Consider the following 126,682-nt stretch of genomic DNA (forward strand, 5'->3'; position numbering starts at 1 on the left):
ATGTGAAAAGGGATAAATTGGAAGAAATTGCCATCATTTTAATAAGCGTGTTTGTTGATACAGCTGCAAGGAGTTAATTAACTACCATCATAATACTAATATAGTTTTTCATGAAGAGAAGTACACCAAGTTGCCTCACAAAGGCTAAATGAGATGAATATCTTCAACCAGAAGAGAAATGTTAAAAGGATTGATTGGAAAAATGGGTTTTTAGAAATGGGAAAGAAAAAGGTGACAAGACAGATTAATGGCAAAATTTTTTTCATGAGTGGCTGAAGGTATGATGATTCCTGGGGTGAAGATGATGGGAGGTGATTGTAACAAGATAAATACTAAACTGGGTGAATAGGCTAAATTGACTTAAAGGATGAGAAAGTAATAAAAACATATGGAATAGCAGCTAATACGCTGGATGAAGTCCAATATATGAACAAATTGAATGAGATTAGGATTGATCTTCTAATATCACATATTAGAGGGCAAAAGTGTATGTTTAAAGGAGATGTGTAATGACACACTCTGTTCTTGTTGCTGCCATCAGGAAAGAAGTAGAGATGCAATAGAACTCGTATCACCAGGTTCAGGAATAGCTGCTACTTGTCCACCATCAGACTCCACAACAACAAACTCAGTCAGAGACTCATTTAAGGACTTACTTTTGTACTTTATTGATCATTTTCTTTTCCTTACAGTCAGTTTGTTTACATGTGTACATCGAGTCCAGAATTTTATTTTTGCACAGTCAATAAGTAGTAATTCTGCCATGCCTGCAGGATAAAGGAATCTCAGGGTCATATGTGATCTCATGTGTGTACTCTGAATCTAAGGCAAGTTTTTTTTACACAGAGGGTGGGGATGTGGTAGATTAGCAGATATGATGGCAAAGTTTAAGAGGCATTTAGATAGACAATGAAAAGACAAGGAATTGAGGGCAATGAATCATGGGATTAGTTTACTTTGGCATCATATTTGGAGGCCCCAAGAGTCTGCATCTGTGCTGCAGTGTTCCATGTCCTAAGTAGATTCATCTTTCAATATTTCAAGATGTTCCAAAAGTACTTTTCAAAATGTTAGTAATTTGTTGTTGTGTCCTTACCATTGCAAAAATGAGTAAACCTCGCACCCACTTTCTCATCGTAAACTCTAGTCTGAAATCCATATTCCAAATATCACCAATTGTTTGTGAGAGTTGAAAGAAGCAAGGTATAAAATCACCCAGAACACAGTGACCTTGTATGATGAATATAGAACTAAAGATTTGTAGATCAGCTATATTTAGAGATGTTAAAATACAATCTTATGAACTGTGTAGAGAGTAAACATGATTTTTCTGATTCTGATCTCTGGAATCAGAAACTGGAATGTTCATTTGTTTTGCATGTTGCAACAAATCCTGTATATTATTTAATATAAACTGATAGAAGTGTTGCAATGAAAATTTGGAATATATAATCTGTATAGTATCTAGATCAGTGGTTCCCAACCTTTTTCGTTCCACTCACATACCACTTTTAAGTATTCCCTATGCCATAGGTGCTCTGTGACTAGTAAGGGATTGCTTAAGGTGGTATGTGGGTGGAAAGAAAAACTTTGAAAACCACTGTTTTAATCATACCTAATTGACTCGTTATGTGCACCGTTTCATAAACTCCAAAGGAAATGGGCCTATGACAATTTTTTTTCAAGCAAAATATTTCAGTAACAATTGAGTCTAGGGCAGTGGTTCTCAACCTTACCTTCCCACTCACATACCACTTTAAGTAATACCTTATTAATCACAGATGGCATAGGGATTACTTAAAGTGGTATGTGAGTGGACAGAAAAAGGTTGAGAACCATTGATCTAGAATGTATAAAGATGTGGAGTCGAGTCTTGCAGCACAGAACAGGTCCTTTCCACCAACTCATCCCTAGTGACCAAGTTAGCATTTTACATTGGTGTCATTTGCCTGCAAGTTGGAGGACCTTCAGATGATTTTAATAAAAACAATGATTTGGCTAAGATATGGAAGGATTTTGAAGTTGATCCTTAGATGTCAGATTTATTGTCAGAGTACATACATGATATCACCGACTGAGATTCTTTTTCCTGTGGGCAAGGCAGAATTACCACTTATTGGTCGTGCAGAAAACTATACTGAAAGCCCACATGGAAACAAATAAAGAAATGTAAACAAACTGGCTGTGCAATGCAGAGAGAATAAATATATGTCAAAAAGGACAAAAGTAAGAGTCCTTAATCTTCAGCCAACCAATCAACATAAATGAAATATAGAAGAATTTTAATTTTTTTTAATGCAGATGGGGTGGGGGGGGGGTTACCATTAATAGAGTGATTTAAATTTAAGGAAGTAAAAAAGCGAAAATTGAAATGGACTACATTAACCTGGATTTACAAACAGTGAGTTTTGATGTGAAGAGGGTAGACTAAAGCTAAGGAATGTTTATAATTATCATGAAAAAAATGAGTTGTACTCTCCACCTGAAACGTATTGACAACATAATTTAAAGCAAGTGCTTACAGCAAATTCCATTCTTTGCAGTTTAAAGGAGAAAGTCATCTATTTGACATGAATGGACTGGAACTTCGCTGAAGTGGGAGAGTTGAATTTGATATAAACAAATTACAAGTTCGACTAGAATATTGTGTAACAATTATATCCTCCAGTGAAATTCTGATTTACTCATGAAATCTGATGCAGGGTCTCGACCTGAACTGTCAGTCACCTCTTTGCCTCCATAAATGCTGCTGTACCTGCTGGATTCTTCCTCCTGATTCCATCATCTTCAATGTTTGTGCCTCATTATATGCGTGTTATTGTTTAAGAACAATATGAGCTGCTTTCTGGATGGTGTCATGTGTCTTGTGCTGCAACAATTCTTCCAGCATGTTGTGGAGACAGACTGTGAAGAAACTTTGACTAAAATGCCCCCAATTTGGTTGAGCATCTCAAGCTTCAAAAGCATTAGGAAATGACAATTGCAATGGAATTCCTTTGAACTTTTGAACCTAATGAGCGCATGGACTTTCCCTAAGTAATATCAATGAATCACAGTGAATCAAGACAAATTCATTGATGACCTCAATTACATGATTGACCTCGGGTAAGTTCAAGCAGTTCATGGTTGTTCCGGCCCTTAGGAGCAGACTTGAGCACGAGGGAAAATAAAGGTTGCACTTGGAAAATGTGTTGCGATTTAAAACTTAAGTTAGTAATCACTGAAGTGGCAGACAGTACAAAATGACAACCTAGGCCCTGGCTTAATTGCTTAGCAATTCTCTGTAGTTTTGGTTAGGTATGGGAGCCTTTCCACTCAGATATCAAATGGGTGAAATGTTTATTTTTAAAATATTTTTATTATTTTGAAAGAGAAATATTATTTGTATATATTTAGATATCAATTGATTATATAGCTTTTATATAATCAACAGAATGAATCGTATATCAATGGTATATTGTCTTATATAATTCTAAAGAAAACATGAAATATCCTTAAGAGAATTTCACCTCGTATTCTAATATTGTGATTAATCTTTTCTAGTTTTTTATAAAAATGTCAAAAGAATCAGAAAAAAGAGTAAAAATCCATTCTAATCTAACCCCTCCCACTAAACTGTAACCAGCAAATAAATTGTAAAGAACCGAATTTCGGCTCTCAGACGTCAAATAGAAAACCCTCCAGAGCACCCCCTGCCTAAGCAATCAAATTATGGATAATAGTCTATGAATGGGCCCCAGAGCTTGCCAAATTCAACCTTGATCTCATTAACATTATATCTAAATTTCTCCAAATTCAAGTAAGACAACATCCTGTAACCATTGCTCAGTAGTTAGTGCTCTGCTGTCTTTTCCATCTTGTCCAAATTGTTCATCTGAATGGATAATTTTTTTTAGTGTAAATAATATTAATGTAATTGCTGAAGGACAAAAATGCTGGGCTGAAGCCACCCTGTCTATTCCGGTCTGATGCTTAAGCAATGCTTGCAAACATCCTTGTGACCCACCAGACAATCAATGTCTTGGCAATCTCTAACCAGAAGACATCAATATTGACTTCTTCACTTTCCATTAACATCCCCCCCCTTCGGTCTTTTTCTTTCCCTGCTCCTCTGTCTCCCTTCCTCCAGCTACCCCCCCCTTCCCTATCTTCTCCTATTAGAGTCATTCTTAGCCCTCTGCCCTATCCTCCATCACTTCTCAGTGTTCTCTTCTGCCTTCCCACCTCTTACCTGTTAACCTGTGCTCCCTCCTTATTTCTTTCTTTCCCCCCCCCACCTTTTTATTCAGCTTTATTTATGGCCCTTGAAAAAGGGTTCCAGGCCAAAGTATCGACTGCCTTTTACTTCCAACTGCTGCTGTCTGACACGCTGAGTTTCCTCACATGATTTGTGCCCCGAGTTAGATGGGGAACTCTGCTACCTTTCTAATAGGACTTGTTTTGCACAAGTACATCAGTCAGTCAGTGAGTGTAGCAAGATATTGTAGAAAGCAAGAGCAAGACAGGCCATTGCACAACGGTGTTGTGACAATTAAGAGTGTCCCAACAGAAGGGAAGTGTTGCAGTCATAAACCACAAAAATATTTACATAACAATAAGGAGGATTAGTAATTTGTTGAGCTAATTTTAAGTAGAATGCAAGCCACCAATGGTTTAAAAAATTATGTAATTTAAAAATCAATAATCAACACGTAAATATGTTACATCTTCATTATGTTAAGGGAAATAGATGATCAAAATTTCAGAAAGTATATTTCATAAAATGGAGAATGTATTCTGGCAAGACCAGACGAACATTCAAAATAAATGGAAGATGTAATGTAATATTTAGAAGAGAAGGGTATTGAGTGGTCCGGCCACTCACTGCAACAGAACTTCCCCCACCCCCCACCGTCTTGGGCCGCACCTTACCGCAGGATCCGGGAGGGAATGTTGAGAGGTTGGGTGTGGACCTGTTCAACCGCCTACTCATCTAAATCCATTCACACACACGTTGTTCCTTTGAGAAGTTGGGTATCCTCATACTAAACCCTACAAACTGACTGAAAGGACCCATCATCATCCTAGGGGATGGATAGCCAGAGTAAAAAAAAAAGCAGTATTGATTAAAATTACTCTTAATGTAAATAATCAACTCTTCTAGGAGATGGATTGAAGGGGTTGGGGAATGATTTCAGCATGAATACATCACAACCATGTTGAGAGAAGTTTCCAGAACAATATGAAGATTTGTTTAAGCTTTCACTTATTGGGTGTAAAGCATGCTACATGCATAAAATTGAATGCCAAAATAATCTATTGTGATGCAAGATTTGTATCTCATACTGAAATCCAAGGATAAAGAAAGACTAAACAAATTAAAACATCACAGGATAGTGGTGAACTAATGGTAAGGTAATGAGGCATCACAAGTCATAGTGTTATGAAAAATGGTTAATACCTACTGTCTCTAACAATTAATGAAACAATGTATTGATGATCGATACCCTCTGTTCATAATTCTGGAGTTAAACATTGAGTTTGTCAGGACATAGCTCTTTGTTAAATTGAATCTCTAGGGGTTGTCAGACTGCAGACAATTGAGGAATTTTGGCACTACACGGGCAGTCTAAAAAGGTATGTGCAGAAATTTTGAGTCAATTCCTGCCCCGCAATTTATCCTACAGAACCCCTACACCTTTTTGGAGGAAGCCTGCAGTGTAAATCATACCAGAAAAATTGGCTGATGGTCGCCCATTCTCTTTCTTTGGCTTGGCTTCGCGGACGAAGATTTATGGAGGGGGTAAATGTCCACGTCAGCTGCAGGCTCGTTTGTGGCTGACCAGTCCGATGCGGGACAGGCAGACACGATTGCAGCGGTTGCAAGGGAAAATTGGTTGGTTGGGGTTGGGTGTTGGGTTTTTCCTCCTTTGCCTTTTGTCAGTGAGGTGGGCTCTGCGGTCTTCTTCAAAGGAGGCTGCTGCCCGCCAAACTGTGAGGCGCCAAGATGCACGGTTTGAGGCGTTATCAGCCCATTGGCGGTGGTCAATGTGGCAGGCACCAAGAGATTTCTTTAGGCAGTCCTTGTACTTTTTCTTTGGTGCACCTCTGTCACGGTGGCCAGTGGAGAGCTCGCCATATAATACGATCTTGGGAAGGCGATGGTCCTCCATTCTGGAGACGTGACCCATCCAGCGCAGCTGGATCTTCAGCAGCGTGGACTCGATGCTGTCGACCTCTGCCATCTCGAGTACCTCGACGTTAGGGGTGTGAGCGCTCCAATGGATGTTGAGGATGGAGCGGAGACAACGCTGGTGGAAGCGTTCTAGGAGCCGTAGGTGGTGCCGGTAGAGGACCCATGATTCGGAGCCGAACAGGAGTGTGGGTATGACAACGGCTCTGTATACGCTTATCTTTGTGAGGTTTTTCAGTTGGTTGTTTTTCCAGACTCTTTTGTGTAGTCTTCCAAAGGCGCTATTTGCCTTGGCGAGTCTGTTGTCTATCTCATTGTCGATCCTTGCATCTGATGAAATGGTGCAGCCGAGATAGGTAAACTGGTTGACCGTTTTGAGTTTTGTGTGCCCGATGGAGATGTGGGGGGGCTGGTAGTCATGGTGGGGAGCTGGCTGATGGAGGACCTCAGATTTCTTCAGGCTGACTTCCAGGCCAAACATTTTGGCAGTTTCCGCAAAGCAGGACGTCAAGCGCTGAAGAGCTGGCTCTGAATGGGCAACTAAAGCGGCATCATCTGCAAAGAGTAGTTCACGGACAAGTTTCTCTTGTGTCTTGGTGTGAGCTTGCAGGCGCCTCAGATTGAAGAGACTGCCATCCGTGCGGTACCGGATGTAAACAGCGTCTTCATTGTTGAGGTCTTTCATGGCTTGGTTCAGCATCATGCTGAAGAAGATTGAAAAGAGGGTTGGTGCGAGAACACAGCCTTGCTTCACGCCATTGTTAATGGAGAAAACATACCAGAAAAATTGGCTGATGGTCGCCCATTCTACTGCACATCCAACCACCGGGACTGTTGGACTTGGCTATTTCCAGTCTAAGAAGGTGTCCAGTGTGAACGAATACACGGGCAGTAATTATGTTAATTTTTTTCAGCAATTTATTTTCCATTTTTTCCCCTTCTCCTGACATTGCAGTTTAAAAATCACATACTAGTCACACCAATAATTAGCTTGTTGGAGATGATGTTTAACAATTAACACCTACATGTGATATAGTATTTGTATACTAAACTACAGCAGCCATTCTCAACAGGGACCATATAGAGAGCAACGCCCCCCAAAAAACCTGGGCCTACAGCACATTTAAGGGGTGGGGCACAGACTGAAACAATTTTTTTTGGTATTTTTATGTAGTCCGTAAGAGAGTAAGAAACCATCTGAACTTGATTCTTCACAAGGAAGGGGAGCACAAAGGGGGCCAAAGCCAAACAAAGGTTGAGAATGGCTGAACTACAGTATGAGATGAAAACATCATCCAAAATAAGCTAACCATTCATTTATGGATAAGGGGGCTGCAGCATTGTTTGTGCATTAAGGATGGGACTCTAATTCAGAAACAAGGCTTTTGATTATTTGGGGGTGTGTGGGGAAAAAACTGCTGAAAAGCTGAAAAAAAAAGTTTAAATGTCTTTGTGTAGATGAAGGTGCTTCTGTTGGTTCTCGCTGAGGTTTTTTTAAAAAGGAGGATTTCTCCCTGAGGCATGAGGAAGCCACTTGAACAGTGTTAATATCAGTGTTTCTGAGAACATTCTTGGAGGCTCCTGAGCCATGTTGAGCAGCTCAACTCTACTGTTGGATGGGTCCAGCAAGTGAAGCAATGCACGATGGATTGGATGCACTGTCCTTGGTGGTGCAGTATTTGTAGAGGAATCACAATTATTTGGATATGCTTTGTTTTCCTGAAAAAAAAACTTCCTCTGCAATCCTCAAAATTGCCGTCTTTCATCGGATTCCTTAGAGATTTGGAAAATTCCATCACCTGCAGCATCCTAGAATGCAATTGGTTCATGGGGCAAGGTCACAATGTGGCTGCAGAACTCCTCCCCTCCTTCCACAAAAGATGTCTTGTAAGATCTGGAAGGAGATTGACTTTGCACACTTGGGTTGAAAGGAGTAGGAACTGATGCACATGGAAGGCAGTGGCTAGCAGCGCTGTTTACCAGCCTTTACTATACAGCGCCAATTCCAAGTGTGGCCTCGTTAAAAAATAGGGATCACTTAATGATACACAGAGGAACACTTCCATTGCAATGACAGAGGTTCCTGTAATACGTCACGCTGAGCACACCCTACCCTGGAAGGAGCAATGCTTGTGCAGCATTTAGATAAACATAGCTGTTCGGAGTAATTGCCATCACAGACCTCGCTCAATTTCGCTTGAAGGCAGTAGTTGTGTCCACTGACCCCTTCTGAACCAGTGATAATGGTTCAATAATGTTGTTGAAACTTTCTCCAACTAACCTTTCCATATATAAACCCCAGAACTAATTAATTTATCTTGAATTATGGACCACTCTGTGTGTATGTTGGAGATCAAATCAGCTACCTACACACAGTCTGTAGTGGGCCCTTCCAAGGATCATTCTCTCTTCAATGTACATCTCAGCGATCTCCCTCCCACGCAGTTATGGCCCTTTACATATGCTAAATAACTGCAAAACATTAATGAATATGCAATATTCTCTGAAAATACACTAGAAAATAGATATCTTCATCAAATGGTGGCAAGATGGTCCATTCAGCCTTTGACATGATCAACAATAAAGACAGAGGGACATCATGTTTTGTGCTACAGCTGATTGCTCATCCAAGGTCTATCACTCTTGATTAGAATCTCATTATTAGCAACATTTTCCAATCACTGGAGCTACACTGGAGATGAGTCTACCTTGTACAGAAACCAACATGTACCCCTGGGTCAGAGATGAGAAGATGGGCCATGGTCTAATTAGCAAGGGTATTAGAGATGTAAGAACAATCTCATGAAAATTGGGTATTGGGCAGGTGATTAGGTGAGCCTAATGCTTGGGCTGACTGGAATGGTAAAGAATGCTCGGGCTGACTGGCCTCCTTCTGTTGTTTGCAAGGAATGCTATTGATACCACCTTGTGATATGACACACATTAGGTCAGGTACTTCACCTTATCAATAACTGTCTCTAACTCATTCAATACTTGTTCAGGCTGTATTAAAACTACTTGCATCTATCCAATTCTATATTATTTGCTGTTGCTCAGATGCATTTCTTGGCCTTTATTTGGGGTTGGCCTTTCCATTATCATTAAAAACCCCTAGTATCCTGCATGTGTGGGGATTGGTAGCTGGATTAGCAAGTTCTCCGGTTGCTTGAGACTCACTCTTACAATGCCTAGCTAATACTCCTGCATTAAGAATAAACAGTTTAGAAGATTAAAAAAAAAATGATACTTAGACTGAACAAACTCCATTTGCATAAATATGTAATCCTTAAAGAATTTTACTTTATTTTCAGTGAATTTCTTTGAACATACTTAACCATCACTGCATCTGCAGTTTCCTCCCCCTCTTTGGAGCCACCTGAAAAATGAAAAATAACATTATAGATAATTACCCCCCCTCCCCACATGCTTACATATAAGGCTTCTGAACTGGGGAAACTCTTAGTAAGCAGGGATAAGGAGATACTTTAATAGAGTCACCCCCAACTGCGAGTGGCATCAACCAGCTCTTCAGCCTGGGCGACACCATTTTATACAAACACCACTTTATTCAAACAGGTGCTAAAAGCAAAATTCAATCAAGGCCCTCTGCTAGCTGCATGTTCAGTCTCCTCTTCACCAAAGATTTTTGTGTTATTTCAGAGAACATTTACATTTACAATTTTAAACTTTAAAAATTTTTAATTTATTCTTATTTATTTAAAATTTGTGTTTATCTATTCATTTATTTTCCTCTGGTGTTTTTTTTTTGTGCCAGTTGCTTGAATTCTGGATGACAGAGGTTTTACTGTACATTCTATAGAGTAGTTCATGAATGGGCTTTCACAACAAATTATAAATGATTCAACCAAAGAATGATTCATGAAAAATTGGTTTGATCTGCTTCAGTGATTAATATTTTAAGTTCTTTGTGCTGAAAGAAAGTAATTAGTGCACTGGAACAGTCAGTTCCTGGAAAGTGAATAATCTGCATACTGGAACACTCTCATCACTTATCATGAAGTTACAATAAGTAAAACTTTTCTATTGCAGAAGTATAGACTTTGAATTGAAATGGAGCTTTTTTTCCTAAATATTCAACTGTTGTTACCATCACTGCAAATGCTTAAAAAATCTTATGCAGAAAAGAACTGAGGTACTTTATGTACTTACACTCGTCAAATTAATGATCTTTCCCACTTTAATAAAGAAGTTAATTGATTATATTTTTTTCCAGATGGATTAGATGTTACTTTGAACAAATCTGGATGTCCTTTTCAATTTTGGTCATGTGATAGAATTAGGAGATTGTGGACATTATCTCAAAGATGGAAGCCATCTGTGGATCTCCTTTCCCAACTTAGTTTTGTTCCCCTTACCTATCAAACCAAACCTTCCTTCTGAGCTTCTCCAGGTGTAGCCATAGAGCTCCATGGTTCCCTTTATCTCTCTCCTTTTGTCCTTCTCCTAATACACATTAGAACAAAATCCAGTTCATACTCTCACAAAATCAAAATACTGCAGACACTTGAAATATGAAACAAAAACAGAAAATACTCAGTCCAGAAACAAGACTTTATATATTAGATTGGTGCCTTTTCAGTGAAAGTTCTGATACCCACTTTTTTTTATAAAGAGATTGATAATTTCTTGATTAATCAGACCATCAAAGTTATGGGGAGAAGGTTGGGCAGTGGGGGTCTATGGGGGGGGGGGAATAGATCAGCTATGATAAACTGGTGTGGCAGACTAGATCTGGTGAATAGGCTGAGGTCTACCTCAGGCTGCATTCAGACTAAAGGTTTATCTGCTTACGTTATATTCTGACTGAATTATCTAACATTGCAGATAATTCTCTTTCCTCAGGGTCATTCCTTCTTCCTGTAAAAACCACAATCATTACTTCACAAATAAAACTCTTAATAAAGTCCTAGCCTATAGCTGGACCCACTGCTTTTCAGACATCCAGATTTAGAAATGTAGTAATTTCCATCACTAAACATTGGGAAGACTGAACCTTGACTGTTAATGTTGTAACCTCATGATCAATTATATTCCCATCACGAGCTATCATTTCAAGCCACATAAGAATGTTTGCAAAGTTGGTCTCCATATCAGCCCATCTCTTTTAACTAAGTTTTCATTCATATCTCCTGATTAACCTTTGTTTGGCTCAAAGTTCATTTATTTGACAATGGTTCTCTTGAAATTATATTATCTGCACTCTTGATGTATTTGAAGGAGACATTTAGATATGTTTATAATGAATTAGTTCATCCTTAGAAGGCAAACAAATAGTCATGGTGAAAAAATATTTGTTCAATGTCATTGAATGGAAAATGGACATCAAAATGAAAAAAAATCTGAAAATTTCTGTTATGAATGGTCACATTATTTGTTATCTTTCATATTATACATATATTATTCCTTTGAACTATTCCACCTCTAATGCCCCAGACATTTAATATGTGTAAAAATGGGGATGTGATCAAGTTGAACGTATTCAACCTTTGGTGGGTTTCTTTTCTACATTTCCTTGCAACATCGAAGAGGTAATTTCGCCCCATGAAATCTCTTGTCAGCTCACAGAGGAATTTCATTTGCTCACTAATTTTACTTTTAACCTATTGTCCACACATTCACCACATTCATCAATTATCCTCTGATTCTACCACTAATCTATACACTGGGGACAATATACCGTGGCTAACCTGCATATTTTTAACGAAGTGGGAGGGAAGCAGTCTACCTGGGGAAACGCGTGCAGTCACAGGAGAATATGCAAACTCCAATAGGACAGAGTTTGTGTTTAAACCTGGGTCTCTGGAGCCTTGAAGCAGTAGCTTCACTGAGTCTGAAGATTTTTGATCTTTCTTTATCAGGTAACAACCTGGATGCAGCCTAGGTTATTTCTAGAAAGCTAACACCATAATGGGAGAGATATGTGTAAACTAACATAATTTCTTCTTTTGTGGATGTATAACTCCATAATGATGTAAATACCATTTTTATTAGACCATACCTTACCTAGGCGAGTCTGTTGTCTCTCTCGTTGTCGATCCTTGCATCTGATGAAATGGTGCAGCCGAGATAGGTAAACTGGTTGACCGTTTTGAGTTTTGTGTGCCCGATGGAGATGTGGGGGGGCTGGTAGTCATGGTGGGGAGCTGGCTGATGGAGGACCTCAGTTTTCTTCAGGCTGACTTCCAGGCCAAACATTTTGGCAGTTTCCGCAAAACAGGACGTCAAGCGCTGAAGAGCTGGCTCTGAATGGGCAACTAAAGCGGCATCGTCTGCAAAGAGTAGTTCACGGACAAGTTTCTCTTGTGTCTTGGTGTGAGCTTGCAGGCGCCTCAGATTGAAGAGACTGCCATCCGTGCGGTACCGGATGTAAACAACGTCTTCATTGTTGAGGTCTTTCATGGCTTGGTTCAGCATCATGCTGAAGAAGATTGAAAAGAGGGTTGGTGTGAGAACACAGCCTTGCTTCACGCCATTGTTAATGGAGAAGGGTTCAGAGAGCTCATTGTTGTATCTGACCCGACCTTGTTGGTTTTTGTGCAGTTGGATAACCATGTTGAGGAACTTTGGGGGGCATCCGATGCGCTCTAGTATTTGCCAAAGCCCTTTCCTGCTCACGGTGTCGAAGGCTTTGGTGAGGTCAACAAAGGTGATGTAGAGTCCTTTGTTTTGTTCTCTGCACTTTTCTTGGAGCTGTCTGAGGGCAAAGACCATGTCAGTAGTTCCTCTGTTTGCGCGAAAGCCGCACTGTGATTCTGGGAGAATATTCTCGGCGACACTAGGTATTATTCTATTTAGGAGAATCCTAGCGAAGGCAAATAGCGCCTTTGGAAGACTACACAAAAGAGTCTGGAAAAACAACCAACTGAAAAACCTCACAAAGATAAGCGTATACAGAGCCGTTGTCATATCCACACTCCTGTTCGGCTCCGAATCATGGGTCCTCTACCGGCATTACCTACGGCTCCTAGAACGCTTCCACCAGCGTTGTCTCCGCTCCATCCTCAACATTCATTGGATCGCTTTCATCCCTAACGTCGAAGTACTCGAGATGGCAGAGGTCGACAGCATCGAGTCCACGCTGCTGAAGATCCAACTGCGCTGGGTGGGTCACGTCTCCAGAATGGAGGACCATCGCCTTCCCAAGATCGTGTTATATGGCGAGCTCTCCAATGGCCACCGTGACAGAGGTGCACCAAAGAAAAGGTACAAGGACTGCCTAAAGAAATCTCTTGGTGCCTGCCACATTGACCACTGCCAGTGGGCTGATATCGCCTCAAACCATGCATCTTGGCGCCTCACAGTTCGGCGGGCAGCAACCTCCTTTGAAGAAGACCGCAGAGCCCACCTCACTGACAAAAGGCAAAGGAGGAAAAACCCAACACCCAACCCCAACCATCCAATTTTCCCCTGCAACCGCTTCAACCGTGTCTGCCTGTCCCGCATCGGACTTGTCAGCCACAAACGAGCCTGCAGCTGACGTGGACATTTACCCCCTCCATAAATCTTCGTCCGCGAAGCCAAGCCAAAGAAGATACTCTGTGTGTAGAGGTTTGCTTGACATATCGACCTTATCTAGGACTGTAATTACATGTGCTTCAGTGGAGTTTGGAGAAAAAAGGCATTTCCCAGCGCAGTAAAATGAGAGATGGTTGGGTAATTAGAACTTCATCTCCACTTTCAGAAATAGATATAAATGTGGAACTCGAGGAAAAAGCAAAATCTAGAAATATTCATTGTTCAACTTCACAAAGTAGGTCAGTTTAAACTAAGTGTAAAAATAGAATGATGCAGATTTGGTTGATGAAAGTGACACTGACCTCTGACAGAAACTGCAAAAAAAATTAATGATCTTAAGATTTCTATCAACCCACTGGCTGTTTTCATTTTCAATAATAAAAGATCAGAAAAAAAGCAATGTGTATCAGTTAGCTGAAGTCCTTCCTTCACAAAGTATATTGTTGTTTGGTACATTCAGACAACTGCAACTTTTTTTTTACAATGAGGGTTTGAAATTAAAACAAAAAGGAATCCATGTTTAATTATGTCAAAATGTAACTTCACATTTACAGTGCTGTCCAACATAATAATAATAACGCGTCCAATAGTTCAATGATCAGCTCAATTTGGCTTTCATAGTTTAACTGCCTGATGAATTTTCCTTCCACGGTACATCATTGTCTCTTGGCTTCTCTTTTGACATGGTCCCTACACAGTGCACAATTTACTTTGAATCTGTTTTCTTACAGAATGAAAGAAGGATACCATTTCATCCATCCAATCCATACCAACTACATACATGAGCACTTCAGATCAAACAACTTTATATGTTGAGACCTGTTCTTCAAACACTTGTGTATGCCGATGACCATGAACCTCACTGTTATCTCTCAATCGGACCATCAGATCAGCTGTAAATTGGCTGAGGTTTCTTCACCTTTAAATATTCTCAAGGCTGAAACCGTGCTGTCAATTCTTGATGAAACCTCAGATATTATTTGCTATCATACTTAATCGACCTGCTTCCTCAGGCTGGCTCAGATTTCATCTGCCTTCAGTACTCTGGAAGACCATGTATGCCACAACATAGTCTTTTTGATCATGCCTGGCTTAACCTTTAAGTGTTTATTAAGCTGAAGTACTGAGATTAATTGTGACGTTAATTTCATACGACATCAGAAGTAATTGAAAAAAGCCTACTGTTGTCACTCACTTTTTGGGCCTCCGTCTGCATTAAATATTTTGGAATGTGACACAGGTTATGAAGAGAATTGAGTTATGTGCAGTGGAATTTAAGCTGGAGCAGAGCTGGTGGAGTTCCAAAATGACTATTGACATTGTGGCTGCATGGGTGTTTTGTCACCTGTTGCTGTTTGCGTGCTCTCTTCACTTTCTGTAGAGGGGGTTACATTTTTACTGAGTGTCCTACAACATATTAGGATGAATAGCCTATTGTGGCTGCTAGTTTGCAGTGTGTGGAAGTGTGGCTTTCATAAATGATATGTCTGTGTGACAGTGCAATAATCATGCGGCATGGGATCCATGGAATCTTGGCTGCGTAGATTAAAAACTTGCAGGTTCAGCGTATAGTAGTGGAAGGAAAGTATTCTGCCTGGAGGTCTGTGACTAGTAGAGTACCGTAAGGATCTGTTCTGGGACCCCTGCGCTTTGTGATTTTTTTCTAAATGACTTGGATGAAGAGGCGGAAGGACGGGTCAGTAAGTTGCAGATAATATGAAGGTTGCAAGAGTTGTGGACATGGCTGAAGATTGTCAAAGGTTACAAGAATTAGACAGAATGCAAAGTAGGGAGGAGAAGTGATAGATGGCGTTCAATGTGGATAAGTGTGAGGAATGACAAACCAGAATTTTGGAAAGACAAACCAGAAGGCTGAGTACAGGGTTAATAGATGGTTACTTAAGCAAATGGATGAACAGAGAGTTCTTGGGGTTCAAATCTATGCATCCTTCAAGGTCACGGCACAGGTTGATAGGATAGTTTAGAAGGCCTATGGGATACTGGGTTTCATTAATAGGGGAATTGAGTTCAAGAGTAGAGAGATCATGTTGCAACTCTACAAATCCCTTGTGAGATCACACTTAGAGTATTGTATTCATTTCTGCTCACCTCATTATAGGAAGGAAGCAGAAGCTATTGGAAAGGGTGCAGTGATTTACCAGGATGTTACCTGGATTGGAAAAAATTGTCTTATGAGGGCAAAGTTAGCTGAGCTGGAATTGTTCTCTTTGGGTTGTGGGTGTCTGGAATGTCTTGCCAGGGGTGGGTGAAACATTAGGGCCATTTAAGAAATTCTTAGGCAGGCACATGGATAGATGAAAAATAGATCTTCAAGGGAAGATTTAGTACTATTTAAAAAAAAAATGTGTTGGCACAACAGGGGCTGTAGTGTTCTATGTTTTATCACTCATGAAAGTAAATTCTAAATTGATAAAGATTGATAATAAGGTATTGTACAAATTGCTGTGCAGTGGAGCTGTTAAAGGTATAGGTTTGAGGATACCTTCCCAATGGTTACTGAACATGCCATGGGCCAAAATTCATGTCCTTGGAGTTAGATTCCTTGTATTGCCCCCCCAACTGACCTGTCTTGCTATTTTTGCTTAAAACTTCTAAACTCCTCTGGAGTTTTCAGGCCTTCCACATTTGCAAAAAGTCTTCAGAGCTGTGCTCAAAATTCTGAGTGCTTGCCTTTCCTGTGGTTAGCCGTGGTTTCTGGAGACTGTTCTGTCCAGAGAATCAATTTCCACTGCCATGTCTGAACAGACAGCACTTTGCCTTTTAAGAGAAGCATACAGTCTTCAGCCAGCATTTGTTGGCTTGAAAATTTTCATACCACATTTAAAATCAGGCATCACTGTAATGCACTAAAATATGCATAAGTAATGCACTTGGCAAATCTCATAAACTCATAATGATCCCAATACATAATTCCATTGCCATCCAATTTAGCCCCCTCCGCCTCTTTAAATAGAATTGAGTCATATCCAATTTAGTAGGAGTGTTCGGAGAATTCAGACCCATTCTCTAACAAGTAAAATATCTAATTAGGTGCCTAAAGTACCTTGTTTCTACAGTTTACATGACAGGCTATATTTCTCCTTTTGGTATGCTTGCCCTCTGAAGTCTGCTGCCATTGCACTTCTACTCACGAGTGTAACCTTGCATTATTTTTGCGGGTCAATTTTGTGACATAAAAAGACATTTTGGATCACAGCCCAGCTGGAAATGACTGAAATCCTTTCCTGTTAGCAAAGGTATAACCTCAGCTGGGACATGAATGATGATGTGGGTGTCGTGAATTGCATCTGTGAAACTCCAGCCATTTAGCATTAGCATTTCCACATTGATATACTAGGTCTACTTGAATGAATCATATCATCAAGTAGAATTATTGTATCACTGCAGTGAACTGGAATTCACTGTCCATGTATTGTTCAGATGGCAGGCTCCTCACCTGGCTCCACCCTCAATATAAATCCTGGTTTACCTGCCTTACCTCAGATTGTGTCTACTGGCCGTTGATTGTAAGCGATTTAAAGGCATGTTTGTACTCCTCATTTGACTCTGAGTGCATTCATTCACTTTGCAATCATACAGCAGAGACATCAACCTTGTATGATGTCTGTATGTTAATCCCTTTTGCTGGGACTGTATCTCTCGATTTCCCCTTCTATTCAAGTGCCTGATGGAATGCCTTTTAGAAATCGTCATTGTATCTGCTTCCACCACTTTCTTTGATGCCTCCCCACCCTCTGTGTGAAAAATTGGCCACAATGCTCTCCTTTAAAGATCTAGAAGCACCCTGCTCTGATGGAGTCGGGGGGGGGGGGGGGGGGGGGAGGAAAGAGGAGAGAGAAAAGATTCTGACTATTTATCCTAAACACTTCCTTCATAACTTTATAAACCTTTACAAGATCACTCGAGGTAATATTTAAGGCTGTTTTTAAAAAAACCTTGCAAGCAGATCAAGCCCAATACTTGAATATCTAATAAATAATATCCCAATGCAAAGTTCTATATTTAACCCAACTTACAGCATTGACAGAACCTTGTCTCTCATCTTTGACACCTTCACCTTAGTCATTGATTATTGATTGAAGCTTTGTCAAAAGCTTTCTGAAATATAAGTAATTGCTGTGGCACTTTCCCTGTCTACCAATTCGTCAGATTGATAACAATGTCAACTAGAAAATAATAGTGATAAGGGCATAATCCAAATATTGCTTTGGCAAGGCAAACGCCGGTGGACTACAAAGGCGCCAATGCCTTATGCAGAGATTTATTTTTTGTATATACATCTGGAGCTTCATTACTACCAGGTCATTTTTTTAAATTTTTTTTTTATTTTTCACACTATGAACCATATTGACCAAAATACACATAAACCTTTCCCTCTTGAATATACACAGTGGCATTTTTTCCCCCTCTCCCTCCTTCTCACCCCCCTCTCCACCCACTCAATGTTCAACCTATAAGATACATTAAACCCATTAAATAATGTCATCACACAATGAAAATAAACAAGAAAATTGTGTCATCTACTTTTACACACTGGGTCAGTTCATTTTGCCTTCTTCTCCTTCTGTCATTTTAGGGGGTGGAGGTCCGCAGTAGGACTTCTCTGTTGAGTTTCATGTACGGTTCCCAAATTTGTTCAAATACTGTGATGTTATTTCTTAAATTATATGTTTTTTCCAATGGAATATATTTATTCATTTCTATGTACCATTGCTGTATTCTCAGGCTATCATCTGATTTCCAGGTCCTTTTCATATAAACAAGATTTCTCTAACATGCTATGATTGACCAAAGGTTTCACCAAACTATTTCTCAGGCTTTATAAATTCATGCAGTATTGGATCTGCCCCAGCTCAAATGTTTTTTACTCACCAATTCACGCCTGATGGCCATCAAAAAAAAATTACCATTCAATTATTTATCAAGTCTCTTCTCTTTGGCTTGGCTTCGCGGACGAAGATTTATGGAGGGGGTAAAAAGTCCACGTCAGCTGCAGGCTCATTTGTGGCTGACAAGTCCGATGCGGGACAGGCAGACACGATTGCAGCGGTTGCAGGGGAAAATTGGTTGGTTGGGGTTGGGTGTTGGGTTTTTCCTCCTTTGCCTTTTGTCAGTGAGGTGGGCTCTGTGGTCTTCTTCAAAGGAGGTTGCTGCCCGCCAAACTGTGAGGCGCCAAGATGCACGGTTTGAGGCGTTATCAGCCCACTGGCGGTGGTCAATGTGGCAGGCACCAAGAGATTTCTTTAGGCAGTCCTTGTACCTTTTCTTTGGTGCACCTCTGTCACGGTGGCCAGTGGAGAGCTCGCCATATAACACGATCTTGGGAAGGCGATGGTCCTCCATTCTGGAGACGTGACCCATCCAGCGCAGCTGGATCTTCAGCAGCGTGGACTCGATGCTGTCAACTTATCAAGTACTTCTTTGATATTTACCATTAATTCCTTTTACATCACAATTTCAGTTCATGTATTCAGTTCGCGTAACTTTCCATATATTCAATCAATAATTTATTGATCTATTTTCACATTCTTATCTCCTAAAGTTTATGTTCACCACTTCCGAAGTTTCCAGAATCTATTTTGAATTTAATGAAGATTCCAAATAATTCTGGTATTGTTTGAGGAAAACTGAATCACTTTCATTGGTTGATAAATCAATGTTCAGAGCAGAAGGCTTCAAAACTCATTTCATTCTTCTCTGGAAGGCAGTTCGAAACATTTCAGTTTTAATGTGCGGAACATGAGAGGAAACTAAGGAAAACTTTTGCATGATAAATGGTTTACTATACATAGTCCACCTAACATTGAAACATATTTGAATCATACAAAAGGGATGTCACAAGGATTGTGATTTACTTCAGGTCAAGGAGGATATAAAGTGGCTCCTTTGAATGGATTTATATTCAGGATATTGGGGTTAGATGTATAGAACATGTATCTCTTTCTTAAAAAGGAAACCAAAAAGGCATTCATCGGCTCTAATGACATTTCATATAAAGTATTATCTGGTTAATCTTTCACTTGGTTTTGTTCCATGGGTATCACATAGTCCAATGCTTTGAAATAATTGCTGCAGCTCAATTTATTTTAGCTCTGTTGTTAAATGGCTGATTCACATGACATGTATTTTGGACATTATTCCTTTTACATAATAGTACACATAATTCCATGATCACATGTTGAACAAATCCCATAGTTGAACTTTATCTGCTGTAAGTTCTTAATATTGGACTCTAAGACTTGTAAACAGTCATTAGCTTAAAAATTATCAACAACCCATTAACCCTAATTTTGCATTCAACTCTGTGTAAAATTCTAAGCTCTCCCATTCATAATATGGGCTTCAATTAGCCTGGAGTGTGTTTGAATATGTAGTTCCAGTGATGAGTTTCAGAAAGCTGAAAAGCTGGAACAAAAATAAATTTTTTTTTCTAGTGCTTCTATTGTGTGATAAAATGAGACCCAGTGGTAGTTAGGTAGAACATAGAACCTACTGCTAGACACCATTCACCTTGTGTTATGGTTAATCTACTGAATAGCAGACTTGTGTACCGAGGGCATGTTGAAATGCAATTAAATTCAAGTAATTAGGTACATATGGAATGAAACTACTATCATACCAATCTATCTAGTACACTGATGTGATTAGGACATTAATATTCCTCAAGGAAAGAAACCTGCTGAATTACCAAGTCTGTGACCCCAGACATACAACAGTGTGGTGGATTCTAAAGTGGGGACTGGCAAGCCATATGTTCAATTACATTTAAAGATGGACAATAAATGCTGTTCCAGCCAATGACAAACATCCTGAATGAATACATTTTAAAGAATCCAGTTAGATATTAAAATGAAACAGACGAATGAGAGAAAACATTAATGGTTATGCTAAATAAGGGAACAATAAATCACTGTAATACCTTCTTGCAGGATAAAGGTAGGATTCTTATGAAAAGTGAATGAAGATAAAAATTAGAATAATTAAATTTGCTAAAGAAATAAATCAATTGATACATGCTGACAAATGTACTGAAAAAGATATAGGATTCATTTTCTGGACTATTTGGAAGTGCTTCCCAGCAAGATGCTTACAAGCATTAAATCAGTAGTATGTGAGAAGGCATATTTTAGCCCGAGGTGAAATGTTTCCAAATTCCAAGTCATTGCATGTGACATACCATTTCAATGTCGTCTCCAGGTGACTTGGTGCAAATTTGCACGTCATTACAGCCTGTTCTGCTTGATCCTACAGGAGAGGTTTATTCCCATTATTAGCATCTTTATTGAAATTAAATAACTTTTTTTTAAAGAAAATTGAGTAGGGTTCAATAAGAACTTTTTTTTTTCCCAAAGGATAAATCTTGAGGAATTAAAGTCTTATAAAGTTCTTCAATTCAGTCACAGAACTGACACGGTGGGTTAAAATCAATAATTTCAATTTTTATGTTTGCTTTCTAAACAACTGATTGAGAAAAATATTAAAGCTGATGTTATCCACTATCTTTATTCAGAAGAAAAACTAGATATTATTTTGAATGTATTATTGATATTTTAATAGTGGTTTTCAAACTGCCCCTTAATTTTCACATTCCACCTTGAGCAATCGCTACGCCGTAAGTACACTGTGATTAGTGAGGGATTATTTAAGGTGGTATGTGATTAGTAAGGGATTATTTAAGGTGGTATGTGATTAGTAAGGGATTATTTAAGGTGGTATGTGATTAGTAAGGGATTATTTATGGTGGTATGTGATTAGTAAGGGATTATTTAAGGTGGTATGTGATTAGTAAGGGATTACTTAAAGTGGTATGCGAGTTGAGAACCACTGCTCTAGATCCAATTGTTACTGAAATATTTTGCTTGAGAAAAATTGTCATTGGCCCAGTTCCTTTGGAGTTATGAAACTGTGCACATAATGAGTCAATGTGGTACGATTAAAACAGTGGTTTTCAAACTTTTTCTTTCCACTCACATACCACCTTAAGCAATCCTTTACTAATCAGAGAGACATAAGGATTGCTTAAGGTGGAATGTGAGTTTGGGGGGCAGTTAGAAAACCACTGTTTTAATGTAATAGCTATTCTGCTTACATGTTCTAAGGTTTCTTTGGCTTTGTAAGTTGTGTGTTGTCTAAGTAGTTACAAAATGCAGCATGAGCTAAGTTAAATAGCCGCTAAGTGATGGATGATTAAACTGCATCTTGGCAGCTTGCCAGATTAAGGCTAACTACTAACTATAATCATTGCAAGGTCTAGCCAGCATTAACCATGTTCCTCACTAGGGGCAATTATCATGAGTGGGAAAACCTCACTAAATTAAAGACCTTCTGTAAATGGACCTGTGAAGCAGTTAAGCGCGGGCATCAAAATGGAGGTGTTGGTGAGTGAGGAGGAAAGAAAGAGAGAGGACCTCAAGTTACATTCTCAAAGACATTGGGAAAAGATAACCCTGATGGTCACTGCCTGAACTCGGGCTCCAAGGAAACAGATGGTCAAGGATTTCAGACCAATGATCTTTAGTGAATGCATCATCAGACACACTATCCAATGAAGTGCATCGCTAGTCCCAGAATCTTTGAAATTTATCTAGCACACATCACGCAGTTACCACCAGTCTATCTCTATTAGTCTGCCAAGCATTCATACGCTGTGATAGACAATAATACGCCACGGCAACCTTCAGCTGCAACTCACAGCTTGAGCACGCAGACTGCACACTGTGCACTGACATACTTCCCTTCCTTCCTGCAGGGCAAGGTCACACAATTAAAGATCACGGTGACTTGAAGGCATTTTTCAATGCACTAAAACAAAGTTTATTTCTGCTTTTTCCTCATTTCTTCCTCGTCTTCCTTTTCTGCTTCCAACTCACTCTCCTCCTCATTTGCTCATTTTATACCTGATGCAAGTACTTGGTCCTGCTAATGTTGACGTTATCCAGCATGCAGCAAGCACAGCAGCACGATTCTTGACGTCAGCTCCCCTGACAAATAGCCTTATGAGTTTGATGCCTCACAATGAGCATGCTAACATTTTTTACAATGAAGGCATGCTTCCCACATGTGTGTGGACTCTATAATGGCATTTGTCTTGTTACCAATGGGTAACATCTGTTGCTCCTTTGTCAACTTCTCATTTGGCCCAGTGGTTCAAATGCAATTGATATAACAGGCAGTGGGGATAATAGGAATAAGACTGCTGGCTAGATGTTAGGCATTGGTCAGCATATTTCACTCTTGATGGTCACAGAGAAGTTGAATGTTTAGGGAGACAAGTTCCTTTCCATTCTGGCATTTAACTTAAAAACAAGGTTCATTTTCCATTTCTGCCAAAGCCAACATTTATTGCCCATTCCCCTGAAGAAAGTGGTGAACAGTTTTGAACACGTGCAGTCCTTCTGATTTTAAAAGGAGTCACCTCAGGGAAATTTTGCTGGTCATCTTTAGAGAAGGGCAGATTAAAAAAAAAATGTTCCCTGCTAAAAACCAGCTGGAAGCTCTTAATCTATTGAATACATTGGACACATGCCAACAAACTGGGAGTTCTTGCCAACTCTCAAATGTTTCCTTTCCTCTCATATGCCCATATTGTATTGCCCTCTGATGCTAAAGTTTAAGGTGAATAACTATTTTGTCCCAGAGATTCTTCTTATAGAAGAACCAGACTGAGCCCTATTTCACCTGCCAAGATTCCCACCTTCATAAGACCAAAATTAGTCAAAAGTAAAAATTTGTGAAAGTAGATTGGCTGCCTGGTAGATATCCTGAACATGTTAAGCTAGATTTAAAGGACTGAGAATGGATCTGAAACTTTCTCAATGTTTACTTCCCAAACACCTCAAAATTCTCACAGTCCTGGAGTGACCTTGGTAATGTTTGAACAACAGACAGAAGTAATCAGAGAATATAGCAATGGTAATGATGACAGACATTCAAACTCTTGCATATACAAGGGACCACATGCAAAAAGCTTCCTCAGTGGGACTACTATTAAAGTACAGGCAGACCAGACTCAATTAGACAATTTGATATGACAAGAAAGAGCAAACGAATTGAAACATTACCTTCTATCTCCTATTTCTCTCTCCTGGAGTTCCTCACTCTGTCCTTCATCACTCTATCCTGGCTTCTCTCTCACTGTCCCTTATCTGTCGATGTATCTTTCTCACTATTCCTGGTCTCTCTTTCTCTCCTGGGTCTTCCTATCACTCAGTACTTTCTCTCCCAGGTATTTTTATATCTCTCCCTCTCAATCCTGAGTCTTTCTCCCAGGTTTCTGCCACGCACACCCAAGTCTCACCAATTTTGACTCAATTCTGAGACTCTATCTCTCTATCCCATGCTCCTATCTATCCTACACCTCTCTCTATCCAGTGCCTTTCTTCCCACCACCCACCCCACCCCCCCCCTTCATATCATGTTTCTCTCTTTTTCCCGGGTCTTCACTCTTTAAACTCACAGGTACAACTTTGACTCCAGCCAAAGTATCCTCTTCTCTGACAACTGCAGAGAAATAATAAATATAATTTCTTCTTGAGGGCTCATTTTGAATGGAATACTGTTATTGGTTTGATCCATCCTGTAAGTGGCGAGCACAGCTGAATTGATGGAGGCGGACAAAATGTGGTATATGGAGCCTCCGCGGCCGAGACCTTACCGTACGGCCCCACCCAGAAGGTGTCAGTATGGCAAGATTTAGCAGGATTGCGGAGTCCTCGCTCGCGCATGTTGGAGAACAGGGGCAGTAGAGGGTCTCCGCCAATCATTCCCTCAACTTGGAGTCTGGTCTCGCCACCGTTCCTGATTCACTACTGCTTGTGTGCCAAATGGAAGGTTGGGGAGCAGACTTAAATTCTAAAATTTGTTGGGAGAGGAATGTTCTCTCAAATCTACAATCATATCTCCCTCATTCATGGAGAAGTTCACCCTTTTTTTTAAACAGAGGTTCCGGAGCAGTGCTCCAGTGAGCTTTGGCAGCACTGAAACCTTGAGAATTTCAGCAAATTTGATTCTGTTAATAACTGTATATGTCATCTTTTATAACAGTATTTCCATCTAAAATCTACTAATAAAATATGCTAATAAAATGTAAATCTTTACTGGGTAATTTGCTTTTAAAATATTGTGACAGCATCACTTCACTGGCCAGTGGGATGGTTGGTAAAGGACTTTTTGGGGTAGTATACCTGGGGTAGGGTTATGCAGCAAGTATAGTTCAAAACCTACATTTTAAGTGGAAATTTTGGGGTTGCCATTTATTCATCAACATATACTTCACAATCAACCTGCTACATTATATTTTCACAATTATGTATTTCAGTCATTTAAATTTTTAATTCTTACAACTTGTTTGTCACCTCCAAATGAGACAGGAATGTCATGAGACATGGTTATAGATAACCAAGCAACATTTTCTAATACCTAGTAATGATTTATCATTTGCATTAACTTAACTAATAGTCTAGTTAATCAAGAGAAACCTATGCTTGGATGTTATATCTTCTGGATATAATAGCATTTTCAGTTGGCAAAGAAATAAGCATCTGTCTTAGAATATTAAGAAAATGATCTCACACATTTCTGTAAACCCCAATTGAGTAAACGTAACAATACTGAATTCAGCATAATCTCTTCATTACTTTGCAATAGTGAGTCACATAGCACATTTTTGGGCTCACTGCAGTCTTGCACTTCTTTATTTATGATTCCATAATATTGTCACTCGTGAACAAAAAGAATTTATTAAGAATAAAGTAAACGAATCTATTTTACTCAATGCCAAGTAACATCCCCCAAGCCAGTTTTAATAACATTAATTGAGTATATTTACAGTTGATTTGGATGGATTTTTGGACTTCAGGGGAATGAGGATCAGATGGAAAATGTAGTGGTAGGCAATAACCAAATCACCAATGATCTTATTGAATGACAGACGAGGCTTGGGACCATGGTTGCTCCTTTATAATGTTACATAACTTGAACATTTTTCATACTCTCAAGGTGCTTCCAAGGGTAGATACCTCCTACAGTTTCATTGCAGCAAACTCACCATATAATATGCTAAGTGCACCATTTGGTTATGATATGAAGTTTGTCTTTTTTGCTTGTAGTAACTGAAGGATATTATAAGTTACAAGCTTTTATATCCATTGCAAAATGTATAGTATGCAATCTGACAACAATATATGTAAACATTGGTGTTTAAATCCCTATTTAGATGTCAGAAGCTTGCAGACTAAACTCTGGAATAAGAGAAACAATTGATTTTTTTTTTCAGGAATTCTTTGTAGTGCAACTAAGAACTTATCAAGAAAATTTTGCTCTAATTACTTTTTTCTGCAGTTACTGATCCAAAAGTGTAAGCACCACCAATTATTATGTAACAAGTTGTGATAGGGGTGGAATATTTTCACAATTAACAGCAGGTCAAAATCAAGTCAAGCAGGTTTTTCGTTTTATTATTGTGATGTTTATAGGAAAATCAACAATTGCACATGCTTGTAACCTTCAACGAAATGTAATAAGCTGCCATAATTTATGTATGAATTTAAACAGCATTATTGCCTGTCTGTTGGAATAATACTGTCTTAGATTTTATGGGTATTTTCCATTGCACCGACCAAGCCAATGTCTGTCAGCACCTCCAAACTTTCAACAGTGAATTCATATTTTAGGCTACGTCCTGATGAGTTTTGCTGTGTACACCTATCTCTGAATTTCTCGACACTGCCATCATTTCAATCATGATGGAACTTTGAAATTAATCCTTGACAGTGCAAGAGTGTCAAAGGAAACCTTCTCCTCTCTGTTCTGCTGCTGTCTGAACTCCGAATCTGGAATGACAGATTCTATAGCACATATAAAAAGGACAATCTTTCTTTTGGTAACTCATGGTGGAAAGTGATTAAATACTAACTTAATACAATAATGAAATTGGTACAGTAATCAGAAGTATCTCTTGGACTGAGACATTAAAAAAACAAGAAGAATTCCTAATTCTGAAAAGAAGTGTTTAATGTTTGGCTTGGCAGCTGAAGGCAAACTCTCATACCCCACCAGTCAATGCAAAATTATTGTCCCTATTCTTTTTAAATGGGAATCCATATCAATCGGCAATTCGCATGCATTTCTTCTCACATTTTGTGCTGGCGATTAAACTGCTCCACATTGGAATTTAGATTGGATGATCATGTTTGACAATGCCTGCAATGTTTATTTATGTTTTATTCTTATTTTCATTTAGACATACAGCACGGTAACAGGCCATTTCAACCCATGAGTCTGTGGTGCCCAATTTATCCCAATTAACCTACACCCCTGGTACGTTTATGAACGGTGGGAGGAAATTGGAGAAAACCCACGCAGACACGGGGAGAAGATAACTTTTTACAGATGGTGCTGGATTGCAAATGCTGGCACTGTAAAGGCATTGCGCTCACTTCTACGCCAATCATTCAGACCCGCTATGCTAACTGTACCGTCCCACTACACTAGCTGTGCCGCCCACAATAGCTCCCAAGGTCTTTAATTCCCCATTCTACTGCCACTCCGGCCTCTGTCTTTGGCCCTCCTGTCCTGAGCCCAGCATAAACCTGCTGAAAAACATCTAATCTTCTGTGACGTAGACCTTGGGGCTCAACTTGGGTAGTGGAAATCAGTGAGTTTGGCAACTTCTATACCCTGAAATCCGGCAAGTGTCTGTGGGGATACTTTCTAATCAGTTGGATGTTTCCAGCTTTTCCTGTTTTTGTTTCAAATTTCTACCAAATGCAGTTCTGATTCACTTTTTTCATTAACTCCACAGATGCTCTCTGACCTGTAGAACCTTCCCAGCATTCTCCTTTATTTCATCCTTCCGGCAATGGGCTACAGGGAGCAGTTCTTCTACCCGTACTAATCAGATGTCTTTCCTCAATACCTTTTCCCATTGTGTTGTAGACTGCATTGGTGTTGCAGTTCTACAGAACACAAACATGTGAACCCTCAACAATAAACTCAATCAGGGACCTCATTTAAGGACTCTTTGTTTTTGCACTTCATTGATTTTTTTTCTCCCTCTCTGTGTTGCACAGTCAGTTTGTTTACATTTCTTTATTGATTTACATTTGTTACATTAAGTAACTATTCATAAATGGTAATTCTGGCTTACCTGCAGGTAATAGGATATTAGGTTGTATGTGAAGTCATATGTGATGAAATCTGAAATCTTTATGGCCAATTTTCATCCTTCTCCATATTTATTAATATCTCTAAATCCATCTTGGGGATAGGGTAGCTACCACTATTTATTTTCAGCCCATAAGCTTATACACTTCTCTCTCAACTTCACCTCCTCCCTTTGTTCCTGTAAGGATTCTGTACCATTTTCTATCTGCTTTGATGACATGACTTTCCACATGTCCCTCTCAGATGTTTGTTTCTCTCTCTGCTATGATTGACAGGGCACTCAACAGCCTCTATTTCCTCCACTCCTGCTTCTCACCCACTCTCCTCTAAGCCAGAGCAAATCGAAGGTTTCCCCTTCTCCTTGACTTCCTTTTCACTTGCCCCCCCACATTCAACAGATCATCCAACATAATTTCTACCATTAGACACATCTTCTTTTCTGTTTTCAGCATTTCAAAGGGACTGTTTCCTTTGATGTTTCCTGGTCTGATTCACACCCCCTACTCACAGCTCATTGCCATTCAAACACCTATCCTTTTACAAGTTTCCATGCTCCATCCAGGGTCTTCCAGGTGAAGTCACCATTTGTTGTTTTTTCTTTCAATTTAGTGTCTTGCACTCGGTACTCATAATGTGTTCTCTTCCACACTGGAGAAACCAAATACAGATTTGATTTACTCTTCTGCGGAAACCTCTATTCCGTCCATGAACCTGACCCTGAATTTGTAGCCTTCTGCTGCTTTCATTCTCTGACCCACTCCCACTTTGATCTTCTTTTCCACATTGGTCCAACAATGCCCGAAATAAGCAGAAAGGACAACACCTTCTTCTGTCTGGATGTCTTATCACCTTTGGGACTTAATGCTGAATTTAACAATTTGTGTTAACCCCATTTATTCTCTAACCATGTATTTAACTGATCCTCTCGTCTCTCGGTTTTGTTTTGCTTTTCTGTCGACAACTCCCAGATTTTAAAGTAATTGTTACCTTGACAACTTCTGCATGTGGCTTATCAGAGAGTGTCATTCTGTTCTCTCTCCCTTTTTACTACTGCAGATTCCTTCAGGTCCCTTTCATTCAAATTCGGCCCAGCTCAAAGCCTATAAATTTGAGCTGATCAACACACCTCCTTGGTGCTTGTAATAGTATAGATTCTATCACCAATTAGTGTAGGATGACTGTGATTGGCTGAGCCACACCTACTAGCAGGTCTTAAAGGATTGCTCCAAACCAGACCAGGTCATTCTGGACTGGTCGACCAACTTATGATAGGCTCCAGTCTTTTAGTTAATAAAAGCCTTGGTTTGGATCAACGTCTTTAGTTCTTTCGACGCGCATTACAGTGTTTCAAACAGGGTGAGCATATCCTGAATGAAGCTCTGATCAATTCCCCCCTCCTCCAACCACCCCTGCACCCCAAACTTTCACAAATGCACTTTTTCCCCACAACTTGAAACTCCCTCTTTCCCACCACTGATTCTGCAATGGCCAATTTAGTGGGAGAAAGTCCGCGGGGCAGTATACTTACCGTGGTTTACAGTGCCCGCGATGGGGTTGGAATCCAATGCTCTCTACAAGGAGTTTGTCTATTCTTCCCTGGGTTTCCTCCCAGGGCTCCAGTTTGCTCCCACCATCCCCCCCCCAAAAAAAAACATGGGGTTTGTGGCTAAATGGTGTGTTTCGACAGCATAGGCTTGTGGGCTGGAAGGGTCCATTATCGTGCTGGATCTAAAAATATATTAAAAATTTTAAATGTTGGTATGCGCATTTTCTGTATTTTGGCGCAGTCTTTCATATTTGAAGCCTCTCATTTTTCCTACCAGCTTCATGCCTTCTTATTACTCGAGTTTTTAAAGGATAATCACATTTTTAGGTAGATAGAATTTCAATATGGAGGTGAGAGACAATTTAAATATATACACATTACAATGATGATCATTGATTATAGCTTTGTCATAATACTTGCAGGATCTCTTTCATCCAAGCAGGCCATTAAATAAGCCCAGACGTTGTTGTCAATGGATTTTTTCTTGGCTCTTGAAGATCATTGCAAACTATGCAGCCTGTGAAGGTGCTCTGAACCACTTTTACTGAGATAAGTATTTCCACATTAAATTACAGAACTCTAAAGTTCTGACCAAAGATTATCCTGTTCATGAGCCATCTCATTTGTCTATTTTAGTTAATGATAATCCATGTGAAAGTAGCAGCACAGAATCCTAAAAATGGTAAAGAAAGATCTTGGTTTAAATCTTCAGGTAGAAACAATAAAATATTCTGATATCACCCGAAGGTTAAAATATATATATATTTTTTTACTTTTTAAATCTTTTTTTAAAATATTTTGTAACCACCCTCTCCAGGTAATCCTCCACATAGCCAGACACCCGCGGCCTGTGGCACTGGGCGAGCATCATCCACCGTTAAAATATTTTCTATCATTCTTCTTTTCTCATGTTCAATGACTTATTGTATATTTTGAATAATTTTAACTATCAATAATATTAAATAGTGTATTTTATATCTGAATGAAAAGGGTATGTCACCATTGCATCCAGTAAGAAAAGCAATGAAGCATGTTTGAACATTTTGTAAAATGTTAACGCAACTTCACACTCTTTTACCTGTACTAATTTTAACAAAAAAAAACCAGCAGAAACAGAGGTTTCTGCAGGCTTAACGTCATTAATTGCATGATTAGCAGTTTAACAAGTGGGCCCAATAATATCATTGCAAGTGTGTTCTGGCATTCTCTTCAACATTGCGTCAGTTATGATATACAGAGGTCCAAAGAATGCATATAAAACAAATCCATCCCAATCTGCCTGAGGACTAAAAAATGTCTTAAAATTGTATCTAAAATAACATAATCAGAGCACTAAAAGCAAACAAAACCACTTTACATTCTTTAACACACAATGAGGCAACAAAATTTTATTTCCTTTCTTAAGTATTCACTTTATCTACTCCATCAAATATGTATTGTCCAATAAACCTTGACATGCAAGAATATGGAATTGCACAGGATTTGGATTATCTCGAAATATTCCACAAATAGCTGTCGGAGCCAAAAGCAACATGTTTTTTAATAGATGACATTTTATACGTGGTGTTACATTGTGGAACAGTGTATGCTTTGTCACTTTAAAACCAGGGGCCGGCCTTATGACAGGAACTGAATGCCATAATCAGAAACTCAAGCCCTTTGACTATTTAGCATCACGTGCAGCTTTCAAGATAATTATTTTCTGTCACAAATGCTGACAGAAATTATAACTTTCTTCACTGTTAATGTTATTTAGAAGAAAGAGAGTGACTGACAAACCAAAGCTTGCAAATCATGTGATGTTCTTTTTTAGAATTGTAATAATACATTCTAAAAACCTATTTCTATTTGGAGCTGCTTAGATTTTCATGCACTTACCCAACACAAAAATTAGTAACACTTAGTATCAGTTGGTAACTTAAAGTTCCTGACCAGCCAAAAATGCAGCACCTGCCCTTTCACTCTTCCCCTTCAAACAAACAGGTGAAGCAATGATTTTCTTGCATTATCCTGTCTACTGCATTCGCCATACACAATGTGATTTCTTCTACAATAGAGGAAACAAACACTGATCGGGGTGATTACTTTGTGGAGCACCTGTATTCAGTTTGCAGGATCAAACCTGAGCTTCCTGTGGCTGTCCACATTAATTTTGAAACACTCTGCCATTCTGGCCTTTCTGACTATGACCACAAGACCCAATGATAGCATGAGGAACAACTCATTTTCTGTCCAGTCATGTTAACAACTTTCTACTAGTCATTCTCAACAAAGGCCATATGGCTCTCTTGATACCATAGCACATAAAAGAGGGGAGGGGAGCACGAATTAAAGTCATTAAAAAATAGTTTTTACGAGGTCAGCAGGAAAGAAAAACCAACAAAAAATGATGCTTCATGGGGAAGGGGGCCCATAAACTTTGAGCAGAGTACTAAGGGGGTTAACAGCCAATAAATGATTGAGAATACATGGGGTGGCACAACTTTGAGGGCCGAAGGGCCTGTACTGTGCTGTAGTGTTCTATGTTCTTAAAATTTAAAATATGCCAAGCAAGGTAATAGAGGAAGGAAAAACTAGATCAAAGCCACTAAGATTGGAGGTGTTGTGGACAGCAGAGAAGGTTTTCAAAGCACACAGACAGGTGTGAGGTGCTGCATTTGGAAGGACAAATCAAGAAAGGGCATGCACGGTAAACAGTCGGGCATTGAGGAGTGCGGTAGGAGAAAGGGATCTGGGAATACAGATACATAATTTCCTGAAAGTGGCATCACAGGTGGTTAGGGTTGTAAAAAGAGCTTTTGGCATATCGAGCTTCATAAATCAAAATATTGACTGTAGGAGTTGGAATGTTATGGTAAAGTTGCATAAGACATTGTTGAGGCCAAATTTGGAGTACTGAGTGCAGTTTTGGTAACCTAACTACAGAAAAGATATCAATAAGATGGAAAGAGTGCAGAGAAGATTTATTAGGATCTAGTCTGGACTTCAGGAACTGAGTTACAGGGAAAGGTTAAAGAGGTTAGGACTTTAATCCCTGGACCATAGAAGAATAAGGGGAGATTTGATAGAGGTATTTAAAATTATGAGGGGAAATAGACAGAGTAAATGTACATAGGTTTTTTCCACGCAGGGGAGGTGAGGTACAAATCAGAGGACATGGGTTAAGGGTGAAAGGGGAAAAGTTTAGGGGTAGTGTGCACTTCACACAGAGAGTGGTGGGAGTATGAAATGAGCTGCCCACTGAGGTGGTGAATACGGGTTCAATTTTAAGAAGAATTTGGACAGGTACATGGATGAGAGAGGTATGGAGGGCCATGGGCTGGGTGCAGGTCAGTGGGACTAGTAAAAAAAAAATGGTTCAACACAAACCAGAAGGGCCGAAGGGGCCTGATTCTGTGCTGTAGTGTTCTATGGCTGTTCTAGACTGAGTATTGAATTCTCCATATTAAAGTAACTCACACAATCTGTCTGTGGAATTTTGTCAATTTCTGATGGAAGTCAACAATCTGTGCTACTGGTTTCATTACACTCTCTCTCTCTCTGTTAGGTATGCCACACAGCCCAGCCATTAGCAACACATAAACCAGACAAAGAACATTACCCTATCACAAATATTCCCTTTGTCCCATCCATTCCTCCTGCCACCTTCTCTGCGATTTAAACTCCATTTTTATCTTTCTTGTCTATTTCTGACGAGCTATCTCTGACCTGAAATATTAGCTCTTTTGTTTTCTATAGATGTTACCTGAGCTGCTAAGTGTTTCCAACATTCTGTTTTCAAGCAACCTCACAACTTCTCCGTCTCTCCCACCTTCTGACTAAGACCCTATCTCATCATAGTCCTTCCCAGATTCTCCCCCTCCCCACCTTATCTTTCCTGCTTGACATCATTCCTTCTTACTTTAGTCTCAATAAAGTGTCCCGACCCCAAACGTTGACTGATCATGGACGCTGCCTGACCTGCTGAGTTCTTGCTGTTTGCTCAGGGATCTAGCTTCTGCAGATTTTGTACTTCTCAAAGTTTCTCTGTTCCAGTGCAATAAGAGGACCACTTTTATTTTAAGTGGTGGACACTGCTTGTCAGGCCAGAAATGAATAATCTTTAATTAATCTTGATAAAGTAGTGGTGAGTTGCTTCCTGATTCATTGCAGCCCTGGTGAAGATACTGTCAAATTTCCAAGTTAGCGTGATGTGGGACTTTATTCCTTTGACCATTTAATGTCGTGTTTGGGAATTGCTCTCGGAGTGGCCGAGACAAGGAACGCCAGGGCACATTCTGGATGGAACAGTTTGCAACCACAGTTCATTATGCTGCCCATTGAAATATTAAAGGAACCTATGACATGTTTTAGGGAGTTGTGTTCCAGAAAAAGAAATAGCCAACTAGGCAATGTAGCAGGTTAATTTCTGAAACTGGGGTGTTGTTACATCCCATTTTACACTCTTAAAAGGGTCCATTTTCTATCTTTGTGTCTTTTCGACACCTCAATCTGTTTTATTAAAAACATGCTCATTATGGTACAAAATAGAGAGCATTTTGTTATTGAATGGTTGTCGTTATCTGAACACAGCCTACATCAGACACATATATTTATTCTAATTGTACCACTTATATAAATTGAGGGAATCTTTGTTTCGTCCCCCTCATCAAAGGAAGTGTGCAGGAGAATTTCACAACATGGCAACATTGGGCATCTACTGAAAAAAATGTAGAACTATCCGCCAGCTTTAGCAACAGGCATGTCCACGGTTACACAATAAACACCAAAGCAAATTAGCCAAGAGTTTGATGACATCCCGGTGAATGTTGATGCTAACCAGCTTGTAACATTATGAAATACTTGTAGGAGGGCAAAACTAATATTTACTGACAAGCATGAACAGGCTTCACCATGTCCGATGATTAAAACGTAGCTCTCCGGGAACAGTTACTGCAGAAGAATGTAATCTTGCACAGCAGCACTGAGTCAGAGATCTACTAGACTGGATGTGACTAGAGCTTGTCACATACATTTTGGATCAGTGTCTTTAACCAGCCAAGTTCACTCCAGTTATACATAAGAGACTAATCCGTATCTATTACACTCATGAAGCATTAATCATGGTTTCAAGCATTAATTGTGGAATTATACTAAATTCCATTAATTTTCTTGGACAGGAATAATTTAGCATAACTTAACTTTATTTTTATCAACTCCCCGCAGTACCTATTACCATAACATACTATAAATGATTATTAATCTCTTAAGCAATTTAGTACACTATTTCAGTTCATTCCTGAAGTAAGGAAAGCCAGAAGGTCCTCAATTTCAAAGACAGTGAATTATGAAGCTATTCATCACAGATCATGGAGTATCCTTTTTATACAATTGACTTTGAAATGTTTTCAGCTGCAGTATCTATTGTCGAGTGACAGGCGGGGCTTGTTTTCTTACTTGTTTAAATTCTGCTGATTCATGGGGCCAAGAGCTGTAATTAGTCCCAAGACCAATTACATAAATAACAGATCTAGAGTTATTACAGCCTAAATGTTTTCACTTAAATGTCTGTTTTACCACATTGCATACATAATAAGCTTAAAAGCACAAAAATATTCAGAATATATTAACTCTTCATGTTCTGCATGTTCTTCATGTTCTTATTATCATTCTGGATTTGACAGAATATCTTAATAATTGGACGAGAATGTGGTTAACAAGGTTAGTACATTTGCGGATGACACCAAAATTGGTGAAATGGTGAGATAGGTTGTCTTACCTTTACAACAGGATCGAGGTCAACTGGGGAAGTATGCCAAGGAGTGAGGTGAGCTGATTGAGGTAAGTCAAACTGGAACAGGACTTGTACAGTAAATGGTAAGGCCCTGATGATTGATACAGGGAGATGGTTCCCAGCAAGTGATGACAAATGTAGACAGAGTGGTGAAGGTGCTTGTTTTCAATGGTCAAGTCATCGAGTATAGGAGTTGGGACATCATGATACAACTGTACAAGATGCCGGCTTGGACTATAGTGTGCAGTTCTGGTCATCCACGATGGAAAGGATGTAATAGAACTTAAAAGGGTCACAGTGGATATTCATGAGGATGTTGCCCAGGCTCAAGAGCATGAGATAGAAAAGTTGGATAAGCTGAAGCTTTTTCTCTGAAGCTCAGGAGACTGAGATATGATTTTTATAAAATCATAAGGGGCATAAATAGTGACATTCTTTTTCCCAAGGTAAGAGAATCTAAAAGGTGTGTGTGGTTTAAGAGGGACCGGAGGGGCAACTTTCATGGAGATAGTAGTGAGTATCTGAAATGTGAGGAGCTGCAGATATAGTTAGAAATATTTAGATAGGTAGTGGGCACAGCCCAGTATATCACAGGCAAAACCCTCCCCACCGTTGAGAACATTTTCATGGAGGGCTGCCGTGGAAGAGCAGCAGCATTCATTAAGAATCCACACCACCCAGGACTTGCTCTGTTCTCACTACTACCATCAGAAAAGAGGTATACGTGCCACAAGACTCCCACCACCAGGTTCAGGAACAGTTGCTACCCCTCTACTTTCAGGCTTCCAAACAACAGACTCATTTAAGGACTTATACCTTGCACTTTATTTATTTTTGAATATTTATTTTCTATATTGCACAATCAGTTTACTTTTCTTTCTTTGTTTACATTTCTTTGGTATACATATTCTTTTCTGAGCATAGTTTCTTTGCTCTACCAATAGGTAGAAATTCTGCCTAGCTCACAAGAAAAAAGAATCTCAGGGGTTGTACGTGATGTCATGTATGAATTCTGACAATAAATTTGAACTTTGAGGTACATTGATAGGAAATATTTATTGGGATATGGGATAAACTCAGACAAATATTAATAGCTTATGTGGAACACTCAGCCTTATTCCACGATGCATGACTCTATTGACCTTTTACACAGAGATCCCATTTACCATAATTGGCTGATGAATGACCCGTGTTTAAAGCCAGGTCAGGTCGTTCACACTGAAGCAAGAAAAGTTGAGTCAATGCGATTTTACATAGCAACCAGCATCCCAGAGCAAAAGGAGGCATTACAGTGTTGACATCCTACGTGATGTATAACGTACGTGCCAGGCACTGACCTCATTATGACTTCATTTCTGCCGTTTCAAGTTTGTATCTCCTGCTGGTAAGTCGCATTCAACGCCATCAATGCGTCACAGCCTCTGACCGTCCTGGATCCGGGGAGGCAGTTAAGCCTTTTAGACGGGAGCCAATGCTCTGATACTGCCTACCTTGGCAGGTAATTCATAGGCTGAAACTAACTCTCCATCCCACGTTCATTGTGTTCACACAGGTAAGTGAAGTGGTTAAAAGGCGGGTTAATTCCCATCTTTTAATGGCTGTGTAAAAGGGATCTATGACTCAATTAATCATTTCAATGAGAGAATAAAATGACCTTTCTCATTAGAAGACCGATCGTTGATAATTATCTTCCTGCTACTGATGAAACTTGTATGATAAATGTGCTTTTATGGATTATTCATTAGTATTTCTTTTCAGAGATGCTAAAGTTAAGACTCCATTAAGGACAAGAATTGAGGTTGTCCACATGCATTATTGGAGAGTTTCCTCTTGCACTAAAAGTGAAACTGAAAATCTATCTGCCAAGTGAAGAGAGTTCTTCCAGTGTCCTGGGCAGCATTTACTCCTCATCAAAATGAAGTAGGTAGCATTTTCTGGACGCTTTATGACCTTTGAGTGTGTCATGTTTATGAGTTAAATATTTATTTAACCATAAAACCCATTGATAGCTCAAAAACAATATTTAATGCTCAGAAAGTGAAAATTAAATTTGGGAAATCTTGTGATTTCAGGTTTAAATAACGATAAAATCTTTATTTTTTTTCTCTTGCTCTCCATAGATATGCAGTGCAGAACCAGTCCTTTTGGCCTGTTGAGCTGGCATTGGCTCTCAAAGACACACTTTTCCACTAATTCTGCCAAAACATTCTATATTCCCCACATTCCGATTACTTTTTGCCAGATTCTACCACTTCCCCGCTTTCTTGGGCAATTTGCAATGACCAGTTAACCTACTAACCTGCATATTTTTGGGACATGGAGGAAACTAGAGCACAGGAAGAAACCTCTGCGTCACAGGGGTAATGTACAAATTCTGCACTGACAACACCAGAGGTGATAATTGAACCCGAATTGTTGGCATTCCACACATTTAATTTGTTTTGTGTTCTCTTTCTATCCTTGATTTAATGCCAAATTCTCCCATGCTAACTCACCTCTTTTCTTTTTTTGATATTTTTTTATTTTTCACACTATTTTTCACACTATGAACCATACACACAAACATTTCCCTCTTGAATATACACAGTGGCATTTTCTCCCCTTTTCCCCCTCCCTTCCCTCCCTCTTTCACCCCCCCTCCCCACCCATTCAATGTTCAACATATATGATACATTAAACCCATTAAACAATGTCATCACACAATGAAAGTAAACAAGAAATTTGTGTCATCTACTTTTACTTGAACATTTATATTTGGATCCTTAAATCTTATTGATGAAAGATTTATTTTCACTCTCCCAAGTCAGCAAGGTCCTAGATTCTCTGTGACGTTGTTAGCAGCAGACATATTCAGAAAAATAAAGACAAATTCGCAAAGACTGCGGTAAAAATGTTAATCTCGGCATACTAATTCTGTAACATCTAGCCCATATTTAATAAACATTTTTAAATAAATGATAATGTCTGAATAAATGACCATAAACAAGACATTTCACCAAACTTGTGAAAGGCTTATATTAATGCAATGAAAGTTTCTTAAAGTGCTCCTGATTTATAAAAACCTTTTTAATAATAATGCAGTAAGTCTTGAAACCAAATTTGGGATTTAGAGAATCACATTAACGATTAGTTTTGCTGTTTAAAGTTGGCATTTCAATGAGCTTTGTCATTTACAATGTCTAAACAAGCAACGTGGTTATATTACTGGATCAATTGAGTTCCAGCCCCCAGAGGTCGTTCTGAAGATGTGCAGAATCCTGATCAGTCTGATGCCTCTACACCAAGGTTTCATCAGTGCCTTGATTAGGTAGAAAGGTAAAACTGCAAAACGGTACTTCAAAATCCCTATACAATAGATTCAAGGTGGTAAAATCTAAGCTTAGTGCATGTCCGCAAACATTTATTAACACAAATTGTGATCAACACATTGGAGCAAGTTTCCAAGGAATACTATTGAAACTAGAATATTATAATTACTTTAAAAGCAGTGGTGTATACTTATGGAGGAACGGTAGTACTGGTATCCTAAGAGTAATGTTCCCTCTAATCTTTCGTAGTCAATGTGTGCAAAAATCTTATGTTCTGCAAATTTTTTTTCCTGTGACAAAAGTGTGTGCACACTGAATGCTTGTGCAAATGTAAACTTGAAATTATTTTAAGATCATTTTGGCACTGCCTATCTCTCATGGCCAATAAAACTGTATTAGCATGCTTTAATATAATACGTATGATTAACTACTTGTTTAACCGATTAACTAGTTAACAGAAACAGTTAGCTAAGAGATTATTTTCAATAAGTATAATTAGTAATTACTCCATTATTTTAGATAACTAATCTTTGAGTGGACATTAATTTTCTTTGTGCACTGGTTGCAAAACCTCTGTGTGCATGCACAAGCAAACAGCTTAGAGGGAATGGTGCTTAAGAGGGTTAGAATGTATTACTGTGTACCCTATCTATGTCCTCATTTTGTAAAACCCTTGAGTGTACAAAAATGAGGGGAGATTTGATAGAGGTATTTAAAATTATGAGGGATATAGACAAAGTAAATATAGGTAGGCTTTTTTCACTGAGGGTAGGTGAGATACAAACCAGAGGCCATGGGTTAAGGGTGAAAGGGGAAAAGTTTAGGGGGAATATTAGAGGCACTTCCTCACGCAGAGAGTGGTGGGAGTGTGGAACGAGCTGCCAGGTGAGGTGGTGAATGCTGGTTAAATTTTAAATTAAGAAGACTTTGGACAGGTACGTGGATAGGAGGGGTATGGAGGCCCATGGACTGGTTGCTGGGCTGTGGGATAAGGCAGAATAATAGTTTGACATGGCCTGTTTCTGTGCTGTAATGTTCTATGGTTCTGTGGTTGCAATCATTACTGTTGCAATATGAAATAAGTGCATATAATTAATAATGTAGCAGAAAATGGAACCTCTGAGTCCACAGTCCTGTTGCATAATGCCCACAAGCTCAATGCTCATAGAGTGTGCAGGGATGATATAATCTTCACGCAACAGGTATTAGGACCTACCTTGTGATAATAGTATGCACTGGCACCTCACTCAGCACCCAGAAAGGAGAGTGGTCATTAAATCATCTCTGAAAAGGGTTGCTACACACCACACTCACATGAGCAGAGGAAGAATGATACATTGCACTCCTATTGGCCAAGCAATGGGAACATAATAGTCGTATCTGAATGAATTCAGAGGTTGCTGCAAATGTATTCTTTTACTAGCATTTCTTCATAAAAATCTCTAACAGATCAGTGCTCTGCAGCCATCACTTGATAGGATACCAAGACAGCATGACTGTGCAAAAGAAGTAAGGCTTGATCAGCATGTAGAGCTCGTCGAAAGAACCAAAGACTTGTTGATCCAAACCAAGGCTTTTATTAACAAAAGACAGGAACTATTCACAGGTGGCCGACCAGTCCGGAATGATCCGACCTGGCTAGGGACACAACCCTTTAAGGCCCAGACAATAGGCGTGGCTTAGCTCTCAGCCAATCGCTGTAAGCACAGTCTAGATACAGTAACTATATACACTATGTACATTGGTGATAGATCTGTACTATCACACAGCAGGAACCTAACTTGCAGCTGGGCTTTTGAAAGGGACAATTAATTGCTTGCAGATTTGTTGGAGAGTCAATGGAGGGAGAGCTCTTTGGAGACTGCCATAGAGAAGGGGAGCATAATTTTGTTAACATTGTAGGGGTGAAAAAGAATCATCTTTAGTCTTTGCCCTGCAGGGTCTCCAACATAATCAAGTGCTAAGGGCAAGGCTTACTGGTCATTCACAGAGAAAGCTGGGAGAGGAGGGTTTAAGGGCTCTGACTGGAAGAATCTATCTTCAAAGAGTCTTCTGACAGCAAAATCCTTATCTCAACAAGATGGACAAGCACCTGAGGTCTGGGCCCAATTGATGACTGAACGCCAGTCACCCATCTACAAATTGGAGCTGCTTTAGAATTGGAAATTACTGTTACCCTCAACTGGACTATGTGCCTTTGGACCTTTTCAGACACTGCTGACTATACATGCCTCACAGATAGTAGCATGAGGTAAACTCAAGTTATTTAGACTTTCCTTCTAAATATCAGAGATCATATTATGGAAGCATGTCACGTAATGTGGAAAAATAATCCTGAACGACCAGAAGAGAAGACAAAAAATGTGCTAAACAGGGAATTATTTCCTACTGTAAGCAAACAAGAGCTACAAAAAAACAACAACAAAAGTGATTAAAGTTGTGCTGGTCAGAATAAATATGTTGGAAAGTTTGAAAACAAACTGGGAAAGTAACTTCTCCGACAGAATCTATTTTGATGTCTAATATCTATCATTCTCAATAATATTTCTGCTGTAATTTGTCGTGTTTTGGCTGAGCATATAATGTTTTTTTCAAAAATTTCTCTTAATTTGCACAGTTTATCAATTTTGCCATTATTCAGAAGCTTTGCTTTTTACAGAATATTCAAATCTCAAGACTAGACCTGTATTGCCCTGGGGTATCAATAGAAGTATCCATCAACCAAAAAATCACCTTAATCAGTCCAAATCCATGGGTTTTCATAGGAACAAAACTTATAATATGCATTAAAACAGGAAATATTCTGTGTGTCATTGTTACATTTGCCCGTGCTGCTTTCATGATTGAACTAATCCTAACAACATTCTCCAGGAGCGCAACAGACAGTGTCCTGGCTGGCTGTAGGTCGGTACAGAGGGTGATTAAAACTGTTGAGAAGATCACTGGCATCTCCCTTCCCTCTATCAATGACATGTAGAGGGAACGATGCTTAAAGAGGGCTCAGAGAAGCATCAAGGGCCCTTCCCCTCCAGTCTGCTTGAATTACGACATTTCTCTTGAAATGCATAAGAAGGTATATTTAGTCATAGATCATTCTTGCTTAAAAAAAATCCTCATAAACTCATTTATTCTTGGATATGCTTTTGACAAAATTTTTACCACAAAGAGCAAACTGAATAAACGAATCCAATGTTAAAGAAACAAGAAATGTAAAACATGTTCCATAAGTCAAGCACAGATACTCCCTGATGTGATTTGCTGTCTATTTCCAGTCTTTCCTGTTTTTATTACAGGTTTCCAACATTTTCAGTATTTTTTGCCTTTCAATTAATAACTACAGGTTTTAATTAGGGCCAGAGTCGGCGTCTGAAGAAATCTAATAGAGCGGTTTGGGGGGGGGGGGGGAGGGGAATGAACCTTCACAACATAGCATCTATGGCAGGGGTGGCCAATGCATCAATATAAATAGTGACTAGGAGCTGGCCTTGGTGGCTGCCATGTTGTATTTGCGTGTTATATAATAGAGTGAATGCAGGGTGTGGAAGGAAGACAGGAGTACTGATCATGGGGAAAAAAAAAACAGCTGGGTATTCCTTATATGTCCGGAATAGTTCTCAGTGGGGGAGGGGGGGCACAATAACTCGATTGGGGGGAGGGGTGGTCTGCGAATCTGCCTCCCCCCACCATGATGCCCACACTAACTTAAGCCATATTACTTATGTTAAAGACATCACTATAACCATCAACGATTGACAACACAGGATTGCAGAGATAATCACAAAAGATTTCAGTCTGAAAAAGGTGTGCATAATTGGGAACAACAAGGAAGCCAAAGGAATACACACCAGGTGAGAGGATCAAGGGATCCTGTTCTGAATCTTCCTACCAGTAGAAAAATCATGCTTTAACTGCTTGTTCAGGTTAGGCACAGCCAGTGAAAATAATGAGATTTAAGAAGATGATCCAATCTACTATGTTTTGCGCAGGTCTATTATCTGCTCCTAAGGTCCTATTGTTTCCCTGCTGGTATAAGGTACTCATTTGTAATGGAAAGTCTAGACTAAGTAGTCGGCATTAGAAGAACAGAAAAGATGGAGGAACGCAGCGCCCATAGAAGGTAAAGATATATTACTGACATTTCAGGCCGGAACCCTTCCTAAAAAAGACTGATGTTGTGTTGAAAGGGCTGGAGTAAAGGGAAGAATGGGAGGGACAGGAGTACAGACCAACATGCAAAAGGTGTTAATTGGATATAATAAGAGGACAGGACAAAGGAAAGGTGAGAATTGATTGGAGGAGGAAATGATTTTTTTGGGTCTGTGAAAGGAGACAGAGGGAAAAGGGGAGAGAGACATAGGGAAAGATGGGGGGTGGAGGGTCTAATGGAAACCAGAAAAGTCAATGTTAATGCCATCCAGTTAAAGGATGTCCAGGTAGAATATGAGATTTTGTTCCTCCAGTTTGTGGATGGTCTCAGTCTTGCGGTGTATGAAAACATGGACAGATATGTCAGCAAGGGAATGGAGTGGAGAATTGAAATGGATAGCCATTGGGAAATCCACGCTGTTGCGACAGACAGACCCAAGGAGCTCAATGAAGTGATCTCCCTGTCTGTGTCCAGTCTCTCTGATGTTGAGCCAAAAACAACACCCACTCAATTCTTACTTTTCCTCTCTCCTGTCCTCTTATCATATCCAATTAACATCTTTTGTCTGCTGGTGTGTACTCCTCTCTCCCCCTTCTTTTTCCCCCACCCTTTTAACATGGACACCTGTGTTTTCATACTCCTATCTAGAGGAAGGGCTCAGGCCTGAAATGTCAGTAATGTATCTTTACCTTCTATGGATGCTGAAAAACTGGCTGAGTTCCTCCAGCATTTCTGTTTTTTTTAAATTATAATCACAGCATCTGCAGACTTTTGTAGTTCCTTCGAGTGTGACAGAATTATGTTATTATTAATCTTTAGGTTATATTTTATACATGTAACTTAGTAAAGTTACTGGGTGGGTTTGGACAGGGAAAGACACACATTATATCATTTTAAAGGAGATGCCAAGGGAGGGAGGAGAACTGGTAAGGGGAAGGGAAGGAGGGAGTGGGAAGAAGTGAGCAGATGAGCGGAAACTGGAAAAATCGATGTTATTGCCATCTGGCTGGAGAGTGCCCAGACAGAAATCAGGTGGTGTTGTTCCTCATCTCGGTGGGATAGCACATAAAGCCATGGACAGATATACAAGTATGGGAGTGTGACACAGAACTGAAATGGTAGGCTACTGTGAGGTCTCTGTCACTGCAGTGGATCATTGCTCAACGAAGCAATCTCCAAATCTGCACCCAGCCACTCCAATGTAGAGAAGGCCACAAAAGGAGCACCGGATGGAATAAATCAGTCCATCAGATACACAAGTGAGGCGTTGCTTCACTTGAAAGGCCAGTTTGGAAACCCGAACCTGATGAAGGAGGAAGTGTGTGCACAAGTTGTCCATTTTCATCAAGGTTGATGGGTTCATCTTCATACTTACTGTTTACTATTTACCTACATGCTAATGTCTTCAGCTTTTATGACTTTCCCCAGCCTCTGATCATCTTCCTTGAATATTTAAAGCCTCTCTCCATTAAACATTTGCCTGGCCCTGTTCCCCATGATGATCTGCTGAATTACACTGGGCAACAATTTTTTTTCAAAAGGTTTGCTTCCTGAAAAAGAATTGTAGATTATGATAGACAATGTCAAGCTGAACCCAAAAGATAATTTCAGGTTTACTGCATCACATAGGAAGGTGGAGAAACATTAAATTAACTTTTATTGAATTTAGCATAATCGCATAATGATGCTGACACATTGTGTTAGTTTAACTGTCCTAAAAATGTTTGGCCACTGATTTTTCATTTGTACTCAGCATCTGAAGCCTCTCGGGTCAGTGTCCAAAAATGGTTGGCCAGAATTGATGGATTGCCATTGCCATGATACCACTTTTCCATGGTCACAATGTCCTGGAAACCTTTCACCATGTTCATCACGGACTACACCAAGATCCGCTGGGAAGAAGTTCAAGTACAATTGCAGAAAATAAATTTTCAATGACATGTTGCCGTCCATGTTTTGTATGCTTGAAGCATATTAAAAATATTACAGGAAATCACAAAAACAGTTTATATCTGAAAGATGGTATGTGATAGGAAAATATTAAGGTGATTTTTGTGATCAACAGCCCAAAATCCATAAATACACCCAAATGAGTTCAAGAAGCAAAATCTTTGTTTTCCAATGTAACCATTGAAGCTGCACAATTTGGGTTTTTTTTTAACATACCTAACATATAATAGCACTTGGAATACAATGGATGCATACTGGATCAATCATAAATATATTATTACATTTTTCATTTGTTCATAAAATATTTGTAAGCCATCTTTTGTTGCTAAGAAGAAATCAAAATCATCTATGCATTGTAATCAGATTGGATGCAGGAAATGCCCTTCTTGAATGGTGAATCATTTGTTTAATTTCCTGTCATTGTTCTACAAATGGCCTGATTCACTTGGGGACTTATTTTCCCTGACTTAATCCACTATCTAACTGCACTAGGCATGCTTTCCCCACATGAATATTTACCTGCGAGAGAGATTTTGGGAGCACTCTTGCAAGAGCTTAGGTCTGGAGGCATTTGGAGAGAAATAGTGAGGCCTGAATGGTGGATAGACCTTGGGTGGAGTAATCCTGAGGTAGAAGAGCCTGAGAAATTATTGAAAGAGGATACATCTTAGGATGAAGCTTTATTATTTCCTATCAAAGTTATTCAACAATGTTAACATTTTCAAACGTCTCTGTTACTTTAAACTTTTAATGTTGATAAAAAATTGAAAAACAAGTTATTTGAAACATGAAAGCAAAATGATTTTATTATTGAATAATTTCCCTCTTCACAATGAAATGAATCAATTCTTTGACCCTCTACCAGCTGTGATTGATTTAGGTTCAGAGAAACGAGTCCTCAACTGGATGCTGGAGAATCTGAGTCGGCAAGAGATCCCCCATTTGTCTCTATGTGGATCACAGCCTGTCACCTCGGGAAAGTATGGACACAAAGCAGCTCTGCCCAAGTCTGGGAGTGACAAATGCATGAACACTAGTAGTTTCCTTTGCAGTGCCTAATTGCTGGAGGCTTGACTTGGACTACTGAATCCAATCATGATCTGAGCACTTGATATTGGTGGTTCCCCTCACCCTGATAGGTTATTATCCAATATTATCCAATGCTTTGGTACAAACCATGGTGAATTTTTGCCATATTTTATCATTGCTTCACAATATCTCAAGACTGCCCCTGGCATATATATCCACCCAGATAGCTTTTGAATTTCAAATGATTTTATTTCTGGCACAGTATAATTTTTTAAATAACCCAGCAACCAAAGTAATGAGAGAGAACAAGATGCAGCCGAGGTGCAAACATGCACCAACATCAAATATACATTCACGAAGAGTCCTTATTTTGAAATGTTAAGCAGAAGTGAGGTTGTATGTTTAAAGTCTTATTTACAATTTCTCCAGAGAAAACCGAGAAATCTTCACAAATTCATAATGTTGTCAAATATTGTACTCTGAGGAATTCTTCCTTCTTTTTACTTGAAATTCTAGAATAACAATTTATGGCATTAGACCTTTATCTGCACAAAACCTTGCAGTTTATTGACAAAAACAGTGATTATGTGGTCACCTGGGTAACCGAATGCCTAAATTGGTTTACCTCTCTGCAAACTAAAACTACTAAATATTTTAAAATGAGAGGTTGAATTTCTTTTTCAAAAACGGTCACAGAGTATGAAGGTTATATTGCACAGAACGGGTGGCAAGGTTAACGCAATTCTGTTACAGTGAATCAACCGCCGTCTCTAAGGAGACACTCTCTCCGTGTCTGCCTTGGTCTTCCTCCAGATGCTCCAGTTTCCACCCACCCTTCAAAGCATGTAATGGTTGTAGATTAATTGGGTGTCATTGGGCAGCATGGGCTTGTGGGCCAAAAGGGCCTGTTACCGTGCTGTAAGTCCAAATATTTTTAAAAATTGAGAATAGATTCCTGAATTGTGCTCCAATTTATGATTCAAAACACAATGAAGAGTAGCAGTGATGCTATAACTTTTTAAATGCTCCACTATGGCATTAGATTTGTGGCTGTTGACTCTCCTTCATTGCTCGAGCCAAAGCTAGTTGGTCAGTGAGTGGGGTTGAGTGATAGGAATCAAAGGTTAATGGTTATTGAGTGGAAGGGTAACATGATGATGTGGCAGGAACAAAATGTATTCCTAATATCACTCAGAGCAACAATGTGAAAATCACCATTGTATGTAGCAGGAAGAAAACAAGAGTGGCAATGTGTAACATTTGCCATGGCTTATTCACCTTTACGATGTGTGCCTCCAGCATTATGTTGCAAAACCAAGCATCTCCTCAGATGCCACTACACGCTGTCAAATGTATTATTGTCTCTAACGAAAGGTATTATTCGATGTCTGATTCAAATAATTGTGTCGATGAAAACGAATACAAAGACTGCCATCTTGTTAATCGAGCACAAACTACCATTCCAAGATTCCAGTCATGCAAGGACTTGCCTTTAGCAACTAAATCTAAATAAAGTCAAGAGAAAAATGCAAACCTAAACGTTCTTGAACCAATGCACATTATGTCAGATGATTCTAGTGCTGCGGGGAAACAGTGTTTGTAAAAATGTACGCAAAATGTATACAAATAACCTTGGATAAATTCTGGACTGCCCACTTCAATCACGTGAATTGTTTGATTACAAATTTAAAACTGTGGAGCACAGGGGCAAATAAAGAAAAAAAGTGTCTTTCTCCCAAACATTATGGAGGGCACTGTATATCAATTATAAGTAATTCTTTGGAAGAATGTGTGAACCGCAAAGTCATCTGAGTTTTGTTTATGCTTGACTGGACATCTTAAAGTAGTTGCAAGCACTGAGAAAGAGTGAGATGGTTGAGTTTTCCAAAACAAATACAGAAACAACCCAACAGTGACTTGGAGCTCATGGTGATGCAAATGCTCAAGGGCCCTTCCAGAATTCAACTAAAAATACAACACAAATTTGATCAGCTGACTCAGTCGTTGCCTTCAGAAATGGCATCTCCACGAAACACAGTGTTTGGATAATAAATGCATGAAAACACCTGCCCTTAGTGCCCCGAATGTCACTAACTTATTTTTCTGCATTCAAAGTGGAAATGTTGCATTAAGTACACAGAGTATACAGACATCACTAATGCATAATTAGTGTCTTTTGCAAAGGTTATCCACAATAATGAACAGTCCACATCCTGAATGCATACAATCCATGTTCTAAGCTCAAGTTTAGCTTCAGCTATCAAGTTAACTCTAAAATGAAATATTTCAATGTGTTAGAAACTGTGCTATGCCATTGAATTTCTAGGCTGAGATGTTCTGGTAACAGCTGAACAGGTGAGGGTAGAAGAAGTTCACAGCAACAGTACAGTTACTTTGTCAAGCACAGCTGTTTCCTCATTCCAGATACAAAGTGTGTTTAAAAATAAATGAGATTTTAGGCATTTAACATCCTGGTTAAATGAATGTCCAACACTTTTCAAATGCGAGTTCAAAGGTTTTTTTTCCCCCTGAACTGTAATGAAATAACTCTTGCAAGCTAGATAGGAGGCTGTTAATTTCTAAAGTGCATCAGGGACACTTTTTTGATGAAGTGAAATATTGTGACTGGTTCAAATGAAACTTTTACTTCCACTTTTCTCTGATATTTTATAATGAGTAGTATTCTCAGCCAAACAACATTGACGTTGTAAAAATGCGCCCACTTAGAGATGAGTGGTTACAATCTTGCAGTAGCCAAAAAAAGGGTCTCTTCTTCCTGGCTCTATTGGAATGTTCAATATCAAATCAAGTTGCCTCTTCAATGGGAATAACCTTTTTCTTTTGAGCAGCCCATTTGCGACTCCATTTGATACCCTGTAATTTCCTGCCAAGAATCTACCAAAAAATATTTGAGCCAGTCATTCATAACAGCCTTTGTTTCATCTTGCACCATGAAGCTGTCTTTTATCCATTTGCTATCTGTGAAAGAATCACTTTAAGTACAAGTTTCTAGCCTCAGGTTCTTAGGTTTATTCTTCTATTTACTTAGTTATTTGCATTATTTAAAGAACAGCTATCAAACCATTACAGCTAATACATTTTTTAAATCAAAACTTCCCCTTGCCAAGCTCAGTTTTGTAAACACCTTGGATCTATCTCAGAGAATGCTGAAGTTGACAGTGCATTCAAAGATTTAGAAGTAGTTTGTTTTAAAACATGCTACAGTATCTCTCTTTGGCTTGGCTTCGCGGTCGAAGATTTATGGAGGGGTAATGTCCACGTCAGCTGCAGGCTCGTTTGTGGCTGACAAGTCCGATGCGGGACAGGCAGACACGGTTGCAGTGGTTGCAAGGGAAAATTGGTGGGTTGGGATTGGGTGTTGGGTTTTTCCTCCTTTGTCTTTTGTCAGTGAGGTGGGCTCTGCAGTCTTCTTCAAAGGAGGTTGCTGCCCGCAGAACTGTGAGGTGCCAAGATGCACGGTTTGAGGCGATATCAGCCCACTGGCGGTGGTCAATGTGGCAGGCACCAAGAGATTTCTTTAGGCAGTCCTTGTACCTCTTCTTTGGTGCACTTCTGTCTCAGTGGCCAGTGGAGAGCTTGCCATATAACACGATCTTGGGAAGGCGATGGTCCTCCATCCTGGAGACAAGACCTACCCAGTGCAGTTGGATCTTCAGCAGCGTGGATTCGATGCTGTTGGCCTCTGCCATCTCGAGTACTTCGATGTTGGTGATGAAGTCGCTCCAATGAATGTTGAGGATGGTGCGGAGACAACGCTGGTGGAAGCGTTCTAGGAGCCGTAGGAGATGCCGGTAGAGGTTCCATGATTCGGAGCCAACAGGAGTATGGGTATGACAACGGCTCTGTATACGCTAATCTTTGTGATGTTTTTCAGTTGGTTGTTTTTCCAGACTCTGTGTAGTCTTCCAAAGGTGCTATTTGCCTTGGCGAGTCTGTTGTCTATCTTGTTGTCAATCCTTGCATCTGATGAAATGGTGGAGCCGAGATAGGTAAACTGGTTGACCGTTTTGAGTTTTGTGTGCCCGTTGGAGATGTGGGGGGCTGGTAGTCATGGTGGGGAGCTGGCTGATGGAGGACCTCAGTTTTCTTCAGGCTGACTTCCAGGCCAAACATTTTGGCAGTTTCCGCAAAACAGGACGTCAAGCGCTGAAGAGCTGGCTCTGAATGAGCAACTAAAGCAGCGTCGTCTGCAAAGAGTAGTTCACGGACGAGTTGTTCTTGTGTCTTGGTGTGAGCTTGCAGGTGCCTCAGATTGAAGAGACTGCCATCCGTGCGGTACCGGATGTAAACAGCGTCTTCATTGTTGAGGTCTTTCATGGCTTGGTTCAGCATCATGCTGAAGAAGATTGAAAAGAGGGTTGGTGCGAGAACGCAGCCTTGCTTCACACCATTGCTAATGGAGAAGGGTTCAGAGAGCTCATTGCTGTATCTGACCCGACCTTGTTGGTTTTCGTGCAGTTGGATAACCATGTTGAGGAACTTTGGGGGGCATCCGAGGCACTCTAGTATTTGCTAAAGCCCTTTCCTACTCACGGTGTCGAAGGCTTTGATGAGGTCAACAAAGGTGATGTAGAGTCTTTTGTTTTGTCCTCTGCATTTTTCTTGGAGTTGTCTGAGGGAAAAGACCATGTCAGTAGTTCCTCTGTTTGTGTGAAAGCCGCACTGTGATTCTGGGAGAACATTTTCAGCGACACTGGGTATTATTCTATTTAGGAGAATCCTAGCGAAGATTTTGCGTGCAATGGAGAGCAGCATGATTCCCCTGTAGTTTGAGCCTTTGTTTTTCTACAGGGTGATGATGATAGCATCATGAAGGTTCTGAGGCAGCTTTCTTTGGTCCCAGCGGAGCTTGAAAAACTCATGCAGTTTGGCATGCAGAGTTTTGCCGCCAGCCTTCCAAACCTCTAGGAGGATTCCATCCATACCTGCTGCTTTGCCACTTTTCAGTTGTTCAATTGCCTTATATGTCTCTTCCCAGGTGAGGACCTCATCCAGCTCTAGCCTTAAGGGCTGTTGTGGAAGCTGGAGCAGGGTGGATTCTTGGACTGAGTGGTTGGCACTGAAAAGAGATTGGAAGTGTTCTGACCTTCGGTTGAGAATGGAGATCTTGTCGCTGAGGAGGACTTTGCCGTCTGAGCTGCGCAGCTGGTTTTGGACTTGGGGTGAGGGGCCGTACAGTATAGGAGAGATGTAATTGAACAGGAGGTGTTGCAGAGGGGATTTATGCATTCCTGTCAAGAGTTAAAAAAGCTGCTGAAAAGCATGATTAAAAAACTGGGAGTATAAAAACTATATTTATCTCTATTCCCAGTAAGATGCATTTGCACTTTCTCATATCCTACTGTTACACGACTCACTGCACTAATTTATTTCTGTTTATTTCTTATAATTGTACTACTGTAGTGTGAATTGTGGAGGGTGTTACGAGCCCAAAGGACCCCAAAACCCAGCAGCAATAGACATTCACTAAGACAAGAAGTTACTTAAACAAAAGTTGTTTTTAATTATCTTTAAACATGAAAACAGAATCAAACTTTAACTTATCTCTATACTTAACTAACCCAAATTAACCCCCTTCTAATTCTAAGCGCACATGTATGTGATGCGTGTATAAAATTAATTGTAAAAGTTCTTTGGTTCACAATTGAATCTCACTCTCCTTCTTCAAAGTTCACTGGCTGTAGGCAATTCTTATACTGTACACAGAATTTAACATGTATAAAATTCACCAGGCTTTGGTGCTCGAAAGGTAAATGTTTACAGCTCAGGAAGGTTCTTGTAGGGTTTGCAGAGAGAGATTTGTTGTTCCAGGATTTCCACAACTGAGGTACCACCATTAGTCACCTCATTGTCTCACTGATGAAACTTCCCCCATCAGGGTTCTCCAGATTATAACCTCTTTCTTTCAGGCTACTACAGAATTCCTTTCTGTTCCCCTTATTCCAAGAGAAACATCAGACAGGTAGTACTTCTAGCCATCTGCCTCTCTGAAGCTTTTCTGTTTCCAACCAGCTTCTCCTGGCTTGCACCATCCAGCTGCTTTCAGTGTCACACACACTAGCTGAGAGAGCTTCTTGAACTTGTCTTGTCTCTCTTTCTCTCTCTCTCTCCAACTGCCAGAAAGCCATGTGATTCTCTCACTTGCAAAAAAACTCCATCTTCTTCAGCAAATCACATGAGTTATCTTTCTGCTCCCATCTGTTGTATTAGATAAACAAACTCCAGGATTGACCTTTCTGTGAGCACACTGTAGGTACTTTTAAATAGCCAGTTTGTCTCCTCCAAACAATGGTCTATTCATTTCATGATGCCATTTCAATTAGCACCTACTTGTGAAATATACATGGCATTCTCCATAGATCCTGCAATGTAACTGAATATGAATTCTTCACTATTTCATATAAGATCTGTTTTAAAATGTATGTATATAATCTACTTTAATTTTACCAAAGTCTCCCAAATATATCCATTACAAGGGTCATGTGATCTCTCTGTTTGGAACCTGGTGGGAGCATGTATTGTGGAGAGTCATGTGACTCTCCATCTGGAACCTAGTATGAATGTGGATTATGGAGGGTCACATGATGTCTCTATCTGGAACCTAATTGGAAATTAATCAAGGTTGGACTCTGCCCACCCATTAGTGCATACTTGACTATTGACCCTTTTAATCACTTCGTGATTACCTGGGCTGGAATCTCCACCTTCTCTAATGTGACTGTGTTGTACAGTGTTTGTATGAGTGTAAGCAGTTGTTAGTATCAGTAGTGTTAAGTCTGATGTGACTGATCATACTTTGTTTTGTGACTGAGAATATTAGTGTGTATTATCTCCATTGCGATTCCCTCTTACATGTGTTTTAACAAAGATTTTTCTTGTTTTCAGCCTGTGTCCAGACTCATTGCTCTTTGAACCCACTGAGCTTTTCCCTTCCCATACAGCAACTACTTTGGGGTATGACTTGAATTGACTGGACAACACACTAAACGAAGCTTCGTACTGTGGTTTGGTGCACGTGGCAAATCCACAATTCTATTCGAGATGGGAGGAATGTGAGTATTTTGACTAGAGCAGAGATGATGGCATGAATGCCTCCTATGTTCTCAAATTCTACACTGAGCAGAACTATGGAAGTCCAATATCTTATTGTCTTGTGAAATAAGTTAAGGAATTCCACTTTCTGACGTAAAATTTTACACAACTATTTGCCAAAGTATGGAATGTGTTAAATGGTCATAACTTTGAATGGGCTTTGATTATTTTAAAATTTAGTCCAGGCTGCCAAATTGGACTGAAAATTTAACTGCCGCCACTGATCCATCGCTGACTGATTGGTCAATATTTTCATGCAATGTTACATTCAGGCTGCCTCTTCAGTAGTATGATAGAAGTGGAACGATGAGCTGAATGCCTGGAGATCTATGGCAGCTGCTTACTAATGTATGCATCTGAGAAAGAAATCGCTTTATTTTTGGCTGTTGTGATTGCGGTGCTGAAGCATCATGGATTGCAATATCAAGCCAAGCAAATTGATTTTTTTTTCCGTCGTCCTTTCACAATATTAATTCTTCCAACATCCGTAGTCCGTTCTCACTCAGTTTCTCACAGCCTATTGAATAGGGAATTTGGACAGTTGTGAACCTTGTAGGTAGAAAGAACAAACTGGCAAGCTGAATTAGTATTAATTAATATCTGCATCGAAATACTTGACATTTGTATGAGATTACTTGGCAATGCTAACAAAGGCAATAACCTATTTATTCTACACAGCTGAATACTGTACTACAATTAAAGAGGTCAAAATTAATTCAATAGTGTCTTCGTATTCCAACACAATAACACATTTTGTTCTATTTTCAATTAAAATTAATATCTAACTTTGAAACCAAAGAATATCCTGAATTAGTACAAATCCTTTTTTTTACAATTGTTACATTGGAATTCGCATGTTTGAATTTTCCAGTGTCTGCTTAAAAAAATATTATCAGGTGACAAGAAGTAGAATATGTAACTCAATGTGCTATCCTGTACTTTCAAATGGAAATGACAGATCTGAAGAAAACAATTGTTTCTTTTCTAATCCTGTTGTTTAGGAAATGGACAAGATGGGTTTGGCTGAGGTGATATCAATTAATACTAATTCATCTTGCCAGTTTGTTCTTTCTACCTACAGGGTTCACAACTGTCCAAATTCCCTATTCAATAGGCTGTGAGGTCTGGAGTGATAGATGCACAGGTTAAGTTACCTGGAGCAGATTGACTGCTATAGCATGACTTGAGACGAGACAGATTGGCGAGGAAAGTTGGTTTTAAACTTCAGGAGATTTCCAGGAGGAAGTTGTGGTTTGCTTAAGAGTAGATAAGGCAAAGATTTTAATTAACAGTCAGACAACATGAAGAGAATAGAAGAGCTTTGGTTATTAGAATCTCCCTCCTTCTCCTGCTACACCATTAATCATAGTTGAGACCACTTTCCACAAACTTTCTTTGCCCATCATTGGCGATTATTACATACTTTCTGCCACATAATTCTTTCACCGTGATTTTCTCCTCTAACTTTAATTTTACACTCAATCAGGCTTGATATTGGCCTCACAATTTTGAAAAAAACCTTCCAGATGTGGCTATAAAGAAGATTCTAGGAATCGCTTTACATTGTAGTACACAATTTGGTACAATATTAGTACACAAAATCTCCCTACCTAGAGCATCTACAGGGAACGCTGCAATCAGAGAGCAGCAGCAATCATCAAGGATTCACAACACCCAGCACAAGCTCTGTTTTCACTGCTACCATCAGGAAAGAGGTAGAGGTAACACAAAGGTTCAGGAACAGCTACTACTCCTCGACCATCAGACTCCTCAACAGCAAACTCAATCGGAGACTCATTTAAGTATTCTTACCTATGCACTTCATTGATTTTTTTTCTCTCTGTGTTGCACAGTCAGTTTGTTTGCATTTTTTATTTGTTTAGATGTGTATGTATCTTCTTGTTCAACTAATAAGTGGTAATTCTGAAAAATAATCTCGTTTGTATGTACTCTGACAATAAACTGAACTTTGAACTATTTCCACTTTAGCTGTCTCTTTGAAAAGCAGACAGATTCATGGTGACCATTCCTACATGGAACCCTTGCCTGGGTTTATGAAATCCTTGTGGAAGGGCTTAAATTTCCATGCAAGAGAGGAAAATCATTCGTATGAAGAAACAATTCTTTGAAAACAACTCTACAAGAAATTCATAAGTTTGGGAAGTCTAATTCTTCATACTTACTCCATAATCAGTTTTGAACAGCAGTAAAGACAGAATTTCAACACAAAAGCTTTCTGAGACTGAACTTTAAAATAATCTCTTCAGAATTAAGCTTAACCGCTAATGGTTTAGGTTTCCCACGCACACACACGCACACACACGCACACACACGCACACACACGCACACGCACGCACAAGCACACACACGCACACGCACGCACACACACGCACACACACACATGTGCAATGTGGGGTTAAGTCAGAGATAAGTAAGAAGTGTTATGTTATTAATAAAAATTATTGTTTTGAAGATACCTTGGTGAATTTCTATTGCTGCTGGTCTATTACATATCAATTGTGAAATGTGATTTTTTTTTTGTACACCATCAACAAGGAACAATTTCTATTGTAGCAGGATTGCAAGCTCATTCCTAATGATTGGATTTCTGGCTTTACTGCAATTACTAAAGAAGAAAGGACATTATCATTGTTAGGCTAACAGTAAGTTCCATTCACACTCATGGAGAATGAACAGTAATAGTGAAATACAACCACATCTGAGCGTTTAACAGGTGTGGAGTCTTGCATGGTCTTCAAAAAAAAATCTAGTGCTTAATTTATATTTATTCAAAGGTAATCAAAATCAGAAAATGACAGCACCAGCAAAATAGTTCACCTCTTTTTCTCACTTTGTCACGCAATTGTCACTCAGTTATACAAGCACAACAAAGTGATGGATGCCGCTGCACAGATGACATAACCTTGAAAAAAATTGTATCAGCTGTTTCAAAGAAGTGACATGCATATTTGCATAAGAGGTCAGTTAATGAAATGTGAATGAGATTAATGATTTGTTCATAAATCAATTGTATTTAAAAAATCCCGAGTAAGCACCCTACAGATGCTGCAGAAAATCAACTGATGAGCCTTCAGAGAGTTGAGATCTTTTGTTTATTAAATAGGACTGAGCCCCTTTTTCCATGAATGTTAGTGGATCGTGTGACTTAAAGCCCGAGCTTAAGTCGGAATCATTGATATCAAAGACAGGTACAGTTGAGACTCCAGCTGCCATCTGACTTTCCCCGCCTACAACTATCTGCCTATGCTGGACAATGCGTAGACCCAGGGTGATCAACCGAGGCTGAAAATCACTGTTGCCTTTGTCCCTTTCTGAGAAATTAACTGATCGGCACAATGTTTCCCTCCAGAAACCCAGTCTGTGTTGAAATCAACCACTAAGATGTTTGATATGGTTTATTTAGTAAGTGCATCATGCATTTGTAATAAATTGTCCAGCCACTCCATTGAAGTGCTTGATTTAAGGTATAAATTTATTCTAGCAGCTGTTCTGTACAATAAAACATGCGATTTTACCATTAAACAACACATTATTAATTCCGTTTGACATATGTAGATGGAGTATTGCACTTTATCTGATTGTTGCTTGTTTGCTTTGTCAATTTAACCAATTGAAGATGTTAATGGGGCAACATTTCAGTGGGGTTGAATTAACCTATTTTACATGTGAGATGAATCATACAATTACTTGAATTGAAACAGTATGGATTAATATTTGCCTTGCTTTTTTTGAAATTAAATTATTTTACCTATTTGAACATAGTTGTCAATATGACTAAGGTGGGTTAAAAAAAACCATGGTAATTTGGTTAATTTTTAGTTAGCGTTGTGTAAAATGGGAACTGTTCTATTTCTCTTTGCTTGTTTTGAACGAGCTTTTCCTGAACATATTCAGGAGAGAAAAATTATCGGCAGGATTTACATGGATTAGTTTTGTTGATTGAATTGGCAACTCACAATTTTTTGAAATTCAGATTGAACAAGAAACGGGTGAAAAGCAGCTTGCAAGTTGATTGTCGAGTAAAATATTGATAGTTGTGTTTGCCCTCTATACTGTTACCTTTTTGACCCATCTGCCTGAGGAATTGTGGTAGCTCACCTGTGCCTTAATTTACTTTTGGAGTCCTTGCTACTTGGCCCTCAACCAGTCTCCCAAGATTTATAAAGCTGCAAAGAACCAAAAGCAATAAATATTTTCCTACCACTCTTATCTGTAAACTATACCATGTGCCTCTCAAGAAAAGATAAAGCTCAAGGTTCCATTATAGTCCCATAATACTACATTTAGAATGTAACATACCATTAAATCTTTAAACTTGTCTACTGTAAGGAAGACAGAGAATCCACACAGCAAATACCATATTGATGATACTTCCGTTATGATGTACTGCACGCTCACTAAAGGTGTGGAAGCACTTTCTCTTCAAGTAAACTCTTAACTTGGGCAAAACACAGTGGATCTTTGTTATCGCAAACAATGAACTGCTAGAGAAACACTGCGAATCAAGCAGAAAGCCATCCATTGGTAGAAATGGTCAGTCAATGTTCCTCCAGCAGTTCATTGTTTCCTCGAGATTTGTGTTTGTCTCTGGGTCTTTAGCGTGTGTGAGACAACTAGGAGAAAATGGATATGCCAGGTATAACCGCAATGCATTTTAGATTATTTTATAATCATTAAAACTGACTTTGGTAATTGCATAGTAGGAGTGAATTGTTGGATGTGGTCATCGATTTATAGGCAAATCCCCAATGTGTTGCATTCTACAAGTTTTGCATTGCTATTAATTGGTGAATACTTATTAATATCAACATTATACACAATTCGTCGTAAGAAATTAAAATGGCAAATGATGGAAATATATATAATAGTGGGATGTGAATGGGAAGGGAAGGGTAAGGTTGAGGATCACTGCTCTAGACCCAATTGTTACTGAAGTAATTTACTTGAGAAAAGTTGTCATTGGTCCATTCTTTTGGAGTTATGAAACTGTGCACTTAATGAGTCAATGAGGGACGATTGAAACAATGGTTTTCAAATTTTTTTTTCCACCCACATATCACGTGATGGAAATATATATAATAGTTCTGACAGCGATCTAGCAGTTAGACTGCTTATCAGCTGAACTATTTCCTTGTCCTCTCCTTCCAGACAGTGAGACTTGCCATTGTTCAAATTTTCATCCCATTTTCACAGTTTTCTTTATATATATTTTCAGTTTTTGAATATTGGAACCTGTTGTAAAAAGAAAAAGAGTATATTTGCATTTAACAGATGATTTTCCATGACCTTGGATAAATGATGTAACCTGTTTTCAGTTGCGCTTTTGAAAGGTTAAAAGTAGACTCCTCTCTTTTTTCTAAACACTGCTATGGGATCTTTACAAGACAGGGAAATTGGCTTATCTGCTTAACAATTCATCGAAAAGATAATGACTCCCATTGTATGGTGTTCTCACAGGCATACATGGAATCAAGAGTTTGGATTAAGGTCTTAAATCTCTGAAAGGAGGCTTGAACCTTTTAATATATGGCTCAGGAAGAGACCAGCACTGGGTCATGCCAGGAAGTACATCTGGCATTTAAAAATAAGATTCAGATGTTTATAAATCTCAAATCAAAACCCATTTCCAGGAAGATTTGGCAGTGGCTTCAGCTTACCGAGAAATAGCAGCAGGTCCTAGTTGAACCTCTGCCATATGCCCTCATGGGTGTAAAGGAGATAACATAAGAAAGAGCAGCAAGTGTAGGCCACTTGGCCCATTGAACCTGATCTGCCATTCAATGGCTGATCTGACGATAGGCTCATCTCAACCTACCTATCTTTTCACCATATCCCTTAATTCCCCAACTTTGTAAAAATCTATCCAACCTTGTCTTAAATATATTCACTGAGGTTGCCTCCACTGCTTCAATGGGCAGCAAATTCCATAGATTCTCCACCCTCTCGGAAAGGCAGTTCCTCCTCATATCCATCCTAAATCTATCTTGAGGCTATGTCCCCTCATTCTAGTCTTCTCAACCAATGGAAGCAATTTACCTACCCCTATCTTTAGCTATGTCGTTCATAATTTTATGTTTCTACAAGGTCTCCTCTCATTCTTCTAAATTCAAGTGAGTAGAACAACGAACAGAAGTCACAAACCCACTCACTGGACTCCACAGCAATGTTCCAATTTTGGGTGCCACACAGAATCCTGTGGTAGAGCAAAAACTTGACAGTATCCAGTAGTTGTGTCTAGAGCACCTGCCCACTGGACCTGCAACAGTTAGAAACCGATGGAGCATTCATTTGAAATGGGGTGGAGTGGCAGTGGTGGCAAAAAGTCCTTGTAAGGTGATTTATAAATATGTATATATATATTTTTAACATTATTTGGTTTTACTTTAACCCTTTGAACTATATGTGCCTGTTTTCAAGGACTACCAACAAGCGCATATACTCTGTGCCCCCATTTTCCAGGACTGGTTTTATACCCAACCACCAGCTGGTTTGTTTGTATTGGTGTTCATACCTGCAGTTTATCCATGGACACAGTCCAGAGTATATATATGTTATGAAAGCTTAAAAATGGTTAGTGTCCAAAGGGTTAATATATTTGTTTATAAAAGATTTTATTTATTTTCATAATCTTTCGAGCAGTGGTTCTCAACCTTTTTCTTCCACTCACATACCACTTTAAGTATTCCCTATGCCATAAGTGCTCTGTGATTAGTAAGGGGTCGCTTAAGGTGATATGTGGGTGGAAAGAAAAAGTTTGAAAACCACTGTTTTAATCGTTCCTCATTAACTCACTATGTGCAGTGTTTCATAACTCCAACCGAAATGGACCAATGACAATTTTTCTCAAGCAAAATATTTCAGTAACAATTGGGTCTAGATTCTCAACCTTCCCTTCGCACTCACATACCACCTTAAGCAATCCCTTACTAATCACAGAGCACTGATGGCATAGGGATTACGTAAAGTGATATGTGAGTGGAAAGAAAAAGGTTGAGATCCATTGCTTTAGAGTCTTTTCAGAATTAAAAAAAATTGTATAATTTATTTAGTTTTTGAGTACTTCTGATATTCAAACAGATTTTAAATTCTCAAAATCCCATCATAGCATTACAACACCCAAGACCCATTCCCTCCAGCAAGACTATACTGTCAACCAGCCAGCAATTCACCCACAAAAAGGCAAATCCTTAAATGGCCAAGTGCCAGCGATGAATGTGACAAACTCACCCATTTTGTTTCAATATTATTCTCAAGCAGTTTGTTGATGGAAAAAGGAGGAAATGTCTGAGGGTTATGTGGGATCAAAATAAAAGGATTCTATTCTAACCATGAACTCCATTGCATCTGACAATATCCATTTAATTTTGTTGAATCGGTGATTGATCAGGATAAGAAACGTTTTCTTATCTCCCATTTTATTTGTTTGATAATACAAGCTGATGATTTTTCAAAACTGAACTTCCACTCAGAGAAAATAGTCACGTTCCAACTATCAAAATTCTTTTTAAATTTAGAATGTTTGCTACATTTTTTCAGCTTCATAACTTCAAAAAAATTAGTCCCGGCATCTCTCATTTCTTCTGATCACCACATCTGATTGAATTCGATGGCCCAAGACAATGGCACAGGAATAATGTTGTGCCTTTTAACTTTCACCAGTTGCATCTAAATCAGGGATCGCTCTCTCTCTTCCTATTGCCTGCTAGTTCGGATGTTTTTAGCCAACGCCAACTGTCTGTTGAATGTGCCTCAGTAGGGAGCCACGGTTGCCAGCAGCCAATAGCAATTAAGATTCAGCTATAGTACTAGAAAATGAATGTGTTCTGCTAAAGTGGAAAGGGTGGTGCCTGCAATAGCATTTGGGGAAGTTACTGTCACCTAGAAAATATGGCATCATGTGGGAGAAGGTAGAAGGTAGTCTTTGAGATTTTCCAGTACTGCTTTGAAAGCTCAGTGCAGGACATGAAGATGGATCATCAGGCCTTAAAGACCTGGATGCTTGTTGAAGGAATCTCAATGAATCACTTCCTGGGTTAAGTTCAGAGAATGCTTCATCAACCTCAGACTCAATGGACCATGGCCATTCATCCCCATCACTCCCTATCAATCAGCATTTGTCCCACTTAGCATTGCTGCAAAATCCACACCCATATCTTGCAGCATATGTGCACCTCTAGCCATTTACCACATCAACCAGAAAGAACACCCATTCAAGTTTGTTGACCCTCCGTCAGCTCCTCTCTCATCATCCGATGTAAATATCTGCAAGACTTAAAACATTAGAAATCACTCAGCATTCAAGGGACTGTAACAACAGCCAGTAATAGTAACCACCCCTGATTTAATTGATGATCCCTGCACACAACACTGATCAAGGATCCAGCTTCTGAGCATGTGTTCAGCTGTGCAAGGTTAAGAGAGGGCAGTATGTGTGCGCATTGAGGTCTAAAATGGGAGCATTAGTCTCAAATCACGGTGGCATACTGATTGATGTTATCATCTGGCTCCTCTTCACACTTCCTATTGGCAATGGCTGGACATGTGCACATGGCTGATGACCTTACAGCCCTAATGTTTGGCACAACTCATGCCACAGATACATTTGCATGTCAGGACTGAATTAGCCCCTGTGGTGGCCAAAAATAACACACTCAAATGTTGCGGTCACCATCTTCCCTTCTGAACATCATCTTGTTGATACTAAATTAACTGTCAACGTCGTATGAAAGTTCTTGGGTTGTCTACAAACTGCACTCTGTATTCTGCTTTTGGGATACCAATGCATAAGTCCTCTTTTCTCGACAAAGTTTCCACCTAGAATATTGACTATTTCTCACCATGGATTCTGCCTAACCTTCCAGCTTCTTTTTGTTCACTCAAGCTACTAACACCTGCAGTTCTTGTGTTTTTATGAATCCAAGATTCAATTTATTGTCATGTAATAAAAAGCAGTGTAATATTACATGAAATTGCCGTAAGGCAGACATATTCGTCATTGACAGATATTGCCTGAAGTGCCTCTTACAGGTCAGAGAAAGAGAAGCAAAAGAGAGTGTTTTCCCCCCCACCACCACCACCCCGTGCCCCTGCCTCAGAGTCACTGGGTGTCTGTTGATTTGCCTCCAACGCTCCTGCAGCCTCATGCAGCTACACAGAGTTCAAACCATCGGCAACCCAAGCTTCAGATCCCAAACTCCAATACAGTTAGGAACCCTTCAGCCCCTCAACAGCCTCTCGCATCCCCGTTCTGATATCTGGTACCTCATCAGCCAGTTCCGAGCCAGTCTCCACCAGTCCTCAGTCTCCAGCAGTCCTCAGCCCTTGACTGCAAACTCCACCAGACCACAGTCTCTGTGGGTTCCTCGCCTCAAGTCACCAACAACCTATGTGGGTCCTTCAGCCACAGATCCCCTCATTGATCCACTGCAGTAGGCTCCACCCTGTGGTGGTCTCCTCTGCTTCTCCTTTGTGGAGGCGGGGTGGGGGGGGGTGGTGATCTCCCGGCTTTCTGGTGCATTGTGCCAGTCCTCCACTTCCCTGGAGTCTGCAACCCCCTTCTGGCTAATGCCGATCATAGGCGCTGCCATCTTAGGAGAAGTCCACCCTGGTCTTGTATTTTAAATAAAACTACCATCAGCCCTTTTAATAAGCCATTCAAAGCATGTACGAAGTGGACATCAGTTGGACCCCACAGGAACACTGTCTCTGCTCCCCGCTCTCCCACGGTCTGGAGTGACAGTGTTGCTGTTACAGTAGTTTTGGCATCACCACCATTTGTTTTTCATCTTTGCCTCTTTATTCTTGTGGATCCCCAACTATAAATGCCAACAAAATATTGTTCTTTTGTGTGCAAGTCAAATCTTCTCTATTTGCTTTTCTTTCACCCCACATTCCCAATTCCTGTTTCTTTTTCCAAAATTCTCATCTCCTATATTTCCACCTTAAATTGCATCTGTTAAATGTTTCCCCAGGAACCTAATGGGAGGGAAAGGCTCCATGAAAATCTCCTTCCCAATGACGGCCAGGCCGAGTGATTGAATGTAAAAAGGCTGGAGCATTTTCAACGAACTGCAACGACAGTCCCATGAAGGGAATGCCTCCCATGGTCTTGAGAATGATTTAAAAAAAAGTCTTTGGTAAATTTGATTAATTCCACAAGGTATTAAAACGTAGCTGAGTGCGCTGGATAGAGCAAAACATGATATCTGACTATAATACTGAAGACATTTGCTCTGAAATTTATGGGACTCCAGCAGTTTCAGCGGAGTGAAATCAACAAAAATAAAAGTTCAGTCATGTTTGAACTAAAAATGAAGGTGCCCCCTCACGACCGAGGCATCATTATTCAAGTGCGACTCCAAGGAGGTGAGTGAACTTAATATTAGTGAGAATGAATGAAATAGATGTTTACTTTCTTTTTAAAATATTTTTATTGTGTTTAGCATACATTCTGAATTGACAATTGCATAATAATCATTTGTATATGTGTGAAGACACACAAAAATAGATAAAACAACATCAGTAATTGCTTATAAAACCTCAAAAACATTTAATTGAAATGATTTATGCAACCATGTTAAACCCATTTCTTGAAATAACTTGTATAAAATAAAAGAATAAAAATGAAAACTAAATTTAATCTACCTTTTCCCTCTATTCAATGTTACCTTGTATAATTATTTTTTTTTAAATTGGAACCACTGGTGACCCCTGGAGAACAGACAATAAGGCACTGGAACATACAATAATTGTTCAATCTTACAATCACATAAGACAAATTCTAAGAATGGGCTCCACAATTTTATAAATTGAAACTTTCTATCTTTAATATTATATCTAATTTTCTCTAAACTTAAATAGAACATGACATCATATAATCATTGTTTATGAGTAGGAGAGGAGTCTTCTTTCCATTTCATTAAAATTGCTTATCTGGCTATCAATGTGGTAAAAGCTAAAACTTTTTCCTGAGATGCCAATATAGGTTGATCTGAATCACAAGAAAAACCAAACAGAGCAATTAACAGGTCACATTAAATGGAGAATGATCACTTCCAGATTTTAGATTGTTCTATTGGGTGATTAACATATGTCATTAACTCTTATTAATTACATTTGGATATGTCAGCGAATCACCCCTCTTGGATAGAAATGGAATTGCAGTTCTCAAAAAAAAACTTCTATGTTGACAATTTTAGGATTCTTTTTACCATTTTCCTTTTCCAAATTGACACATAATCCATTAATGATAAATAGGTTGAGAATTTTGGCTCAATTTAGGAAATTCTTTGGGCTTAGTGGTTTTTCACTGTCTAGTCCGATTATAGATAACCATCTTTTTCAACCATCCTTGTTGGACACAGGCTTAATGGAATATCATAGAATTGGTTTTGACAATCTCTCTATTTGAGATAATTTTGCCTCTTGAAAAATTATCAGCTCAATTTAATCTTTCCAGTAGACATTTTTTTAGATATTTACAAATTAGACATTTGGTTCAGTCTAAGCTTTTGGATTTTCAACGTGCAATGTTCAAAGTGCAATGAATAGCAATCAATTAAAATTCCTAAACTTTGTAGAATTGTCACTACATTGCAAATAAGGTGTGCTAACTGGCAACTTTGGGGGGGAATACCCTGGATCTCAGGTGATCGACCCTTCCAGATCATTAGTCTCAGCTTGCTCATATGCTGCACAGATGCCTTATGTCCCAACCGCTGGCTAGATTAGATTAACCCTCCTGAGTATCACAAGCAAATATCTCTGCCAGAATACTAATACCCGTCAAATTCAGATCCTTGTTGTACAGGTCCCACTTTCCTTGGAAGAGATACCAATAGTCCAAGAACCTGAAGCCTCCCCTCTGCACCAGCAACTTAACCAGTTTATTTAACTGTACTCTCTTCCCATCTCATAGCTTTGGGAGCTATACTGAAATTACAACTTCAGATGTAATTTATTATCAAAGTCCCTAAATTTTCTTTGAAGAAGCTCAGATCGCTTCCTACCTCTCTAGTTGGTACCCATGTGGACCATGATCTCTATGAAAAGAAAAGTCTTCATCCAGGATGGAGAATTTTGGAATTTTTTAAAATACCATGGGGGCTGTGGAGATCATTCTGAGATATTCTTACAATTGGTCATATTCACAAGGAGTGTAAAAATAACTTGTTCAGACCTACTGTGGAATTATACATCAGAATTCAATTCCAGATTTTCATATTAATTGTGACGTTCAATTCAGTGAACTTGCAAATACAATTTTACAGAAAATTGAACTGGAAGAGATTTGAATAAGACTTTATTTCATACAAGCCTCAACTTGGCTTACAGTTAATGGATTACTTTGGAAGTTTAGACAGTATTTGGAGGTGTTTTTAATGTTGTTACCTGTGAACTAATAGTTGATCAGAGCTCTGGGATAACATTAGTGCCAATTTGCAAAATATCACCTCCCAATAATTTTCATCCAACAGAAAAACAGTTCAGGCCAGTTTAATGTTTACTTTAAAAGAAGGATTACTATCAGCGCTGGAGTGAAACCTCAGCACAGCTTTTGTATGAATGTACATGGAGAAGGACACATCAATGCCAAGAAAAACAACTGGAAATGTCCTCTCACAAAGATTTCACTGTGGAGGTCTACATAGTGGAATTTCCCACTCATTTCTGGGTTTCTTGATGTTCCCTGACAAATTTGACCCTTGGGTTTCCTCAAGAATTAGCAGAAGGAGAAAGACTTAGGTGAGAAACTTTCTAAAATTATCTCAGCAATATTGCAACTTTTAATATTCATCAACATGACTGTCAACCTCATAGCTCTATAAAAAGAGAATTTCTCTTTTAGTTGTTCATCTTGCATTGTATCAGCATCTAAGGCATCAAATAGTTTGAATGGAAGGGCATCAGTATCCTGGCATAGATATTTGCTATTGCTCGTGTTATTATACTCCACATGGATTGACTTTTGAAGAAATGCTAGGAAATGTTGTGGGTTATTCCAAGGATAACTGGTTAAGCAGCCCTCCCAGAACAACAAGGGCTGCACGCCCCAATTATTTAAGTCCTGATACTTGCCTCCTTTAGTTGGTCCCCAACAAACCCTCATCTCCTCAATTACTTATGTCATGACCATGCCACCACCTATCCAGAATTCCCCAGAACTTTCACTCACCCAGAAGCAATCATCAGTACCCAAATTGCCTGATCAAAGACCCAATTGTCCCCAGTCTCCTTCCAATCCTCCACAACATATTGAATTCCAGCCACCAATCGCTAATTTTTCCCATTCCCAAGTCACATTCAGCTTTCTGACCAGTCCTCTCTTGTCTTTAATCTCAAACAATTCCCATCTTATTTGAACTTCTGAAGTTCGAAATACCTAGTGTGTCAATTGCAAAGGAGCACTGACAGGCCCACAATCAAAATTATAATTGACATTAACAACCGTAACAATCTTTGGTAAGATTTCGATGGCACGATCTTTCACGACTTTCAAGTGAGACATAGACTGGTTTTTTTTTTTTTCTCTTGGATTCACACAAACTAGGCATTATCTGTCTAATAGCATTAAATTATCATAGCCACCTGTCTCCTTGCTAATTTCTGTGACAAAGCTTGACAAAGTGGCGACTCTCTGTCTTCCCTACGGTAGACAAAGTTAAAAAGTTTCACGCATGTTACATTCTGAATGACAATAATGGAACCTTTATTTTTTTTAAACCTTTAAGCAAAATTCTGCTTAATCTTTTGGGGCATCGAAAGAATATTTCCATGCATGCTCTTACATGAGAACAGTGCATTTCTGTACGTAATATTTCCAAACCAATGTCATAGCAAGCGCCAACTACCTTTTACCCAAGCTCAATTTCCCAGGACAAGATGGAAATTTAACTCATTATTCTTTCAACAAAATGATATCAAAACATTCCTTTCAAGAGGTTATATAGACATTAGAATGTGCTTTCCCTGGTAATTTGAAAGTCACATCAGTCAGTCATACTTTAGTTCCTCTTACAAAGATCTCATGGTTATAAAGACTAATGTCAAGTTAAATGTCTCAGTGATGAAACACATCTTGTCATGTGGCCAATCCTTTGTTTTTGGTTTTATAAGCTTGTACAAAAGAATAATATGGGTCTCATAAACAATGCATGGCAACAACATAGTAAACTCTCAGAAAATGAAAGTAGATTATGATAATAAGATAAAATAATGCTATGAATTTTACATTTAAAAATGCAGTTAAACCAGGAAATCTGCAGATGGTGGGGTCCAGTGCAACACACAAAAGTGCTGGAAAAACACTAATAAGGTGCTGTAGCGGCAGCTCCACCTGCTCCTGCAATAACACACACAACCAGACAGGTTGAGCTCAGTGAGCAGACGAGTTTATTGCAGGCTGCTGGGCTGTACTTAGACTCCCAGCCCGAACCTGGCTGAGAACCGTGCTGACATCACCCGGGCGTCACGTGGTCCCCCAGCACGGGGCTTCTGAGCCCCATGCTGGGAGGAAGGGAACACCCCCCGACGGTGCCATTTTGGCCGGCTGCCCGGCGCGTGGCTTACAAGCGGGGCCGGTTCACCTGCCTGGTGGTGAGCCGCCACAGTGTCCTGGCTCTTTATGAAGTGCACAGTTAGTAATGGGGAAATCCTGGATAAATCTGCCTACTTTTGTAACAACATTTATTTTACATTTGACTCATCTAATTATTGTTTGTCCAATTGTGGTTAGAAATCATAAGTATCGAACATAGATTTCATCTGGTTGGAAAGTCTCTAGTAAAACCATTAATTAAGCTCATTTAAGTGGGTGTAGATCCTTCTCAAGTGTCCCATATAGTGTTTGCTAGGTGTTTGAAGGGCCAGTTAACTTGTTAGTTAAAAATTAAGGTCACACCCAAATGTGCTCTCACCATTAGGATGACAGAAACATGCAGCTTTGCAGAATTTTGAACACCCCATTTTTTTTTGCCAAGAAGTGAATTGTGGTTTGTTAACCTTTATTATGGCTTTACTTTTGGAGATTTTGTGTGGAGAAAACTCACACTGATAATTACAAAACCTGACTCAAAATGAAGTTAATATTCCTCAGAAAAGGACATTCATCCATGTTAAAAAGGAAAAAACAAATTCTGAACCTGTTTCAATCTTCACTCAGCTTTATGTGATTAAGTAAGTATTTAATTATTTAAGAAGTTACATATGAACATAGGAAGTAGGAACATGAGTAGGTCTCTGGGAAAGACTATTTGTCCTCATCTCTGTCCTAAATCTACTCCCCCGAATCTTGAGACTGTGTCCTCTCGTTTTAGTTTCCCCGGCCAGCTCAAAAAACCTTCCTACATCTATCCTATCCGTACCCTTTATAATCCTATATGTTTCTATAAGATCTCCTCGATTCTTTTGTCTTCATTTATTTGACTTTAAAGATTTAAAAGTTGTGTCTTAGATTACAATAGAGTCAGAATCAGAATGTATTGACATGAATGGGTCTTGAAATTTGCTGTTTTGCAGCAGAATCATCGAGCAAACATTCATAATTATAACCATCTTACTACATTACTCCAAAACAAATAAAAATAACAGTGCATGAAAAGTAAGGCAGTGTCTTTGGTTCATTGATTATTCAGGAATCTGATGGCAGCGGGGAAGAAGCTGTCCTTGTGCCGCTGAGTGCTCGTCTTTAGGCTCCTGTACCTTTTTTCTCGATGGTAGTAGAATGAAGAGGGTCTGGCCTAGGTGGTGGGGGTCTTTGAGGACACCACCTCATGTAGAGATCCTTGATAGAGTGAAGTCTGGTGCTTGTGATGTCGCAGGCCAAGTTAACAACCCTCTGGAGTTTAATCTTGCCCTGAGAGTTGGTGCGTCCATACCAGGCAGTGATACCACCAGCCAAAATCCTCTCCAAAGTACATCTGTAGAAGTTTATAAGAGTCTTTGGTGACATCTTAAGTCAAGTCACCTTTATTTATTGTTCATATCGTGCTCGCATTGTAAAGACGAGATTGCATTTCTCCAGGACCACGGAGCATATTTATATAAATGAAAGTTAGAATAGAAGTTGAATACATTACAATATTAAGATGTATACAGTAAAAATCTATGGTACTCCATCCACATATATTCTGGAAATACATCTCACAAAGTATAGCTGCTGGTGAGCTTTCTTTGTGATTGCATCAACGTGGAGGGTCCAGCACAGATCCTCGGAGATGTTGACGTCCAGGAATTTAATGTTCTTGACTCTCTCCACTACTGATCCCTCGATGAGGACTGGGTTGAATTCCCCTGACTTCCTTCTGAAGTCCACAATCATCTCCTTGGTTTGCTGACGTTGGGCGCAAAGTTGTTGTCATTACACTCTTCAACGAGCTGATCTTTTTCCCTCCTGTTTGCTTCCTCATTGCCGCTTGTGATTCTGCCAACAACTGTGGTATCATCTGCAAACTTGTAGATAGCATTGGAAATGGGCCAGGCCACACAGTCATGGATGTATAATGATTAAGAGCAGTGGGCTAAGCACGCATCCTTGGGGTGTGCCTTGTCGATAATCAGTGAGGAGGAGATGTTTCCAATTTATATTGACTTTGGTCTTCTGATGAGAAAGTCAAGGATCCAGTTGCATGAGTGGGGGGGGGGGGGGGCGGGTACAGAGACCTAGAGTTTGTAGCTTCTTGTCCAGCACTGAGGGAATAATGAAGGCTGAACTGTGTTGATGAAGAGGATTAATTGCTGTTTTTGAGGTGATTCAGAGCTGAGTGGAGAGCCAGCAATATTGCATTTGCTGTGGAGTGATTGTGCTGACAGGCAGATTGCAGCAAGTCCAGATCTAAGAATTCTTGTCTTGCCTAAGGCTCAGATACTACTGAGTAAATATTGCACACACTCACACTGAGGCTGAAAGTTTAAAGGAGATGGGGCTGGTGGTCATTGGTCCAACGGGGATGTTGGATGTGCCTGTGTCCAATTATCGGTCAAGTATTGGCTGGGGTGGTCTGAGGTTCTGATTGGACATTGAGTGAGATGTAGTGAAACAAATGTTTGGACATCTGCATTGAAAATTTTGGGAAATCTGTTCCAATTGGAGGTTTGAGGTGGGTTTGGTCCAAGGTTCTTGACGAATTGTGGTGGATAGAAGGATAGACTGGAACACTGCCTTCAGAGAGCAGCAACAATCATCAAAGACCCTCACCTCCCAGCACACACTCTGTTCTCACTGCTGCCATCAGGAAAGAGGTACAGTTGCCACAAGACTCGCACCACCAGGTTCAGGAACAGCTGCTACCCCTCCACCATCAGACTCCTCAATGACAAACTCAATCAGAGACTCACTTAAAGTCTCTTACTTATGCACTTTATTGATTTTCTTTTTTATTCTCTCTGTGTAGCACAGTCAGTTTATTTATTTTTGTTATCTGTTTACAGTTCTTGATTTGTTTATATGTATACGCTGTGTGCAGTATTTGTTGCACTACCAATTAATGGCAATTCTGCCACGTCTGCAGGAAAAAGAATCTCATCATCGACAGAGTTCCTACATGATATCACATACAATAAATCTGACAAATCTGAAGTCATAAGTTGCTTAGACAGTTGGAGCTTATATTCTTGGGAATGGGCCAAGGTGGGGGAAGATCTTTAAGATGGATAATTGGTATCATATATGGAGGTGTCTGAAAGGAGATGAGCAAAGTTTGCACTTTCCCTTGCTGAGGTATCAGTCTTCCACTATGCTATGAAATTATCCTGTGTTTGCCCATCAATGTTTTCCCCTAGAGCAGCATTGGCAAATTTCCCTCACAGTGTTTCAAAAATCATTACACAGGGTGGATGCAATCTGAATGATAAACTGGTCAGATACTCCTGGTTCAATTTCCGGAGGTGGTAAGATTCGTATGTTTCACTCAAGGAATATCCTTTTACATCTGCATGTCATTGATATAAACACCACCCACACTATATTTTTGGGCAAATTAATCTATCTTGCTGTGAATGAGAAAACAATGTTCATCACGGGCAACCCTTCACAGCAGTTGGTACATACCTGTCATTTGCAATAATCTGATTTAGAAATTCAGTCCTGCAGAGGAAGAAATGTAATATTTTAAAACCAAACTTTACTACATGACTGCTGGTCATTCCTCTAGCCTCAAGCAAATCCTTTGTTGACAAACATAGGTTCAGAATATCCAATGCACTTTAATTTGTCAGATTCTTGCAAGCAGCATTACTGCTTTTAAATAGTGACAATTTTGCTTTTTTTTTTTTAAATTTAAATTTTTTATTTTTCACACCATAAATCACAATAGCCATGATATACACTTTTTCTTTTCCACACATTTACAGTGAATTTTCAATAGTGACAATTTTGCTTGATTGACAATTAGTAAAATCCAAAATAAATTTAAGATTTTGTATGTTTCTGATTTAGTTGAAAATCTGTTCAGCAATCACGTGATTTTACTTGATACACATAACTGTTAGATATTTGTTTCACAGCTTGTTTAAAGTTGAATTCCAAAGAAAGTCAGCCGCAAAATATGCCCCAGCACACAGCTCTGTGCAACTGCTCCCCCTCTGCCGTAGTTCTTTGTTTTTGCTAACATGTCCTGTACTTCATAGTTTGAGCCAGTGTAATTGGCAGCACAGACGGTTGGCGTAGCGGTTAGCACAACTCCTTCGCAGAGCCAGCGATCGGGACCAGGATTTGAATCCTGCGCTGTTTGTAAGGGATTTATACGTTTCCCCCCCCCTCCCATGTCTGCGTGGGTTTTCCCTGGGGGATCCGGTATCCTCCCACTGTTCGAACCGTACCGGGGTGTAGGATAATTGGACTCGAGGGCTGAAATGGCCATTTACCCTGCTGTAGGTCTAGATTTAAATTTAAAAATTACACCAATGCTAGGATTTATTCTAACCCAGGATTGTTAGGATTTCCTTTCCGAGTGTTCAGTTTACATCTTTGGGTATTTTTCCATCAGGTAGACTCAGGAGTCTGTGGTGCCAATTATGTTTCAACGAGGCCAGGCTGATATGAAAGAGGACTCATGAATAGAATGAACTCTCATCTTTATTTGATTCTGTCCTATTTTCCAAACACTTCCTTCTGTTCTCATTACAACAGCAATAAAACGTGCAGAACAAAAGCTTACGATTTTCAACAAACATTCATTGAATATATCGTCTTTTTTGTGGAGTGCTGGAATTATAAATCGAAAATAAATAATTTTTCTCATCGATATTTGGACTTTCCTGATGCTTTCAAAGGTTCTGCAAAATGTTAAATTAATACAAATGCGCAGTAGGATCAAAGTGCTCCCCTCTTACTTTTTATTTCTAATATCTGGAGTACAACCTTTTCCAGAATGCCATTGAAACCAATAAAACAGTATTTTGAAATTAGTGAGCGTAAAGCACTGGAGACTTGGCTCATATAAGCAAGATGAATTTCTAAATCTGGAACTTTGTATTGGAGCCTTGCTCCTGCAAGGCTGAGAATCAGTAACCTGCTTGAGATTCAGCAGACATAAGCTAAATTCCACCGAGGGGCCAGAGATGCAGTTATCTGACAAAAGGACATCTGTGTACCAAGAACATTTAATCTTCCTGCTTGTTTTGGTCACAGACTGTCAGAGGTGTAGCCTTGACGTAATGTTTTGGTCACAGACTGTCAGAGGCCTATCCTTGACGCAAAATAAACCATTGTATTCAAAGTGATAAGCTGAAAATTACGTTATTCGATAGAAGCCTGGGCATGCTAGCTTGCTCGCTTATCTTTCTGTGCTGGGAATAGGTGCTTGGGTAAGCAGTTTTTGGGTAATATAAGCCATGGTCCCAGTGCTGAAGTTTGAGATTCTCCGAGAGGTGGCAACATCTCTCAGCAAGAAGAAGAACTTCTAGAGTCCAGCCAACGTCCCGGTCGGGGGAGGTGGAGAAGCTGCTACCGGCGCCCCGACAACCTACTACAAGAGTGCGGTCGTTGCCCCGCTTCGGCAGTTGGGACCAGTCCAGGTATAATTAAGTATAATTGGGAAGGGCTTGCATATTGTAGTTTGAAATCAGCTTTAGATTTTGTAATAAAGATTTGCACAAACTGAAGTGCTCTCGGCGTGTGTGTCTATTTTCTCTCGGTAGCTCAAACACTGTGACCAATCTAAAACGAACAAAGTGAGAGGTACAAGTTTACCCAGGACAAACTTCCCTTTCAAAGAGAGAAGTATTAATATCAAACTTTTCTTTTCCCATTGGCCTGTACTTGTAAGCAAAGCTAAATACAGTAAAAATGTCTGTTCTCTGGAATTCAAGCAACTGGCAGCCTCAAGCAACCGGCCAAAAAAAAAATCGTGGAAAATTTTTTAAAAATACGCGAGTTTAAAATTGGCAAGCCTCGCTGTTAGTTTGCCAATCACGCGACATGCAATCTCAAGCTACCAGAAAATTCATGTTTCCGGCACATACCAATCACCGCAGGTGCCGCCTACCAGGGGGATTCACTGTAGCTCACTGGGGCTAAGCAGGCGTCATATGAATGGATTTATTCATATCTGCAAACCCAATTCCGTGGACTTCAACCAACAAATGACTCTCAGCACCCAGTTAACACCAGTAACCAAAGGGAAACCTTTCTCTTTCATAGTTGGTTCTAATTAAAGCAAAGTTCACCTCATCATGACAAGGTCACATTACTCAGGATGGAACAATGAAATGAGAGCAAATTTTAATCACTAGATCAAAAGTTGGAGGTAAGTCTGGAATTATCAGCAGATGGATAATACCTGATGTAGAGTTTTGACCCAAGCCACTGACCATCCCTTTGCCTCCACAGATTCTGTCTGACCCACCAAGTTTTTCCATCAACTTGTTTCTTGCTTCAGCATTATGTGGGACAAGAAGGATAACATTTGTTTGCTGCATTATTATGTTTGCAAATATTCCACACAAATGCAATGCAAATAGCAAGCGAGACTATCAAAATTATTTTGATAGGATCCTGGTTCAAATCATCCTCCAATTATCTTTAAAACCTCTCTTTGCTACTTCCTTACCTAGAGCACTTCATTTTCTGTGGTTAATTATTAAATTCTGCAACATTTTGTGAGCTCATGCAAAATTTAACATTTTTTTGCCAATATACTCAAGTTTAATTCTTCTTCGGTCGTGGGGAAAAGCTTCCACATTATAGTTAACTTTGCATTTGGCATCTAACCAAATCACCGCACAATCAAGCTGAATTTGTCAGTCAGCTGAGAAATAAATAATGTTATTGTAAATGTATGAATTGTTAAAGTTCTATTGAAACGACTTATCGCATTTTCTCAGTTACTGATGCCTTCTCATGTCAACCTCCTATTTGTGTGCATAGAATCAACATTTGAGATTATTGGCCAAGAAAATTGAATAGATGGCAACCTTGTGTTTCAAAGCTCCTGAAGAAGGAATTGTGCTTGTATTCAATGGGTTTTGAAGAAATCCCATTTCCTATGATTCGTGTGGTGATCAGAAAATACTAATGTCGAACTCCACAATTTTTCTGCTGTGTTTTAGATTTCAGATTTATTGTCAAAGTACATACATATTCAACCCTGAGATTCTTTTTCCAGCGGGTGAGGCAGAATTACCACTTATTGGTTTAAAATAAAACTGTACATGGAAAGAAATAATTATAAACAACTAACTGTGTAATACAGAGAGAAAAAATAAATAAAGTGCAAAGTAAGAGTCCTTAAATGAGCCCCTGATTGAGTTTGTTGTTGGAGAGTCTGATGGTGGAGGGGTAGCAGCTGGTGGGGTGAGTCTTGTGGTGCCTAGACCTCTTTCCTGATGGTAGCAGTAAGAACAGAGCATGTGCTCAGTGGTGTGGATCCTTGATGATTGCTGCTGGATCCCTGATGCTAACATTCTCCAGAGATATTCTCGATGGTGGTGATGTCATGGGCTGTGCCCACTAACTTTAGTAGGGTTTTATGCTCAGGTTTGTTGGTGTCCCCATATTAGACTATGATACAGCCGGTCAGCACACTTTCTTCCACACACCTGTAGAAATTTTCCAGGGTGTCTGGTGTCTTACCAAACTTCCGCTATCTCCTGAAAATACTGACAGCATTCTGCTGATATTAGCCTGAAAAGAAACTTGTGGCATCCTTGGTGGGATATTTTTGATTATCAAGAAAAAGTGGTACACTAAATGCTCTTGTATTTCTCCTGTTGCTTTGGGAGATAGAGGGTGTGTTATTTTGCCTATTAATTTTGTCACAGATACCATTGCCAATATTTGTTGTTTGTTTACATCAGAAACAATTGATGTTATCTAAAATATAATCTCCAGTGAAGCAGAACTTGCTCAATATTACTGCTAATTTCAGGGTTAGGGAATGAAGGTACCATATTGCCCTGCCTAATTCTATTCCTGAAGTAAGAATTAAGTCCCTCATACTCCTTTTTTGACCCACTTAGTTCACAGATGCTACATCTAGTACATCCAGGTCTAGAACATCTTAACCTGCAATCCTATGTGGGATGCCACAATAGAAGAGATAGCCTTTTGACTGAAGTTGGAAACAGGAGGTGAGTCCCATGTTCCAAGACAAAGCCCAACGTGAGTCTGTGCTCGCATCAATCTCTCGTGCACTCCTCTTCTGCTCCTGCCAGTTTTGAAAGTGACCACATTTGTTACTTGCAGGGTGCCAGTGCATTGCAGGAGAACCTTGTGTTGTTAGCTTTAAAATTTGTATTAATAATGGACAAGCACACATGCAAATCACAATTTGTCAATCAACAAATGAGACACATATGTTACTAATTCTGATGTTATTTTTGTGGGTGGAAGAAAGAGTTGATTGAAAGAGATTTGAATCAAATCAATGTAGAATATGAACTAGAATTAGACCTAATCTTTGCTTGAAAATAAAATCTGCGCTGCCAGACCTGCTGTAAAGGGAGCACTGCTGCGGGGTCGATCCAAGAGATTGGCAAGCAGAGGCACACTGCTACTCTGCAGGGTCCTACCTTCTGGTCCTAATAGCAATGGCTCCATACAGCTTTAAATGGCTTGTTAAAAGAGCCAACAAGTTTTTTTTAAATTCTGTAACCTTGGGGTCTGTGCCCAAGATTGCAGTGCCTGTGCTGAGGAGTGTACCATGAGAGGTGGAACAACAGTCCAGTACAGGTACCAGAAACTCGGAGAACAGCCCCCACTCCACGTTGAAAAGGAGAAGCATGGGAAATTGGGCTAGAGGATGGTGATCATAGCAGCGGACAAACGAAGGGGCTGAGTGGCTGAAAGACCACACAGGCCACGGCTACTGGAGACAGGATCACCATGTTCCGGAAATGGGATTTGAGAGGCTGCTGAGGGGAAAAAGGGCTCCCAAATGATCTTCAGGTGCTGATGGCTTCCTGATCGTGTCAGAGGTTTGGATCTGGAGCTTGGGTGGCCAATGTATTGAACTGGAGTCCGTGCAGCTTCTGAGGCTGAAGGAGATCTGGATGCGAATCCATGGGCACTCAGTGACTTTGAAGGGATTCCCTTTTGCTTTGCTTTCTCCTATTGCTAGGGGTGCAGGGCAATGATCTTTGTTTGGCATATGTCAAACAAAACTTGAAGTTTACTGTGAGTATTACATTTGTAATGTATTATTATGCTCAGTAAAAGGAACCTTGGAATGAATCTTTGAACCTTTGATGAGGTGAGCTCATGTAGATGGATCAGATGTGAAGACCTAAGAGATGGATAGAATTTCATTATGAAGGAAAGTGGGTTTGAATGGAAAAAGAGTGGAGGCCAGGTGGGAACAGGCCTTATAGATGCTGTAAGATGAGAGTCAGAGATGGCTGAGGATGAACAAGGTCGTTGAGAGATGAGAATGATTAAAGAGAAAATTTAAACTTTGGTTATGTTCTGAAGATCTTTTTGCTAAGTGTATATGTAAGATACACATCCGGTACCGCATGGATGGCAATCTCTTCAATCTGAGGCGCCTGCAAGCTCACACTAAGACACAAGAGCAACTTGTCCGTGAACTACTCTTTGCAGATGATGCCCCTTTAGTTGCCCATCAGAGCCAGCTCTTCAGCGCTTGATGTCCTGTTTTGCGGAAACTGCCAAAATGTTTGGCCTGGAAGTCAGCCTGAAGAAAACTGAGGTCCTCCATCAGCCAGCTCCCCACCATGACTACCAGCCCCCCCACATCTCCATCGGGCACACAAAACTCAAAACAGTCAACCAGTTTACCTACCTCGGCTGCACCATTTCATCTGATGCAAGGATTGACAACGAGATAGACAACAGACTCGCCAAGGCAAATAACACCTTTGGAAGACTACACAAAAGAGTCTGGAAAAACAACCAAATGAAAAACCTCACAAAGATAAGCGTATACAGAGCCGTTGTCATACCCACACTCCTGTTCGGCTCCGAATTATGGGTCCTCTACCGGCATCACCTACGGCTCCTAGAACGCTTCCATTAGCGTTGCCTCCACTCCATCCTCAACATTCATTGGAGCGACTTCATCACCAACATCGAAGTACTCGAGCTGGCAGAGTCTGCAAGCATCGAATCCATGCTGCTGAAGACCCAACTGTGCTGGGTGGGTCACGTCTCCAGAATGGAGGACCATTGGCTTCCCAAGATCGTGTTATATGGCAAGCTCTCCACTGCCCACCGAGACAAAGGTGCACCAAAGAAGAGGTACAAGGACTGCTTAAAGAAATCTCTTGGTGCCTGCCCCATTGACCACCGCCAGTGGGCTGATCTCGCCTCCAACCGTGCACCTTGGTGCCTCACAGTTCGGCGGGCTGCAACCTCCTTTGAAGAGGACCGCAGAGCCCACCTCACTGACAAAAGACAAAGGAGGAAAAACCCAACACCCAACCCCAACCCACCAATTTTCCCTTGCAACCGCTGCAACCGTGCCTGCCTGTCCCGCATCGGACTTGTCAGTCACCAACGAGCCTGCAGCTGACATGGACATTACCCCTCCATTAATCTTCGTCCGTGAAGCCAAGCCAAAGATATGTAAAATATTAAGGCCTTTTTGATTCAGCAAAGTTCAGCACAAGACCCTTACTGACCTTGTGTCATCTGATCAGGAGTTCAAACTGATCCCCCAAACCATCACTTTCATCAGTGAGAACTCTGTCTGATCAGCTTATGATCTGATTGATCCTTAGGTCATTTGGCTCTCTCTGTCCTTGGTTTGCTTCACCCCTGGTCTGTCTAATCCTGATCTACTCGGCTCCTGATCCACACAACTCTTTGGTTTGTCCAGAAATGGATATGCCATTGGATCCAAAGTGTAATTGAGTGAACAATAATGTCAAATTTCATTCACAACTTAATATACACATAGTAGTGAAAGTTATGAGTAGAGAATCAATTGATTTTGTACGATTCTACTTAGTATATTGGTACTTTCCTTTGGTAAATAGCTCTCTATTCTTTGCACTAGACTTTCATGAGATTAGTCAGCTTTAAACTTGTATCTTCGCAATATATCCACATTCTTTTCTATTATTGCTGCCACAACTGATGGAGTTGGAGTTGATATGGGAAAAAAATGATAATTTTATTTATTTTTCCATATCACGAAGTATAACAATGAGTTGTAGCTTGAAACATTGTGAGGGACTGATGTTTACTATATCAACCTTTGTCCTTGTTAAACTCTCCTCGACTTGAATGATTTACTCAAGATTATATATTCTACAGTTAGGTAATCAAAGAGATTCTGTTGTTTAACATTAGATATGAGGATGAAATACAAATATTTAATATAAAGCTTGAATAAAAGATTGACTACTAAACTTTGCATTTGATTTACTTATGCAAAATACCATATATGCCAGTGCATAGGATGATCCAAACTTAAAAATGTCACCTCAAATTCAGGGTGGTCTTATATGCGAGGTCTAAAATCTGAACCTTGAGAGTGAAGTCACAACCACTGCCATCTTCCTGCCGGCTCTGACACAATTTGCGCATGTCCTGTTCATTATCAACAGAGTCTCAGCACTCCCTTGTGGGATCCATCCACCCGATCCGATTACCGTCGGCTCTGTATAGGCTTTAAACGGTGATGGTTTATTTTAAAATGTGCTGATAAAATTAAAATTTTTACAGGGTAATTTAGTAATAAAATATATTGATTTGCTTTTACCATCATCCACTGGTCTTACCTAATCCGTCAGATTTGAGGTGGGTGGGTGAGATCGTCTTATACAAAGGGTATCGCTCAAAACCTCCATTTTAGGTTGAAATTCCAGGGTTGTCCTATACAGTGTCCTATACATGGTTATATACAGTATTCAGCCCCTATAATGCTGATCTATATTTATTTCAGAATTTAGAAAAAGTGAAGATCTGATAGATAAAACTGATAAACTGCCGGCCATGTCTGTTTATGGAGGAGATTGTGGAGGTTGCATTTGGCAATAGTATCAGGTGTAGGCAGACTCCTACTTTCTTGAATTGAAGATAGGACTGAAGTCTCATCATGTTCTATTATTCTCATTCAAAATCCTAGCAGACTTGTACACAGTGAAAAATCTCCAGCCATTGAAATCATGGGGTGTATCACAGGGCAGGGGATATTTGGTTAGATTGATGTAATTTTGCTGAATTAACATTCAAATCTTCCAGATAATTATCAATACAATGTCAAATATGATTATGTTTCAATCCAGACAAAGCACAGTTTGGAAATAAAAATCTTCTTTTGTCTCAGTACTTTAATGAAAAAGGAAGATCTGAATTCCTGACACATCCAACTCTAAACTCTTTACAGCCAATGATATTATTCTTGGAATTTTGTTGTACTCTGCAAGGTGCTAATGACTGACCAGCTAGTCTGTTTTCTTTATGTTGATTGAAGGATAACATTCTCCCAAGATTCTGAAGATAATCCCAACATGCCCCTTTGAAAGCAGCTTCTCAGCATTACAATGGATTTTATTTTCAGTCCAAGTTAAAGTTTTTGATTTGGGAATTGAACCTTCCAACTTCTAGTTCAAAGATGAGACAGCTGGTGCTGCATGACCATGTGTACACAAGAAAATAAGAGCTAGAGATCCTTGAAGCCTGCCCTGTGATGATGGGTGATTTGTCCCAGTCTCATCACCTTGACTGTGCCAGTTCCCACAGGCCTCAATTCCCTGAACTTTCAAATAAGTATCTACATTCTCAACCATCCAGTGGGGGAGGGGGGGGGGGTGGATAGCAGAGAGTTCCAAACATTCACACCCTCCTTCTTGGATTCCTGGTGCTCCTCGGTTTTAAATGGCTGCCCCCTGATCTTTTAATGATGCCCCCTTACTCAAGACGCTCTCACTGTCTTGGAAAGCAGCCACATATAAAGGGCCTGTCCCATCACTGTATTTGTCTCTTCTCCCATTGGGAAGGTTATACTGCCTTGTCTGCAGGAAATAGAATCTCATCGTGGTATGTGATGTATATGCTCTGACAATAAATTTGAACTTAGTCTCCCAAGCTAAACTGCTTCTCAAACCTATCAAGGACTTTGAATGCTCTTTAAACTTTTGCCATTAAAAACACTCTAAAACAATGAAACCAGTTAAACGTATTAAAGTGATCTGAATAAATTCAAATTATCATTGTCTTGCATGGTCAATTATTTCTATTAATGTGAATAGTCTTGCTGTTTCTGCGCCTGGGACTACAAAGTGGAAGTTTAGCTGTTAAATTCTCCAACCTCGGGGTTGGGGGTTCTAGCAAGTTCACACTGAGGTGCTATGGGATTCTAGTAAGTTCACTCTGAGGAGCTGGACTCCAGGTGGAATCTAAAATTGGAGAATAATTGTCTAAACTCCAGCGAGTGGTAACCAGAGAGTTCAGGACTTCAGCATTCCTAAACTTCCTGACTCTTATGGGGGAAATGCTGGTTGTTCACTGTGAAAATGATGGCAAGTTCGAGCCTGAAATGGTTTGAAGTTTTTAAATGTTCATCAGAACACTGGGGCACATTGAAGTGCCCTTTTCCAAAATAGAATCATGTGATCAGATGCATTTTCCCAAAATGGATTTGATTTGACGTCTCATCCTAATAATGGCTCTTCTAGCAGCTGGAGTGCCCACTGAGATGTTTTGGTAAAGTCCCTGGAAGCCACAGGGTGCTGATCCAGAGGCTGGAATGCACTCGTTGAGCAACAGCTGACAGTTGCATTGCCAACCTTTCATGATATTTCTTTAAAAATAAAATTGTCTAATTTTTCCCAGGATCCCCATTAAGTACTTCTTAATACAGTAAAAGTTCAAAAATCTGGAAGCCAGATATCGGAACCACCTGAGAATCCAGACTTCTCAAAAACTCTCTACTGAAATCCGGACCACCCCACAATACAGATTTCTCTAAAACACTCGGCTTTTATGTGTGTGCATGCGTAAGTGCCACAGGTGCACAGCGGCTTTAAGAGACCATGCAGAAGTCATGGAAATGTAAGAGAAAAATCTATTTTTTTGTGCTTTGTATTTCATGCAAAAAAATATTTTGTTAATAAACTATCAAAACTTACTTGCTTATTCTTCTTAAATTTGAATTTTAAAAGTACTGCCCAAAAATCCAAATATCCAGACTGACCCAATCCCTGAGCAGTTTGGATTTTAGGACTTTTACTCTATCTGTTTCATGAAAATATTAACACTTAGTGGTGGAATTTGCATATGAGTTGCACCAACATTTTAATGTGTGTATATTGAAAGTAGATTCACTGAGGTGCATTACCATATATTCTGAAACCTCGTAGGTAAGAATGCTTAATCACTCATTTGCAACCTTTCCTCCGAAGTCTGAGAAAAGGAGTACATGCTAAGGAACTTCAGGGATGTTGGAACATGACTATTTTCTCTGACTGGAACTTCAGCTTTGAAAAATCATTAGCTTGTCATCAAACAAATATAATGGGAGATAAGGAAAAAAGCCACTGTGTAGAAGTAAATATCCAGAAGTTAAAATCTCAAAATAAGCTTTATAAAAGTGGTTTTCCACTTCACCTGCCAAGTGGAAAACTGGAACACAGTCTTAGAGAGTCAGAGACAAATCTAACTGCAATAACTAAAGGGAGGTCACTCTGCCACTACAAGTCAACAACAGTCCCTTCCCTGATCTCGTCCAACCATGTGCATTCTGTGATTTGCAAACTCAGTGACCAAAATCTTCACCCCAAGGAAAATGCAGGGAATGGCACTAACTGCCAAACATGACTATTTTGGGGGGGTTTCATTAAAACTTTCATTTCAATCATTTAGAGGGGCTGCCAAGTATTTTTCTACCCAAATGTGCTACATAAAGAAATTCAGCTTTTATTTGCTACATGATGGTGTGCCATTTGTGCTCTTAAGCCCAGATGGACCAAATCTCAGTGCACATAGCTGACAAGCAATTCTCTCCTATATGACACAATATTTTTGCTTTGCCTCAAGAATGCATTTAGTCATTGACCTTTCCAGTGAAGTGGAGTCAGTTTACAGGAGAATTGGGCGAATAATCAATCTCCTTCACCTTCATTCCAAAATCATTCTTTTAAAAATTAGATATACAGCATGGTAACAGGCACCTCCTGCCTTCACCAATCAACCTACAAACCCTGTACATTTTGAGGGGTGGGACAAAACCAGAACACATGGGAAAAACCCATGCAGACACAGGGAGAACATAAAAACTCCTCACAGACAGTGCTGAATTCAGACCTGAGTCACTAGCGTTGCACTAACCGCTCAAAGTCATTCCAATTTTAGTCATTGATCAACAGTGCAGTGATAATGTGTACATTCAGAGTTCCATATCATCATTGTTTTGTTCCCTGAAGCCCACAAGAACATACCATCCACAAAATGAATGTCCTCTACCAACTTGGCATTCTGCCTCGGTCTGAAAGCCCATGTTGGTAATCTGGAAAAAATAAACCACTTCCCCTATCTCAGGAAGGCAGATGTCAATATCAATGCTCACCATCACATTCAGGGCAACACAGACCTCCGGTTTTAGTAGAACAAGGTGATTCAAGATCAAGAGCCGATACCTGAAGCATAACTTGTGGTCTACTGGGCAGCAAAGATCATAGGACTACCTACAGCGAGTGACTCTAAGCACTGGAGAGGTACCACCAATGCTATCTCTGCAAATTCTTCCTAATCAACTGACAACATGAGCAAACCAACATCAGTGTCCTCTTCCCAGTCTACATCTCCAATACTCTGGTCCTAATCAGATGAAGTGGGCTACAAAGAGTGGACCGTGCCATTCATACGCCTGATGCAATAATAGGCACTATATCCAAAATCTGTCACAACAAGAAATCACTAAGTGGGCATGTGAAACATTTCAAGGGTGTCTCAAAGCTCTCTTGAACAAGAGTAGCATCCCACCACCCTCAAGGGTTCCCTAGCCCATTCCCACACAAAATAGTGACAGATGTTTTGGAATGGCATTAGAAACCTAGACCCCCTTTTATAGGAGCACAGAGAAACTCCATGAAAATGAAGTAAGGAGGACATTGCTTTCATATGCCACCTCCTCCCTCAACTGTGGGAGTATGTGGTCCCCACGTTGGCCTTATCAGTCATCTCAAAGACACAGCATTGGAGTGAAAATAAGTTATCTCTGAACATGAGAGACTGCCTAATAATAAGTAAGCTAGCAGATGACACTAAAAGTGAACAGCAAAGAGACTTATCGAAGATTAGAACACAATCTAAATTAAGTGTGAAAGAAGGACAAGGGATGGCAGATGGAATTCAACTTCGCAAAGTATTGCACTTTGGCCAGTCAAGCACAATGAATGGTAGGATCCTGGAGATCAGATTTTGTATTTATTGTCAGAGTACAGTTTGGCGGGCAGCAACCTCCTTTGAAGAAGACCGCAGAGCCCACCTCATTGACAAAAGGCAAAGGAGGAAAAACCCAACACCCAACCCCAACCAACCAATTTTCCCCTGCAGCCGCTGCAACCGTGTCTGCCTGTCCTGCATCGGACTTGTCAGCCACAAACGAGCCTGCAGCTGACGTGGACTTTTACCCCCTCCAAAAATCTTCGTCCGCGAAGCCAAGCCAAAGACATTAATGACATCACATACAACCCTGCGATTGTTTTTCCTGGGGGCGAGGCAGAATGACTACTTATTGATGGTGGGGGAAAGAAACTGTACACAAGGTACACATATAAACAAATGATACAGAGTGTGAAAGTAAGAGTCATTGAGTTTGTAGTTGAGGAGTCTGATGGCGGAGGGGTGGCAGCTGTTCCTGAACCTGGTGGTGCGAGTCTTGTGGCACCTAGACCTCTTTCCTGATGGCAGCGGCGAGAACAGAGCTTGTGCTGGGTGGTGTCCATTCTTGATGAACATCATTGTATAGAGCAGACTGCGGTGCACGGGTACGCAGATAGATAGGGTGCTGACAAAGATATTTGGTACGCTTGCCTTCATCAGTCAGCTCACAGAGTATAGGAGTTGGGATATCATGTTACAACATTAGTGGGACCATACTTGTGAGGCATTCTGGTCGCCCAGCTGTAGGAAGCTGGAAAGCGTGCAGGAAAGATTCACAAGGATGTTTCTGTGACTGGATGATTTGAGTTATGAGGAATGCCCAGATAGACATGGCAGCACTGCTGGAGCCACTGTAATGGCAGTCCTGCTACTGGCCACAGAGAGGGAGGAGGGGAGATATAGCGCTTCCTCGGAGTCTAGTCGTCAACTGCCATCAGCTCCGTACAAGCTTTGAGCGGCCCATTATTTACCATCCTGCGACCATGGGGTCTGCACCCAAGATGGCAGCGCTTATGATCGGCGGCCACAAGGGGTTTCAGACTCCAGGGGAGCAGAGGACTGGCGCAGGGCACCAGAAAATGAGGAGACCATCTGCTGGCTGAGAAGGAGAACCAGATGAGGTGACCCACAGGACAGAGACCACGGCGGCGGACCATTGAGGGGGCTCTGCGGCTGAAAGTCCCACTCTTGCGGTGGGCTGCTGGCGACTCGAGCCAACAAACCCACGGAGGCTGCGGGCTGCTGGAGACTGCTGTCGGGAGATTCACGATGGGCTACGGACTCCTGGATACTGGCTGGAAACTGGCTGAAGGGGTACCGGGATGTGAGGAGGTGCCGAAGGCGCTGAGGGGTTCCTGACGGTGTCGGGGGTTCAGATCTGGAGCTCAGATTATCAATGGTTTGGACTGTGTGGCTGGAGAGGCTGCAGAAGCGCTGGAGGTGAATCTACAGACACTCTGTGTCTCTGGGGGGTGGGGGGGGGGCTCTCTTTTGCTTCTCTTTCTCTGTTCTCTGACACTTCAGGCAATATCTGCCGACAACGAACCTGTCTGCCTTACAGCAGACAAAAGCAATTTCAAATTACACGACAATACGTTGCATCTTGAATCTTGACTGGGACTTTATTTCCAAGAGTGTAGGAGACTGAGGAGTGACCATATAGAGGTTTATGAAGTCATGTGGGGTGTAGATAAGGTGAATAATCACTGTCACTTTTCCAGGGAAACTGGCTCTAAAACTGGGGTCAGATTTAGAAAGGACCTGAGAGGCAACTTTTCATATGATGTGATGTGTATATGGAACGAGCTGTCGGAGGAGATGGTGGAGACAGATATGATTACAATGCTTTAATAAAAGATTGAGGCGTGTTACATCGATAGGAAAAGTTTAGAGGAATATTGTTAAAACTCAGGGAGACGGTACTCACTCAGGTAGATGGCTTGGCCAGCCTGGATGAGTTAGGTTGAAGGGCTTCTCTGCATGCTGTTAAGACCATGACTCAAAACTGTAACTTCAGAAAACAGGGCTTAAAATTCTAAACAAGAATAAGGGCCTATCAGAAGAGGGCCTAACTGCCTGGTAGCAGCCTGCCATCATTCTCAAGCCAGTCACGTGGCCTATTAATGTTTCATTGCTATTTCTAAGGCTTTTAAATGTAAGTAGTGACTTCTACACTACAATCAATTATTCAGTAAAGTTTGAAGCTTGAATCATACTCAGAATTTTCTGGTAAGTCACATGAAAGTAAATATGAAAGATTTGAATAAAGATCAGGTAAGTCACTGTTGTTTCCTTGCATCTTGTGTTTTGGAAAATTTTATCTATTATTTATCCACTGATCTCAGATTTCTCCACTTCGTTTTAAAATAGATCATCTCTGAGTCTTCACGTAAAGTGCAATTAGCATGAAAGGTTTAATTTGGAAAATATTAATTATTTGAAAGCATTGTAAATTGCAGTGACTACTGCAAATTGGAGATCCATTTTGAACACTGCAAAATTCCATAAAGAGAATAGGAGATATATGACCAATTAACTGGTAAATGGTGATTGTAAAGTAGATGTGGTCAGTGAGTTCTTGAGATCTAATGAAGAGCCCATTACAAAGTGTACAGACAGATACACATGAGACACAGGGAAATCAAACAAGCCGTTTGTACAAAGGTTCGGACAGATTGCCTCTGGAACTTTGTGTACCGATGACTGCAGCAGAGGGAACAGTGAGTCACATGAAATAACTTTTAAAGAACTGACAATTTTAAAGTAACAATTTTTGTTCACAATTAATCTAAGTTTTCTGCAATGTCTCCTCGTTTTTGTTAGGAATGCAAAATAAACTAATTTATCAACGAAAAATGCAAATTTTGACAAGGCATCACCTCTTGTGCTCTGTGACCTTTGCACTAGTCCCAGTGTTATTTGTTGAACTTGCAAATTTATCTCGTATTGTTGGAGCCACATCATAGACAATGATATGACCTCACCTTGACTCTTCTCAGATATTGCAAGATCATTCCTAAAGCCATCAGGATTAGGATGTTAAACTCAAAAATAATATTTAAAAGAGAGAGGGTGGGGACAGGGATTTGATGGTTGGGGAGGGATTGAGGTTGGGGAGGGGTTGCGGAGGATTGAGGTTGGGGAGGGGTTGTAGAATCCTACCAGGTTGTGGGAGTGCTGGAGGTGAATCCATGGACACTCAATGTCTCTAAGGGTTCTCTCTTGCGACTCTTTCTCTCTTACTGTAAGGGGCACCAGGCAATACTAATTGCCTTACAGCAGGCAGAAGGAAATGTGTCATATTACATATTTGGTATTATTACTTGGCAATAAAGGAATCTTGAACTTGATAAAATGCCTTTTGGCCCATTGAATATGAGCTGACCACCAAGCAACCAGTTACATTAATCTGACGCTGATTCCATTTTTATCCTTCCCTCATTCCCATCGACTCACCAGTACACTATGGGCAATTCACAGGGACCAAATAACCTATTGATCTGCATAAGAACATAAAATAGGAGCAAGAGTTGGCCATCCAGTCAGTAAAGCCTGCTCTGCCATTCCATTAAATCATGGCTGATCTGGTGATAGCCTCATCTCCATCCACCTGCCTTTCCCCATATCCCTTAATTCCCCTACTATGTAAAAATCTACCTAACCTTGTCTTAAATATACTCAGTGAGGTAGACACCGCCGTTTCAATGGGCAGAGAATTCTGCAGATTCACCACCCTCTGGGAAAAGCAGCACCTCCTCATCTCCATCCTAAATCTACTACCCTGAATCTTGAGGCTATGACCCCTAATTCTGACATCCCCCAATCTGGTCTCCCCCACCAATGGAACAAGTGGAGCACCCAGAGGAAATTCACACAGACACAAGGAAAATGTATGAAGTCCACACAGTCAGAATTGAACCTGGATTGTTAATCTCATTGGATTTCATGTGCGCAAGTGTTCTACATTAATTTCTCAGAATTTCTTACCAATCTTTAATAAGTCAATTCACTGTCTCTTTGGTATCCTATATACTCATCTTGACCTGCCAGGAATCTTCAGTGCACTAGGTCTGTCTCTCTCCTACCACCAACTTGATATTGTTGCTGACTCTCAATTCCTCTGTCCCTTTCATTCCAAGTCGTGCTGATTGAAACTCAACTGCACCTCGTCTTTACTTCATCAACATATTTAGCAGAACTATATCCTGTCAAGTAATGACCTTTAGCTCAGAAGAAATGTAACAAGGTGAGGTTTATGTTGATTGGCCTTCCATGATCTGCCGCATTTAACGGGAAGATTGACCTTTCCACTACTGCACATGAAGCTGATGGGACAGAGGAGTGAAATGATGTTGAAATTCTTTCTCATTTTTAGAGGCCATTTCCACAGATGTCTCTATTCTTCATTGCAATTGAAATATTTGTTTGACCATGTTGAGCAACTTGAAATGGACATACATAAATAGTGAGTCCGCAAATAAACTTGCAATGCAGTATGCAACCAAGCATCAATGACATGGCAGTTTTTTCCACAACAATTATGCAATTGCTCCTGACCTGATTATGGATTCCAAAGTTCAAGCTCTTCAGTTTTCAGTTTTTCCATCAAATCATTAAGTTGGATTAGTTTATTAAGGTCCAAAGGTAACCAATCCTAGTTCTACCAACCAGATTACCTCTTCAATTTGTGTAATCTCATTCCAAACATACCTTCTGTATTCCTCCCCCTGCCTTAGTAATGTTTTTTTTTATTATATATAGATATATACACACATAGACACACAGTACAATTCCGATTATCTGAAATCGGATTCTCCGAAATCCTCATTTATCCAATTTTTAATTTTTTTGGATAAATAAAGAGATCCAAAGCAAATTAGAAATCCTCATTTATCCAAATTTATTTTCAGAACCAAACTGACCTCACAGGTTAAAACAAAAGTATGCCCGACATGAAATTAGAACGACGATTGTCCTCGTTTTGGGTAACACCCTCCCCTCTCTCTTTCTATTTCTTCTTTACCTTCCCCTATTGACTTTTCTCTCCAACTCTCCCTCTCAAACTGCGTGCCACTGTCTCCCATCCCCAAGTGGGCGGGAGAAACCCCTGTCCAGGCGCCATCAAGGAATGCGGCCTCCGGGGCAGGAGCAAGACCTCAGGCTCAGTGGCATTCCCTCCCTCCCTCCTCGGCACACTGGATGCCGATGCCGACTCCAAACCCTCCCCTCAGCCTACCCTACATGCACACCAAACTCCCCAGCGTGGTAGGCCTAGGGGCAGATTCAGAGTCGCAACTTGGGCTTTGGGGAGACAGGAGCCCGCCGACTTGCCAATGAGTGTTCCAGCAGCCCGGGAAACCTTCCTGGGAATCTGCGGCAGCATTGGGCTCGTCTCGATGATCAGTGACAGCCAGCAGGTTTTTGGTGAGAATTAAACATTCTTTTAATGGTTAAAATGCCTTTTGTTCTTCCTTTGTTGTTTAAACATTGATACAAGCGATTTGCTGGAGCTACTGGGCTGTTTTTTTAAAAAAAATGACTAGTTCTCCAAAAAAAAAACATTTTTCCGACATAAGCACCGACCCGACCATTTCAGATAATCGGAGTTATCAGGTGTCTTGCTGTTTGACGTGGGCCATCATGTCTCTCCATCCATCTCAGTCTCTGATCCTCCAGGATGTAGTTGTCGCCTCCCCTGTTTCTAACCACGATGTCAATCCATCTCTCATTTTCATTCTCTTTCTATTTCTGCTTATTTTTCCTTCCAACTTTCCAGTTGTAACTATATGCTCTAATGTATCTCTTCGCATGATGTGTCCAAAGAATTTTGATTGCTGATTTCAGATTCTTTTCAGGAAGGTACATTTTGTTTTCATTCTTTGTAGAACTTTGTTATCCTGTCCGTGTATGATATGCGTAGCATTCTTCTGAGAACCCAGATCTCTGCTGTATCGATTCTTTTATCCATTGCATTTGTGATGGTCCATGACTCGCAACCATACATCCATATAGGAAGAATGTAACAGCTGAGAGTTCGAAGGCGGACGTCAATTACTATTTTCTTGTTTCTCATTTCTATAAATGACCGTAGTGTTATTCCCTCTAAACAAAACTTTTCTATCACATTGCTGTATTAAGCTCCCAACCTTATTCAAAACTATCAAGATTTCCATTGGATTTCAATTTTATGTCATCTTTCACTTCAACAGCCTTTCCATTGGGTATTGTGGGCACTACCTTTGTCCTTGTATTGATTCTGCACCTCAGTTAAGACCAGCACAATGTGATCACATTTCCACTCAAGATTTTTGTTATCCCCTCCTCAGCTCGATGTGAGATTCTGTGTGCCCAGTGCATTCTCCTTCAGCCACACTGTGCACAGCTGGCTCCATAGGCCCAAAGAACACTAAACACAAAGGGTTCTCACAGACTGATTCGCAAATTTTACATACTCTTGAAGCCTCGAGAACAGTTTGTCATATGACAAACCCTTTAAATTCAAGTAAAGTCTTAAAGCACAATTATTATTCTTCTCAGTAATGGACATACTGTCAGAATCCCACCTGTGATCTGTCTTGAGAGTTTGCTAAAAGTTGTCCTGTAAGAGCAAGATTTTGTAGATTTATATGCATTAAACTCTTGGCCTGAAATTCAGCTCCTTTGAAGTCATTTCGTGTTTAGCACATCTAACAGGAAAAAAAAATGATCAATTTCGATGTGCTCTAGATCTTTACCACCACGTCCTTGGTCGTGGAGGTCATGGTTTGGGATAAAGATAGCAAGGACATGGCCCACCACCACCTACAGGTTCTTTGTCAAGTCTCAGACCTTCCTAATTTGGGAAATATTTTGCTGTTCCTTCAAGGTAATTATTGGAAAACCTTCACCGGTTGAACTGCAATTATTCAGGGAAGTAGCTCACCATTGAGCTTTCAAAGGCAATAAATATGTTTGTCAGCATTTCTACAGCTAAAGGACAAAAAATAAATTTGCTTTTGACATGTGAGATGAGATGACATGCAGATAGATTCTCAGCTTAACATTTGATTTAATGGGGCATCATTTCTTGCCCTCGCACTGGGGTGTCATTTTTGTACTCTGATTCTACCGAAGGGGTTTTGATCTTTGAGTGATCTTCAGATTTATATATTATCAGAGCACAAACGTGAGATCACGTACAACCCTGAGATTCTTTTTCATGCAGGCCAGGCAGAATTTTTTTTTTCTGGTAATGCAAAAAAACTCTAATCAAGAATAAATAGATAGGTATACAAAAGAGAGAAACGTGAATAAAATCTGCAATACAGAATAAAAAATAAATATTTAGTAATAAATAACGTGCAAAGTAAGAGTCCTTAAATAAGCATTTAAATGAGTTTTTTTAGGAGTCTGATGGTGGAAGGGTATCAATTGTTCATGAACCCATGTGGCATCTTTCCCTCTTTCCTGATGGGAGCAGTGAGAACAGAGCATGTCCAGCAGTGTTCCATGTAGATCTTCTCAATGGTGGGGAGAATTTGGGCTGTGATGTACTGGGCCACTACCTTTTGCAGTGTTTTCCACTCAGAGATATTGGTGCCCCCAAACCAGGCAGTCAGCACATTTTCCATTCGTCTACGTCTGTCGAAGTTTTCCAAGGCAGCCGGTGTCACACCAAAGCTCCACAAAATCAGAATCAGCTGAATAAAGCTGATCTACAATTGCAACTACCTGGAACAATATTTCTCCCTTTCATCAACTTATATGAACAAGATGTAAATGGATTTAAAAAAAGAAATAACTTTTTATGGTCATGTGGTCCTCTTTAGTACAATTAGTGGGGAAATGATTTATAGTACCCTGGATGTCTCATTACTTACTTCACAACTCAAACTTAGTGCCTGGCTACTACAGAGAAAGGGAGGAAAAAATCAGCCATGAACCCCTGTCTCATACGGACAATTTATGCCCCCCCCCTATTGTGATGCCACATCTTAGGTGTCATTATTGCTAAACTTTCTCTCTGAAATGTCATTAACTCAGTGGGGGGGGGGGGGGGGAGGGGAAGCGAGTCCTTTTCCATTTATGTTCATGAAATAACTGAACGAATTAACTCATTCATCCACTCATGACTGGGTAGCAAAGTTTGCCTCCAATGCGATTTATAAATTTGCTGACGATGCCACCATTGTTGGCTGGATGGGAGGAGATGATGAGTCAGGGCATAGGGATGGAGAGCGAGAATTCAGTTGGGCGATGCCAGAACCACAATCTTGCGTCAGCAGGTCCAAGGATCTCATTGTTGACTTTAGGAAGCAGGGGCAGACGACCATGCACCTGCCCCCATTGATGGCTTGGAAGTGGAGAGGGAGCCAATATTTCAGAAGACCTTTCCTGGACCCCCACATGGGTGATTTCGTCCTTCAGATCAAGAGGTACGTTCAGACTCTACCCGCATGTTATGTCAGATCACTTGTAAAATACCCTTTATTTATAGAGGCAATCCTATTTATAGACCACCCCTAATGCCCTTTGAAATACTGATGGTGAGCCCCTTCCCTGAGCAATTGCAGCCTGCATGGTGAAGGTACTTCCAAATTGTCCATAAGTAAGATGTTCCATTAACAAGCCTGAGCACTGATGAAAGAACGCCTGTGATTTGAGAGGGGATCTGTAGATGGTGGTGACCCATGTGCTTGCTGCCCTTATACCTCCACCACCAAGGGCACGACGATAAAGATCTTGACCGTATCAACATTTATCATGTGTTAGATGTGCTGAGGCACATAATGATGTCAAAGGAGCTGGATTTGAGGACCTTTCCTGTACTAACAAGGGAGGAAACAGTGAAGAGGGCCATACCAATGTCCATAATTCCTATGAACTATGAAGAGATTTAAAATTCCACAGGTGCATGGTGAAAAATATGCTGACTGGTCGCTTGCTAGCCTGCTTTGGTCATTCTAGAGCCTTGAACACGGAAGGCTGCAGAAGGTAGAAACGTAGCCAGATCCATCACAGGCTCTGACCTGCCATCTACTGAAGACATCTTCTGTGAGGCGCTGCCTCAAGAAAGCAGCCAATATCATGAAAGACCCCCATCACCTCGGTCACAACCTCTTCTCACTGCTACCTTCAGGTGAACGGTACAGGAGGCTGAAGGCCAGCTCTTCTAGGTTTCGGAGCAGTTCCTTTCCAATGGCGATCAGGTTCTTGAACCTCCCCAATCATGGAGTGCTCTGACACTGCAAAAGGACTCTTTGCCCTATCATGACAGCATTTCCTTTTGCACTGCTGTAACTGTGTGTTTATTACCTCTTTAATTTAATGTCAACTATTGTGGTTGTATTTATACAAGCTGCAGCAAGCAAGAATTTTTGTGCATATATACATCGTACAATGAATATGCCAATAAATTCATGATCATTATCCTACCTGCAGAGCCTAGAGTTTCCTACACACATGCCCAGACACACACGCAATTTGGGACAATCAAATTGACAATCTAAATGACTGTGGATATTTGGGCCTTCCATGTGTCCCAACATCTCCTCTACCATGTCTGCCTATATTAACCTATGGCCCTAAGGTTCATTCAGACGATCTCTTCAAATTGCATACATTCATTGAGCAGGGCGACAAGTAGAATTATTTTTGAATAACAGAAAATGCAGATGCTGAAGATCTGAAATGGAACAGAAAATACTGGAAACACTCAGAAGGTCAAAGGGCAACACCAAAGAGAAGAGCTTCAGTTGTTTATTTATTTTAAAATTTTGAATTATAATTTTAAAAGATCAATTATCCTGCAATGCACATATCATTCCTGTTTCAAGCAACCATATTAAAAAATGTTGGACGACAACCTACATTTATGCAGGTCTTTAACTGTACTGATCCTGATACATATTCTAGGCCATTATAATGGTGATAATGGCAACACGGTTAGTGTATCAGTCAGAGCAAAGCTACTACAGCACCAACCAATACGGGTTTGAATCCGGTGCTGTCTGTAAGGAATTTGTACATTCCCCTCGTGTCTACATGGATTTCTTCTTCTGGGTTCTCTGGTTTCTTCCCACTTTCAAAAACATATGGGGAGGTGGGGGGTGGTGTAGGTTAATTGGCGTATTTGGACTGCATTGGGCCTGTTACTGAGCTGTATGTTGTGAAAAAAAATTAAATTAAAAAATTTTAAATTTAAATTTAAAAATAAGTACAGCTTAAGGAGGTGAACTTTAATGGCCTTTGCAACTATGATTTCAAAACTGTTCAAGTAATTTTCAAATCATTTTAAGAAATAGAGAAGAATGAAAAAATGTGAAAATGCTTCAAAATTATAACACATCTTAAAAAAAAACCTTTAGACCTTTATTTGCATGAGTGCATAAATCTAGAAGTGCTGAGTAGCAAGTTATTGACAGCTGATGGTTCTCAAAGGAAATTCTTCTTCAGTAAAGGCTTAATCTCTGCAATTTACCTGAAATGTCACCTCTGGTTCCCTCTCCAAAAGTACTGGCTGACCTGTTGCGTATTTCCTCCCTTTTTTGTTTTTATTTAATATCTAATGGACATTGCACGATATCCATATTAGAGTGTTGTCAAGGTTTTATTAAGATCTCTCCCAGAGATGAATGGTTATTGTGTTTCTCCAGCAGATGAGAGGCAATAGAAGTTCCAACCCTTGTCCAATGGGAAAGCTGCTAAGAGTCTAGCTTTACTTCAGGACACTAGGTTCGTCCTTACTGGATTACTTAGATCCTCAGGTAGATATACAGGTAATCCCAATAAAAGAGTTACAAAAGGATAGCATTAAAGTCCAATGAATCTTCACGTCTTAGGTGATGTATGTGCAATTCTGAGGTTTATTAACAGAACAGAGCATAGAAGAAATCCTGAATCTTATCCATCCTCAAATTGAGTATTGTATGAATTTTGGTTGATAGATGCATTGGAGATGCTCCAGAAAAGATTTGTGAAAAGTTAGGATAGAGTTAGAAGGATAGAGTGCAGAGGTGGGACTGTTTGTTTGGAGAAGAGAAGCAGGAAGGAGGTTCTGAAAGAAGTATATAAAATGATGAGGGGCCTGGACAGAGGGGGTAGTGGAAGACTGTTTCCATTGGTGGAAGGGTTGAAGTCTATTAGTCACAGATGTGAAATGATGGAGAAGAGAATCAAAAGTGGGATAAGAAACATTTTGTGAATCTATGTGCAGTTGGAATCTGCCCGCTGATGTGGTCCATGTACAATAGATTCTACTGAGACCTTCAAGGGGGATTTGGGAAAATATAGAGCAAGAAAATAATCAAATACAATTAGTGGTGATGGAATCGTGCATGGAACTAGAGAGTTTTTCTGCCAGAGAGCTGCACATTTATGAAGGGTCAGTTGATGTACTTGTGTGCTGAAGCATGCCGTGATATCGTGTACTGGATATTTTTGGTTGAGAGGAGAAAGTTGCACCACAATTAAAACAGTTATTTGTTGAGCATATTTCTCTAATAGAATGCTGGCTTTCAATAATAATGACAGGAATGCATTGAGGATTGTGCACTTAAATTATGTGCTGCATCCTGAATATTACAGATGCTGTGTGGCTGTAACATGATCAGAGGTTACTAAAATTGTTCATGGGGTTTAGTCTTGCAGCCTGTGTCCACCAGCTGTCTCTCACTCTGTGCTCCACATTGGAGTTCAACTGTGGTTGGATATATGTCCCAATGTTATTTGTATGGCCTTTCCTAAATTATGGTCATTGGGAAAATCCTCATTAAATTCAATTTCTGTTGGGCCAGCACACCTTACACCCAACTTCACCGACTTCACTTAAATTCAACAAACACTGGCATCCCTCCATACCACTCTTCCACCATGCTAGTTATAGGTCTACTGGCCCCTTTTAAAAACTGAGTAATGCTTCTCTGAATGTACAATACCCTGTAACACTGTGTTCTGGAGAGATCAGTTATTGTCAGGAAGTGCACAGTGTGCCAAGTGAGAATCAACGCCTGCTACAACCAGCAGCCAAGAGCTATTACTCCAGAAGTCTTTGAGGGTAACTGAAGCAAGAGTAAACATGTTTTGCAATTGAAAGTTTTAGCATTAATCACCTGTGATGTTCACTGTTTGGAGCCACTGAGGTGTTCAGAAATACGCACATAAGTCAGAATTAAAAAAGCGTCTGTGACTTTTACTTATGCTGTGAAATAGTCTTTGTCACATGAAATTCATCTCATTGGTTTGCATGTCTGTTTCAACAATGCCAAGTCATACTTTGAGAAATGATGGAAAACTGAGTTGGAATATAATAATTTTCAGCGTAATTATTGCCTCCAGCTTAGTTTTCAGAACAGAATATGTAGTAATTGTTCAGACTATGTTCTATCCTCATGTGAGGTAATGCTTGATGCTGTAAAACTATTCATACTATAAAATGTCATATCTCATTAATGAATTCCCTGCATAAAAACTTACTTTTCTTTAAACAGGCCAGGAGCCATTTGGAACTTATTTAACTTCACAGTTTAAACTGACTAGTTTACAGGAACTTCCAAATTTAACCAAGTAAGTTTATGTCATGTAAGATACACACAATGCAAATACTCAGCCCTGGCCTTGGGTAATCTCAATGAGATTTTTCTAGTTCAGTTTTCCTCTTGATTTCAAAACTCAATTCCCTGCCCCATTCCCATGTTGACATGTCGGTCCATCATCTCATGTACTGAGACCAACCGCAAATTAGAGGAAGCACACCTCATGTTTCATCGAGGCACCCTCCAACCCGATGGCATTAGTATAAACTTCTCTGGTTTCTATTAGCCCTACCCTCCACACCCCACCCCTCCCCCATGTCACTCTGGCTCCCTATCTCTTTACCTCCTTTCCACTAGATCCCTCCTTTCACCCCTTGTCTTTTTCTTTTTCCCTCTGACTCTTCTCCTCCAACTCTGCATTCACAGAGTTGCTCCCCTCACCGCTCCCCTCACCACCCCCCCCCCCCCCCCGATCAGTTCTCAGCTTTTTTCTCCTGCCCTCCTATCCACATCCACCTCGGGGCCTTGGGTGTTGAGCGGCGCTCCTCCCTCCACCCTTTCTTCCCTCCACCCCCTACCTATCTTTGCTCACACCTTGATGAAAGGCTCAGTGGCGAAGTGTTGCTTGTGTCTGCCTCCTGTAGACCCACTGAGCTTTCCCAGCACTTGGATGGATTTACTATAATCACAGCATCTGCAGACATTCTTGTTTCACTCCATGAAACCTAGGCAATGCAACATTAATTGCTCAGACTCTTTAGATTTTCTGTTTACTTTGCAAGATAAAAAATTTAGATGTACAATATTCGAGAACTCCGAAATATTGAACGGCAAAACTAAAGACCCAGCAACCACCTCATAGACATCAAGGAGTTACTGAGGCAATTTTCTTGGCACATGAATTCAATGTCCTGCAATTTCTCCCTTGGTACTTCCCAAGGCATCCTGATATGGAACGATGCTGCCGCTCCTCCTTTATTACCAGATCAGAATCCTGGAATTCCATCGTTTAGAGCTATTGGGGAATTATCTCCACCAAAAGATGGCAGCTTCTCACCAGCGCCTTCTCTAGAGAAATCCAGGGTGAGTGATACAGCTTGGCTTTATCAGATCCTGTAGAAATCCCACAATCTTTACACATCTGAGGTTTTAGGTTCTCCTTTGGGAACTTTTACAGCATCGTGAGGTATGTTGGTCAACTGCTCTCTCGGGAAATAAGTACCGGTCTCCCTCAACTTATATGTGATCTTTTCTCAAATTATCTTGCATGTATGTCTTTTCTTTATTGTCCTCTCTGATGAACAAAATATGCCATTTGAAGGTGGAATTTATGCTCATGGCAAACTTGTGGATTCCTCTGCTTCAAAATTGCCGGATGATAGTGGAAAAAGATGTAGAATCGAGCCATGCTATATTTTTGACATCTCAGAATGAATATCAGTCCACTTTCATCCTTGAACCTATCCCCATTCATCTCCACATTACAAGCACACACACTCACACTCATACACTCAACAGGACTGGGGTATTCATAAATGTGTTACTTTAATCACCAGGCATGGAATCGGTCATGGACTTAACAACATGTCTCCAATGCGTAGCATTGATTTGAACCTAGAAAATAGTCACAACAACAGAATAATTAACCATATAACCATTTACGGAGCGGAAACAGGCCATGTTGGCCTTTCGAGTCCGCACCGTTTCCTTAAATTTGTGTTGATTCTGCCCAATCCAAATATTAAGGGCTTCTCACCACTTGCTTTACAGTAGATTCCAATATTTTCCCTACGACTGACGTCAAACTAACTGGTTTATATTCCCTCTCAAAGATTTGCTACAATCCAAAGGATTTTTTTGCCGAAACCCCCTGATCTTGACATTGAGCTTCATGTCCCACTGCCATTTGAGCTGCACATTCTCTTCCTACAAACCTCCATGGAAGAACGTCAGAACACAGCAGTTTGAAAGGAATTCTGCGCCACATTAATAATGCCTGAAATGTAAAAGCACCCTCTGCACTGTGATCCAACAGAAATCGGAGGCATGAGTTAACGCAATGCTATTACAGCCCCGGTGACCCAAAATCAAAGATCTGTAAGGAGTTTGTACGTTCTCCTCTGATCTGCGTAGTCTTTCTCCACCTTCCAAAAATGTATAGGGTCAGTAGGTTAATTAGGTGAATTGGGTGAAACAATAGCCAAAATTGGGTCCTACTGTGTTGGAATAAATGAATAAACTTTAAATGTTAAAATCTGTCCAATTATAGAACACCAGCGGCTCCAATTGTCTGGCAAGGGAAGGGAATCACTAACCAGGGTAAATTAGTCCATCCAAATCCAATCCTGTCCTTTCAACAACTGGTGGAGAGAAGTTCAGTCAGGTAGGCATCACCATTTCTGCCTCCTCAGCCACTTCATTCAGGACTCTGCCATGTTCTGTGTTATTAGAAGCTGGGAATTGCCTGGGAATTCTGTGACTCTTAGTAGAATTCTAGCAGAATAATTGTGGAAATAAGATTAGGGAAACATTATTGATATGATTGAACATTTGTACTCTTGTTGTCAGGACGCTGGCTCTGCTATTTAAGTTATCACATTGGATTAGCTCCAAGTAAGTCGGTATGTGCTTCTTAATGCAAATGAATGTTTCTAGGCAACAGGAAGAAGGGTACTAGTTAGCTGCTTCTTGTGTCGTGCTTAATGTAGACTAATTATGATGAATGCGTGACTCCAACAGTTGGAAATATGCTCCTGTTAGATACATACGTGGTATGAGGAATGACGCAAATTTTGGATTTAAACAAATAGCTAATTTACTGTCGAGATTTTTTTAAAAACTTACAATTGAAAAGAGAGCAAGGGTATTGCCAGATGTCTTTATTCACTCCGTGTTGGTGGTGAGGGGGCAGGGGAGGGGGTGGGGAGTGGGAGTACGATGCTGCAGCAGGAAGAGAGCTGACCAATCAGAATGTGAGCAGTAACAGCACCATTTGGAGCGATGGTAATGATCCAGAAAACGTGGCAAGCTACCTCGTTTCTTCCAAGGATTACAAGCTCTTTGTTCCCAGCGCATCTTGGAGAGGAGGGCTTTAGTCATGTCCTGTGATGATTAATAGAACCGATAAAGGAAACTGTTTAAAGTTTGCCCTCAAGTTCTGCGATTTTTAAAAAATTTCGCCGGCAATAATTCAAACATGGAAGTTCTCTAAATCATACAGCAGGAAGCTGAACAAATTGGAGAAAATCCACAGCTGGGTAATGTGTACTGGGTAAGCTAGAAATTAGTTTTGTGGATTTCACCATGTTTTCATTCCAAATGCATATTTTATGTTACAATCACATTATAAAACCAATCAGAAACATTATGCTGGATCAAGAAAACACTATATATTAGAATATACTGTAATCCAACTTCTATATATTGGAAACAGACAACTGAAACTTGTTTTTTGACTGACTCTAAATATTACATGGAAAAGCATAATTGAACAAGAGCATATTTGTAATCTTAGGACAATGCCATTGGGGAAAGGAAGGAGAGGGAATTGATTGAAAGGAAATGATCCTTAAAATTAAGGGAGGGTTATTTTCTTGCAATCAATTCATTGTTTTCAACCAGTGAAACATGTAGGTCATGGAATAATGTCTGTTCATAGCTTCATTCACTTTCAAACCGGGGCTACCTGTAAGTTAATGAAGCAACCCCTAATATTCTGCCTGGGCACTCTACAACCGATGGCATTGACATCAGTTTCTGTTCTCTCTTCCCCATCCCTCTGCCTCCCTTCCTCCAGCTCTCCAACCCCTTCCCTCTCCATTCACAGAGCCACCCCCTCCCCTTGTTTGCCATTGTGCCCTCCCTCCTCATCCAATTATTGCCTCTTGCCTATGGGCCTTTGCTCCTCCCATTGCCCCTTCCTCCTCCGCTTTATTCAGGTGCCTGTCTATATTTTGCTTCATAAAGGGCTTTAGCCTGAAACGTTGGTTATGTATCTGTCTTTGCTATATAAAGTACACTTTTGACTTGTTGAACTTCTCCAGCATTGTCAGGTCAAGTTGCGTTTATTTGTCATTCATACCATAAACCTTGTAGTGTACAGTGAAAATGAGATAGCGTTTCTCCAGACTATGGAGATGGTTATTTACACGGATAAATTAACTCAGAAACATTTTTATAAATAACTTATCATAAATAACATATAATTTATTAAATATCATGTAACATATGCTATCCCTGTGTCCCCAGACAGCTTGGGGGAAAAAGATGCCTCATAATCTGGTTATGAGGGCTCAAGTGCTTCAGTACCTCTGTCTCAGATGGCAGGAAGGGTGTGTGGAGTCCTTTCTGATGTTTATGGCTTTCTGCAAACAATGGCTGTTATAAATGTCCATCATGGCAGGGGGAAAGACCCCAATAATCCCCTTAGCTATCCTTACTATCCGCTGTAATGACTTGCATTCTGGGATGGTGCAGTTCCCGAACCAGGCGATGATGCAATGACATAGGATGCTCTCAATGCATTCCCTGTAGAATGTAGTGAGGGTGGAGGGTGGAAGCTGGAGTTTCCTCAACCTCCGCAGGAAATAAAGGCATTGTTGGGCCTCTGAGCAATGGATCTGGTGCTGGGGGATCAGAAGAGATCCTCCGCGAGGTGCACGCCAAGGAATTTGGTACTTTTGACTACCTCGAAAGTGGAGCCATTGATGTTAATGCCATCCGGTTTTAGAGTGCCCAAACAGAATATTAGATGTTGCTCCACCAATTTTACTACATTTTACTACAAGTTTTACTACATTTCAATAAAAGCCATGTTTTCTTTTCACCTCCTGTAACATAAATATTTTTAATGTTTTTGTATGTAGTAGGTAAGAGAGAAGTATGGAAAAAACCAAAACTTGACTGCTTCACAGGGAAGGAGGACCATTATCTTTGAGCAGAATCCTAAGGGGGTCATAGCCAAAAAAAGGTTGAGAATGGCTCATCTAATGCACGCATATCATACATGAAATTTGACCTCAGTGCTGGGGATATTGGCCTCAGAGAGAAAGCTAACATAACTTCATTTATCTTTCCAGTAAATATAGAGAATTTTGGGGAGACAACTTTGGTGATATTTTCCAATGGCTTGAGAGCCTGGTGGCTTTAGGTAAGGGCTGGGATTACAGCTGCCTAGAAGATCATAAAGTTTGTGCCAGGACTGAGATCTTGATCTTTTGATACTCATTACCCCAATTGACCAAAGGCTGTCTATCTCTTCCGTATTCACTGTGAACCTCATTACCAGAGAGATGTCTGATGTTGTGGAGGCACATTGCTCGAAGACCTTGGTCTCATTATTGCTGAAGAACTCTAGACTCCTGAAACAAACTATTCTGAGTCCTGTCGCAAGAAAAGATTACCGGGGATCAAAGCTTTTTTGAAGAAATCCAATATCTACGTGAAGCCTGGGACACCTGGCCTATAACCATTTGAAATGAAGAACACGGGATAGTACTGAGAACCACAAGACCCCAGATCAGAATCACAGTGACATCCTGCATAAGTGGTGGACGGAGCACACCGATTCACATGCTACTCATCCTCTTACCCACCAGTCTCTTCCTGCCCCATCAGTGGGTGAGTCTACAGTTCCCCCGTCCGTCTCAATAGGCAGAATGTAGACTCGAAACATCATAAAAGATCTTAAGGCACTGCCGAGGTAGGAGCAGGTCATTCTTCTTGTGTCACCGGTCACTTTCAGATCACAAAATGATGGGTTCATATTACTGGTGCTGTGACAGCGGGAAGGTGACTCAGATCTATGCCCTGTGTGGCATTTCCTAGCGTCAGCCGTGATTATCAGCATATGACCTGCTTACTAGGGAAGAATGTCCTGTGCTGAGGCAGAGCAGAGGGAGCCTGAAGATGGGTCTGCTTGGCTTAAGTGGCAGCACCCACAAGGAACTTCCCACTTCGCAGATGCAGTGGCGAAGACATTCTGTTGGTATTCCAACAGGAGGGAGCACATTGTGCGAAAGAAGGTGACAGAAAGTAAACACCGTTTCCAACACCCAGAGAACGTGCAGCAGATGAGGGAACAGCTTGCTCATCTACTCATCATTGCCTAAAAAAATTCATCAGAGAACTAAAATATGCAGAACACAGAGTTTTCTCACAGGTTGTTGCACATTGTCTAATGCACATTGTTTTCACAGAAAGCTTTGATCACATTTTCTGAATCTTCAAAGACCTCTAAAGTGACATTGTCAGTAGTTTACTGGGCAGCAGTGATTCCTTTGCTCCTGTATAATTTGGATATAAACATAATCTGCTCTGTGCATAAAAACAATGGAAAGATGCCAAAAATGTAGTCTCTGCAAAATCCTCCAAGACAAATTAACCAATGACAGCATGTTCATGGGTCTTGGAGGCGGTGTCTCTACCATTAAGGACCATCACCCCTTCTCACTGCTACAGTCAGGAAGGAGGTAAGGAAGACCCTGAAGACGAACACCCAACGGTACAAAAACAACTTCTTCCTCTCCGCCATCAGATGGACAATGAAGCACAAAGTATACCTTGCTTTTTTTTTCCTCTTCTTTGGTACTAATTATATATTTTTAAATAGTGTATTTATGGACATGTAATTTATAACAATTTTTGCCCCTGTAATGCACAATCTTCTTTGGCTTGGCTTCGCGGACGAAGATTTATGGAGGGGGTAAATGTCCACGTCAGCTGCAGGCTCGTTTGTGGCTGACAAGTCCGATGCGGGACAGGCAGACACGGTTGCAGCGATTGCAGGGGAAAATTTATTGGTTGGGGTTGGGTGTTGGGTTTTTCCTCCTTTGACTTTTGTCAGTGAGGTGGGCTCTGCGGTCTTCTTCAAAGGAGGTTGCTGCCCGCCAAACTGTGAGGCGCAAAGATGCACGGTTTGAGGCGATATCAGCCCACTGGCAGTGGTCAATATGGCAGGCACCAAGAGATTTCTTTAGGCAGTCCTTGTACCTTTTCTTTGGTGCACCTCTGTCACGGTGGCCAGTGGAGAGCTCGCCATATAACACGATCTTGGGAAGGCGATGGTCCTCCATTCTGGAGACGTGACCCACCCAGCGCAGCTGGATCTTCAGCAGCGTGGACTCGATGCTGTCGACCTCTGCCATCTCGAGTACTTCGACGTTAGGGATGAAAGCGCTCCAATAATGCACAATACTGCTGCCACAAATCAACAATTTTTGGGACACACGTTCATGACAACAAACCTGATTCAGAATTCTAAATTTTTGTGTGAGGCCAAGATCCTCAACTCTGATCGATAAGCTAATGTCAGTGCACTCTCTCATATTGAAAATCTGATCATGCTTTGACTATGTTCTACTAGATCTTCCGAGAGGCCTACATTGTCCACACCAGGCTCCTGAGAGAATGCTCTGCTCTAAGTTCCATTATTGAAAGAGAAAGTACTTAAAGGATGAGATTTCCTGACCATTCATGGTGGAAACATAGGAACATAGGAAGAGGCCTTTGTTGTCAATCCTTGAATTAGTTCTTGAAATTAGAATATTGAGGAGGCATTGTGCTGAAGGCCCCATCAGGTGTCAACGATCCTGCAATAGTCAAAGATACTCGGTCCCAAAGGTCGTATACAGTAGAACTGGCAGTTCCAGAGCTAGCATGCATATTAGCACAGAAATTGCATGGTAGGCCTCACTTCTGATAGAGAGAAGAAAATCAGAAAGAATGTCAACTATTGTACAAAGACTGTGAAGAAAAGACTGGGGTTAGGGAAAAGGTGGCAGAATCTATTGGAGAGGGGATTGATTCAGGGAGCAGAGAGAGCGATGGAAATATTTGTGGCAGATCACAGCAGAGCAGGAGATGATTTGTGGAAGGTTATCATTGGGGAGGGGATCAACATATTGGGAAGAAACTAATAGTGGAGAAGATGTTAGAAGAAAAGAATAGGGTGAGATGAGATGGGAAAATTTAGATAGAACTGGGAGGAAAATTGGAGTGGATCACAGAGGGGAGATTTCGGTGAGCAAAGGAGGAAATTGTCATGGTACATGAGGAGAGTGGAGGCAGGGAAATGGTGAGGGAGTGGAGAGATTAGAGACTTTCAATTGGAAGGAGATGTGTGAGTCAGCACTGATGTGAGATTGGGTAGCAAGACTGGGGAAGGAAAGATGATCAAGGCAAATTGAAGATTTTTGAAGACCTGTTGGGAAGAGCCATTGAGGATGTTAAAGTGCTATGAAGTGGAGAAGGAAGTGGCTGAGGAGGAGTGGGTGACCACCCAGAATGTTAACTGAGGAGTTCCAAGCAATTGGGCAAGGGAAGGTTCTGTTTATATTGTAAAGCAGTCCTCCATCTTCGGTTAATACTTGCTTCTGTATCAGAGGCCCTCACACTTTGGAAGGGTAAAGGTCCCATTATTGTCACATAATACATGAAATTCTTTAGCTTTGTCTACTCTAAGGAAGACAGAGAGTCTGAGGCCCCAGTGAGGAACAAACTCGCTATCAGAGCCATGTATCTATGGTTAAAAAAAATCCTACATTTGACATTCGATACTTGTTGATTGTCACCATCAGGCAGACATTATTTATGGTCTGTATTCCATTTCATATTCAGGAACTGTTTCAGATGAAATCAGAACAAGTTACACATTAAAAATTTGAACAGCCCAAGAAAATTTCTAGGTGTTGAGCTGAACTGGAGCGAATGCTTTGTTATTTAAATGCAGTTACAGCTTTTAAATTATTTTGGGGATTTTCTGGAAATAATATCCCAAGTGCATTAAATATTGCATCATCTGGCATCCTGTTGAAGTGAATTTCCTGGGATTGGTACTTTATATCTCCACCAAAGGACCTTGAGCCTAAAACCTGTGCAAAGCAAAAGTGAAGTTGTGCAGCGTTTAGGAAATTACCCTTCAACCTCGGCCCAGCAGGATTCCTATCAGGTAGCCGCACTGCACTGAACAATGCATCATGTATTGGGACAAGAGTAAGGCTTGTAGGAAAAGAGGAAGTCTTCAGAGTTTCAATCAAAATAAATGGAGCAGGTCAGGAAAAGTGTTCAACAAGTGACTGCTTCATTATTGCATCTTTTTTGTGTACCATTGACAACTTATTGGCATCGTGCCCCTGTTGATTAGATTACATAGGACATCTGTGTCCCCATACATTATAGCAGTGCTAATGTCATGTTCTTCAGCCAGAGGGAGATCTGGTCCGCTTCATTACTGAGGATTGAAGTAATTAATTATGTTTCTTATCTCCAATGATATGGCTTCAACACGTGCGATAATATCAAGAATTTTCAGTTTGCTTTTGCATGATTAAGGAAAGGGTTATAGCTCTTGCAGGGAAGAGGTGAAGAATCACCACTAGCTCCCAGAGATGTAACTCCCATGGCTCAGACCATCAGATCCCAACATTTTTCTCTGTTCTACCATGTAAAGTTCAGATCAGATTTCAGGTTTATTGTCAGGGTACATACATGATATCACAAACAACCCATTGATTGTTTTTCCTTCAGGCAAGGCAGAATTACCACTTATTGGTAGTACAAAAAAACTACACAATGTACACATGTAAACAACTGTCTGTGTAAAAAGACAATAAAGTGGAAAGTTCTTAAATGAGTCCCTGATTGAGTTTGTTGTTGGGGAGTCTGATGGTGGAGGGGGAACAGCTGTTCCTGAACCTGGTGGTGCAAGTCTAATGGCACCTACACCTCTTTCCTGATGGTAGCAGCAAGAGTAGAGCATGTGCTGGGTGGTGTGGATCCTTGATGATTCCTCCTGAACTTCGACAGCAGCTTTCCCTGTAGATGTTCTCGTTGGTGGGAAGGTGTTTGCCTGTGATGTTCTGAGCCTGTGATGTTCACATCCTGCTCATTAAAATCTAAGAGATGATCAATGAACCTTTCAGTAATTTATGCTCCAAGAAAATATTGTATATTCTTCACACCTAAATGTGTGACCCCAAAATATTGTTCTGACATTGAAGAGTAAAGGAAAGGACATATATCACACAGCTTTTATACAGAGGCATTTTTTTTCTCTATGGAAATTATTTTCTCCCGTAATTGTTGGCATTGATGGTGATCCATTGGAAGGCTAAATAATAGAACACATTGAGGCATATTTATTCACGTGAATGCTTGATATGCATTCCTTAACTTCCCCACATTAAGCCTGGCTAGAATATTTTCTACTCTTATGTTTGACTTTGACAATATTTGAATTTCATTATGGCCACTGCCACCATAATTTGATTCAATCCCCTTACAGTTGAATGGCTTTGTATGACGGAACATGAAAGCAAAAAGATTGCACGTGTTCGCATGTGTGGTGTGTGCGTGTGCGTGCGGTGCACATGTTTGCCGGATCTAACAGAAAGACCAGACACACTCAGTGTTTTGCTAAGTGGAAAAATACTAAGTACCTGTATTTTAAAGAATTGCACTTGAAAAGCAGCCCGATAGTTGTGTCAGGTTTACAGATATAGCTTGCTGGGAAGAATATAAGCAACTATTCTATAAATCACCATCAAAAGGGACAGAATTGTAATTAGCTACACATAGATCAATTATGTAAAACCATAATTAAATTCTTTTATATATTGACTATGTCAAACATTTCAGTTCACCAATCTGTAAATTGGTTCAGTTTCCAGGAGCTTCCTGACTAACAGTTTTATCTTTGAAATTTACTTAATAAAATTGAGTGCTAACCCTAGTCCCACAGCCTCTGAATTACCATGAAATGTCATGAATGTTTATGGCACACTCAGTATTATGGGGTGTGTATAAAACTCCCTGTCTAGAGTAGTCTACTCATTGTGATATAATTTTTATGACTTATAAAAACTAATAATAGAAAGATCTGCAGTCTATCAATGTACGTTGGATGCTGTGAGCTACCATAGCTGAACAGGATAAATTAAAATTGTTCAGACAATGAAATTCTTCAAGAACTTTAGAAGCTTGATAAGGTAAAATCCAAAATAACTGGACGCAATTAATGTTGGTGATTTTAGATAAGCAGGTTCGATCTTTGGATAAGATTTTAATACCAATGTTGAACAATATATTTTAATTTGGATAATTCTGTTGAATCAGAGTGTTTAACAGAACATAAAGGGGAAAGTAGCACTGATCATATTTTTGTCAGAAACATTGTACAATGTACATTTGCTGTAGCTGAACAGGTACTTGCAGAAAAAAAATGATAGTAAATTTAATTGCATTAAAAAGTCCGTAAATACCTAAGATAAATAGACTTGCATCTTTAAAGCACATTTCACACCCCTTTTAGAATGACTCATGGGCCTTCAGATTGTGAAGTGCAGTTTGAAGTTTGGTGACTGGTATTAGTATAGTAAACATGATAGCCAATTTGCATGCTCAAACCTTCAGTTACTGCAATCTTATAAGGAGTAGAATCTTTTACTGCTGAGGATTGATTGAATCCTCCAGTTACAGCAATTTTATAATGAGTAGAATATTTTACTGAAGTCTCACCGTTTTCTTCAAAACAATCCTATGTGCTCTTTTGCACTCCACTAATGATTATTGCTTTGTCAGTACAGCATTTACATGGTACACGTTGAACATTACTTGATGCAGCCATTTGACCCATAGTCTTTGAATGGACAAAGCATTAAATTTGGTTCAACTATTCTTACCCTTGACCTTATGAACATTCCCATTTCCAACCACATAACTAATTTGGTTTTCAAACCCACTGCTAAGTGAGCCGTTAATGGATTTCATACGTGAAATGTTAATATTAAGTTTAGCAAAATCATCGAGTAATTTCTTGTCTTGGATATATTTTTATTGCAAATTCTCTTCAACTTGATTTGTGGCCATAATCAAACATTATCTTCCAAACAATACTATCCATGGCAAGGGCCAAGATTAGGACTTAGACCTCCCAAGAACTGGAGGTACAGCACCTCATCTTCTGATTTGGCACCCTCCAACTGAATGGCATTAATATTGACTTCTCTGGCTTTCGTTAACCCCCCCCCCCCTCACTTCTTCCCTCAGTCACCTTCCCCAACTCTGTCTGTCTCTCCCCCCTTTTTCATCTCTTTTCACACAGACATAATCAATTCTCGCCTCTCACTTTATCATATCTAATTAACACCTTCTGTGGGTCTGGACTCATTCCCCCAGCCAGTATTATCTATTCTCTTAGATTTCCTGTTTTTTGTTCATTCTGCTTCTTCATTAAAGGCGATACAGGCCCGAAACATGGGCAATATATCTTTGTCCCCAATGGACACTGAAAGACCAGCTGAGTTCCTTCAGCATTTAGGTGTGTTTTACTACAATCGCAGCATCTGCAGACTTTCGTCTTTCACTCGGAGGAGGTTATGAACTCGTCCGAAGCAGACTAACTATTGCCGCGCAATCGGGTCATTGCTAAAAATGTGGCCACATTTTCCCTTCTCTCTGCTCTGTGCTTGCATTTTTTTTTCTCCGCTCTGGCTTCTCATTTGGTCATCTTCCCCTTCCACTTGGGGCATCCCCCCTTCATATGCCACCTTCCTCCTTGAGAGTTGGACTGTCAGCTGGATATTTGGCAGGCTTCAAGGATAAGCCAAAAATGATTCTGATTCTCCCCATTTTGAAAATGTTAAAGACATTATCTCCCCACACCCAGACCAATACAATCAACTATGGTGTAATCCATCCGAGCTGCAATACCTCTGTAATGACCTCAATCTCCTAAAAAAAAATTCTCCCTTTTGCTTTGCCAATCATTTATTTTCACATTAATATGTCCTCACTTACAGAAAACAAAGAGGAACCACTTGGAGTACAACTGTATTCAGCTTTCTCAATGGGCAACTTCCTGTTTCCACTCGTGCCCATTGATAAGAAAAGATTTCTCTTTTGCAAGAGTCAGGTGACTTACAGTTTTCCCTGCTCTTCCCCGAAGTTGTTTGTGAAATATTTCCTCTATTTCAGCAATTGTTTGATAAGCAGTTTGTGCCAGCAGTGCAGACTGCTCATTTTAAAGGAAGTTGGAATTACCACAAGGTTTGAATTGAGTAGACACAGTTCGCCTTTGCTGGAATTGACGTCCATCAACATTGCGAAAGTTAAACAGTAACATTTTGTACGGTGAACCAGGACTAATGTCATCCTGATTTCTTGATTGTCTCTCAAGGAATTATCATACCTTTTTTTTGCACAATGCCCAATTTAAAACCACGCCTGCTGCCTTTGTTCAAAAGTGAGCTGTGAACAATATATTTTTGAATATTGGACTTAATTTCAAAAATAATTTCTTGTTATTTTTGTGCATGTGCATTCATCAAATTTTCTTACAACCCATTGCACCTTTAACGTTTTATTATATTGCTAAGTGTTTGAATGGTGTCAAAGTGTTTGAAGGATTATGTCTCTTGATTAACTAAGGTACAAGTAACACAAGTAAATGAGGATCGATGATTCTAGGGGTCTGTGCAGCTACAAAGGCTTCAGGAGGGCTGGAAGCGAATCCTCAAACACTTAGTAACTCTGAAGGGATTCCCTTTTCCTTCTCTCACAGCAAGGGGCACCAGGCAATACTAATAACTAATAACACTAATAAATCTGTATTATTATATGACAATAAAGGAATTTTAAATCTTTATAATTTTTTTAATGATCAGGCACTCTGCTTGCCAATAGTTTAAAGTCGATGATATGGACTCAGCTTCACATTATGCAACTGTCTTGATTGATCATTTTTTTGAATTCAGATTCCCACCAGTTTAATACTTGTTATTATTTAATAACAATTCTCTTGCATTCGTGGGAATGAATTTGTTGATGTAGATAAAATTTTGCGGAGTTTTTTTTCCACAAGAACAGTACGTTCTTGTGTAATAGATATTCCCATGTAAAATAAACCTCCCCTCCTTCTTTTTGGCTCAAAAAATCACGCATTATCCATATATTCTGTGTAAAAGTTGACCCTCTCCTAATTTTTGGTCCAGACCATCCGTCCACCACCTTGGCTGCCACTCATCCGAGCTCCTGACACCCCAGCTGCCCCCCTCCTTCTGAGCTCCCAATGCTCTCACTGCGGGCACTCGCCTCGGCTGGCCGCCCATCTGAGTTCCCAATCTCCCAACTCCAGACTCGCCACCCAGTCCCAGCCATCCGAGCTCCCGACACCTTGAATGACTCAGGTACTCACCGCGAACAAAAGTAAGACCCATGTAAATGTCGCCCCCACCCCACCCCAAATTTGACCCAAAAATTGGTCCCCCAAAACTTGACTATTACACAAGTATATACGGTAAGTTTGGTAGAAAGTATAGAATACACTTACGAAACTGGACTCACAGGCTTAATACTCATCTCTGAATAAGGATTTTCCAGCCATCAACCAGAGATGTCAGAAACCAAAGAGAAGCATCATAATTGGTAGTTCATGTAATTTCTCTTGGGATTCCCCGGAAGCTATGTTCTAGTGGACAGGATATCTCCTAGGAATTCATATACTGCAATCATTTCCTTGCATTGACTTGTTTTTTTTTAAAATGTTTAATTAATTGTACTACAATATGTCAAAGTTGATGACTGACATCATAGCCAGTGCATAAATTGGAATTTACTTCCACATTTTGATAAAAAGAAGAACGTGTTGTTTCTAGTCTCTGAACACTGATGACTCTTTCAGTTCTGTGGTAGCGATTCAAATTACAGCACAATTAACCTGGCTTTCACTGTATGCATATAATTTGCTCCCTGGCTGCGAGTTCAGTCATTATTCACAACTGACTGAGGTCAGCAATCCCCAGGTGCAACACAAGCAGAGTACACCACAAACGGATGTGCTGGTGTACGCGTCCACTTGCCCCACTCGCATGCACACGAACAGAAGAAGCAAACACATGCACGTGACTGCACATGCACAGCAATGGAACCTTTACCTTTATATATTTGCACTTGCATCTGCATGCACTCACGTGTACCTGTACACAACACATATGCCCACGTGCAGGCACATAAACAAGCGCACACATATTTCACTGCTTTTAATTCAAGAAGATCTTTGTAAATGACTGCTTTTCTTTGCATACTTCATGATCTTATAAACATGCAATGATAAAATAATTTAAATATTGCATGATGCTGATGTGGCTCTTTTCCAATAATTGATTAAATTAGGTCTTTCTGTTTGGTGGGTTAACACACTGTAGAAGGTGATTTGTTTCAATAACTGGCAGTGCTTGCAAAAGAAAACCACATTTAAAAATAATCTTGGACTATTTCAAGGCTGTATGGTGCTGTTATCAGTCTGGCACCTGATTTCACCAGCTCCACTGTTCCCAAGACAAACCGCACAGCTGGTGTGGCGTAAGTGGGCTTCTAGTCTGAGTTGTATCTAGTGAGGCATTGCAAGGTCCCAGCACAAAGTCAACCTAAGGTGGCATATCAATGAGGCTCCCTACTAGGAAATGCAGACAGTTTTGATCAAAGGAAATGCTGGGCTGCACCTTGGTGTCAAAATTATCCAGGGGTCTAACCGATCCAGAAAATGTTGAAAACACATCTGGCTGCATTTGTGGAAGGAGAGGCAGAATTAACAATCTGTCAGAATTTCATCAGTTCTGATGATCTTTGACTTGAAACCTTCTCATTTTCTGCTTCAATAGACACAGCCCGACCTGCTGAGAGATCTCTATTTTTGTTTCGGGTTCCGAGCATCTCCTTTCTTTTTTAAAATTTCAGCTCTGGAATGTATAAAGCAGGAGCTTATCCCTCTCCTTTTAGAACCAATCTTTGACTTGGTGAGATAATGTGTGCAAGCTGTGCTTAACTGCTAAAAAGGAACCCCTGCTATATCACTGACGATTCAGGCCTGAGCCCTTCCTCGAAGGAACCCTCGCCACAGGGGGTTGGGGAGTTTCAGTAGCATGCCCTTGCTGCTCACATCTCCAGCCATTCTGGTGCAGTTGTGATCTCTGGAGCTGCCCGTGTGGAGTTTGCATGTTCTTCCCCCTGACAACATGGGTTTCCTTGTCAGAAAGAGCTGCACAGCCATTGGTGCAGATCCCGGAAGGAGTGAGGAGAAGAGACCAGCATTGCTCTGCAGGGTCCTACTGGCCGGTGTTACTCCAAAGGCCTCGTACAGGTTCAAATTGTGTGTAGAATGGGGCCAGTCCCCAACAACCCACAACTTATCAGTTACTATTCACTAGAAACTTAACTGGATTTTCACTAAATAAATATCATGGATACAGGAGAAAAACAGAGATTGGACATCATCGTCCAGCAAGTGATTCCTGGTGCCCAGAAAACATTCATTGCCAACTACATGCAAGTTAGTTGTGCCATGGAAATTTTGCCTGGTAGAGTGCAGCTTTAATGATATTCAAAGATCCTAGGAAAACACCCCTTATGACTGGCATCCACTACCTAAAAATTTAATTCCCTTCACCATCATTACGATCAATGGTGTCAGGTGTGCCAGTTACAAATCGTGCTTCCTTGTTTCTTCCCACAAAGAGTAGGAATAAAGGAATCCTATTCTGATTGGCTAGCAGTTAGTGGTGTTGGTGCTGGGGCCATTTCTTTTTATGGTGTATTATAATTGACTTGGATTGAGGAATAGATGGCTTTGTGGCTAAATTTGCAGATGATACCAAAATAGGTGGTAGAGAAGATGGTGCTGTGTATCAAAAGATAGCAGAGAGACTGAGATAGATTGGCAGAATGGTCAAAGAGACGGGAGATGAAATACAATATTGGTAAGTGTACGGTCATGCACTTTGATAGACAAACAGAAGAAAATGTTAAATGGTACTTGATTTCTTTTCCACTTAGACATTAACCTCGGACCTAGGTTGACTCCGACAAAAGTCTACCTATACTCGACACATAATTGAGTATACACACCACAAACAGGAACTCTTACACACACTCGGTTCCCTGTACCAATGGGGTGAGGCTATCTGCAAATATTGATCGATCATAATATTACAGCTCAGCTTCAGTGTAGTTCACACCTTACCTGCAATAATTCCAGTGATATCACCAGTCCTGACCTAAGCGGTGTCTGGGGCTTGGATCACGAGGCAGAGAGAAAGAATGTACTGTGAGTTGGTGTTAATCTGTTTGTCTAGCCAATAATGACCCTAGGTGATTTAAATTAGCCAATAGCAAGTTGTGCCCTAATGGGAGGCTGGAGTCCAACCTTGATGTGACTTCTGAATAAGTTTCAGACGGGGAGGACACGTGACCACCTGCAACACACATTTCAGAGTGGCAGGGAGGCCACGTTTCCTCCACGCACAACCGAAGGTGAATGCAATGTTGGCATTCATTTCTAGAGGAATAGCATAAAAGAGCAGGTATGTAATGTTGAGACACTATAAAGCACTGATGAGACCTCACTTAGAGTACTGTGTACAGTTTTTGGGTATCTTATTTGAGAAAAGATGTGCTGGTATTGGAGAGGATTCAGAGAACAATTCCTAGAATGATATCAGGAATGAAAGTATTAGTGTACGAGGAATGACTGTCATTTCTTGAAGTGTACTCGTTGGAATACAGAAGGATGAGGGAGACCCCTCAGAGAGGCATTTCCAATGCTGAAAGGCCTGGGCAGAGTAGATGCTGTAACTACATTTCCCACACTAAGACAATAGAGCATAACTTCATGATAAAAGGGCATCAATTTAAAACAGAGACGTGGAAACATTTCTTTAGTCAAAGGATTGTGCATCTGTGGAACTTATTGCCACAGGCGCCTGTGGAAGCGAGGTTGTTGGGTATATTTAAGGCAGAGATTGACAGGTATTTGATTAGTTAGGGCATAGAAAACTGGGCAATTTTGGTGAGTAGGAAGATGGATCAGCTCATGATCAGAATGGCGGATCTGACTCGCTGGGCCTACTTCTGCTCCAGATCTTGTGATCTGAAATAAGTATCACCTTCTTCAGATAAGAGAATGAAGACTATACATGGTATGGTTTCACTAACACACCCTGTGTCTTGCCAAGACATTCTTCACTGGGCAGTAGCAGGAAATGTATTTCATTGCAGTGTTTTGTATTCGGCTTTGAAAGTTAAACGCGTGAAATTCAGGAAACAGGGACAATGGTACAATATTGCCACACACTTACACTTAGCACAACAGAGCAGGGATGAATTTCTAGGCATTCCTTTCTGATTCCACAGCCCATTGCAGTGGAAGATAACATTTCATTTGCATTCCTAATTTTGAGCCACATCAGCATGTTCATTCTTAACTCCAAATATGTCACTGGGAAGTCATTTTTCACTCTGTCATATGAATAATTTTCAATGCATTTCAGAGAGTTCATGTCTTTTGAATGTGACAAAAATAACTGTGATGTCCTGCAATAAAAAAAATCAAGGGGACTTTGCATGTTCCACAACACTAAGCAGCCATGGAGCATGGAGTCAATATCAGAGCTGGCTTGTGGAGTTGACCTTTTTCTTAGGATGTGCTTACACTGGTTTTGGCAAAATAAAGTAAGGAATTAATTTCCCAAAGTGTCAGTAAATGTCTCAGAACTGATAATAAATGGAATTTACTTAATTCAGTGGCGGTAAATTGTATTCATCACTTTTTGAGTGATTTTGTTCCTTTTTGTAAATTTTAATTGGTTTTTTTTTAAGGTTTACAGCTTTTGGCAGTTTCCAAGTTGTCAAAATCTTTCAGAGAATTTTAACAACCTTCTGGTAAGTTAAACGATTAGTGTTGTGGTTAGCACAACACTATTACACAGTGCCAGCAACTAGGGGTCGAATCTGACGTTGCCTGTAAGAAGTTTGTCCATTCTCCCCGTGTCAGTGTGCATTTCCTCCAGGAAACTCTGGTTTCCTCCCACACTCCAAAGACATACTGTACAAGTTGGGTAGGTTAATTGGGCTCATAGGTGTATTTAGGTAGCACGGTTTCATGGACTGGTAGGGCCTGTTACCATGCTGTATCTCTAAATTATATAAAGCTAAAAATCTGATTTGCAGGCAACCAAATGTTTTGAAACTCTTTTTATCTAAGCAAGACTTATTCTATTAATCTAAACCACCCACCAAAATCCCTTCCCCGACCCATCCAAACGCCACATGTGTCCCTCTGCAATAATTGGCTGCAAGTGATGGAGCAAGAAGTAGCATGAAGTAAGTATGATTTTTGTTAGGGGTGCTGGACCTGTGAGACGTGTGAGATGCACTGGGCTGAGGGGCGCTGAACATGTGAAGGGTGCTGGACTATGAGGGGCACTGGACGTGTGAGGGACGTTGTACATGTGAGGGGTGCTGGACTGTGAGGGGCGCTGGACATGCGGTGGTGCTGGACATGTGGGGGCACTGGAAATGTGGGGCACTGGACATGTGGGGCAGTGGTCGTGTGGGGCACTGGACATGTGAGGGTGCTGGACTGTGAGGGGCACTGGACGTGTGAGGCACACTAGACTGAGGGACACTGGACGTGTGAAGGTCGCTGGACTGTAAGGGGTGCTGGACTGTGAGGGGCGCTGGATGTGTGCGGGGCGCTGGACTGTGAGAGGTACTGGACTGTGAGGGGCGACTCTCTATCTGCCTTACAGTAGACAAAAATTAAAGAATTTCATGTATGTTACATTCTAAGAATGTAGGATTACTTGACAATGATGGAACCTTTAACCATTGGTCAGCAACAAGAGCAAATAGCCCATTTAGGTTTAAAATTTCCCAATTTCCATGCAACAAAAATAACAACACTTCAAGAAAGCATTCAGCCCGTCTTGATTCAACAGTGCAGTAAAGCCCAAAATGTCCCATCCAGAAACTCATAAATTTCATGAAATATTTCCCATCTAACGTTGAATACAGAACTCATTAATATCTTGAGATGTTATTTTCCAGAGTTGAATGTTATCTTTGCCATTTCATTAGTACATACACTCCCTTGGTCTTGTTGTGATGTATATTTTCTGTTTCTTTAACTATCATCAAATCCCCCATTAGTATAGCTCATTTTAATTAATCTTGCCCTGATTGACATCATGATACATATGTTTAGAAACATATAGGATTATTAGAAACATATAGTATTATGAAGGGTATGGATAGGATAGATGTAGGAAGGTTTTTTGAGCTGGCCGGGGAAAACTAAAATGAGAGGACACATTCTCAAGATTCGGGGGAGTAGATTTTGGACAGCGATGAGGAAAAATAGTTTTTCCCAGAGAGTAGTGAATGTTTGGAATTCTCTAACCAGGGAAGTGGTTGAGGCTGCCTCATTAAACATATTTAAAATTTGGTTAGATAAATTTTTACATGATAGAGGAATTAGGGGATATGGGGAGAAGGCAGGTAGGTGGAGTTAGGTCATAAATGAGATCAGCCATGATCGTATTGAATGGCGGAGCAGGCTCGATGGGCCATTCCTACTTCCTATGTTCCTATATACCCTCTGAAGCAAGGTGTCGGCCCAGCTTTGTTCTCGGCATCCTGAGTATGAGTGACCAACAAGAATATTGTCAAATCAGGGAATTTTACGTTAAACAATATATACTATGACTAATCCACCACTGATAATGCTTGTTATTCTAAGACTTACTGCTCCATAGCTGAGCTTATTAGCATTCCTCAATCTCTTTGGGTTAGTTTTTACAGTATATTCATTGTTCATTTTGTTTCCTTCCCATTGTAACTCACATGTACTTGTGCCCAATTGCTTTTCTCGGCTTTTACCAACTTATGCCTTATTATAGTATGAAAAGAGCGAATGGAAAGATAAATGTTCTGTCTTTGATTTAAGAAATTCATAAGTTGATTCAAATTGGTGCAAATTACCCTTAACCAGAAAAAAGTTCAATTCTGCAATGAAATCACATCCTTTTTCTTCAAAGATCAACCAGCCTGAGATTTTGGGGCTTGTGTGTCATTTATCAATTAATAGCCTGTGGAACCCTTGCTATTTGCCAGTTGCTGACGCAGGTTTTTACCCTGATAGAGTTTCTGTTTACATGGGGAATTTTTAGCCGATGGGGCTGCCCCAGAACATGTGCAAGTCTATCTGCGGAAGCCTTTGCAACATATGTCAACTTGGCTCGAAATGTAAAGTATTAAAAAAAAAGAGAAAACCTGTCCCAGCAGGGCTTTGTGCTTAGATACCATTTTTTTGTATTCGTGACAACTACATAGATTCACGACATGTAGTTTTGAAATTTGAAGGCTGAGTTTTCAGTCTACAATATCTGGTGAGTATAAGGACCCTGTCTTTGAAGGACACTGGGATGAGGTGTTTGATATTAAAAGTCTGCTGAACCTGTGTTCTATGAGAATGAGAAAACTTTAAAGAAACCAGAAACCTGCTGTCAATTTTTAATATGCCAATGCTTTTGTTTCTATTTCAGCAGGAAATGGACATCATGGCAGGTTTAGCATCCACTCTTCATTGCTAATAGGTCCCTGACCTGGTTGATCTATTGGGCTATTTCGGGCAGCAGCTAAGAATCCATTAACTTCCCAGAGTCAGACCACCAAGTTGTTAGTAGGCCTGGAATCACCATGTGGTCCAGACGAGGTAAGGACATTTGTTTTATTTTGTGCCCCCTGTCCCACCCAACTGCTGGACAGGACAACCAGTGTTTGGAGCCCACTGTGAGAGAGGCCCGGAAATGTTGTCTGGATGCATCGCTGCTTGGTATGGAAACTGCTCTGCCCTCAACGTCAAGAAATCACAGAGTTGTGAACACGGCTCAAGCCACCACACAAACCAACATTTCCTCCATCAACTTCACCTCCAGCTGCCTCAGAAATGCAAACAACATGTTACAGGACACATCCCACACCAGTCACACTATCTTGTCTCTCCTTCCTTTGACCAAAGGATATAAGAGTTTGAAAACATGCCCCTCCAGAATCAAGGATAAATTCATTTCTGCTATTATTAGAGTCCGATATGCACTTCCCATTACTATAAAGTAATGTCTTGCTCTGTTTAACTGTACTTTTCCCTTGGGGTGGGCAACCTTTTGATTTTTAATTTAGACAAACAGCACAGTAACTGGCCATTTTGGCCCATGAGTATGTACCGGGGGTGTAGGTAAATTGGGCAGCACGGACTCGTGGGCTGAAATGGCCAGTTACCGTGCTGCATGTTTAAATTAAATTAAAAATTAAAAGATTGCCCATCCCTACTTGACATTATAACCTGCTCTTTGTTTTATTGTTGCACTATGTTTTTACTTTTGCCCTACATATTGTACTACATAGAGGTTGATTTGCCTGGAAAGCATGCAAAATAAAGCTTTTCACTCTACTTCAGCACACATGACAATAAACAGTTCAGTTCAATAATACAGGTCTCAGAAGCATAGATAGTATAAGTCCAAAATCTGGATGCTAGAAATCCAGACCACCTGAGAATCCGGACTTCACAAAAACTCTCCAACTTTTAAAATTTAGCAGGCTTTTCTGTCTATGCGAGCATGCACAGAAGTTATGGAAATGAACGAATAAATATTTATTTGTTTTTTGTACTTTGTATTTTGTATTAAAAAATTGTATCAAAATTTACTTGTTCATCTCTTCTTTATTCTCCTTAAATTTGAACTTTAAAAGTCCTGCCCTAGAATCCAGAGAATCCGAAAATCTGGACCGACCCAGTTCCCGAGCAGATCGGATTTCAGGGCTTTTACTGCAGGAAGGCAGGAATCACTATTGCTTAATAGATAAGTTTTCAGGTCATAATTTTCAAATATCTTATTCCTCAATTGAACAAAGGCATTGCAAATTAATTCAAGGCAATGGTGGATCTCAGAGGTAAACAAGAAGAAGGATTTTGGCCCGAGCCATCAACTAGCTATTGCTTTCCATTGAAGCTGCCTGATCCTCTGAGTTCCTCGTGCATTTTGGGTGTTATTTCTTCTTTGACATCTGCCCTCATCACCCAGACCTTTCCAAGATCTTGCATGCATCCTTTCTGTTTAGGATCATTGGTTGAGGAAATGTAATCGATTAGACAGAGAAAGGAAAGTAAGATTAATGTTTTAGTTCAATTACCTGGTTATTATGCATTGTCTGAGGTGGCCAATGCTTTGTGCAAGCATTAATGGGCATGCTTTAATTGAAGATGATCTACTTGCAAAATGCCCTGATGTTATAGTATATATGAAGTGCACTTTCATGTTAATTGGATCACTCTGCATTCTACAGTATACATAACTGTAATTCTGTGTTCACAGAATAATAGCTAATTCATAAGAAATTTTTTTTGGCTGCATTCATAAGAAGGGCTTGGTGGATCAAAAGATCTGCCTCACAAGTTCTTGACCTCCTCTACTAACTCGTGCTTTCTTTTGTCTCACAGTACTGCATTTTGCATCAGACCTGTGGAATTTTGGGGAGCCAAGCACATTTCAGACAGTTTTTCTGATTATTTAAATCAATCATTGCACAAGAAAAAGAAATGCTAACCCGTACATTTTAAAAATCAGAATGTGCTTTTTACTTAAATAGTCTGAGATAAAACCTATCTTTCCTCTGTACAGGGATTATATACTTTCCCGGGGATAGAGTTTAACTCCTGTGATAAAGTTATGAAATACTTGTTCTAACCTAACCATCTCATGTAATTTCTGTCTCTTCTACTACTTCAGTGAAAAAAATCACAAAAAAGTAAATCAGCACAATTGAACACTTCACATGCACGTAAACAACAGCTTCCAAATTAAAATCTTATTTCTGGGGGATTCAATGAAAATTTTGCTTTAGCCCATGAGTGAAACTCCTTGATTGGGAACTTTGGGTGAACATAAAAGTCTGTGAATAAAAAATAAAGATCCTTGAGGGAGAAACGGCTTCAATATTTTTGAGTATTGTTAAAGGGCAGAAGTATCATAATGTTTTAAATTTTTAAAGTTTAGACATAGAGCACATAACATTTCAGTTCAAGAGTCCATGCCGCCCAATTTTCACCCCATTAACCTACACCTCCAGTACATTTATTGAAGGGTGGGAGGAAACCAGAGCTGCCGGAAAAACCCAAGCAGACACGGGGAGAACGTACTGTTATGGGTCCAGAGGACCCCAAAACCCACCAGCAATAGAAATTCACCGACAAATGATTACTTAAACAAAAGTTACTTTTAATTTTTTTACACATAAAAACAGGATCAAACTTTAACTTATTACTATTAACAACGTAACTCTCTTCTAATTCTAAGTGCACGTGTATGTAAAGTGTATATAAGTTCAGAAAAGTTCTTTGATTCACAGTCCAATCTCATTTCTCACTCCTCCAAGTTCATCAGTAACAGACAATTCTTATACTGTGTACATAATTTAACATTTATAGATCTTCACCAGGCTTTGGTGCTTGAAAGGTAAATGGTTACTGCTCAGGAAGGTTCTTGTCAGTTTTCAGAGAGAGATTTGTTGCTCACTAGACACACACACAAACTGATTCCTTCTGATCAGCCACTTCAGTGTCTTGTCAAAGAAACTTGCCCCATCAAAGTTTTCCAGATGATATCCTCTTTTTTTCAAGTTACCACAGAGTTGCTTTTCTGTTTCCCTCATCTCAGCCAAAACATTATACAGCCAGCCATCTCCTCTTGTATGGACCACAAGGGCTTTGAACAGGCTGAACTCAGAACTCACAACCAGTCTTCAAAATGGGGGTTCAAACAAGCTTCCAAAAGTCACTGCAGAAAACCAGCAGTCTCACTCTGTTTGCAAAAATCACATGACCTTCCTAGATCAACAAACTGCCCTAAAACAGCTTACTGACTCCCAAAATGAATTCAATGAGAGATCTTATCAGTTTCCAGAGATGTGCCCTTCCATTTGCACCTCATTATGAAAATCTCCTGCACAGGAGCTATTGTCTTTGCAGATTTGTAGGCACCACCTTATGCATAACTTTTGCATTTTAAAATGAGATCTTGAAGCTTGAAGTGTTTATATCTTTTTGTGACTAAATTAAAACCCTACAATCTATCTGCCAAAAACATCCTATACATAATATAAAATATAACAATCTGTCACAGTACAAACTCCTTACAGACACCATAGGATTCAAACCCAAGACCAGTCCCAATCGCTGGCACTGTAAAGACGTTATGCTAATCGCTACACCAATAATTTTCTTTTTTTTTCATATCGAATGAGAGAACAATAGATAGTTGTATGCTGTGGTTATTTTCTTTGTCTGCAAGATCCTTTACTTGGAGAAAGGCTAAAGGATGTAAAGTAACAACATTTTCCATATTTTATAGCATGTGTGGATTGTTTTATATCCTCCCACAGAAGGTGGGCATTATGGAAATTGATCTGATTTTCCCTTAAAATTAAATAACAATAGAAAATGCTTTCACGTTCAACAGGTCATCAGGAGAAAAAGACAGAGAGAGATGAGGAGGGAGAGAGAGAGAGAAGTTTTTCCTATGAATAAGCCTTCAGCATATGTTGCAGTTTTGCTTTATCCTTGAATTAATTGATTACCTGCTCATTTTGGAGTGCATTTCAATACCAAAAACCGTATCATGGATTGGGCATTGCACATAGGGTAAAGTAGATGAGAATCTATCTCCTTCCCAGGGACATGTGGGGACTAAATGGTTTCATATGATAACCCAGATTTTTTTTCAACTGATTCATTTATTTCAGGTTTATAATTAAGTTTGAATACTTCAGCCACTGGGAAAGAGTTTACACTCTGTGATTGGATCATTTGTCATCAGTTTACCAAATTAGTAGCCCAGTAATATTACCACTGTGTTAACATATTTATCTTAATCAAAACATTAAGACTAGTTTTATGAATCTCCTATGTCCATGGACCCATGAATGGACAGATTTACAAATACAACACACTAGTAGGCAGGGCTTTGCGCCAAGTACATCCACTTCAAATTCAATGCTGTTCTTAACAAGTGTATGAAAAATTGTGAATGGCTGTGCACTCGGAAGGCATTAGAAACGCACGCTCAAGGAAATAAATATAACTACTCTCAGGCTCACAATTCCTTAGAGAACCTTTATTCATGTGCTCATTGTGGATGAGATTGTTTCTAATGTCTGCATCTATGAATTGCCACATGAAAATTGGATTAAACTGGAGCTTCTAAGTTCCCATGTTTCAGCTGGAGTCACCATTACATCTTCTACATTAGGTGTGCACAAAGGGTTTCCCCTGTGTTTGAATGCAATACTCCCATTTAAAACATAAATGAGGTACGTGCAGGTAAATGGTTTTTCTGTTTACAATTAACTACAAGTATTGAAAAATAATTTAAAGTATTTATTGCAATATTTTTGTATTAATTTACTTGTATTTTAAGTTTTATTATGATTCTGGTCACACTATCAAGACATTTCAGGGATGGCCTGATGATTTATCCAGTGAGTCCTGGTTATCAGATGAAGCCTGCTCTGCTTTGCGGAACAGCCCTGGTAATGAGTCCATAAGGCTCATTGGGGAACTGCAAAAGGTAAGTGGAGCAGCTAGAAAAGTACAAGTGGTGAATGCAGGCAACAAGCCAGATCGATCCTCATTGGCCAGTTACTACTTGAATAGGTATGTAAACATGCAGAGTTTTGCCGCCAGCCTTCCAGACCTCTGGATGAGTTTTTCAAGCTTTGTTGGGACCAAGGAAAACTGCCTCAGGACCTTCGTGATGCCACAATCATCACCCTGTACAAAAAAAAAGGCGAGAAATCAGACTGCTCAAACTACAGGGGAATCACGCTGCTCTCCATTGCAGGCAAAATCTTCGCTAGGATTCTCCTAAATAGAATAATACCTAGTGTCGCCGAGAATATTCTCCCAGAATCACAGTGCGGCTTTCGAACAAACAGAGGAACTACTGACATGGTCTTTGCCCTCAGACAGCTCCAAGAAAAGTGCAGAGAACAAAACAAAGGACTCTACATCACCTTTGTTGACCTCACCAAAGCCTTCGACACCGTGAGCAGGAAAGGGCTTTGGCAAATACTAGAGCGCATCGGATGCCCCCCAAAGTTCCTCAACATGGTTATCCAACTGCACGAAAACCAACAAATCGGGTCAGATACAGCAATGAGCTCTCTGAACCCTTCTCCATTAACAATGGCGTGAAGCAAGGCTGTGTTCTCGCACCAACCCTCTTTTCAATCTTCTTCAGCATGATGCTGAACCAAGCCATGAAAGACCTCAACAATGAAGACACTGTTTACATCCGGTACCGCATGGATGGCAGTCTCTTCAATCTGAGGCGCCTGCAAGCTCACACCAAGACACAAGAGAAACTTGTCCGTGAACTACTCTTTGCAGACGATGCCGCTTTAGTTGCCCAGTCAGAGCCAGCTCTTCAGCGCTTGACGTCCTGTTTTGCGGAAACTGCCAAAATGTTTGGCCTGGAAGTCAGCCTGAAGAAAACTGAGGTCCTCCATCAGCCAGCTCCCCACCATGACTACCAGCCCCCCCCATCTCCATCGGGCACACAAAACTCAAAACGGTCAACCAGTTTATCTATCTCGGCTGCACCATTTCATCAGATGCAAGGATCGACAACGAGATAGACAACAGACTCGCCAAGGCAAATAGCGCCTTTGGAAGACTACACAAAAGAGTCTGGAAAAACAACCAACTGAAAAACCTCACAAAGATAAGTGTATACAGAGCTGTTGTCATACCCACACTCCTGTTCGGCTCCGAATCATGGGTCCTCTACTGGCATCACCTACGGCTCCTAGAACGCTTCCACTAGCGTTGTCTCCGCTCCATCCTCAACATTCATTGGAGCGCTTTCATCCCTAACGTTGAAGTACTCGAGATGGCAGAGGTCGACAGCATCGAGTCCACGCTGCTGAAGATCCAGCTGCGCTGGGTGGGTCACGTCTCCAGAATGGAGGACCACCGCCTTCCCAAGATCGTGTTATATGGCGAGCTCTCCACTGGCCACCGTGACAGAGGTGCACCAAAGAAAAGGTACAAGGATTGCCTAAAGAAATCTCTTGGTGCCTGCCACATTGACCACCGCCAGTGGGCTGATATCGCCTCAAACCGTGCATTTTGGCACCTCACAGTTTGGCGGGCAGCAACCTCCTTTGAAGAAGACCGCAGAGCCCACCTCACTGACAAAAGGCAAAGGAGGAAAAACCCAACACCCAACCCCAACCAACCAATTTTCCCCTGCAACCGCTGCAACCGTGTCTGCCTGTCCCGCATCGGACTTGTCAGCCACTAACGAACCTGCAGCTGACGTGGACATTTACCCCCTCCATAAATCTTTGTCCGCGAAGCCAAGCCAAAGAAGGTATGTAAACCTACAGGCAGAGCCTTGAAGGCCAAATGAACTCTTTCATGTCGTTTTTTTGCTATAATGCTATTTTATGCACACACCAATTGTATGAGAATGCAAGATTCAGCATTCATGTGATATTGCTATCCATTGTAATACCACTTCATTTCAGCTGTACCTTGCCCCCATGGCAGTAGAACCAAGATAAGAGCCCATGGTATAACATGAAACATATTAGCATGGGTAGAGCATTGGCTCAATGGCAGGAAGCGGAGAGTTGATTATACAAAGATGATATTCTAGATGGCTACCAGTTTCTAGTTGGTGTTCCACAGGGGTCAGTGTTGGGGCCACTTTGTTTTATGTTGTATATTGATGATTTAGATGATGGAATGAATGGCTTTGTGGCCACATTTACATATGATGCGAAGGTAGGTAGAAGCACAGATAGTGTTGAGGAAACAGGGAGGCTGCAGAAGGACTTAGATCAGGAGTATGGGCAGAGAAGGGGCAAATGAAATACAACATCAGAAAGTGTAGTACGTCATGAACTTTGGTCGAAAAAATAAACGGCCAGATTACTTTCAAAATGGGGAGAAAATTGAACATACCCCGATGAAAAGGGACCTGGGAGTCTTTGTGAAGATAGCCTCAAGCAGTGGTTCTCAACCTTTTTCTTTCCACTCACATATCACTTTAAGTATTCCGTACACCATAGGTGCTCTGTGATCTGTAAGGGATTGCTTAAGGTGGTATATGGGTGGAAAGAAAAGGTTTGAAAACCACTGTTATAATCGTTCGCACCTAAATGACTCTTTATGTGAACAGTTTCATAACTCCAAAGGAAATGGGCTAATGTCAATTTTTCTCAAGAAAAATATTTCAGTAACAATTGGGTCTAGAACAATGATTCTCAACCTTCCCTTCCCACTCCCATACCACCTTAAGCAATCCCTTACTAATCACAGAGCCCCAATGGCATACGGAATACTTAAAGTGGTTTGTAAGTGGAATGAAAAAGGCTGAGAACCACTGGCCTAAAGGTAAACTTGTATGCTGTGTCGGCATTGCAGAAGGCAAATGCAACATTGGCATTCAGCTCAAGAGCAATAGAATATGAGCAGGAATGCAATGTTGAAGCTTTATAAGGCACTGGTGAGTCCTCACTTCAAGAAATGTCAACATTTTTGGGTTCCTCATTTAAGAAAAGATGTGTTGATATCAGAGAGGGTTCAGAGGGTTCCCAAGGATGATTCCGGGAATGAAAGGGTTATCATATGAGGAGTTTTAGACAGCTCTTGGCCTGTACTTATTGGAATATAGGAGAATGAGGGGGATCTCTTTGAAACATTTTGGATGTTGACGGGCATGGACAGAGTAGATGTAGAAATGTTGTTACCCATGATGGGAGAGTCTCGGACAAGAGGACACAACTTCAGGATTGAAGAGCGCCTGCTTAGAAGAGAAATGTGGAGGAATTTCTTTTGCCAGGGGGTGGAATTTGTGGCCACAGGTGGAGGCATTGAGTGTATTTAATGCAGAGATTGATAGATTCTTGATTAGTCAGGGCATCAAAAGTTATGGGGAGAAGCCTGGGTGTGGGGCTGAGTGGGTAAATGGATCAGCTCATGGTTATGGTCTAATATACAGAGAAAAGAGGAATCAGTATCACATGCAAGTGGCAGAGTTTTAGTGTAAATTGGGCATCATGTTTGGCACAGTTATTAAGGGTTGAAGGACCTGTTCCTCCAATGTACTGTTCCATCTTCTCTATCCAAATGTGTGTCGATGGTTTCCTGTCTTCATTATGTGCACTGTTGGTTTTCAAAGCCACATTTGGTCACCTAAGGAAACATAGCAGTACATTCTTAATATCTGAGAGAGAGGAGTATATATCAAGTACCTTGTCACAGTTACAGAAATATCTACATACAATCAATTACTTCTTTGATATGGACATCTAAAGGGAAATATCAAGGCAGTTAAACTTCTTGGATCACAGCCAAAGTGAATATTACAAATTCAAACTGTGTCACTTTGAGAAGCATCTCTGAGTAAATCTTTGTTTTCATATAATTGGCTAGAACACTTAATTCATCCATTTTGGTATATTCAGTTTGTTGATAAAATATGAAACAGAGAGAAACCAGGGATTTTGTTTGTCTTCATTATAATATGTCCAAACGATACAGAACGGCATTCAACCAAAAAATTGGAAATGTGTTTTCTGTTCATCAAATTCATAGAGTTTGGTATCATGCAAAGCTTGTGATTGAACTCAGCAAGTGGCCAAACATTAATGGCCAATGCTAAAATGGTGGGAAGACCAGAAGATGCTGCATGGTTTGCCTGGAGTCTCA

The 126,682-nt window shown here is 40.3% G+C and overlaps 3 long non-coding RNA genes across 7 annotated transcripts; 1 reads left to right on the top strand and 2 right to left on the bottom strand.

Moving 5' to 3' along the window:
* Window positions 1-9,481: 9,481 nt before the first annotated feature.
* Window positions 9,482-110,630, bottom strand: LOC138748353 (uncharacterized). Of its 2 annotated transcripts, none has more exons than XR_011347965.1 (4): window positions 110,416-110,630; window positions 45,136-45,255; window positions 10,549-10,636; window positions 9,482-9,548 (listed from the first exon to the last, which is right to left on the bottom strand). It is a non-coding gene; the product is annotated as an uncharacterized lncRNA (long non-coding RNA). The 2 variants fall into 2 exon arrangements; XR_011347964.1 differs by having other exon boundaries at window positions 110,402-110,630.
* On the top strand, window positions 34,110-56,492 carry LOC138748350 (uncharacterized). Of its 4 annotated transcripts, XR_011347960.1 has the most exons (5): window positions 34,119-37,131; window positions 42,247-42,367; window positions 44,420-45,596; window positions 52,552-52,718; window positions 54,748-56,492. It is a non-coding gene; the product is annotated as an uncharacterized lncRNA (long non-coding RNA). The 4 variants fall into 4 exon arrangements; XR_011347961.1 differs by lacking the exons at window positions 52,552-52,718; window positions 54,748-56,492 and having other exon boundaries at window positions 34,110-37,131; window positions 37,332-42,367; window positions 44,420-47,306; XR_011347962.1 differs by lacking the exons at window positions 52,552-52,718; window positions 54,748-56,492 and having other exon boundaries at window positions 34,115-37,131; window positions 40,459-42,367; window positions 44,420-47,306.
* LOC138748354 (uncharacterized) lies at window positions 56,234-109,166 on the bottom strand. The gene is made up of 3 exons (XR_011347966.1): window positions 108,995-109,166; window positions 58,929-59,035; window positions 56,234-58,011 (listed from the first exon to the last, which is right to left on the bottom strand). It is a non-coding gene; the product is annotated as an uncharacterized lncRNA (long non-coding RNA).
* Window positions 110,631-126,682: the final 16,052 nt, after the last annotated feature.

The sequence above is a fragment of the Narcine bancroftii genome, chromosome 13, assembly GCF_036971445.1.
Source record: "Narcine bancroftii isolate sNarBan1 chromosome 13, sNarBan1.hap1, whole genome shotgun sequence".
Lineage (NCBI taxonomy): Eukaryota > Metazoa > Chordata > Chondrichthyes > Torpediniformes > Narcinidae > Narcine > Narcine bancroftii.